Genomic DNA, 144,179 nt, shown 5'->3' with positions numbered 1-144,179 from the left:
GGATAAGATGCACAAGGCTCTGGAGTGCAAAGGCTTAGTTTTTATCAGAAGAGATTACAGTGATACCATTTACAGCCTTGAGTTCAGGAGTACATGTTCTCATTTCTACTGTAAACCCCATCATCCCCCCCAACCTCTACAGCAATTCCTCCACTTGTTAGAAGGAATGAAACAGTTATTCTCTACTCTCTCCACATCAGGAGATTCTCTCCACTGGAAAGTAACTGAGCTTTGTTGCTCCAAGCACATAAGTATGAAGAAAAAAAATCAGTGTCATCTTTATCACAGTAGTTCTTTATAGACGGCAAAGCAACCTCTGATACTCACACAATTTCAGAAGCAGTGGTCATGCACTGCATGGGAGAATGTTTTCTAGAGTTATATTCATTCTCTCAAGTTCGCCTTGCAAACAGCTTGCGTACGCTTTTGAGGTGATCATGAGAACTTGTTGATCAGCGTTAGCAAGGTAACATTGACTTTTTCCAAGCAGGAAAAGTACAACCAACTACACTGGGCTCACTAATTAGTTAGCTAACCACCAGTAGCTCACTCTTTACATTTGTTTACACAGTGCAATTCTTGCCTGGTGTCCTGCAGATGTGAGCCACTGTGCCAGTTCTTATTCCTTGAAAGCATTATATCCCATCTTCCTCCAGCTGCAGCAAGAAGTCTTGTGTTCTGCAGGGTTTAGGAACATCTAACTTTTAGCATCCAGAGAGAAGCTACAGTCAGTGACTGATGAACAGAGCCATGTAAAAACCACAAAGCAAAATCCACAGTAACTTGCATTATGCCTAAGATACACTTTAGTTCGACTTTGCTTTCAGAGTACCTCTTATGAAAGTCAGAGCCAAACAGTTCAAGTACCTTTGATCTTGGCTGAGCAGCACTCTGCTAGGCGGTGGGAAAGACGCGCCTTAGTAACTTACTTTCAGGAAGTTTAGTTCTCTGTGGTTTCAGACTGCATGTTACAGGCTATTTCTGGGCCTTACTCATGAAACCTATTGAACTCAGGCTTTCAGTACACTTAAATAGAAAGCCATTTTTTGTAAAGAATTTTACTAGGTCTGATACTACTGTCCCTCTCTCAGGCGGTCAGTGACACCACGACACCGCTTAGTACTAAATGTTGTTTTGTCAGATAAATTGAGAAGCCAAGCTTTCATATATTTTTTAATCAGGTTTTCTCTTTGAAAACTACATTCTCAGAAAGATAGAACATGTTCAATAGCCCTGTGAAGTTTTGAAAAAATTTAAAAATAGTCAGTATAATGCATTCTGTTACTGTTTATCCTGTTAGATAATACAGGATCACATTCTTGCAAAGCTTGCATTCACCAACATTATATTAATAGGAAATTATCTATAGACACACAAGCATGGTTTACAGAGCTAGAACTAAAGCTCAACTTGAAAATTCACATAGAACTCTAAGAAAGCTAGAATATCATAATGTAGTACTTTACATAGCCGCATAGAGAAAAGGTAGCACTAAAAATTTCTAGATGCTAATGTCTTTTATCGCTACTTATTATTACACTTACATTACAAGGAGCAAAGAGCAAATATATATCTGAATTCAACTCAGCCTAAGATTAACATCTAACTGATAGCACGTTACCAGAGATTTCCTAGCGGGCTCATGAAAAACTCATTATCTTGAGCCTTCCAGCTAATCACTGCACTTGCACATAGGTTATAGTAAAGCCCACATGAGCAACAACAAGCAAGCCCCTTAGCAATAAAACAAGTAGTAGAACTTCGTTATAGAAGCAAATACAGGAATGAAAACCAGTGATCAAAACCACATACCATTGTGAAGATGGGGTGGGAAGCCAACCTCTTTTCCTTAAGTAAAGGGGAGCCTTGCCAGCACAGTAGTAAACTAGCACCAATTAGGTAACACTCATGTTAAAAACTACAGCTAGTTCCCTCTCCCCAGTTTAAATAAATCAGCAAGCAGAAAAGCATGCTGGGAAGGGAGCTTGTAAATGGGAGGAACTTGCATGGGGGAACTGAAGTGGTTTGAAAAAAAAAATAGGGAGGAAGTTGTTCAGTTTTTTTGTTTGTTGATGAAAAGAGCTTGAAGTTTATGTGTTTCTGAAGAGCTAGGTGAAAAGCAGACCAAAACTTTTTGAGACTGTATTTATCATTTATTGTTTATAATCTATTTGCTATTATTTTCTCTGTGTATAAATCTGCACTCTCAACCATAGCAATTTTCTCTCTAGAGCTTCGTGTCCATTAAGCTGAGCAGAGCTGTGTAGCCTGTAATACCGACAAAATGCTTTGAGTACAGTATTTCTTATATAATGCTGTAACATACTTGCTGGTGGGCTGGATCCCCATTTCTGCTGCTGGGTTTGGTTTATTTGGTTTTGGTGGGTTTTTTGTTCATTTGGGTTTTTTTTCCTCAAAAGCTACCTCGTTTTTTCCGCTGTGGTGTAGACGTACATATGTGCAATTATTTGCACAAGGTAACGGTGAATCATGTTTCAAACTTCAGCTTTGTTTCCTGCTATGACAAGGAATTTTGTTATGGTTTTACAGTAGCATTTCTTTGTTTAAAAGGTTATAGCTACTGCAGTTTCCCTTTTTCTCTCTGATGCTTGTCTAATATAACTGGAATTTTGCAGCAGGTTTGGAGGGGTGGGAAGACAGTAGCTTCACCTATCTTTTTTCTTTAGTGCTGACCTCAGACCTTGGAATTGTTTTCCCCCTTAACAGTTTGCCCATCTGAAAGTTTTTCTATGCTGCATGATTTCAGAATAATCTGTTTAGGTAGATTAACTATAGCTAGCTAGGATGGAATAACATAGCATGTACTTGCACCCAGAAGACAATCTGTCCTGGACCTTGGCTTGCTAAAACACATAGCCTCTGCTAATTGCAAATATGTTTTTATTGCTGCTGTAAACTTTATGCTATTCAGGTAAAGCTAACTTACAGTGTAATTGTGGCATTATTTAGCAATGCAGATATACTTTTAGGAAAGCTGTGGCTTAATTCACTGATTTTGCTGTACGCTTTATATGAAGATGTAAAAGAAATCGCTTGTTCTGCATGAAACTTCTCTGCCTCTGGCTTTGCCTACCCAGACCTGTTCCTGTGACATTTAACTGAAGCTGTGAGCTTCAGCTTTAATAGTGCCAGTCAGGGTGCACTTATGCTTAGAGAAAGGCAATGCCTCTTACAGAGAAGGGAAAGAAGGCCCGGCTTCCAGCCCAGACAGCTCCATGATCACCTTCTTTGAGTGCCTCTCTGACGGTTTTCCCCCTTCAGATATCTGGCCTCAGGCTGTTATGTTTCCAGGAGAAAGAGACAAAGCAGTGAATCTGCCCTGTCTCTGATCAGCTGTTGGTTAGCAATGCTGTGTATATTCTATGCATTGACTTTGGTTGTGGGTTGAAAGAACATGCCTGCAGTGCCGTCCTACCTGGCCTGCCAGAAGCCCAGCATATGATGCGGAGGTCCCTGCGCTGGTAAACTTACTCTGCATTGCTTGGACTGAGGGGGTCTCACAGCTCCAACATAAATTGGATTAAGGGATGCACATAGAGAAGCCATGGGGAGGATATCTGTTTCTTAATGATTTGTTCTGTTTAATGCTCATAAATTAGAATACAGCAGACACTCTTTCCCCAGTTTTCATAAGTGACATGCAAATTTGAGGCTTTTAATTTTTGGTACTGCGTCAAATGATCTGAATAAACTCCAGATTTTTATGAGGCGCAGATCCATTTGTTGCTAGTAATTCTCTGCCAAAAAATAAAGCAGAGTCATAACTCAACCTTTGCTTCTTTTTGTACATGTATATAAAAATGTACACCTGCATCTTTCGTGCCCACTAGCAAATTAAGAGGAGCAGTAGGTAGAGTATGTATATAGAGAGTTCAAGTTCTTTCCTTTCTGTTGTTGCTGTCACAAAAGGTTTGCACAGAGGATGGATAAGATGAGCTTTTATAATAAACCTTAAGGTCATGGCACAACATGAGCTTTTGCTAGCCAAAGATGCCAAAATAGTCCATCTACCTATAGAAAATAGCAAAGGATGTAAATAAGTGAAGGGGAAGCATTAGCTCAGTGGCAGTTTTCTCTGTTGTCACTTCGAGTTGGATCTAAATTTTGTGAGTCTGTGGGAAGTGTGGGCTTTATCTGAAGGATATTTGAATTCCAGTTTGTTTTCTTAATGCTATGAAAATAGTCATTCTTTATTGCTCTGCTACACTTTTCAAGGGCAGCCTTCTGGCTTTTGTAAAGCAGAGAAACTGTACAGGGACATAAATAATCTTCTTGGAGCATAAGTGGGTGCCGCAGAGAAGGTAGCATGGACAGGGCAATGGGTTTAGGACTTGGAAGAGCAGCATGCTTTTTGCCAGTTTTCTTACTTGCAGCTTGATTTCTGGTTAACCCACTATCCTCTCCTTTATTACAGCTGCAGCTCTGTACACAAGCAAGAGCTTGGAGAAGGCTCCATCTCTATAGCTATACCAAGCAGTTGTACCAAGGCGATGGCAGCAGCCTGGTGTGTCATAGTCTAAGATCTGTGCTTTTCGAACATTGAAAAAGGCATTATAGCCAGCTTCTGTGTTTCTAGTTAGGAATTAAGGTCCTGTTGACAATAAGCTTGTGTGTATAAATGATCTAGCATGTAAGAAGACTGACAAGATTTCAAAACCTGCCTGCAATGCTGTGGAACCAATGATTCATCTATTTCTGGAACTCTGTTTTAAACATGAGTCTGAATGAGAGCCTGGTACTGGTACTCTGTGCACTGTATCTTTAAATAGACGTAACTAACAAACTGATAAGAAAATGGCTTCAGCCTGGATGGTAGTCAGGTTTCCAGTTCCAGTCAAACTATAGCAACAGGGAGTGTTCAGGTGATTGCTCTTGCTCAGACTGTGATTTCTCTGTATGCCACCCCTGCGCCCATGCAGCCAGTTCGCAGCTGTCGCCTTTAACAGCACACAGTGTGATGAGAGGAGCGCATTGGATCCAGGCATTGCAGCAAATTAAGTCTATTATCCCACTTGCAGTTTCTCTGCAGGGGCAGGAAGCCTAGTACTTGGGAAACATGGGCTCTGATCAGGAGAGATTTGCTTACCTTCCTTCAGCGCTGGAGGAGGGTGGAGGGGCCGGTACAGCTTGCTTCCTCCGCTGCTTTACAACTCCAAGTGGGTGTTCAAGGGTTGGTGCTTCCCCAGCTCCGGTGGCAGGACTAAGCCCCGAATCATCAGTGTGTGGCTTTAATAAACAGGCAACACTGCACCCAGGTAACCTTTGAACCTGCATTGCAACAGGTTCAAAGGTAAAAAGAATTATTCCTGATCAAATATAAAGAGCAATTTTGGCTGGTTAGAAATGTTAAACATACAACTCTTGCGCAACAGCTTTAGAAGAGAGCAGCACATTGTGAAAGCTAGCCCCAGCCCTGCGAAAGTTGCACACCTGGGTTTTTAATAGGACTTTCATTTACTCTGAGCATGCATGGGGCACTGACTAAGTCTTGTTCCACTAAGAAAAGGTGCCTCCTCGATTGCACTTTGAGCAAGCATATTCTGATATTTTTCCCTACTGCTTTGTGTAAGGGCCTTTCCTTAGTCACGGTCTGACCTCTGAGGATGGGTGCAGCTCAAGTGATCTGTGAAGGAGTACAGTCCATTATGGTAGGGGCTCTCAGTGCAGTTGGGATGTATGGGGGGGCTGGTTATCTTAACTATGATACACCTTCTCTTTTGAAGGTGTGCAAAGGGTATTGTGCATGCTGGACTGGCAAGTAGACTAAGCCTGCTTCGTCAGAGATTTCTTGGTTGATTTAAGTGATTGAATTTTTTTTTTCCTTCCTCCATCTATGAAACAGGAGTAACAGAACTTCTGTGCTTAACACTGCTTGAGAAGGACTCAGCTGTGAGGTGAGGTATGCAGGCTGGGCTGGCACGTGAAGCTTCTTGGCCTCACTTCCGAAGGCTGTGAATGTGATCTTTGGAAGAAGTTTGCTCCTCATGATCCAAGAGATAAGGCTGAATACCAGAGTCCTTTCAGCACTCACTCAATACTGTCAGGACTGGTCAAGATCATAAAGCTTTTGTTGATTCAGGCCTGATTTGACTGGTGCTGGAATTTGACTCCTGAATGATATTTGGAGAGTAAACCAATATTAACACTTTTCACTTACGATCTTAAGTATTCTTGATTGTGGTGGGGGAACCTGCCTGTATCAGTGGACATGAATAGAAGTAGAAGTACTTGTGCCAACACTAATTATCATCCTAGACCTTCTGATTGCCATCTCCTCTATGTTTTTAGAAAATGTCAGTTTGAGAATGAAAGAAAATGAGTGGAATGGTTCCAAATTTGGTGTAAAGAGATGATACTGGTGAGCAAGGTTCTTGACTCCAGTCTGTGGTGCATCTTGCATGTGGGAAACAAAGCCGCCAATTTAATGCTGTTATGAGGTATGCAATAGATACTAATAATTAGTAGTTGGGCAGGTCCCTGTTCAGTGTAAGTGGATATTGCCTCACTGCCTCAAAAGAGCCAGAGTGACTGACACCATCTGTGGTTTTGGCAGCTAGATGCATCTTATATACAGATGTGGGGGAGAAGCATAGCAGAGTCAATTGAGAAGGGAATAATACCAATTGCACGAGCTAGCTGTATGTGTAAAGATGTAACTGCTTTTCCTTCTCTGCAGTTTCTCCCTGGTACATAAAGGGCCTGGCTTTTTACCTCTTCTGAACAGCAAATTAATCAAAGTTGTGGAGTTCTGTCACCTTTCACCTATATAGTTGCTTCTCCATGAATGAAGACCATTGATTAGTTCACCATTAAAAATCATTCTGGGAGACCTAAGCAACTCTGAGCAGTGAGCATGTCATCTATGAGTCAGGTAGGCTGGGCTCTTGATCAAAAGCCTTGCTGAATTGCTAATGGTGGATAACCTTTTCTCAGCTTGTTTTGAAAGCAGGTGTGAGAAAACATGTCCACAAGCCCTAGAAGACACATGGGCTTAGATTCTGTAGTGCAGGCTTGTCTGTGTACATTATCTGTGTTCCTTGTTGTTTCTGAATGAATGATGCCGTAGTTTGTGATCACAGTGACCAAAGCACATGACCAATGACATAAAATAGACTAGGTCAACTGTGGAAACATCACCTATGTCCCAGTTCTGAAAAAGAGGAGCTCAAGGCAGATCTACTCACATAGTTTTTTTCCTTAAGATTGGAAAAAAACCACTTTCAGTTAATGAAAATGTTGGTAATTTTTCCCCCCAAGATAAATTATGAGGAAGACAGATGACAAATGACATGAAGAATTCTCTGTAGGCTAGCAGGGGCTCTGTGAATTGTATCAAGTTAGTAATTTTTTAAGTCTCTGAGCAGGTTATGGCTCAAAATATTTGTTCAAAGTATTAATTTCTGACAGAAGTGTCTGCATGCATATGGTTTTTAAGCATGTGATAACCCAAATTTTCTTCTGCTAGTTTTTGTAGATGACAGATGTTCAATAGTTTGCCTTCTCTGTTTAGATCCATTTTCTCTGCTTATCTAAAAGTATCACTAGTCACATTAACACTTTTCAAATATCACACAAGCAATTTAATCATTTGCCCTTTGTGCAATTCACTTGACACTTGAATGATGAAGAATATGCACCAAAAGAGAGCAAAGAAAATTGAAAGGAGTGTTTCTTCCAGCATTCTTCCAGGTCCATTACTGACATCAGAATTCACAGGCATATTTTAGACACCTGCCAGTGAACATACAACTGTAGGGTATCCCTGAATGCTGATTAAAAGTGGTTCTTGCTGAGGTTGTGCAACCAGTCTGAGCTGTGAATAGTGGAGCTAAAGGTCATTACCACACAAAGCTGGAGTTTAATCACTTCTAGGTAGCATAGAAGCAGCCTTTTTTTATTGGTCTTGTGAAATCTACTCAAATGCAATAGGCCGTTCAGTGACAAACATGAAACAAACTCTAACCCTTCAGCCTGAATAATTGCCCTGACAGTAGTAAAGTTTGGTGCCAGGGTATTGTAAGTCGTTCTTACTGTGTTAAAGCATTTATATAAAAGGGATGGATGTGTCGTTAAACTGTTTAGATCAATTAATGAGACTGCACATGTTTAAATATTTGCAGTTGCTCTGTGGTGCCCAAGAGCAGCTGCACACTTCTTTTGTTGGCTGGTACAGCTGCTGCATAAAATTGAAGGATCTGACTGAATTTGCTCCTTCCATGTTACCACTGACAATCTTGCATTCTCCTCTCTTCATGCAGAGCTTGGGTGGTATGTCCCAGTAAGTGTCTATGGTTTTAAAACTAGATGAAACAGACTTTTAAGATAACTGTAGGTGTTAAATACACGCAAGTATGAACTGGCAGCAGTCACTTTGCAGAAACTAAAAGCATCTGATATTGACTTGCTGACTCTGAGCATAACAACTGACAGATAATTCTACTAATTTTGACTGAAAACTCTGTGATACTGCAGATTTACATTGGTCCGTCTGGGATCAGAATTTGTCCCCAAAACACTAGTTCTCCTGAGCGCTGACACAAAAAATATTTGGCATTGATCACTTCTGTTCCATCTGATAGAATCATGGATGAAAAATTAATGAAGCTGTCTCTACATAATCGCCAACAAAGTAAAGCCATTCCTGTCTCAAGAGCACTGAATGCCATATATTGCATGTTAACTCTGGAGGCTGTCCAGCACACATTCCGCATGGCTGTGACAGTGAGGCTCTGATGAAAGTGTGTGGACAGATTAAATTATCGGGTCTTTTTCTCCTCTAAAGGTTAATGATGGAGGCTGCTCAAACATGATGTGGACAGACACAATGGATGCAAATGAGCTTAGATCCAGCTTTCAGCAACTCATGAAGATTTCATGGCATTTAACTCCTGATGAAAATAAGAACTGCCTACCAAAGTTGAGGGTCTGCTCATATTTTGAAGCTCAACATAATTTTGTTGTGTCCATGCAGAGCTTGGCTTCTGCATCAACTCCAGACTTTCAAATCCAATCCTGAAACATGATCCAAGAACTGAAGCTTCTGATTCATTTGTTTAGTAGTTTTCATTGTTTGCTCTGCTATTTTGCCTACACATCTACCTGAACATTTTGCTGTACTTAACCTCCCCTACTGCCAAGATAAAATGTGGCAAGAGAAGCAGACATGACAGTTTATGAACAGAGACTTTGACTATTGACCATTCAAACTGGAAGTAAAAAAATAGAACAAATCTTTCTTAGTGACTTTAGACTTTGGATCTACGGACTAATAAAAGAGAAGAAAGCTAATGTTCAAAGTTAGCAATATCTGACGTGTAATATTTAGATGAGGAAAGTTTAAAGACTACTTGGATTGCTTCTACTGTGTTATCTCAGTGTTGTAATTTCTTTAGGTGGTTAAACTTTTGTTGAAACAACCAAATTCCATTTATAGTATAGGTATTAATGAAGAATTGATTTGTAAATGTCGATCCTGAGTAACTTAGCTGAGCAAGACAGCCAGCAATGGTGGGTTTTTGTTTGGTTTGTTTTGTTTTTTAAGATACCATGCTTTTGATGGTGGAGTAGTAAATACATTGGTTTGGTAAGATGCTTGTTATAGTCTTTCAGTCTTTCATGTGTTATGTCTTGGACCTCATCTGTTCACCTGTGCTTAACAGAAAATATAAGCCTTGGGGTTCAGCTCTTATTCTGATATTCTGAGGAGCTCTGATCTGCTTTGGGGTCCATCTCTAATTTAGAAACTCTATAATAGAGGGGCTCTTTTTTTCCTTTCAGATTAGAGATAATGCCACTGATGTTGATGAAGTGCCATTATAAACCAATACAGAGCTTGGCTGTAACAACCAGCCTTTAAAATACAGCAGATCTTCTGCTTGTGCACTGTTATTGGAACAATGCAAAATGCCTATAATGTTCTGAAATCTTTTCTTTCTACCTGTGCTTCAGCTCAAGCCTGGACTGAGTCAGTTTTGTCCCAATTAAAGACCAGGCTGAGTATAAGAAGTTCAAGATGTGGCTTGTGGTGAGATAAGGTGTCCAATGCTTTTGTGATTTCATTCTATGGACTTCATTAGATGCATAGATTTAAAAGACCAAAGAATTACACTGTCTGACGAGTACTGGCATGGTCTTTAATTTCCAAAGAAGTTTTACTTATTTCTTTAGAAATGTGTTGAAACAGACCACTGGAGCAAAATTTTAAAAGGCTTTTGAGATCACTGTAGTGCAAGATCACAAAAAAGAGACATTGCTTTAAAATGTGGATTTAGATTTTAATTAAGCATCTCTCGTTGAAGTTACTTATTACTGATGAAGGCACTTGTGTTTTGGTGCCTAAAAGTAGGTTCAGAAATTTAGGGACTGTGATAGAGGTTGTTTCAATAGCACATGTGGCTTTTCAGGGTTGTGTAGATAAAGAATTATCAAATTCAATTTTGTGCCAACTGAAGCTACCAAACTTGGAAAAAAGCCATTTGCTTGATTAAAAATACATAGGTATATATTGCAGTTCAGGGAAATACATCAAGAAAAAAGGTAGTGATATTCAAATTCAGGCAGTCAGTACTTCCTGGGGCTAAGTTATAACCCCTGGGTCATGTTTAGTAAGGGTTTGGAATGAGGTGAGTAAATGACTTTGTCTACCTGATTAATCTTTGTATGATGTATGGGGTGTGTAACACGCTCTAATGCACATCTGTGGCATTTATACTGCAGTCACTGCAATAGACTTGCAAAAGGGATAAATATGATTGATGCTTTTTGGTTTAGCTACAGCAAATATAATTCTCAAAAGGTACTTTAGCCTGTGGGAAGTCCTGAAAAATCACTCAACTTGTCATGGTGAGCACTTAAGCACAGGCATTTTACTTGAATTTCCATTGTGTTCAGTGGGGCTTCTCCTGTGTTTTAAGATAGCATGTTTCCCAGATTAAAGTTGCTATGGACAGAGGGGATTCTGCAATAAATATATTACAAGAACAGTGATTTTTCTTGGGTTAGGATGGCAGCAGAAGTTCATGCCAATGTAGGGCATAGTTGATTGTGGCTTGGGTAGGGGAGTGGATTAGAGGACCTGAACTTGCAGCTCACCTTGCAAGGATTCTAATGGCGAATGAATTCACAACAAAATGCATCACCTTTTATTCTGTTTTATTCTACACCTTTTATGACATTGCGGTTTGAATTGCAATCACCTAGTTACCTTTGATAACACTACTAGATCCTATGCAGCAACCCACTGAGATTGATATACTGCTGAGTTGCCTCAAGACCTGTGTCACAGCCCCACATGATTTGGAGAGGAACTGCTGCTCGTATTGCAAATTTTTCTTAGAAGATTTCAGGCCATAGCTGGGGCAGATGACCATTTTTTGTCAGCTGCCTATTCAGGGCAAGATCAGATATAGATTATTTGATTACATCTTCTGTTTCTGAGCATGTGGGATATTTCATATGAACAAGATAAAATGAGACTCGGTTACTGCACCAGTAAACTATGCTGGATTCATTCCTCATGTCCAATGAAGAATATGCAGTGCTGAAAACTTTGGTAAAAAGAAAAAAATTACAGAATAAACAGAATGCAAGAGAACAGAAAACATATCCATACTGGCTGTAAACAGCTTATTCTGTTTTGTCACCAGTGGTATTGGACTACCTATGAGGTCTTGATTTTGTAAAAGTTTGGAGGTCAAAGAAAATTATTTGGGCAGAAAAAAATGCCAGTAGATGTTTGGAGCAGCCATTGGTAGCCCCTTTCTGCAGGACACTGATGGTACCCTGAGCAATATGGCGGGCACCAAGTACCATCTACTTCTCCCAGATCTTTTGCTGGTATCTGAAGTTGTTTACCTAGGTTGCTGAAGGATTTGGAACTTCTTCAGCTGTTCTGGTTGCATTTGGTTTCAAAGCAAGTTAAACCACCCATCTTGCATAAAATGTCTGATGGTGAGCTGAGTAGAGGGGCATGCCCATTGCTTCACAAGGCTGCATGTGTTCATTCAGTTCTCACTGGAGAACCAAGGGAAGTATTTGAAAAGCAAACAAACAAAAAATGCAAGCAAATAAACCAAAACGAGTATTACCTTCATTCTCCCCCATCGCCTGCCAGACTTTTCAGTCCAGGGAGAGAATTTCTACCCTGCCTATACATGATGCAACTTCTGGCTTAGATGGAGAGAGATGAACAACAGTAAGACTGAGGCAATCTCATACTTCACTGCTAGTGGTACTTGTCTCATCTCTCAATTACTCTTATACTGCATCCCATATACCCATTTGTTTTCTTTCCAACTGAAGTGTAATAAACAATACATGACAAGCTGTAAAATCTGCCCTGCCCTGAGTTGCAATCTATATTGAGTCCAAACTCAGGATGCCATTGAAACAATTAAACCAAAATGCTCTGATTAATTAGGATTATTTAATTAAAATCTGGTGACAGGCAGAACAGCTGGAGCCAGCAGAATAAAAAGAGGAATAAGGGGAAGGTGTAGTGTCTGAGGTTCTGGTGTACTGCCATTTGGTGACAGTGTGGTCTCAGTGTGCCCTTCAGTACTGGGGAAGGACTCCTGTCTGTTACAGTGCTGCAAGAGCCTTGCTCTGGTGAACCTTGCCAAGGCCTTGGTTAATGGCCCGGACACCTTTGAGCTTGTTGTGGCATTTCAAGCACCTTGGAACGCTTCCTACCCACATGGCAGCCAGAAGTTGGGCTCAGCTCTCCAGGTTGGTGTCCACAGTCATTTCAGACCAGTCATCCTTAGGTGACTTTATTCTGGCTTTGTTTATGCTGATTGTGCTTGCAATGCCTTTTAATGCCTTCACCTGTCAGGTTCAGCAGGACAATGTTTCAGCCTTTTTGGACCAGATTGTTCAAAAGCAGCTGAGGTGGAGTATGTGTTTCTGTGGTTTGCTTTCCCCCCCCTATTTGAGAATAGTGCTTGGACCAATGTCTTCCCATTTTCAGTGGGAAGTGCTGGCATGGGAAAAGGTTTTGCTGCATATTTGGCTCAGACTTGCATCTGTCATCCTTGGTAAGACCCAGTTTGACTGCTGCTTTCCAGTAGATGCAAAAATACTGTCTTCCTTTTTAAGGCTTTTCTGGAGGAATGCATTGGGGGAAGACTATTGCTCTGAGGAGCCAGGAGGATTTTATCAGGGATCTCTATCCTCTCTGATAGGTTTCTTCTGCCTCTGAGCTCCCAGGTTATTGCAGTGCATGCATCTCAGAGCACAATACTCAAATCCTTTCTCCCTCAGTAAAAAATACTGAAATTCTAGTGACACCCCAGTGCTCCTGCCAGTAGTTGCTAAAATGACATGAGACTTTGTGACAACAAGCTGGGAAATTTTGAGTGGGAAGGAGGTTGAAGATTGCTGCTTCTGTGCAAGGTTTTTGTGTTAGTTAACACAGTGGTAACACAGTGCTCCTGTGACTTCTCATCTGCTTGTGGTGAGACCTGCCTTTGATGGGGATTGCTTTGTGCCTGTGCCAAATCTTGAAACATATTGCTTGTGCTATGAAGTTGGTATTTTCTGTTAGGAAGTGGGAGGGAAGGGGGCTTGTTTGGCTCTTAATTATAACAAATGACAGAAGGGAAAGCACTTAACAGCAAATCCAGGCAAGTAGTGCTCATCAGCTGTACTGACATCTTGAGCCTTCAGTGGTTGCTGCCAAGCGCTTTTTGCAGTCAGCTCTATCCTTTTCTCTTACAAGGAGCTGATTTCTGTTCAGGGTGTTTCCTACAAAGCACTTTCTATAAGATACCAGTGTTAGAGCTGGTTGGGAAGGGGTTTTCTTTTGTCTCTAGCAGTTCCAGAAAGCTGACTGAGCTCTATTTTGCTTTGAGGATCCTTCAAACCTTAAAAAGCAAGAGGACAGTTTTAGCTGAACAGAATTGCATTATATTTTCTGAAATGCTGAAGCACAATGTCTTGGAACTTTCCAGCCAGGCTTGGGTGTTTTGCAATATGATTTGCTGCTGTTGATACAAACCTGAGAAATACTTTAACTAGTCAGAATCAGACTGTGTCTTTAGCCCCAGTCTTGTACATCCTGGGATGGCACTTCAGGCACTATTTCATGCTGCCTCGAGTACCTTTTAAGCCTGAGGTGGCTATTTCATCCACACCACAGTGTGCACTGCCAAGATTAATCTCTGTACCATGGGACGATACTGTCTTTGAGGCTACTTGGAACTCCTCTGAGTGTTGCCTTTTCTTTGGCGCACAGCCTGCTCCTTTCTTAACCTTTCAAACGCAACACCTGCCATAGTATGGTTTGCCCCAAGACTGAGCCTTGAGTTTCTCTGACATTCCATCTGTAGCTTTAAAAGAATTTGCTATGACTGCAATCACAGCATTTTGACTCACTCTGAGCAATCCACAGAAGGTGCTTCCTGGTAGAAGTATGCAACAGGAAGGCAAATGCTAGAAAATATTCCCGCAACACCACATCTCTCTTTATAGCTGGTAACATCCAACTTAAAACCTTCCTTGAGACAGATATGGCATCCAAGCAGAGTGTCTGTATCATGTCTGTATCATATAATGCAATCTGTCCTCCTGATTGCAGGAGCATGCAATAAATGCTATAAATTCTATAAATGCCAAATCAGTATCATCAGTGAGAAATGGGTCATTAATTATATGAGTATTTGGCAGATAATTCTGAATAACAGAGGAAAATTTGAACAGTGTTAATCTGTTCAGTCACTTCATAAAAACTAAAAACTGCTTGAACATAGTAAGCAGTATATGCTCCATATGCTGTGCATACTCCACAAAAGAGACTTGTTCTGTGGTAATACCCTTTGTTGTCCTTTACTGGGTGCTGAGGTCCCAAGCTTACTCATGTTTCAACCTATGGTATGGAGTGCAGGTCATTGCAAGACTTCCTCCTGATATACAGTCACATACCATACTTCATTTTAAACACCCACATATTGTTGTAATGCCTTTGGTGTAAGCAATATCATTAATTATTTCAAATTAGAGTAATATATCCAGATCCCAGCTTGTTGAACAAATGTAAGGACAGGGTCCCATACTCAAAAGGTAGAATAAGAACTAATGTAGAAGGTGTTTGACTTCAGCCTCCCAACAAAGCTGAATGAGAACCCAGGGCTCTGGAGATTCTGTCAAGTGTGGGAAACAATGAGTCTTTACTTTCCTTCTATTTCATTCAAAAGTGATACAGACTGGTGCTTTTAATTTTTTTTTTTTCAGATTTTTTGCAAGAAGACACATTAGGAAACACTTCTGTAACACCCAGTTAGATGTCAGCTCATTTGCATTCTCTTTATCTCCAAAGTTTGCATGTATGTTTAAAAAAACCCCCAAAAACACAAACAAAAAAGGGGAAAAAAACCCACCAAAACTATGATGTTTGTCTGGGGAGGTGTATCCAGGCAGTACAGTTGACGGCTTCACTTAGTTCTATGTAGTCACTGGTGTAGTTTATATTCCTTAGTACTACTTCAGTATTTCAAAAAAATCAGCATCCATGCTGTTGCTGGGATCCTCCTTTTTTTCTTGTGGGTTGCAGTGCTATTTGCTTTCTTCTAGTCTTGCAGTAAGTCCACAGGCTCTTCAAAAATACATACCAGTATATATTGATTCATTATCTCACAGGTTTCCATGTATAAAATAGTTGTCATAAGAGTTAGGAACTTAGAATTTCTTCTTTTCCCTACTCCATCCCATTTCTTTTTCCCATCTCCAGCCCCAAAGTGCAAATGCACAAAGCAAGTGATCATATAGTAGCTGTGAGTCAAGACCGGTTTGTGGAACTAGATATTCTAGAGAAGATACTCCTCATACATAAAGCCATAAAACTCTCCCAGCATCTTTTAATGAGTTTACTACGAAAGACCATAACATGCATTGTGTCACAGGAGAGAGCAGAAGAGATCAACAATATCATTGAAGTCTTAACGCTGTGGCAACAGGGAATTGTTAACATCAGCTAAGCACCTTTGCCCAAGAAGTGGACAAAGCAAGCAACATTTTTTTTTAAACTTGATTTTTTTATCTTTGGTCACTCACCTCTTTCAGTAGAGTATCAGTTGTTGTTTCTGTAGTCTCCTTAGCACTGTTGTTAGCTTCTTGCTCTTTGCTATTCAATCTGCTTACTCAACCATCTTTTATACTGTGACAGCTACACCCTCACGTAATAATGACTTGTTTTCATGCAGTGCATTCACCTTAGTGATTTACCCAGCCTACTCACAAGCCTACAAACCTGAAAACACTGTTTTCATGGGACAGTGCCTACCAACTGGTTTTCTAGTCTGTTACCTTAATTACAGCTTCAAAGATCTATAGTGAATGGTGTAGATTTGCTATAGATCTATATGGTGAAGAAGAATTTCAGTCTGGAATGGCTTAAACTGCATTTAACTGCAATGATTTGGAAAAAGATTTTTGCAATGAAGCCATTTTTAGAGGAGAGAGCTTCCATATGCTTTCCAGACATTGAAACTTTTCTAATGGATGTTCAGTGCCCAGAGTTAAAATAGAGTTTAAAATTGAATAAGTAAATAACCTTTTTATCCAGAAAGCACTTGTGATTGTTGGTTCCAGTCACCTTAAGACAATGCATTTAAGTGACTGCCGGTTATGTGGATTTCTGCTGGAGGCTGGGGGAATTCCCTCTCCATTCTTCCCCAGTTTGCATGGCCTGAAGCTTGAGCAGTTGCCTGTTGCTGCAGGTACTGTTATTCTTTAAGAAAGTGTGGGCTGTGGCTCTATGGTCCAAGGGATCTTGTAGTAGTGTTTTAATAAGCCTTTCTCCTGAGTGCAGATAGAGAATGTCCAAGAGCAGCTAATGCAGCTATTGCTGCTCGTGTCTGTCTACCTCACTGGGCTCCTGCTCAGGTTGCAGGGAGTAATATGCAGTTCTCTGTACTGTCACAGGGTTGGTGCAAACAGCATGACATTCTTCTGTGGAACAGTGGTTAGGCTTTCATCTTGCAATATTTTTGTGTGCTTGATTACTTTTTTTTCATTTCTTACTGACCTTCTTTTCCCAAGCCAAAAGATTTTTAAATTTTTTTTAATCAGAGAGTACTTAAGGGAAAAACTTGTTCATCCCCTTTGAATTACTGGATATAAATCTTGGTACAGAGACACATCATAGGAAAAAAATTGATCTGTTGCTGATTGCATGAGTTACTTGTATAACACATGAGCCCATATTTTTACCTCTGTCCTCTGCTTTTAATCACTGTCATCTGTTTCATCCTCTAACTATCCTGCAAGCTCTTCAGTTTCAATACAGTCCCTTTCAGTGTGAAGGTCAGGCCAAAAGCATTGGCATTCAGTCTTTGATCTAAGTATTCCAATAATATAAAGAACAGCAATGTTTTGATGGAGGAAGTTAGACAAGTGTATGTGGGTTAAAGATCTGGAAGAAAACCCGTTAACTATAGCTTTTTCTAGAGCTTAGCAGGTGCTGTGTGAAGATCCTCCTGAAACCATCATGGTAAGGAAAACATCCATTTGTTCTTGATTTCAAAATGAGAAAGTAGTTGTATTTCCTACTATCTAAAGGGTAGGAAAAAATGCTGAAGAAGATGTTAATATGAAAAAGGCAGGATGTTTCACAGGACATAACACTGCTCAGTAGGTGAAAAAGTAGAGTGTGTAAACCACAGAATAAACTTGCAGGGTGTTTAGGCTTTGCCTGTGTGAACCAGAGAAGAGAAGGTATGTGCCTGTAGGTCTGAGAAGCCCCCAAACCTTGTTCTTATTATTTGCTGCTCTGGATGGAATTTCCTTTGCTGTATCCTACCCAAGGATAACAGCAGTAAACCTCAGCCCTGCCAGAGGGAGTAAGGTGATGTGAGCAATTTCACTTGCCTAACGGCCTAACAGCTGAAGACATTGGCTCAAATTCATTGCTGAAGGTACAAGAATGCCACCACATAATTGAGTCATGGGATTTAAAAGCAAGCTTTATTTGTTGATCTCTATGTATGGCTGGCTGGCAGACCTTCTTTCATGAGCAGTGGAGAGGTGGACAGTCTATGAGACAGCTTTTTACTGACAAAATTGCTCTCTGTGCAAGGAGTTATCTGGCTTTATTGTAGATGGAGTTGTGGAGAGCAGGGATTATCTTCCTAATATAAAGATGATTGGATTTCTGGGTTTTGTTATGAAATGCTCAGACTGATAGCAGTGAAATGTTTTCTTCCCCTGGTCTTCCCTGAGATTAGCGTCCATCCTGTGTACTAGTTACATGGGTACTCAGCTATACTATAGCAATGATTCGCCAGCACTATTTGTGAGCCTAATAGGAGCTCCTATGGAACAGACATTTCAGCAGGCCAATAGTAATCTGAAAATTGCTTGTACTTTTTGGAGCTGGTATATCAGGACTTTACATTGAAATTAGAAGGCAGCTTTGAGGGTGGGGAATAGAGAGAAAGGGGGTTTGGCCATCACGTGTCAGCAGTCAGAGAAATGATCAACACGCATTCCTGGGAAAAGTAAGCTTTGAACCATGCAGATAAAAATGGAGATAAATCAGGAAATCCTTCTCTCTAATTTTGTTCTTTTATGCCATAACTGTAAAAATTTAAAATATACATGCTTCTAAACTGCATTCTTTGGCTGGGTACTTCCCAATGTACTCAACAGACCTTACTCAGTTGGTTAACTTTGGTTATTGTATCATCAATGACATAAAGCTGTTAAAAATCAGCCTTACAAGGTTTTCTCAATGAGAAAGTATCAGGAGTTGAGGTTTTGAAGAATATTCCAGATCTAGTAATACCACACATATGGAAGTCTCCAAAATCTGGGCTCTAATCTTTATACTTTGGTTTGTTCCAAATTCTTGAAGAACTTAACTGAAAAGCTGGGAAAATGCCAGGACCAATGGATTTACTCAGGTTATGAATTTGTCCTGTAAAACACAAAATCACTGCTTTTGTGATTTATGCCAGGTTTGGTAATTTTTCAGCTGTATGGCAACTGTATTAGATAATAGCCTAAGATTTGTCTTAGATTATGGTACTGTAAAGTCTGAAAACAACTGAAATCTGTGGGGGACCAGTAAAGCTAAACTGATCTATGAAATGTAAAGCAGAAGCCAATGTCAACTGTGTTTAGTGAAGACTATAGTTGCACTACAGAGCTGCACTACAGAATAACTTTTGCCTTCTATTTTCTTACAAAAATTAAAGGTCACCTTGTCACCACCTCTAGGGTACTTTTTTTGGCCTTCTGACTGAAATATCCCTATGTTTGTGTATGACCACACAGCAAATCTGGACAATGGCCGCTTTTGACAACTTCTGTCAAAATTGTGTCCCCTCTACAGTAGAAGTACTTCATAAACATCCTCTGGCTGGACCTCTGCTGCATTACTTGGAAGCTCACCTGAGGTTGCTGTGTGGGATTAAGCAGATGATTTATGGACCTCTGTGGAAAAGCCCATCAGTCAATGTCACCATTGCTGCTAAGTTCAGATACAGCACAAAAGATGCAACCCTTCACCAGGAAAATGTCAAGTACATGTCATCTGCTGCTAGAAGTAAGTTTCAGTTTAAATACAGTTTTCCTTTGTCAAATATGCCAGTGGTATTCTTGCAAAGTGTCAGCAGGTATGCATTAAGGGAACAAAACCAAGTATGAATCAACTTAGCTTTATCAGAACTTCACTCTTAGCCTTTCTTACATGGGAAGGTAAGAAACTGCTGTGCATTATACTCTTTCCTTTCTTACCTTTCTTACCAGATAAGAAAGGAGTGTAATGCACAGTACTTGTCATTTACAGTATGGGATATAGAAATGGGATAGTGTTGCAAGTGGTGATTATTTCCTTAGTGGATACTTGGTTTTTAGCAGTAAAGAAACACAGCCAAGTTTGTTATGGTTAATATTCAAGTGTGTAATAAACACTTCATTAAAGGCTGTCAGTTTTTGGGGATATATGTGGTTGCCAAAGACTATAGCGTTTCCAAAACTGTGTGGGCTCTGTCCTTACTGTTAGCTGTTTAAAGGATGATTTATATTTCTTACTAGCTCTTGCAGAGAGCATGTGAAGCTTTATAAACAGGAAATGTTCTTCTCTGTGCTAGAAGGCAGATCAGGTACTGTGCTGTTAGTGAATATTGAAAAGTGCCATTTTAACTAATACAGCAACCATCCTCTTTGCAATTTGTTTTATGAACTCCATTACATTACACACTTCAGTAGTACAGCGCAAGTCAGAACACTCAGCAAGGATTACTGTGTGCCGAACACTGTAACACAAATGGCATCTCCATCCAGAATAACTAGTAGCTTAAAAATGCGATTTATCCACACAAAATTCTGAATCTAAATGGATATCTGATCCAGTTGTTGGACTATTGCTAATTAGGATGTCTGTACTCAGGACCATTTCATAGCAGTCTATATGTAAGGTCTGTAGGAATCTGCTGTGTGCATCTTGCAAGTGCATGATTTTAGGAAGCTGTGATCACTGAAGATCTGTCTCTTATTTAGTTTCCAAACTCATTATTATGTCATCTTTGAAGTACAGCTATATCTTCTTTAAAATACAGCTATATATCTTCTGTCATGCTACCTTAGAAAGACATGTAATTCTATATTGCAGCAATAGACAGCCCAAGCACAGGCCCTTGAATAATTGAGTTTAAAAAAAAAAAAGTAAATTATACACAATTAAATGATCTTTTGACAGACTTCTTGCTGGCACTGTACTTGGCCCCAAGACCATGCTGATAGCATGTGCTGCTTTCCCCTTTGCTTGGTGCTTCCTAACTGTGCAGGAGGAGGACTTTGCTCTGCTTACCGTAGATTAAGCATTTTGCTCTTACCTGGGGGAGGGGAAGAGAAACGTGTTCACATATGAAACTAGGAATATAATAAGCTCTGATCTAAATCACTCCCACACATGACATTACATGGCTGCACATTTAGTACTTCAACACGACAGTGCAAATCAGAACAGTAACTTTCTGTCCTTCCTGAAGTGTGCAAAAAGTGACACGTCAGCAAATGTATGTAAAAGCAGAAGATCAGAAAGAGGACAGAAAACTGTCCTTCTCCACCTGTCAGGCTGTTTAGAGCCAGGTCAGAATGAATCAGTGGAAGAGGAGAAGACAGAAACTGCATTTTATTAATTTTCACAATATGGGGAGGGGGTGTTTGTGGTTAGAAGGGTGGCTGATGCTAGGGTTGGGCTTGTGAAGAGTGTTGGGTGAGGTATGCCTACCTGCCAGGTTGCTGATTGCCAGAGTGGAGCAGGAACAGAGTCTGCACTGGCCTTCCTGGGCTTTTCTGTGACTCACCTATTTGTGTAGGGCTCAAACCATCCCTGCTTAGCAGCATTAGTTAATGCCCACTGTAATGAGGTGGTCCCCCCACGCACCCATGTTCTCCAGACACTGGAATAATAGAAATTAAGCCTGTACCTGTGTCTCTTCCTTGGTAAAGCTCTGGAGGCAGCAGTTACTCTTGGACTCTCAGGTGCTGGACTTTGATAGATATCCTCACTAATGCTGGGCATGAAAACTGAGATATTTTCCCTGAGCAGTTGGGGTAGGTGAACTTTGTTCTTATTGTTTCATTTCCCCAATGGAAAATTCTAACTTTTTCAGAAATTTAAAAAAAAAATGGGGAATTGACGTTTTGTTTTCTCGAAAAGTCCCACAACTTTGAAAGAGGGAGAAATACCCTCTTCCATTTTTAAAAAAATGGGAAAATGCTCTCTTGCATAACTGGAAGCTGCTGAATTCAAAAATGTTGATGGAGTCCTGGGCTTTCAACACAACATTGCCAGGAAAATAAAAGGTGTTCAATAAATATTTTACAGCTTTATAGTAAAATATTTGTTTCTGAAAAGGAGTTTTCCTCCACAAAAGGAGAGGAGAGAGAAGATGAGAGGATGAGTGAGGCTGTTTCTTGGTGTCTTTATTTGTCACTGATATCTTGTTTGCAGATGTTTCTGTGCTGGTTTAGGTTGCTACCGACCATCACTCAAGGAAATGCTTTTCACAGGAATTTTCTAGCACTTGATAGATTTCGATTGATATTCCAGAAGACATGATTTTTCTGCACAGCAAATAGAAGCCTGCAGCTGGCAATCCTCTTGCATAAAACACAGTCTGTCCTTGAATTACCTCTAGGCAGTTTACTTTCAGGACTATTAATGGGTAAATATTGGTGATAGTTTCCAGCTGCCACAAAGCACTTAATTTTCCATCACCACAAGATCTTTAACCGATCATCAGCCAACTGATATTCAGCAAGCAATACATGTTTATCTACTCATTTACAGCCCAGTGGGTTTTCCAGGGACACATCTGTGGTTAAATTCTGTATATAAGTGTTTACTATGTGGTGACAAATTCAATTTGTGTAATATTAGTACTGATGAGTAGCTCTGTTTGTTCTGTGACAAATTGGAAGGGAAGTGACTGTGCACACTTCTTCACTTCCCCCTCACCCTTGCAATCATTTTTTTAATCTGCAGGTCTTCAAATGTCAGTCAATTATGCTAGAAGTTAAACATATCTGCTAAATGGGAAACTTGTCTTTGTTGTCTAACAGTTTAAGGTCAGGAGCAATGCAGTAAGGCTAACAACTTTTGTGTTATGTACTTGTTGGTCAGCAGGAGAAAATCAACAAATAAACTAATGTATTAAAGTTCTCACAACCCAGCAGTGAGCTGACCTTAATTTCTAGCCTTTTCCATGGAATAGATTTGATTAAAAGTTGGAGTTACTAATTGTATGCCAGAGGAGGGGCACCATTTCTGGTTTTCAGGACATCTTCCTGGAAGGTGCACTGAGAACAACAGTGTTCTCCAGGCCTACAAGCATGTGTTCCTGGTCACCCTCGGCTCTCATGGGGAATCTACTAAGTATTTCGAATTTTTGGAAGAAGGCTAGGAGAAACTTGCAGGGACAGCCCTTTCACAGCTCCCTTTCTTCAGAGAAAAAGGTTTGACACTGTGCTCCCTGCTTACAGCACTTGCCTAATATGATATTCTAATTAAATCTCCTCTTTTGCTCAGTTTGTGATTTTCCCCAGATTTCCATAAGTTTGGCTCCAGCTAAAGTGCATGTGAGGTACCTGTGTATGTTCAGTCACCAGGGACTAAGGAATCCCAAATTCCATGTAAGGGTGACATAGGACATTTCTAGGCATGTTTTTGTTCCTTCCTACTCAAAGAATGATACTAGCTAGTTCTAGATATGGACTGTCAATTGATTATTATGGTCTGGAGTCACAGCTGCATTTGGGACAAAGATGGAATGTATCTATTGAAAATGAAATGTACTTTTAACTGAAAATTATTTGGCAAATACCAAACCCGGGCAGCATCTTGAGACTGCTGCATTTTTGTTGCACTTTGGTTTAGGCTTGTTGGTTAAGGTATGTTCTTACTTGGGCTACCTGCATGATGCAGTCCTACTCTATGCCATGCGTGTAAAGGAAATGTTAAATCATAGGGGTATGTCTGTAAAATAAAAAAAAAGTTAAATGATGGGAAGGATATCCGAGATCAAAGAGCACTTACTGCAAATCTGAAACTGCAGTAAAATCCATTTGTATGTTAGGCATTCAATGAGGTGATTTTCCCGGTTGCATACAACTGGAGTTAACCGACAGTCTGCTTCCCATCGTAGGCTGTACCTGGAGGGGTGGTTGCAGGACTTGTGAGCATATACCAGCTATAACTGTATTTTGAGATGGTAGCTAAATACACTGTTTTAATTATCAGTAAATGAGGTTGAGATCAGTACCTTCAAAGCAAATCCAGGCAGTTCTGACAAAATGACCTGGTTATGTTAAACACTTCTCAGAATAACCTTTTGTTTTGCCTTTTAACTCTAGGTCATTGTGAGATTGCTGGGTTAGTGAGAGGTACGGCTTAAGGGTAGGCAGGCAGTGGAAGTTGAGTAAGGTGCAGTGATTTTATAACCTGACCAGCTGCAGCAGTATTACTGATTACTGGCTTGGTGCCAGTCCTGTGTGGTTCAGACAGTTCATCAGTCAATATGAAGGCTGTTCCCTGCCTAGCATTCTAGGAAGATGATTTTTAGATGTCTGTTGTTCTTCCCTCCACTAATAAACAGAGGAAATTTGACAGAGATCTGTCTGTTCTGGGTCTTTTCCATTGAATTACAAACCTTGCTGGAAGACTTTCAGCAGGTCTACAGTACTTGGTGAAGAGTGCCCTGATTTAGTCCAAAACTGGGAATAGGAACGTGGTTGTCATGCCTTGACCAAGCTCATTAGCCCTGTTGCTCTGGAAAAGAAAACACATTTAGAAAGGCTGCTGAGCAGAGGGGAGAGATGTGGCACAAGAACAGGAGCTATACATCCTAGGCAGGCTGCTTTTAGTGCTCACCTCCCTTGGAATATGCTTTCTGCTTCTTTTGAACATGCACAAGCACAATGCACCTTTGAAAAATGATGTAGTTACTCCACCATCTGTCCCAAGTCCCACTAAAATCTCCTTTGGTTCCTAAGGACCAGCAAAAAAGCCAGTATAAGGGTCAGGAAAACAAGTCTTGTCCTGAAAGCTGCTTTAATGCCTTCTCTGGGCTTTCCTGGGAGCTGAAGAGTGTTCTGGGAGCACAGATGCCTCAGCCATATCACCCCCAGTAGATACCACAAGGTCTTTCTCACAAGAGGGTGGCAGTTGATGGAGAAAGAAGTATGGCCACTTCTTCATCAGCCTGGAAAGTACCGTGTTTGAGATACTAAGTCATGAAAGTAGCTCTGTTGTCTATGCAATAGCCTGTGGAAGGGCTTTGGTGTAAATGGACTGTCAACTCATTCAGCAGCAGTTCTTCCCTTGGCAGCCTTGGATCCTGCTGGTTTCAACGTGAGCAGGGCTGTTACCATCATATATTTTTAAAAAAAAACTTGCAGTAAAATATCAATCCTTTAGGTGTCTGTAATTAGCAGGTGACTCTTACTGCACCTGAACAATATGAGGGTAAAATGTGCAGTTCGGAATCCTCTTGCTCTGAAGATTTCGATTAATTTCTAGAAGGAAAATGGGAGAAACTAAAGGGGGAGCGTCCAGCTCAAAATGCAGCAAAGGCAGAGAGAAGCTGACACTGACCACATTCCCCTCATCCACAACTTTAATGTGTTAAAGGCCTTCTCTTTCTAGGGACTGCTGCCTTGGTGTACATTGATGAATTGGGAGAGAGGAGCATGTTTTAGAAAAACATACTTTATAGGTGGCTGGAAAATTTCCACTATCAGTATTCTTCACTCAAATAGAGATGATTTTCCATAAAGGAACTATATTTTAACAGGTTTTGATATATTTTTTTCCCCTCCAAAATATTTTCTTTTATTTGTAGCTTGTCTCCCACTTCCTGAAATTTCTGTGGGGAAGAAAACATTCCATTTTTAACATCTTGTGGTGTTGAGCTCTAGATAACAGAGCAGTTGGTATGTGTGTCCCCCCCCCAGTTTGTAAAATAAAGTAAAAATGAAAGACAAAAGATAGTAGAAATGGATTCTTAAATAGCTGTCTGCATCTGCCTGCAGTTCAACAAAATAAATTGCTTCCATCCGCTGGTTTAGATGGCTTTCCTCCTAAAGACAGGCTACTTTGTGGACTTCATAATGGATATTGCCAAACTTCAGTTACAAGTGAGTATGTTTAAGAGTCACAAGAACTGAACTGTCAGGTACTTTGGAAGTGAGGAAATCATTGCTCTTTTCAAAGATGACAATGACTTTTTAGAAATATTAATTAACAGAAGTCTGTGGTGTGCACAGTCACCTTAAAAAGAGGCAGAGGGTGGGGGGAGAAGTGAGGTGTGGTGTGTGTGAGGTAGGAACTAAGGCTTAGAAGGATTAAGCCTTAAGTTAAAGTTAGTGTCTTCCAGAGTTGGTCACCAAAATAGAGTTGAACCCTGCTTGATTAGTTAGGAGATTTGTAGATTTGTACGCAAGTTTAAAATTAGTCAAGAGATTACACCAATCTTGTCAAAGATGTCCTCTCATCCATCTCCACAATCATCACCAGGCAATCCTTCAGACTGATTTTCAGAGGTTTTAAGACCCTCTACTGAAACCCTCTCTGGGAAAGCCAGGGCAAGGACAGCAGCACCAGCCAAGCCCAGGTACCACCACACCTCGCAGACTCCCTGAGCACCGATCAAACCAGTTTCATGGTTGCTCTCTGCTGCCAGAATGGTGCAGAGGTGCTGAAGTGCTGCCAAAGATTACATGACAGTGAAGCAAGCAGACTGTGCGCTGCTGCACTAATTGTGTCATGCAATAATGCTTTGCTCCACTTCCCGGTACCTAGAAATAACTGATAAAAGAAAATCTTAATCCCAATATTTTTATAAACTGTAAGATGTTAAGAAATGCCATTAATGGGGCAGCCTCTTGGCAAATTATCCCCAACCTTCCGGTGAAAATTACAAAGGAATGAGGATCTTATTTCACTCTTGGGATGGAAACCTGGACATGGATATATGCTCAGGGTCAGAGTTACAGTGCCCTGGGGCATAGTGTTGCTTTTAATATCTGACCATAAATAGCTGCAATGGCAGAACTGTAGCAAGAGAATTGTCATCCTGTCGTTGAACAGACATAATGTCTAACCTGCTTGTTCCCCTGTGGTTAACTGAACCAGTTTGCTCTTGTTTTGTGGTCAGTTCTGGTGTAAAGTTCTCTTTTTCTAGAGCCTCTCCTCACAATTGTTCCATTTTTCCTTCTGTCTTTTTTTGGTCTATCTTAGGCTAAACAATGTGAAATTTAGTTATTCCTAAGGCAAAGTTCTATAGCAGTCTGTTTGCACTGCTAAATCCTTCCTAGCATTTGAGTTTCCTACTTTACTCTTTTTATTCTTTTTGTACAGCCAAATCAGGTCTGGGTCTGTGAGCTGGGTCTAGGTCTATTCTTAGGTACCACTTGGCTGGATTTAAGCATCCGCACTGAGATCAGCCTGTGGCCTGAGTTGCAGGCAGATGTCTGAAGGTAGATGGGGCAATGCTCTGTGACTACAGCAAAACCACAATACTGTCTGTGTAGGCTGGTGGGGAACAGCATCCCCTCCAGGAGAAGATTTGCTGGGTGGGTGGAGAAGAGAGCTAGCAAGGACTTCTGAAGCCACTGTTGCCAGATTGTTATATTGCTTGTTTTAAACTATCTTTTCATACAATCCTTTTTGGAACTGTATATTTACATCCTGAAGGAGGTATATTTACTATATTTGCATTGAAACATAGAGTGCCTGAGTATAGACAGAGTAATGTATCTGCTTGCTTACTAAAGATGTCACCTTTCATCTTTGAAGGCTCGTATGGATTTTGACCTTTTGATAAATATTCTACAAGATTATAGCATTTACCTAAGATTACTAATAATTCCTTTATTGGATTTCTAATGGTGGATGGAGATCCTATCACTGATTGTAAACTCTATTACCAAAAAAACTAACCACATGCACCCTTCCAATTCCCAGTCACTTCTACCATGCTCAAAGTTTCAAGCAGCTCAGCAAAATTCCTTGGCAGTTTTATATCTGCTTTGGCAACCATGGCCACTCTTTCTCTCCAGTGTATCTAAAACACTCACATGATACAATTTCTCCTTATTTGATATTCTTATTTGTGTAAGTTCTGGCACTAATTCCTACTGGTTCCCTGGTGGCATGCAGTCTTCAGCCTGGGGGAACTGGAACCCTTTATATGAAGGACACATCCCTTTTCTTGTTATACACATTTTCAATCAAATATGGGTAATACTAAAATGAGAATAGCCATATGGGGACCTGGGATCATGATGAATCATGCTTGCCATGTGCAGAGATTATCAACAGAATCAAGGACTCATCCCTACAGCCATCCCAGTGTGTGTGGAAAAGTGCAATGCAAGGATCATCACCATGTTAAGAGCTTGTTGGGATGAAAATACAGAGCAGAGAGTAATTTTCTTCTCTGTGAAAAAGTAGTCAAGAGAAGCAGGCCATGAAGGGTTGAGTTTTGCTCACTTGTGAAAGGCTTATTACCACAAATAGGTTGTACCTTTCACCTGACAGGTATCAAGAGTGTTTTGTAGACTATGTGAAATATGCAAGAGTTGTTTGTTCACCATTCAAATGTGGCTGTGGTAGAGAAGGGAAATAGTAGCTGCTGAACAGCCCACAACGACAGCGTTCGGTGGTTTAGAGCAGGAAATGAAGACAATTAATATCCAGTTGAAACCAGATGTCATGTTAATTAGGCAAACAGTAAGCCAGTCACCTTTTTTTAAATGCAGACTGTGGTTACTTCAGGCATCACAGGTGATGGAGTGCCTACTGTTTAGTTTCCTATATCCGTGGTCAGTATTCTCCCTACTCATTTCAAATGTTCATCTGGTCTTGTCTTGAAGCAAAATAGGTCACATTAATCTTGCTACACATAAAAAGCCTCAAAATAAGCTAAAAAGATAAAATATATAAAAGCACCTCACCCTTTGCAGTTGTGCTTGTTAGAAAGTAGATACCCCTGATCTTCCCTCTCTGCAACCCCTTGTCTCAGGTAATTGCATTTTATTGCTTTCAATATCTCAGTATATTATTATATAATAATCTATGATAGAATTTGGCCAGGATACAAGCCTACAGCTTTCTGTCTTGCAAGACAGCTGTAGGTTACAATAGTTGCTATAGGGGACCCTGAGATTCCCTGTGTACATGTTCTGATGCTTTTGTACTTTCTGTAAGCAGTAGTGGTCACTGTTAGAGGGAGGCTTTTGATTTAGATGAACCTTTATTCTGCTCCAGTGAGGCCAGTGTTAAGTTACGCCAGATGGGAAAATTATTTTATTTCAAAATTATTTCTTCCCTCAGCAAGATACCCCTTTAAACTAGTGTGAGAAATGACTGCATAATTAGCAGTGTATGTAGATTCTGCAGATACATGTGGTAGGAGGACCCAAGCACCTTGTGAAAAGGCCTGGAATATGGAACAGACAAGTCATTCCCTTCCTCACCATGAAATCCAGCCACCAGGAGGAAACTACTGAAATCTGAAACTATACACTATATGCTGTGTTACTTGGCACCAGATGATAAACAAATGTGACCTCATTGTATACGCCCCAGTAGGCACATTGGGATCTTGGACAACACGGTGAGCAAACTGGAAAAATATGTTGATCATTTGATTTGGAGGGTCTGGTGCAGTTGGTGGCAGAGAAAAGGAAGATAGATGAGCTCCTCTCATCAATGTTGCTGGGTTTTTTGACTGACAGTCTGTACAGATGTGTTGCTAACCTAAGCGTTGCTCTAACATGCTTGAAATTAAGAAGCAAAAGCCAATGGAGGATGCAAAGGAATATCAGAAGCAGGGGAAGAGATAGGAAGGCAATATTGATCAGCATGATGGCTAGTGATCTCCATACATCACTTTCCTTGATTCCTACTGAAGTTTTGGAAAATGCTTTCAGTAATTTCTGACTCTTTCCAAAACAAATCAGGGCAAATGAAAGAAAGGGAGAACAAGAAACAGTGGTCACAAAAGAAATTATCCCTTTTCCTCCTCCTTTCCAGCTTCACTGAAGAGAACAGCTCATTGCTTGGTGGAGCTGCAGCTTGTGTTCTCTCAGCATCCCCCTTCAAGTGGTCAGTCTCCTGAGTGACCTGCACAACCTCTTCTATAACATCCTTAAAACACATGGTGTTTGGCACTTTCTGGCTATTGAGCAAATAGTCATGCTACAGCAAAGCTTTCATTATGACTCTTCTGCTGGCTTTGGAGAAGGACCTCTGCTAGAATAACTCAGTAGGCAGGTTAGTCGCAAACGTGTTTTCATAATCTATTAATGGGTATGAGGAGGAGACTTGTTTCCCCATCTGCCAAAGTAAGTTGTGAAGTGGTTGAAGATCTCTCCTAGGAAAAAATAATTAAAATTTCAGTTTAGTCCAGTGAAGGACCATTGGTACAGTAACTTTCAAAACATTTTTGGGTTTTTTCTTCCCACTTTTGTTTACATTTTGAAAAATAGTCATTTCAGGATTGAAGGTTCAGATTTATTTACACCCTGCACTCCACACCAAGGATATGTAATAAAAATAGTTGTGCTCTTTTTGTTGCTAAAAGTAGAAACCACTGGTGATGCTTATATGGTGGCTAGCAGCCTACCCATTTGCAATGGGATCAACCATGCTGAAGAAACAGCTATTATGTCTGTGAAATTCCTGAGTGCTGCAATTACTTTCAAGATAGGCCATATACCCAGAGAGAAGCTGAAATTTCATTATTGCCTAAACACAGGTAAACAGCCCGAGTCTGGCTGGCTGTGAGCTGGGGGTGGAGGTCTGGGTGCATCAGAGGGTAAGGATTGCCACCCACTGAGGCACGGTGGCACACCTTTCACAAGTGTGAAGTAAAACCTGTTGGTGTAAACTTCCTTCCGGGTGATTAACCTTTGAGTTTTATCTTATGTTTGCTATGGGTGCTTGTGATTTGTTACTGTGGGTCACCAGGTACATCATAAATTTGGTACCAGAACCCTTAAATTTGTTGTCTTGATTTTCTTTATATATGGGATTTCTCTTTCCAATACAGATAAAATAAATGCAAAATTTGCAGGTTTTCTCAATTCACAGTTCATCCTCAGAAGTATCAGATCAGACTACTTATTTGCCTTGATGACTCGTTCCAGTAACATTCCCCTCTATGGAACGAGTACCAATCAGACATGCTCCACTGCTCATGTCATTCTTTCTGCCTCAGTTTTTCTCGGTTTGTAAAGGGAAGATTAAGTCTTCCAGATTAATCAGTTAGTGTTTTTAGAGTACTTTGAGGTATTCATTAAAAGGTGCTAGCACTGAAGTGTTGGGCACAAAGACAATGAGAAGTGCTCAGAATGCTCTTATCAGGGCTTATTAATCACCATGTAAATTTATAGTGCTGTGCAAACATTTCACAGTGATAAGACCTCTGCTTTAGCATTAGACTTCTGCTTTAGCATTAGACCTCTGCTTTAGCACTTACCAAGGAAAAGGATCTACATGCCCCATTTCCCATCATGCAGTATTGCATCATTTGGACTCTGCTGAGTGTGCTTATGGAAAAGCAGAATACAATTTAAACCTGCAAGACCTTCTCAAAACATATTTCAGGGCCATGTTGCTGACAAGTCTGTGCTACCTATTGTGACTTAATTGTCTTTTAAAATAAGGTCAATATGATATACATCCCGAATGTCTGTGTCTTAGGCGTGCTGATGTACATTGCTGTATTTGCTCCCAGAAGAAAAACAGTGATGTTATTTTCCAATTAGAGCAGGTGAGTATAAGCAGAAGAGCAGACTGTCTTGCAACAGTGTGGGATCCCTTCCAGTGATGCTTTGTGTCACAGTGTGTAAAAGCCCAGAGAGAACCAGTCTGTCAGAGCAGGGTGTTAATGTGGATTAAACCACATGCAGAGAAAATTTAGCAGGAGAGGAAGCACAGTCTGCTCAACGTGGGCAGCAATCTGGGAAGGTTGGAGGCTGGTCGCACCACAGGGCAGGTGTTTGCATTGCAGGTGGGCTTTGTATAGGGGAATTTAAGAATATTTCTCTTAGATTTTAGAAATGGAAAATGTCTAACATAGTTGTTTTTAAAGAGCAGGCTAAGACATTAGGTGGGTACTAGGTTTTCCTTGTAACAACAAAGTAAAGAAAAATGTGTTGGAAAGCAGGCTGATCTCTATGCTTCAAGGTGCAATGCAGCTTCTGGCAGAGCTCAGGACTCTAGTCTCCCTGTTCAGTGCCTGGCTGCAAAAATTATTATTTATTTCTCTGAAGCCACTGGACTTGACCTTTGCAGGGTCACAATGATACTCTACATGAAAGGGCCGTGGGGTCCAATCAATCAATAGCTATTTTTAACTCTGCACCTGTGAGTGACAGCTGCCCTTTAGATGGAGATAACTTGAAAAGATTTGATCTTCAGAACAGAGTGAGGAGTTTCACTCCTAATACAGGCTATGTACTTCTATGATGTGTTTTGTATGTATTGAGTCATAGCTCTTATGATACTATTCTGAGATAAGTAGGGTTTTTCCTTGTCCCTGACTGGGACATTTAAACAAAATGTCATGGATTTACAGAATAAAGGGATGAAGTTGGTGTTTAAATTAGGGTTAAGATGGGGAGTTTCTATACATGCTGTCTGGATCTGAGACATTGCCTGTGTTTATATTGTGTAATATATTGCCAATTCTGGCAGCACATGCAATGTTTACCTCAGTGTGCTACTGCGTTGAGATCCCCCTTGAGAAAGGCTTGCAGCCCTGGTGTGGCTTCACTCCTTTGAGGGCTGAGCTAGGAGGGGATGCACTAGGTGGGCATATCAGGTCAGACCTAGTCTGGCATCTGCAGCAGAATCAGTTGCATGTCCTCTGATTGATAACCAGCTACTGAGGATTCATTCTCAAGTTTGGATTTGAATTGTGGGATCCCAGCATAGTGCCTTAACTATAATTAATTCTGACTTGACAGAGCCTGCTCTTTCTTTTTCACTATCACATCTGGGGTGGCACGAATGGAAGGAATCACAGTGCCATGGCACTGCTTGTTTGGGGACACTAAATATAGAGCATCAAGGATGCAAAGTACCAGCTTGCATAGGTGGCATGCTTGCTGGTTTGTACTTCCGAGGATTTGTGTTAGATCTGACTCACTCTTTCATTGGCAATTTCTGTTGGACGTTCTTAATTGTTATTTGTATCTGCAGTGACTGTCAAAGGCCACCCAGGTTAATGGTGTTTACCATTTGCAAGTGAGAAGTGACCTATATTTAATGAACAAAATATTGTGTAAATGTGTGTCACTGTATAGTGATATTGTGATGCAGCCTGTGTTATCATCTTGACACCTGTGTGTTCATTTCTCTCCTACTTCTTGCCATGACCTCAGTGGCCTTGTGCTTCAGCGTTGCAGTGGCAAACTGTGAGAAGGAAGGCATGTAAAAACTCATGCCTCATTAGAGTTCATCCAAATGAGAGGAAGAATTGGGACAAAACCAAACTGTAATCTTTGGGAAAACAAATGTTGGGTTCTAAACAGATTATCTGCATTCCCTGTAGCTAACCTTCCTTTCCCTATGTTTCCATGACCAGCCCTGAGTTGGACTTTCAGATGCAGAGATCAAGGCAAGCATCTTCATGCCCCACCAGCTGAAAAAGATCCATCTTTATAGTGCCTCTGAAATGGTGAAGTCTTTCAAGTTTTAGCTTGTGCTAAAACCTTTTGCAGTCATTGCATTTTCTGATACTGGCAACATAAATAATATTTAGTAGCATAAATAGTGATGACCCATATGCAGGTTAGAAAGAATGAATTATAGTCTACATTTTTTATGCCAGCTGTTTAGGATGGACAGCTTGTGCTTTCTCAAGAATTAGTGCTTCTGGAGCTGAAACCTCTTCATATATTGCTGCCTTCTCTGGCAGATAGACCTTTTCACAGCCACCTCTGGGAGCTGTTTTTCAGTTGTGTTTTATTTGTTTGTTTTTATCAATAAACCATTTCTGGACTGTAAGAAGATACTGATTGGTAATAGGGCTTTGCCCACCCTACCAGCACAGCTTGCGGGCTGCATGAGCCCCACTCAGTACAGTAATGTATAGGGAGATATGTATGCCCAGAGGCTCCATCCCACGGTGGGCAGGGAGGTGGCTTGGGAATTTACAGGCACACTTCACAGTTGCTGCAATCCTGCAAGGTTAGTTCCAAAGCAACACTTACTGCATAATCAGGAAGAAAATGAATCAGCCTATGACGGAAACTCAGTTCAAGGCTTTCTGCACAAAATAGCCATGATAGGAGATCAGTGACTGTTGCAAAGGCAAGGCAAAAGAAACAGGCTTTGGAGAGGAAGCCAGTGTGTTAGTCTCATGTGGCAAGGACAAGAATTTGAAGAGGTAAAACCTCTTGGCAGGTGTTGAAACTTGGGGTGTTAGTGGGAGGAGGGAAGGGGAAAGGGAGACAAAGCAGCAAACGGGGGAGAAAAACCTGCAGGGTCATTATCTCTGATCAAAATGTCCTGTGGTGCACAAAACATTCAGTAGCAATTATCTGCTTTAGAAACTTGTACCGCTAAGAAATATTTCGAAGTGAGAAATCTAACTCTGGTCTGCCTAAATCGGACAATTCTGTCAAGAGAGTGCCCTCTGCTGTACGTAGGGGCTTAATGCATGCCATCAGCTATCACAACGGGCCGTTTCTCTGCAGGCTGTCAGGGCGGATCCCGTCTGCTATAATTTCACCTTCTAAACAGCTTTATTTTTCTCAGTTACTTATAAATACATGTGGACTGAGATTACACCTAGAGGAGAAAATATAGTCCATGGTATGGACTGTGTGCAGCTGTAATGTATGCATGGTCTAGCTATGTATTATCATCATAACAATGAGGTTTCAAAAAGAAGAGGGAGGGAGCTTTAAATCCTTAATTTAATAGAAGTATTCAGGAGATTTCCTCTCTACAAACAATAGCAAAAACTCTATAATGTGCTTATGCTGCAGTACGTACAGACACAGGTACACCCACTGTATTCATTAATAGGAAGTATAACAGCTGTAGTTATTCTTCTCTCTTTCATATTTAGGATGTTGGAATTTTCGTGGAAAAGGCCTAGGAATGTTTCTTACACTTTCAGGAGTTTTGTTCAATATTGTTTTAGTAATTACTGGAAGTAAGGAACCTACCATCACTCTTGCTGGGAAATTGTTTCATGTCCTGATATTTCCCGCTCTTTAGAAATCATGGTTTCCCTTTCTAGTGATCTCTTCTTATTGTTTAAGAGCTGTTGTTACTCAGGTACAGAGCTAACACCTCAACCCTGTTGTATCTGACATCAGCTATGTCTTCAAGGAAGTGTAAAGCTCATTAACTTGTTTTCCAACCTCAGATGTTCTTAGTTTGCATCCACACCATGCAGCTATCCAGCACTGAGCCTGTCCAGTCAGCAAGACATCCTACTCCTAGCAGTATTGTACCTACTTCAGCATGTGTAGTACTCTACTTAACCCAACCAGTCAATACTGGCAATGCTGAGAAGCAGGAAAGAAATGTCACGTGATTAATTCTGAGGACCTTCTAACTATTGCTACATAAAAAGCATCCTTTTCTCCCATCTTTGACATGTTAGTTAGTTTTCATCTTGTTCAATGGCTTCACAGATCAAGCTAGGACCTTGCAAGACCAGGTCCAGAGGGGAGTTTGATACCATGCTGAGACTGACAGGAAAGGGGCACTCTGAAGGTAAATTTGGCATTGAAAAATGCTGAGTTTGCATATCCCTGTGTTCCTTATAGAAACAAGTACTGTTGGCATCACAGCTCTTTAAAAGGAGACATTGGTAGAATACATAACCCTTGGGATTTCACCAGTTTAAAATGTCTGCAGAGACTGGGAAGAGGCAAATCTGCTTTGGGATTCTCCAGTATTCGAGGCACAAAGCTCATGGAATGTTTTATTTATCTGGCAAAATGGTGCACAAGGATTTTTTTGTGACTTTCATTTTTCCTCTGTAAAATAAACATCTTTAGTAAACAAGTCCAGGTCCAAACAGGATTGGGGAAAGTTAGAAACACAGCTGGACTGTGTTTTATAATAAAACAGCACAAAATCCAATCGCAAAGAGTAGATGGAAGATGATATCTGCAAGAGAAACACAGACTAAATGTGAGTACTTCCTTGTCAGCTGCCTTTCACGTTCTCTTCCCACCACCAGCAATACAATTCCATGCCCCTAATGTGGCTCTGTCACCATATCACATTTTAATCAAAAGGCTTTGAAAGGCCTTTTGCAAACCCTCTCCCAATGAAATGCTTTCAGACATCTCTGTTAGCCCAGTGAGACATGCTTGCTCCTTTTTGGGAAGAGGGTGTGAAAATAAGAGAAAGTGATGTTCAGTAGTGGGAGTTATTGTTATGATTTTATTGTCCAGAGTGAGGGATGTGCCGAAAGGAGGAAAACAAAATGTATAACACTGAGAAATAAAATTTGATTTTGAAATATTTCCCTTTCTGTCAAATTTTTGACATAGCTCTTTGAGCTATGGGGTTTATGTTGACAGAGTCACTCAAAATACAGATTTGGGATTGATATTTTCATTGTTATACTTTGCTATTTACCTGAGAGTGTGTAAAATCTGGATAAACCTTTGCCTGTATAAAATAAGAGAAAAAGATAACGTTGGGATGGCATGTTTAAAATAAGGCAAAGTGCACCAGTGTACTTCATAAAAGCAAAACAGATAACATTTGCCACATTTTGAAATTCTGGATATTTCTTCCTCTTGGCTTTACTATCTCAAGTTGTAAAAGGATCCTCAGTTCTTTCATGTTCTAAAATTGATGGAGTTTTACTGTTGCAACATCCTGAATTGTAATAATGCTGCTCTACATGTATTTTTAATTTTAAATTGGCTTTCAGGTTGGTGTGGATGCAGTTGATAAACTAGAATAAAGGGCTCCACTGAAAGCATGATTTAGGCATACCTTATTCCAAGGACCTGTTTCAAAAGATGTGCTGGATCTGCAGAATTAAACCAGTTCAGGGCAAAATTCCTGGTGTCTCCAGGAAGCAGCAGTTAGAGGAAACAGGTGTTGTTTCATAGTGGGGAAACCTGATGGTAGTTCAATTTGTGTATCAGGAGAGATAGGCATGAAGGATTAATCTACGAGAGTTGTGGCTATGCTGAAGTACCAACCCACAGTGTAATGAAAAGCTTTCCTGCTTCTCCTAAGCCTGACCTCTCTCCCACTCGTGTGGAATCTATCAGAGCTCGTCTGGGCTGTTGCTGAGGTCAAATGTAGGTGAGCAGAGTTTACATTGATAACTTGGTGTGTAAGTGGTTTGGCCATTTATGATTAATGCCAAATGTGTGCCTTTACTCACTTTGTAAATGAGGATAGTTTTGCTGAGCTCTTCTACCAGAGCCCAGAGGGGACCAACTTCTGTTCCCGACTCCACTGCTATGGGGGAAAGGGCTCTGGCAGAGGGCTCCAGCTCCCTCTGCTTGCTCCTATGCTGTGAGCCACGGGTAGCTCCCAGCTTCATTGCTTCCCAAAGGGAGAAACACCCCAGAAACCCAGTCACTTACTGCGTACAGCAATCTCCGCAACTAAAACACCTCCGGTTTGTTCCATGCGCTGTTTTCGTTTGTCACATATCTCAAGAGATCAGAGAGAAAGCCGTGTATACCAAAAAAATTAAAAATAATAAAAAAATCCAGACCCAATTCTCATGTTTCCAACCAAGGAAGTAAAATCTGTGTCAATATTGCTGCATATTTTCCAGGCACATTTTTTCCCTGTAATCACTGGGGTTTTTTTCGTGCAGGAGAGATTTAAGGAGAGTATTTACAGTCCATTTTCTGAGGATTTTGGTGTGCCACAGCCCTTACAGTGACTGTCAGTGTGAGTGCTCTTTTCAGTTATGAGATGACAGGAGCACAGATAGGTGTCTGCTTGCTAACCACGGGTCCTCCTGGGCTGCCCTTTCCACCCTGCCTTAAACAAAACTCCTGTCAAGAAGGAGGGTGGGAGCTGAACTCCAACTATTTAACCCGTGACCCCTGTGAAGGCTTCTGTTGTTTATTGCTAATTGTAATTGTTGCCTGTTGGGTAGAATCAGGAAGCACCAAATCCCTTCCATATATATCATGTCATGTCCAGCACTAATGATGCCTGTCAGCTGACAAGGTCTGTATCGGAGGCAGTGCTCTACAGATTAAAGTCCTTGTCCATCCCCTGACATTTGCAGATCCCCGGCTGTGGGCATTATTTTTACAAACTCAGCATGTGGTAATTCTGATCATGAGTTGCTTGTAAGCATAGACCCCCAGCTTGGTTCAGCCTTAATTGCAGCAGACCACCAGCTGCATTTTTGGGTTGGAAGTAGACTCAAGGGATGTTAGCCTGATCAAGCAATTATCTTGCAGTCGAGGGTGAGGAGGGAATTTCACCCTATTCCTGAAAGGGTGATGTAGATGTTTGGCAGTACTGTCAGAAAGGCAGATATGGAGTACTGGTTTTGTGTTTTCTCTTAAACCTGGTCTGTAGCTGGATAAAAGTTGAAGAAATCTTTAAAAACAAACAACAAAATCTAAGCCCAGAGTTTTTTCTTTTGCCTTTGAAACTTAGAATTTCTAACAATGCATTTTTGTCAAGCCTGCAAATTCTGCACAAATCAGTTCCCCCTGCTTAGTGCTGGAGCTGGGTAATAAACTGCTATCTTAATTTGGCTCCTGGACAGAGAAAGGGTTTAGAAAGAATAGTTGGTTTCACCAGGAGGAATGCTTTATCTTCTCCAGCAAGAAATATTTGTTGCTGAAACAACAATATGTCAGCCAAGGAGTATTTTAGGCTTTCATTTCATGTTAAATAAAATTTGACTTCATTTTATAGCAATAACACATTCATTGCATGACAGAAAGAATAGCAAGGCTGTGACTTAGTGAAGGAGGGAGAGAGAAGTCTTTAAAGAAAGACAGTTTAGTAACCCTCACCCTTGCATCAGTTGGTGCAGGCAGTGCACACCTCCCCATGCTAAATAACATGCCTGTATAGCTCCCTCCCCTCATTCCCACCTAAGGTTACAGTTCCTGCTCCAGTGACAATTTGTGTATCTCATGAAGAAAAGGATGGCTGCAAGAGCAGTAACTTACTGCAGCACTGCAGGGTAGCAGAAGGGACCTTCCCTGGGAAGGGGGACTGGGAGGTTTTGTTTGACTAGGAGTGAGCTTTGAGCCAGATTCTCCTGCTGCCCCCAGGATGCCCTCAGCACCAAGATATTTGGTAAAATGGAAAAAAGCTCTACTTTCTCCCTTTTTCAGGCTTGTGTTTAACTGTAGTTGTTTGTCAGACAGGACTGTAGTCTGGGATATCGACAAGAACTGAGTTTTTCAATGGCTACCTTATTTCTCAATACGTTTAAACAAGTTGCCCAATGTTGCATACAGTGCCTGTGGCATGACAGGGGTCAGGGTGCACAGCTGGCCACTGCGGTTCACGCATTGAAGTGGCTCCATCTACTGAAAGCCCTGGTGCTGACTCTGCACCTGACATGCCCTCTGGATGGTCTCGACATCCTCTGTCTAAATTTAGCACTGTGTGTTTCTCTGGGAGGGGGGCCTTACCACCGGGCAGGAGAACTTCTCGCTGTCACAGACATGTGTCTCACAGTGCAGCCAGACCTTGGACAGCTTGGGGATGTTACGGAAGCGAAAGGCGTTGAACTGGAACGTCGCCCGGTTCGTTTTCCCGTTCTCGTGCACGAGGATGGAGCTATCCGTGGCACACCTGTGTTGTATATGGAGAAGCAGTGTCAGAGCTCCATGACTACAGTGAAACATCTCCTGAGGTCGCAGTCTGATGAATGCATTTGCCCTGCTGTGGGCCAGCTTCTCTTTTGCCCCCTTATCCCCCAGCCCATGGCTTTTGGTCATCCTTGGGGCTGCGCTGGGCAGAGGCGCTGCCCCAGGTCTCACCAGCACCTACCCCTTGGTGATCAGAGGCCAGTGGATCTGGTAGAAATACTCCGAGGAGGGAGTTGCCCAGCAGTTGTTGAGAACAACTTTGAACCTGAGGATACACAAACCCCAGATTAGCAAGGAATGTCCCGATTGCAAATTTATTAATTCTTACTCCTTCCCTTGCCTACCTGTCACTTAAGCCCTTAGCTTCCACTCCAGCAAATATGTCAGAACCAATTTCCGATGTTTCAACGATGAATGGGGCTTCTTTTATACTGGAAAACTTGGCATTCTTTGAGAGACAGAGAGAAAGGCATCATACGTTACTAGTAACATGCAAAGCAAAGGCATGTGGCCACTTCAGACAGATCTGGGGAGATGGAATCCAGAAGTCTGGATTCTTATTGCCTGCAAGTTCCAACTCTACACTTAGTAGTAGGACTACTGCAAGCCCAAGGTGGTGTTTAAAAATCTTTTTGTTAATGCTTGTCTTATAATGATAATAAGTTTATATTTATTATCATTATTATTAGTAATAATAATAATTTGATGCTATTTTGGTTGTAGTATGTTATATCACGGCATGGGCGAGAAGTGAGCTTGCTGCTGCTTCTGATACGCGAGGGGTAGGGGGGGAAGCTGGTGGGTGTGAGAGATTGGAGATGACCATAGGGATTGGGAATGGGGTTGGGAGATGGCCATATGTTGGGGAAAAGGAATGAAGACAAGCAGAAATCACATGCCCATATGGAAAGGTTCAGCACTCCGTGATTTATATTTGTGGTGGCTGACACGGGAGAGCTGAGGGGGCATGACTGTGCAGAAAGAGCTCTGCCAGCTATAGTCATTCACCCACTAAAAAGCCAGCCTGCTCAAAGTAGTGCAGTGTGTGGTGCTCAGATGAAAAAGTTTGGTTACAAATATGCTGAAGTACCTACCTTAAATCCTGTTGCTTTTTATTGCACAAGATCATAACAAAGTTAGCACCAGGACTAAAGAATAACATGTTTAGTCATGGCATTGGTTTACTTAGTTAAACCTACACAGCAGGATTCAGGAATATGTAGTTCTGGAGCTGTTGGACTCTTTCCCTGCTGTGCTTGCTCAGTTCCCTGGTACTGATCTTCTTATGTACCTTTCCTTCTCTACACAGCGAGGTGGCTGTGAGGCACTACAGTATTCCCACTGCAACATCAGATAGATTGGATGCACTGAATTTAAGGCTCAAGGCTGTGTTTAGATTAGTGATCCACGGCTGTGAAGTGCCCTGAGAAATTCTCATTTAACCAAAGATTTCTCCCAAAGGAGAGAACTTGCAGAAGTACTGTCACAAAGCTCTTATCAGTCCTTGTGCTGAAATGAGTTAAACCTGGTATAGTGCTTCTTTTTCCAAGCTCTACTGCTCTACACCATTTTAGGGTACTAGCTTGCTTTTCTTCACAACAGGTTTCAGTCTTGAAGGTCTGATTTTCATTCAGGCTCCAGCCCCTCGTGCTGCATCACAGACCTTTGCTGTTAATGGTGTGTCACGGACTAAAGGGCAGGTGAGACTGAAATGTTTCCACTGGGTTACACTGCAGCTTGGATGCTGCTTCTGGAGGAGGAAACGGGCACCTGAAGCACATGGAAGTATAGCCCACTGGATCCAGAAGGCTCTGTCAGGCAGCAGCAGAGATGAACAGCAAGGCAAAATAAATCTTTTATTTCCATTTTGCCAGAAAAAAAAAAAAAAAGAACATTTCACTGGAATTAACCTTTCCTCCCCAGTGAAAATGTGAAGAAAATAACAAAGGAGTGGTCTATTAGCTTTCTGAGCTTGTTCTGCACTTGTGCTCAGTGGGAAAATGTATTAGTACAGTTCAGCCACTCCCTCTGACTCCTGGGAGCCCCATGACCATTAGAACAAAACAGTCATTTGACAAAAAATTAAAGTACCAGAGATCCATTGCTCACTGTCCATCATTTGGTTTTGCAGCCATTCTGTCAGGAGTTGACAGGAGCAGTGTGGTACCTCCTGGGACCTTGCCAGTATATACTACCAGTGTGCCATATATCAGAAAAAAAAGTCCACGTGAGCTTTCATGTGGCATGCAAAGCCTGACAAAGTATTTAGTGATCAATTAGTGCCCAAAATGCAGGGTGTGGGGGGAGAGATTTCCATCAGTCCACCTTATGGTAAATATTCCCTCTACTTGGCCTGTAAATTTAACATTATTAGTTGTGCTGCTTCTAGCTGTACTGAAATAGAGAGGTTGTTTTGGTGCGTTTGAGTGCGCTTTGGTGGGAAAAAAGTCTCCAGGATCGGGAGCTGGCTGCTCCAGCAGCACAGCAGAGCTGTGGGGAGGAGGGATGTTTCAAAAGATCAGCCTGATATCCAAGGACAATATTTTGTTGGAAACAAAATTCCAGCGTGACCTGAAGATCTCTGGGGAACACAAAATATCTGTCAGGTGAAAGGACCAGGAAGCAAACTGCAGGAGAAATGTGTGGAGCTTTGCTCTATCTATAGAGACGATGTGATAGCAGCAGTGCCTGCAGATGCAGGCTGCTCTTTGAGTGGGACTATGAACAAGTTTTGCTTTTTCTTATAAAACCTGTCAGCATGTTAGAAAAGTACCTCTCAGCAGAAAGATCTTCCTGATTTGGAGGGATTAAAAGAACATGACATGTGTCTGCTCTGTTCAGTTTAAGTATATCCCTGTTAATCAGCAGAAACAAGGACCCCTGCAAACCTCACTGTAATTATCTGTTCCAGGTTAGTAATGTGCTCCATGACACATAAAGGTCAGGAGCAGCAGCCCTTTTTTTCCAGCTCTTTAGGCTGAAGCCTGTGGAAGATGAAGGCAAAAAGCTGAGTGGTGAAGAACACTTACAGAGTAGAAGTTGAGGGACAACTGACTTTCAAATGAGCCGGAGCTCCCATTCTTCACATGAACGGTGGCCACCCTGGGGACATAACAGAGTTTCTGTGAGTGAGGCCTGGTGCTAAAGACAGGGTGAGGCGCGCTCCCAGAAGAGGACATACCTTTGGTCAAAGGCAGCCTGGTTCACCAAGTAGTTGGCATTGTATGTGCAGCTGAATGAATAATTCACAGGCTGGCTCTTCACAATTATTGAGGAGTCATTGGAGACGATGGAGTTGTAGAAGTGATAAATGGGGTTCTTGAACTGTGGATGGTGAGACAGAGAAATGTAAGCCGTTCTAAGTCTTTGAGGCATCAGGAACAACTTCATACTTTAAAACATGAAGACTATCTGGTGCCAAAACACCATCCCCAAGGAAACATGGTTTTGTAGCTCTTTACATGCTGTGCTGCCTATACATATGCCTTATTTTATATATATATATGTTCTGTGTAATACAGATGCAAATGGGCAACAAACACAGAGGCTAATATCACTAAGCCTGTGAGTATTTTGCCTGTAGATGAAAAGCACAACTATTTGATTCTTCCTTCTCCCTGAATCTGGAGTTTGCCTCCTACTTCCATCAGTACTTAAAGCGTACTCCAACCTGAAGCAAACGGGACTCAGGTGACTCCGGCTGATTTCTGAGTCCAGCTCAGAAATGTTGACCATGATAGTCTTACCTCTGACTGTGTCCCACAGTATGATTTATTTTTAGGTGACAGATCTGGGATTGTGAATTGGTAATATCCCGAATCATGGATCCCGTTGTAGCAAATGCCTCCAAGTGCCAGCTGATTAACCTCCCATCCATAAGGACACTCCGGAATTCTGGTAATGATGGTTCTAGGATAGCAGTATACCAGAATTACATCTGCAAGGAAAATAATACACCTAGAGTGATATTCAGTGGTGTTTTCCTTTCAAAGAGGTGGGTCTGCACACCTACTTTCCATTGGGATTAAACTTCTGTGGGCAGGGGTGTGTGCTGTAAGGTCCCCTAACGTGAGCAGCTTTTGCTACACAAAACTGACCTTTGGGTTGTTAAATTCTGTCCTCTTTGGAAGAGTTTGGCCTTTGCCTTCTAATCAATGCAGAACTTTGTGTAAATTTCTTATCTTTCTGGAATAGCTGACTGAGGAGCAGAGACACTGCTGAGAAGCCTGAGGTGAAAAGTGTCTGCACTGAAATCTGTCAAATTAGCTTACACTGCAGAGGTGGCTTCTGTAATGTCACTGACTCTGTAAAAATAATATTGGTGTAGTTGTTTGTTAGGCTTCGGCAGATCTGCACCTTTTTAAAGCGATGTTAGATCTAGGCCACGATAGATATTTTGCCCTTTCTCTCCTTGCACTGGCATTGCAGCACCAGCGCAAACTGAATTTTTACAATTCTCGAGTGAAAAGATAAAATCTAAAAATGAAGTGAAAAGCCTAACCCTGTTAATAGCAATAGTAAATGAACTGAAATCCTAGCCCTGTTAACAGCAATGGTTAATAGCAGTGCAATATGTTTCCAAACATGATGATTGCTAATACAACCATGAATATTAAACAACATAACTTACAGATTGATTGCTTCATGATAGCAGAATTGGACATTTTTCAATGAGAATCAGGCAGTGCAAATTTGAATGTCTGATGGGAATTTAAAGGACAAATATTGACTAACCATTAGTGACCTGAAAATTGAGAAAGACTTCCAATTACTACAGTCAGAAAAAAGTCACCCTGCCTGTAATTATTCAATTATTTCTTTTAAAGCCCTCGACACTCACATTTTTATGATAAAAGCCTCATTTTGCAGCCTTTTCATGTCTGTTAGGGAATACTTGGGGAAAGTCAACTAGGGACCTTAACAACTTGCTCCTTTCTGGTCAACAAACCTTCAGCACATGAAAGCTGATTCTGCTTGTGTTTATGGTCAGATTTGTAGCTCTGGTGACTTTGCAGCTATGAAAATTCCTGCAGTTCAGAGAAACTGCTTGTGCAAATGACCGTGCTGAAATAAATGGCTAGAGGGCCAAATACTTAAGCTATACCATGAAATTACTGACAGTAGTCTGACACCAGTCATGCACATACAAAGTAGACACTATATTGCAGGGTATTCCCACACATTTCTAAAGCACATTTCTGAGTTGTAGTGAATTCTGTATTACAGGTCTGTCTGGCACCAAATCATTTGAGTTTCTAGGCAGAAATCAGTGTGCAATTAGAGACTTACATTCAGTGATTTTTGTTTTTTCTTGTTTAATGTAGCAGTGTGGTTCAGGAGTTCAGTCCAACACATTCATTTACCACTAGTTATCTGATTGCAGTCAGCGGGACTAAAGCCCAGCTTGGGCAGCAAAGATCTGCTGCATCCAGCCTGTGCTATTGCAGATAATTTCTAATTGTCATTGTTTTCTTTGCCATTTTATCCCTGAATTCTTCTTGTGCTTAACTTTATTGCACTGTGATTATTGCACAGAGTTAAGCATATGCCTAATTCTCTGTGGGGCTAGGACTTCAGTACTATGTGCTTTACTGTGCTAGCTGGAAGCAGATCAGTAAAAGAAATGTAAAGATTAGCTCTCTAGAATCCACAGTTTAACTTTGTGGAAAAAAAACCTTTCCACTTTTAGATAGAATAAAACCGTTTGGCAGCTTAATTACAAGAGAAGATCATAGGAGACTTAAGTTATTTTACCTGCTTTATTTGGAATGCAAGGCCCTGCAAGAGCTCGAGCCAAGATGACCAGCAGATAAATAGTAAGAGTCACCATTTCTTGCAACAATCTGAGGACACAGGGAATAAAAGCTGAAATTGTCTTCAAAATTGGAAATAAAAGCAATGAATGCATTGACTGCAGAAATGAAACTGTAGCTACTGCTAAACATGTTCTTCTTGCAGAGAGAAAAAAATAACATTACTGATACTCTGTCACCCAACTTAATTGCATCTACAGGATAAATATTTCCAAGACCATTGTTATTGTTGGATGCCTATTGTGACAATTTTACTATTTCGGTTTAGTGGTGGCTTTTAATTATTCTAGATTTTCTTTGTTCTTGTAAAGAGTCTAAACCAAAAATGTTAGTATAACCAAATGAAACTGAAACAATGGGATATGAAAAAAGAGGGAATAAAAATTACTAGATGAAATATGATGCAATAACATATATATATATCATGCTTATAAATTTAATGCTGAAACTATTCTCTGTGGTGATGGCTATCCTGATGTATATAATCTTAACTTCATGTAGCGCATTTTTTGTAAATTATGCATTTTCTCCTTTACTGCTAAATGTTGAGTTTGTAGGAAAACATACACAGCAGTAATTTACATTCCCACTTCAGGCCTCAAACTTGCAAACTGTTTCCCACAGGGAGAAGCATGTGCAGCCTGTGGGATTTGGACTGCAGTTCTCATATTTTCCCTTTGTAGACACTCTTCAGTGTCTGCCCTCAGATACACATCACTGAGCACACTGTCAGAAGTAACAAATATCATTTAGGTTAAGAAAAAAAATCTTCTTGTTTAAGTATTTCCAACAAAAACAATCAGTTTCAACATTTTCATTCAGCCTCTATTTAAAAAGATATATCTAAAACAGGCTCATACAGTACATTTCAGTGACATTTCCTTCTAATTACAATCCTATGCATTCTATAAGAAATTAAGTATTATACCTACAAGACAGGAAGGGGCTAAGTGTTTCAGATTTTCATTCCAGCCTTATTCCAATAGCTGCGCTGTCAGCTCTTCCCAAGATGTCCTCTTTCAAATGAACCCAGCTGGCGTTATCTTCGCTTTATATAAGCAATCTTGTAAAAGGAGCCCATCTCTGGTTAAATCTCGACCCGCCAGTATTGTCCAGTGTGGGAGGAAAAAAAAAAGTTATAGAAAAGCAGTTCCCTTGCCCTAGATGGGACTGTATTGCTGCTATTCGATTTTTTAAAAGTCTTTCTATGGTGGCTTTTTACAGATCTTGGAAATAATTAAACAGAAACCTGCTGAAGGTATATAACTGGCACAAAATTTTTGGTTTACAAGTTAATTAGGGAAATGTAGAATTACTGCAGAGGTGAAGCCACAACTTCCTTCTAGAATTCAGTGAAAAAATATTTATAGGAATTAGCTGCCTGTCTTGAATGACTTACTGACAATGTCAATCTTTTGTGCCATGCAAGTGGACAAAAGTAATTTCAACAGATCATATACAACCTTTGGGGTTGTTTTTTTCACTTATTTTTTCTAAAAGTTCACAGGCATATAATCTGAGTTTAGGTAGGATCTTCCATAAACCTAAGTATTATACTACATAGTACCTAATGCTATGTGCATAGAAGACTGTAGTATACATTAAATATTAACACTATAGAACATGTAAAACTGACCATTACACATAATAGTGAAACAAATTGGCTCTTCATATGACCATCAGTCACATGGTTGCCATATGACAGTCTTGGTCAGCTGGTAAGATTTTCTGGTGAGCTATTACATCCTGTTTGTGTTAGCTTTTAGTGACAGTCCCAGAAAAAGGACATGGGTATGCTACTGCTATTTTACATGCCTACATAAAAAAGGATGGCTTATAGACCCTCTTGCCATGTAAACTGGCACAGCCTCAACTTTGGGCACATGTGTGTCCACCCAGATCTGTGTGCTGTGAAGCTACTTATGTTCTGATACCTGTCTTGAGTCACAAAACACAGAGGGTCTCACTGACCTTGTGTGTGGGGCCCAGTCCTGTGGAGCTCCTCAGAGATGATTTTCGGTGTCTCCTTCTGTGGAGAGCCTCATTCTGCCCCATCGTGGCAGGAGTTTGGTATGGATCTGCCTTCTCTCAAGCAACTTTTGGCATATAGGGATTACGCAGTAGTAAGGCTGTACCATTGTCATTAGTCTGGAGTTTTTGAGGGAGGAAGGAGTGGGATGGAAGAGCATAGTGGCCCTCATCTTAACCTGAAATGCGAGACAGTGAGTTTTCAGGTCTCCTGTGGGTGCTCCTATGGGTAAGATTTATGGGCACACCTTCAGGAAAGCATTCACTGCAAGGAGTGTCTCAAGCCAGGTGGCATTAGCAAAGCATGGCCATGACAACACCATGCACTGTATAGGATGCTGTCTCTCTCCCAGTGGTCGTGGTGTGCAGGTGAATCTACAATGATATGAAAATATTTATAAGTAATTAGGGTGACTTCTGCTTCTTTCAGACTGATCCAAAGCCCTAAAGAAAGGTTGAAAAGCCTATAAATTTCTGTGTTTAGTTTCAAATAATAAGCCTGAACCTAGACCTGAAGCTTCATAAGGATTGCAATACAGAGCACATAATAGGCTGCTCTCACTATTCTTGTGAGCCACATCCTGGAAGCCATCACATTCTGATTTAAATGAGATTACTTAAAGATGTACACATGGATAAAATCCTTTGGCCAGGGTTTGTTGTTATTTTAATTTAATTAAAGAATAATCCACTGAACAAGAACCAAAGCTCATAAATTATTTGGTGTGACCTAACTAGGGATTATCCTCATCAGAAATCCTAAAATAAGGAAGATTTAACTCCAGGTGTCTGTTTTACATCCTCATCCCACATCCTGCAGGCATTGAGACCCAAATTTGATTCCCTAAGCCCAACTCTGAATATACACTGTGTAAACATTCACTTATTTTTGTCTTTCTGTGTGTGAGTGTGTATTTGGTCTGGAACCAGAAACCAGGGTTTCTGGTGACACTTTATGACCCATCCTGTTATCAAACATATATAGCCCAGAAACAAGGGCAGATTTACAGGAGAAACCTTGTGTCTTGGGGCATGAGAAAGGCCTCATGACCTTGTACAAACTGATTCTTCAAGCTCAGGGGGTCAGATTCAGCTCTGGGGTTGGACTTGGTCTCTCAGGTCTGCCTACACAGGGCTGATTTGGAGCATAAAATACTTGGCTAACCTTGATTAGGCATAGTGTAAATGCTGTGCTAAAAATGATGTAAGTAATTGGTCAACCTCGCCATAACATTAACAAAACACTTGAAACAGATTAGCTTTGTTCTGATGATTTTTAGCAAATACTGTAATTAAATTATCATTGGTGTAATGCTACAGGTTTCAGTGGAATTACTCCAAAATTGATCTAATCCCATAATTTTTGAAAGAAAATAAATCTCTCACTATCTTCTCGAAGAAAAGTAATCTCCATGTACATAATACCCCTTTTAGGTGAAAGGTAGAAAACAGAATGAAATCCATGAAACAAATTTGGCAGAAGTACCAGCTGGTGTATAGTAGTTTGCATTTGCATAAGAAACAAGCACAAAATGTACCTAAGCCAACCAGCATTTGATACCTGCTCTGATCAAAGGTGAAGGCTTGGGGAAGGGTTATGTTTCTCTGAGTAATTGCACACACAGAAAAAGGAAAGTCATTAAATTGCAAAGCAGACCATTGAGGATTGTTGCATTTCCCTGCATTTCTACTTTCCAAGCCCATTGAATAATCTCAGCAGTCTAAGTATCTGTAAAGATTTCAACAAAGAGCAAATGAAGGCCTTATTGTGATTTTCACCTGCAAGGGCAGCTTGTCTCTCCAGCTTTGTTCCTTGCATTGTGATGGAAAGCTGTGTGAATATCTACTGTCTGGTTTTTACATGAAGAAAATGAGGTTCTGCTGTTTGAATCTGCAAGTGATATTGTGACATCCAATTTTCATTGTTTTGGGTAAAACAATAAACCTGAAGAGTCCCTTAGCTGTATGGAAGGACTTTATGGGGTAATAATGATCAATGGAGCTGATTCCAGAAGGAGTGAGATCTGGTGACACTCACCTAGAGACTTCAATACATTGATGATAGTGTTTCTAACCACGCACCAAAGCCTGGCAAACTCAGTTTTGTCTGAGATAAGGAGTGTATTTATCCCACAGGTGTGGAGACTTCCATGCTGGGTCTGGAAGCATGGTAACTGCATTTTTATTAGGCCTGATCTGAGTTAATGGGTCCTGTTGGAAATGCAGCAGTGTGTTGGTACAGTCAAATATGTCCTGGATCCTAAGTCTACAGTGAGCTGTGCTGTGTAGACTCATTGCTTCAAGTCATAAATTCCTTATGGATTTCAGCCTTTTATAGAATAAATGCCTTTCCAATAGTTAGTTACTCATGGCACGTGGTTGGTCGCAGACTTCAACACATGATTGAGTCACCATCCCTGGAGGTATTTAAAAGACATGTAGATGTGGCATTTAGGGACATATGGTTTAGTGGTGGACTTGGCAGTGTTAGGTTTATGGTTGGACTTGATCTTAAAGGTCCTTTCCAACCTAAATGATTGTATGATTCTATTCTATTCTATGATGTTTCATCCCTGTGAGCAGAGGACAAAGTAACCTGCTCGGGTGATGTGGGGCAAGTGGTGGACATTGTCCACCTGGATTTCTCCAAGGCTTTCAATACAGTTCCCCACAGCCTCCTCTTAGAGAAACTGATATGTTACTGTCTAGACAAGTGGTCAGTGTGGTGGGTGGGGAACTGGCTGAGAGGCCACGCCCAGAGGGTGGTGGTAGATAGCTCTTCTTCAAACTGGCAACCTGTCACAAGTGGGGTCCCCCAGGGATTGGTATTGGGCCCAATGCTGTTTAATATCTTCGTAAGTCATCTGGGTGATGGGATCAAGTGTACCCTGATGAAGTTTGCTGATGATACCAAACTGAGTGGTGAGGTGGACATTTCAGAAGAGAGCACCATCCTGCAGGAAGACCTGCATAGGCTGGGATAGAGTGGGCTAACAAGAGCCCTATCAAGTTCAGGAAGGAGAAGTGTAAGGTCTTGTCCCTGGGAAAACATAATCCAGGAGTGCAGCACAGGCTGGGATCTACCCAGCTGGGGAGCAGCTCTGTGTAGAGGGACCTGGGGGTCCTGGTGGACAACAAGCTCAATGTGAGTGAACAGTGTGCTGCAGCGGCAAAGAAAGCCAGTGGGATGCTGGGTGGCATCAACAAGGGCATCACCAGCAGAGATAAAGAAGTTGTTATCCCACTCTACTCGGCACTTGTCAGACTACACCTGGAATGCTGTGTTCAGTTCTGGTCCCCACTATACAAAAAAGATGTGGACAGGCTGGAGAGGGTGCAGATGAGGGCCACAAAGATGATCAGAGAACTGGGAGCCTGCCATGAGGAAAGGCTGAGAGAATTGGGTTTTTCAGCCTTGAGAAGGCTTAGGGGAGGCCTTATCGCTGTATTCCAGTATTTAAAGGGTGGCTACAAAGAAGATAGAGACTCCCTTTTTACAAGGAGTCACATAGAAAAGATGAGGGGTAATGGGTACAAGTTACTCCTGGGGACATTCTGATTGGACACAAGAGGAAGATTTTTCACAATGAGAACAATCACCCACTGGAATAATCTCCCCAGGGAAGTGGTAGATTCCGCAACATTGGGCACTTTTAAGATTCAGCTGGACACAGTGCTGGGCCATCTTGTCTAGACCGTGCTTTTGCCAGAAAGGTTGGACCAGATGATCCTTGAGGTCCCTTCCAACCTTTCATTCTATGACAGAACCATGCAGGTGCGTAACAGAGCACCTGGGACCCACACACACCCTCCACCCTAAGTCCTCAGATGGCTGACATTCTTCAATAGTAGCACACAACAAATCAGAAATAGAGGAAATTAGAGGAAGTTGTCTTTGTGGAATGGGGAGTCACATAAAAATCAGAGATGGAGGTTCGGGCCACCGGAAGAGAGTCTTCTGCTCTAAACTTCCTCATGCATCACCTGTCTGTGTAACTACGCAACGCTGAATCATAATGTTTCAGCAATCACCTGCAGCCATGCACTTGGCAAGACAGTGCTGCTGTTGGTACATGCACTCCCTGGGGTGTGGGTGAGCACAGACTCTCAGCTGAAGAAGCATTCTCTTGACATTTCTGCTGTCCAAGGCATTTACACAGACATTTACAACAAAAAATCTTGCTGAGCACAGAATTGTGGCTGAAGTAAATAAAAATATTTCAGGTTCATTTGAATGCTTGATCCTGTTGCTGTTTAGCTTTGCCAACTTATTTAGAGTAATATTCTTTGGAAGATTCTCTAGTAAAGTTCTCACTGGAGTTTGCTACTGTTGGAACAAAACATCGTTTTCCAGCTGAGTTTCCTTGAAGCATTTGTGTGGGTAAGTGTTTTATTTGGCTTTTTTTTTTTTTTTTTTAATGGGCTGTCTTGCAGATAGCTAGTTATGCAGGATAAGGATTTGGGGCTTGATTTAATAAAGGCATGAGACATGTAGAACAGGTCATGAGACCGGAACTGATTACTTACACTGGTCACGTGAGACCGCAGCCATCCCTGGGCTGCCACCATTTAGAGAGGCCTAAACTTGCCAGGCACTCGATTCATTTGCCTAAACAAGGCATGTATTGCATTAAAAGGTGCTGTAAGGTGGCCAAGATATCCACAGCTGTGACACAGGACCTCTAGGAGACTCACGCGCTTTTGGAGCGGAATCTGGAGGCTGGGCAGGATACTCAGGGACATCTGAAATGGCACTGGATGTCTGTGTGGGCATCTGAATTGAGACTGCTCTGGTTGGCTTGACATCGATTTTTTGTTTGCCTTGGAAGTTTAAGCACCCCTGCACGCCCTGTGGCACACGTGCCTGAGCCTGCTCCAGTCAGCAGAATGCCCTCAAATTAATTACTCATTGAGTGCCCAAGGCTAGCTTCTAGGTAGAATTAGAGCACTTCTGGGGAAAGATAGCTTTGAACTTTACAGGCGAGGATAATTGCATCTGGGTCTCCCATAGTCCTGGGCAAGGGCTCTGACCACCAGGCCTGTCTTCTCCAGCTGTCCTTTGAAGAGACCATGGCTGTGGCTGCTGGGCTCAGCTGTAATCAGTGCTGCTGTCCTGCTTGTTATGTGCCATGGCAGAATTGCAGGCATTTTCTGTTGAGATTACATGGATTAAGCATTTTGTAGCAGAGTGATGTTGCTGAGGAATAGCGTTCTGGAATCACCTGAATGTGGCCTAAATGGCTTCTGAGGTGCTTAAGTGCTTTTTTGGATCTCAACCATGCCGTCCTGTATAACACCTTGTACGCCTTTTAGTTCTTGTTATCTCAACAACAGGTCTTGATCTCTTGGCAGTGTGGGGCGGGGGGGGTGGGGAGAGGATTTTAAGAGGAAGGTGAGAAAGAAGGTAGAATGAACTCTTTGTGTCATTCATTAGTTTAATCTTCTCAGATTGGCAGCTGGCTCTGACACAGTAACCACTGCTCCAGTAATGCTCCCTTTTCTGGACGTTATCCCACTAGTGCTGGGAAGGTTGCAGCAATATGATGTTTCTCAGCTTGGGTTGGGGTGTGTCACGACAACTTTGAAGAGTCTGTAGAAGCTGTCTGATCTTCTGCCTGATTTCTGGCCATGATGTGTTCGCCATAAATAATGCTGCTTCTGCAGCATACATGCTTTGTTACAGAAAATCTGACAAAAAAAGGACTGCAGTGCAGTGAGGCATTAAAACTATATTAAAGGCAAATTTCTCCTCTGGTGTCCCTCAGTGGCAATTTCATTGACCGCTGAGGAACTGACCCTAAATATATGCTGCTTACTTTAAAAAGATGGTTAAGTAATAAAATACAAAGCAAAGAAAAATGCAGAGGCAAACTGATAAAGAAATTTCAGAAGCAGAAGTGCAGAATTACAATAAAGGACTTGATTGCCACCTAGCTTGGAATTGGCTCCATCCATTCACATTCCCAAGCCTAGAAACCTTTCCTCATATTTGCAATCTGTATTTCCCTGGGAGCCTGGAGTACTCCTGCTCTCTCCATAACACCTCTACCCTTAACTGAGCTACAGAGCCTGTCTCCAACTTCCTGAAGACCTGATGGTCTGAGCCAGCTGAATTATAAACCTGCTTTGTGTGATCCAGATAGGATTGTACACATGAAGGACTGGTAAAAATTTTATAAATGCTTACCATAATTCCTATCCATTGAAGAGTTAAGATCCATTAGTTTCCCCTGGGAAATAATCTTTCACTATCAGTAGTGCTGCCCTCTCAAATCGAACACAAACCTCTGCACTTCTATCAATTGCAGCTGCTGATTAAAATCACAGTTCTGGTTTCCTGAGCTACATAATCCTGCTAGTTCGTTCTTAGACCTACTTTTCTTAGCACACTGTATCCATTATACTAGTGTTGTCCTCATTTTTAAAAGTTTGTGATTTTTCAGCACTCTGATAGCATCATGCTTGGAGACAGTCTCTCTTGCTGTGAAAGGGATCTGTTTGTTATAAAGAATTACGTGGCTTTGAGAGCTGCATGTATCAAACTTGGCTGTATTAATTAGCTTGTGCTGTACTTGTAAAGTGATCATAATAATGCTTATCACAATCTTAGTACCATTATCTCTGTTTTGCAGATAATGGAACTGAGCCACAGAAAGGCAAAGCCCAGTGTAGGGCTCTTGAGCTGGCCATACTGCTCTTATTTCCCCTGTGTCATTCAAACAGTAAGCAGCTTGGAGGAGAAGCTATCCAAGCAAACTTTGGCTGGGTCTGTCCTGTGAATAAGAAAAGCTTTCTGGGAAGCTGCAGGATGATTGCCTGGACTGTCAGGATGATTGTCAGGCCTTGTCTTCTGGAACAGAGGACTCCCATTTATATCAGAGGCTATTTTACCACCTAAAGTACTAAACTCCCCCTGCTTGTCAGTTTACCATTCACACTGGGCCTTATGGCTTATTAACGATGATTTGATGACTCACAATCAATCACCAGTTGAGTGTCTCAGTGGATTTTCCTCTTCTGATGCCATAAACAATGTTTTTCTTCCCACTTTGTCAAGACATAGGCTTTAGTGCATTCAACTTCCAAAAAGGTCACTTTCTGAGACTTCCCATAGATAACAGACCAAATTTCAGATCAATTAAAGCATATAGTTTTTTTCAAATTACACCAAAACACTGATGATGATATACATTGAGATGGTTCTTTCCATTCACCATGTCTTACAGTAGTAGAGAGGTTACAGGCTCCATGTAGTGGGATGAAGCAGAGCAATAGCATCTGGAGGCTTCAGGCCTTGTTGCTTTATGACTCAACCAATTGCAAATAAAAACAAGATCTTCCTTTTTCATCTGGCTGCTTGAAGATAGGATTTCTTGGAGAATCACTGAAACACCACATGTAAGAGATGGGTGTGTTACTGCCCATATACGGCTCTCCAGAGATTTTCACAGGCTTCCTCTGATAGCCAAGTTTGAGAAAGTTGACATCTTTGCTTTTTCTTCTTCTGGGATGTAGCTGCTGTTGCACTGATTCACTCAAAATCAATTTGACCATCTTGTATGATGATGATAAGTACTATTTACTAGCTTTTAAAATGACAGTTTCTGTCTTCTAGTGTGGCTTACGGTAATGTAATTGGATGAAGTATGCACTCTGCAGAAAGTGATCATTTCAATCTAAACTAGCTGAACAGGGCATTGTGGTCATCTGCATAAAATATTTGCAATTATAATATTCCAACAGCATTCATATACTATTTCCTACAAGCTATTCCAGAAAGTATGACACTGCAGTTCTCTCCTATGAAAATCCCTCAGGAGTACAATAATCTGATTACCTTCCAAGGGATTCACAGAGTTGCTCTCCTCAGAAACCCACTAACTCCAAGTACTCAATTCTCTAGGACAGACTGTGCTGAAGACTCTGGATTGATCATGCTGTTAATGACGCAAGAGGCTCTGCTGCTGTTTGTTTATTCTGAGATTAGCTAAAATTAGAAGTTGACCCTATGTTCCTGAATTAATTTAAAGACAAAAATACAAGTTACTGATTCTGATTATTTTTCTGGAAATATGGTCTCTAAAGCCAAAGATCAGAAGGTATCTTCCTTGAGCTGTGAGTCAGTTCTTAAATGATTTTGAAATGAAAGGTGTCTGGGTCAATTGATATATATAAGCAATAACCCCCGAGCAATTTCCAAGGTAACTCCTTAATGTGCTATGTTGGACATCTATAGATATTTAAGATTTTGAAAGATCAAGAAGATGTCAAAGCCTTGTTTTAAATACTTGAAAACAGCTGAATAAATTCAGTAAGTGTTAACTGGACAGAACTTGGTCTATTGCCTGCTTGGCTGTACCAAAAGCACATAAAGAGTTATTCTTTGTATCTCTGGATGGTCTTATCTAAAAAATGAGTAAAAAGAACAGGGAATACTGAATCTTTGACAGCAATAGGTGGTGAAAATACATTAGTGATGTTTCAGAAAGTGTGTAAGGTTTAAAGTGCTGAACTTGAAACACTGGGAAAGGCTCTGTTTTCACAGGCTTTTCCTTAATATCAGTTTTCTTTTTTCTCAGTGGGCTCCAAAATAAGTTATAGCCAAACCAATAGTCTGTTTTGAAAATGTAAGCTTATTTTAGAGTATTCTGATACACTTGCTGGAAACCCTTTGTGAAAAAAAATGTAGTTGAAATGCCTGTACCCTACATCTAATTCGGGGGGGGGGGGGGGGGAGGTATAATTTTGGCATAGGTAAAGTCAATGAATATGAATATACATAAGATACGGCAAAGATAATATTTTCTATGTTTGCAATACCTTTCATTCCAGTCTCTCAGAGACCTTTATAAAGATTTTACTCCAGACACCAACTGGCCAGGAGATGGTGTCAGTGGTGTACTATAAACAGACAACGCGTGATACAGGAAAGCAAAGTGACTCACTCACTCATATGAAATCTGGTGAAGACATCTCACCCTCCTCCACATGCTGCCGCATCTCTTGGACCTTTCATTGGCCTGTTCTGATTATTTGCATTATCTATAATAATTATTATTTAGTGCTGCTGTTTCAATATGGCAAGCAAGCAGCAATATGAAGGCAAACATAATTTCCTTGAATCTTTAGGGATACATTCATAGGCTAATAATGTAGATAACGTATTATCAGGTAATTTAAAATAGAATAGATGAAAGCCTACATCACTCAGGAATAGCAGTTGTGAGTGAAATGTCCAGTCATCCAGACATTTTTGACTTCTCTTCCAAGCCATAATCTTGTGGTGACTGGCAAGCAGTTTGGAAAGATGCTCCTCTCCAGGACAACAGATGCCACATGTTCTCTTCCTCCTTCAACTCCTGTCAGGAGCCAACTCAACTGAGATCCTCAGTTGCAGTGCGACCTGAAACCTTTCTGTCTCCTTTTCTATCAGCATTGTTAATCCCTATGCCAGCTCATTTTTACACTTTTTAGTCTTCATTTTTCTCCTGTAGTTGCAACCCTTATGGTCTGTCCAATATGACACTAAACCCCCATTGTCTGCAGTTGCTACTACATATTGCCGTCTTCTGGTATCATGGGCTGGCTTCTCATCTTCACACCTTTAATATTTACTCTCCCACCACCCTTCTGTTCAGTTACCACTTTCATTGAGCTCAGCAAACACTGATGCTCGTACAGTCTACTTCACTTCATGACTTTGTCTATGCTACTTAAATATGCTTGTGCGTGAGATTTTGTTTATAAATCTTTCCTTCCACCGCTCCCTCACCTTGTGCAGGGTTTCAGTAGCGTTTTCCTCCTTGCTCTTCTGCCTCTGCTCCTCTCACCAGGATTATGCCATCAGCCAGGAAAGGCTCTGCAGGCAGGGAGACAGTAGTTGATGTTGGGCAGTCAATGGTGGTCAGCTAACACAGTTCCTTGGCACCAGGCTATTGCTATGATCCCAGGTTATTCATGCATGGTTTTGCACTTTATCAGCTATTTTAATCATTACCATCCAAAGAGATGGAAATAAAGGCTCTTGTGCTTCCTGTGTTACTGCACAGTCATAGCCAGCCTGGACGCCTTAGTCTCAGTCTAACTATGCTCTCTTGAAGTAAAGTGATGAGGCCAGCTACAGCCTGAGTTTTGCTGCTCAGAGGCCCCAGAAGATCAAAGGAGAAAGAGGGAAACTGTACCTTGATATTTCATTGCTCTGCCTTCTTCAGGGATGTTTCCACCGCTCGGTGTGCAAAGGGACCTGCCCCAGCCTTGCCCGATGCATGGACTGTCCTTGCCTCTCATTTTCCAAAGATCACACAAGAAGGGGCAGCTCCTCTTGTCCTCTTATCTCTTATTTGTCTGTCCATGCCAAAGTTGGGGGCATCCTGACTACTGAGTGGGCAATATAGTTCTTATGCAGGGACATGCCCTAGTATTTGTGTCTAAATGCTGTATATAGCCATGTTATCTACCATAGTTATTATCTTTTAGATTTAACATACTGGACAAAGTGTCCTAGATGGCCTGGGAAAAGAGCCATCTGGATTAAAGGCCACTGAGATCAATCATGCTGATGATTTATTTATGTGGTTGATTATTGTGATGGTAATAGCTTTTTCTGCTTGGCCAGTATGCTTTAATTTTGAAATGTTATTTTGAACTTACGTAGTTATTCTATTCAAAACTTCCTGGTTATGGTCAAATATCTTAACTCTAGGGGGATTTGGCACTTAAATACCTTTAAAAACATTGATCTAAGTCATCTAGATCTCTAATTCATCTTTTCAAATGAAGTTCTGTAGGAATCTAAATCTTGTGATTTTCAGTGCAAAACTGATGGTCCTCTTTCCACTGTTATTCAGCACTGGAAGCTTCTCCATCTGTATTTGCCAAATAAATGTATCGCACTTTGAGTTTCATGCAGAACAGCTTTTTAAAAACTAACCCCTGTCTTTCACAAAGTACCTTTTCCAATGAAACTACTTTGCCTGCAGTGAGGCTACTTTACAATGAGGCTGTTGATCCGACCATGTATTCTCCAGATTGGTCTTCATCCTCCAAGTACAAGGGAGCCTCCATCATTTCTGAGGGTAGTTTAGATTCATTTCCCTGAGAATACTGACAGAGAGGCCCAGTGTTCCCTCTGAAGATGATCTGCTGCCCTTAAGTTATTTAAAAATGAGGACTGGTAAGGAGACAATGCTCCATTCTCTCAGAAGAGAATATCTATATATCTATAGGACATATCAATATTTCCGTAGAGTTCATTATTTCAACATTTAATCCAAATTCTACAGAGAATGAACGTGGAAATATTGCAGTGTTCTTCAGAATGAAATTTGATCAGTTGTGCTTACAGAGCTGGAAGCAATTCTTGTTTGGGAAATTTTTCTGTCCCCCAGAATTCTCTGATGCAGAAGTCTTTTCTCCCAAGAATTATATAGACTGAAATTTTTACTTAGGAAGGGTGAAGGGAAATGTCTACTTATTCAGTACGTTTCTTTTTAAAGACTAGTCTTTTAGAAATTGAAAAGGCATGAATGTGAGTGAAATTGTGTTTGAATACAAAAGACAGTTAATACAGAATTGGAAATTTGTGTATGAGAAGGTGAGAAAGCAGAAAATAGGCAAGGTTAAGCATGCATATGGAAACCTAAGGAAAACAGCAGCAGAATTCAGGAAATATTTAATCAGTGATTTGACCATACCTGCAGCTCAAGCTTGGTAAATAAGTGACTACTCAAGGTAAGGCTACCAGAACAGGAACATTTTAACAGGCTACTGACTGTTATTTTAAATGGGCCTTGTAGCCTCATGCCTCTCTTAGATATAGTGTTAAGAAATTCCTTGGGTGTCATGGCATCATATTTTGTTAAAATATTTCATTATTTTCACCAGGCTGTCTCTGAGCTGATAAATCTGTTGATTACAATTTCATTTAATTGCTACAGGTAGGATACCATTCAGGAGATTACTTATCCTCACTCCTGCTGGGATTTCTGTTGTTGTAGTGATGATGTTTTTCAAACATGTTTTGGAAAAAAAATCTAGGGTTATCATTAATATATAATTATGATAATGAATTATGATGGCTTCAGTTTGCCTTCCTGTAATGCCAATGTAAGATCTGTGTACATATCCACAATAAGATAAGAGTCTTTAGGTGGCATTTACAGTAATTATATTAATCAGAGAGGTGTTAGGGTAGTATTACTACTTTATAGCCCTTGGACTGACTATTTTGATAGTCCATGTGCAAGGACAATACTTCCTTTAATCTTGGTGAATAAGGACTGTCACAGTTACCTGGGAAGAAGATGGCTTTAGCTGGACTATGAGTGCACTGCTGGCTGTGCAGCAGTGGAACCCATGTCCAGTCATCCAAAAAGACCAGTCTCAGGGCATGGCACCCTTTATTTTCTTGTGCAGGCATGTTGCATATGAGACATATTTCTGAGAAATTGGAAGAAATTCAGGAAATAAAAAGACATTTTGCATAAGCTGGCCACATGCATTAAACTGTGTAAGTGCCTGAGTAAGACTGTGCTTGTGCTTTGCAATCATAACTTTTCTCATTTTGCTTTCTACAGTTTGTTTACTTTCCAGTTCACATACTTATTCAACTTAATATTGTTGACTGCATCCACTTAGACAGAAATTAAAGTGAGGAGTCCTCTTGTTTTTCTATTATATTGATAAGTTCTTTTTGTCACCATTATGGAGCATTTGGGTACATATCTACATACAAAATACATTATAATTTTGGAAGAGGGAATGAGTCCATTTTTTGTTCATTTCCTTCTCACTGATGGTGTTAAAAAGACCGCAGGATTGGCATCAACATTACAATTGGCTGAATGGCCCTGGTGACACTTCAATCACAGTTAAAACAGATTCTGTTGTACAAAAGACAAAGGAAAGGAAACTACAGAGCCTCCTTTAGAGAAGGACTTAAGAGTGGTAGGTGTATGCATGAAGAATTAGGGTGTAAAAGCAAGCTGGAGAATTCTGGAGTAGTCTGGTAAACTCTGAGGCAGAACAGACTTCAACAGTTATATGCAGATCCTGTAAGGTCAAGAAATTCTGTTTCTAAAATTGTACAAAAGGAGTATGGTTTCCTTTAATCATTATGGAAGGCTCTGAGAGGCAGAGGTGAAGGAGAAAGGGGCAGGCTGATCAGTCTAATTAGGGCCAAGGTCTCTTGAGGAAGTTAATGAGTTTCTAAATAGCCAACTAGCAACTGGTAGGGAGCAACTGGAAGAATAGCCAGCCTCCACATCCTGCTTTTATTTCTGCCCTAAACCGAGCAATACCTTTAGGAGATCTAGACAATATTTTGTGGTCAAGTCTTCTACTAGGAAATAGCTGCCTCTGATGTGACAACTTTTCTCTTACACAATGTGAGGGAAAATTTAAACATATTTTTAGTCTCTTGAGATTGGTGATGATTTACACAAGTATCCCTTGAGTCTTACTGCAGTGCTCAGGATAGGGCATTTTGACTGATTTTAACTGTTCTGGTCTCTCTGACCCTGTCTTTGGCTATGCTTCTGAGACTGTCTGGCATGACTGCTCTTGTTTGTACTTCTCCCCCATCTTTGTATGCCAGATAGCTTTTGCCATCTTCCTGACCTTGCTGGGTAAACATTGCACTAACACAGTTTTTGCATAGCATTTGTTTTTGAAAAACATCAAAAGGCAGAAGAAATGCAAGCAGGTAAGTGAATGAGAAAAAGGAAGTAAGATGGGAGACCAAATTAGCACAGAGCAGGGGGGGATATGCTCTTAGCACACACTAGAAAATTACTATGGAGGTGTGTGGGCTCTTCTTCACTGTGTGTATGATGCTGTGTAGATTTGTTATCCTGAATGAGGACAGAGGTGCATGCCTGCCAGCATGCGTGTGTTCGGTTGTGGGTGTATGTACACCCATTAGCTAAGCACCCACCTGCGGATATGTGAATCAACAGTGCAGCAACAGTGAGGATTTGCTCACTTGGGTTCTCAGCTCTAGAAGGGTCTGTTTTTTCTGAACTGCTTGCACGGTGGACCTGACTTCATCAATTTTGTTCCCCACAAGACTCTTTGTTACTCCTGTCTAATAGGTATTTAATAACATGTGTGGGCTAAGTAAAATATTTTACCTGCTATAAGAGTTCCTTTCATTTTCACCACCTTACCACCTGGTGGATCTGCATCAGGAAAGACCAGTGCATTTCTTTCCAGTTTGAAATACTTGTCATTCCTGTGGTGGCTCACTTCTGAGTCACATCTTTTCTAATCACTATAAAAATAACATTAATATAGCAACAAGTAATTAAAAACCCCCAGAATCTATTTGGCCCACACTACCAATTGAGCATGATTCCAGGGCTGTAATTAACTATGCAGTGTTTGGAGGTGTGTTGTATCCACTGCCTGCCTCCCCTGTGCTGAATTTCTACTCCCTGTGTTCTTACAAACCCAAACAGGAGTAAAAAGCAAGGCTCAGAACAGAGACATTTCTTGATTAATGTCAAGGAGGCCAGGAATTCTCCTATGATGTGGTGGCATGTCTTCTGCTGTTCTTTTTGAAACAACCTACAGTGGTAGCTTAAGTTTTATGATCTTAACATTGAAGGCATTGATTGTTTCCAAAACAAATTGCCTGCCACATGCTTTTTGGTAAAAACTAATTCCTACCTGTAAAATAGGTAGCTGTTAATTCACTTACAGATTATGCTCTTCTTTTACATGTTAGCAGTTGTTTTTTTGTAGATGTAATGGCCTAAAGATACTGCGTTACTTATGTCACATTCATCATTCTCTTGTAACTGCTTTTGGTTAATAATCTTTGTCTCAGGACCCTGGTTAGTGGAAAATATACCTTACGGCCAACACCTTCATAAACTGGTTATCTGAACAGGATATAGCTGACTGTATGGGCATAATTTCATTAACTTCAGTATTGTTCCCTTTAAACTGGCATATGAAAGGGAATTGCCAATGAGTCATGTGTTATTTGCAATTATTACCATCCAGAACCTGGTGCTAAGGAAACTGATTTATTCTCTGTTATTACTGTGTTATTCATTGCATTGTGCAATAGATCAATTCCAAACATAAATACATTGAGTAGTCCATGGATAGGAATATATCCTCTTACATTTCAGTACATACACGCTACATTCTAGCACTGGCACAGGGAAACAGAAGTCTTGTGTAGTTTCTTTGGATTTTTTTATATTTTGTTAGTAGTACTTCGATGTAATTTTTTTTTTTTTTTTTTTTTTGCATTTGGCTGCTTCATTTTTGATGGTAACTTCGAAGAAATGACTTGTACAGAACATTTTGAACTTTGTTCTGAAACTCACCATGCTCACTGGGGGTGTCTTGTGTATTTTTGAGCTCTGGGTGTCTTTGATAGTTGCATAAAGGACATAATTTCCCTTCGACTTTCCCACCAGGATTCAGCAGTTAAGGTATGTTTATTTTTGTATTGGCTATGTTTTGTTAGGTATAGAAGACAGAATCACTCTGTGTTATTATGTAGAACATATTCCTGTTTCTTGCAGCTCCTTGTGTTGAGATTGGAGGCACTCTGGGAACTTTGGTGTAGTTTTTCCAGGTCTGTGTGTCCAGTTCAGTAGGGATTTCTGCAGTGCCTTGGACCTCTCCTAAGGCTCACTCCATGATTTGTGCAATGGTTTCTGTAAAACAACTTTCTGATTCAATTTGAAACTACTCATAATCAAATCCAACTAGTGGTTTCATCAGTCTTCAGACAGTGCTGGTAGGACCAGTCATTTAGAAGCAGATTCTGCCGTCCATTTTACAGAAAAGTAGCCAGCAATTCGTGCAATCTTGCACTGCTTGAGATCTTTGGCTTCATGTTAATTTAAGGACAGTGTGAAAGACATCGTTCTAGGCAACCTTTTTTCTACAATCTCTAGAGGCTTTTATCATTTCCACTGTCACTCTCTGGACTGTATTTAAGCAGTGCTGTGGGGAGAAAGAACAGTCCTTGGGCACAGACCAGCCGTGTGATCACAGACACGGAGTATCACCCTGTGCCTGTGGCTGCCCTTCAGCCTCTGCCTTGTATTTTTAGCTTCCAGTGTCCTTAGTGCAAGAATTGTCTCTTCTTACTGTATTTGTAGCATAGTGGGTGAATTACCAGTTCTGCCCACTCCTCCTCTGGTCTGTAGTAAAAAGTAAATATTAAAAATGATTCCTTAATTGTGATTAAGAAAGAATTGTATTTCCTAACACATACATGACAAGGCATCCTTGTTTAAGGGAATTTGTTTGAACTGGTATCCCAGCTTGGATGTCTTTGTCACACAACATGTGCTTCAAATCACTAATCTCCTGCAGTCCGAGCTGGTATTTATTCCTGTTCAATGTCAGATCCATTTCCTTGGCATAACAGAGCATACCATGCAACCCGCAAATTGTGCTGGTGAGCATATTTAAACATACATCAGCAGATTACCTATAATTAGCTCCATCACAGCTAGGTCCTTGAAGATCTTCAGTGGGAGGATAATGTCTACTCCAAGGACTGAAGCAATCCTGCAGGGAAGATGGGAGCCCAGCTGCAAAGTACTGCTGGAGTAGATTTGAGCTGGTTAAAGCCTTTGATGATCAGTCTGAAGTTGTTTATAGTTTTGTATTTCACAGTCCAGGCTTTGACTTCCTTGGGTTGTTCCAGTGGGTAACTACAAATATCTCAGGGCTTCATGTCAGTCCTGTGCATCTAGATAAACTTTTCATTTATTTGCTTTGTACCGTACTGTCAAGGTTTGTCAGCTGGGATGGGGTTTACCCTGCCTACAAGTCAGTGGATCGTCTGTATTTGGACTAGTCAGCTTAAAGTAATTTTGTATTCAGTGCAGAGAAACAGGGTCCTTCAGAGCCTGTTTTGAGCAAAGTATCTGAATGTTTGAGGTATCTACTTTGAGATCGGATGAACTGTGCTCTAGAAATGAATGTTTCTTTCCAGAGTGAGATACAGATATAGATATCTAAGCTTAGCTGGATGAAACTCACCCAGTACATTTGCCCTTCAGTCCAGTTCAGCTTTTCCTTAGCTTCTCAGTAATCTTTGGTATTAGCAGGACTAAGCAGGACTTAGGACAATTTTACTATGTTGTAGGAGGCATGGAGAAAGCAGACAGAAAAGCAGGGTGTGGCAAATCATTTATATAACTTGTTCAGACCTGTAAATCCACTCCAGTTTTGTGTTATTTAATGCTTTTTCAAAAAAACTCCAAATTATCATCCCTTCTGAGTGTACTAGAGCAACACCTGCTAGCTTGTAGACCTTGGAGGTCTAACACATGGCCAGGGAGACAGAATCACAGCTCCCCTTGGGCTAGAGCTGGGGTTACAACATTGTGGTCACAGTATATGTCATATTGTCCCAGATGGTTAACTCCTCTAGATTATGAACCCACAATGGTTTTCTGTGTTGCTCTTTCAGACTTTCCCACCTGATTAGCACCAAATCTGTTTTCACTCATCTGAATATCTACTAGTCATAATATATCTTACCATATCAGCAATCAGATTTTCCTGGGTATTGGTATCTAATAATCTAATTTCTTGTAGGGATATATTTAAGAAGACTAAAAACTGAATCTTATGATTTGGAGTGTGCTGTGTCTGTGCTCCTCTCCCAACTGACAAAGCTGCATCAAAATCACTTTCGTGACTTGAAAATCAAAATGAAATGTATATGAAAAGCAGAAGCAAGGAGACATATCTGAGGATGAGAATAAAGGTCAAGAATATAGAAATAAAATCAGGAAGGCTAAACTGGTACATATTTGGGAAGGTATAACAAAGGCAAGAAGAAAAGATTCCATAATGAAAATTTAAAGGAAAGACAAAGGCAAATTAGAAGTTTACCACTTAACATGAAACAAATAGCAGATGATAAGAAAGTGAAATTGTTCAAGGCTTTCAGTCTGAAAGTTAGTAGTGTCCAGAACTTTAGCAAAATTAATTCTAACTATGTGGTAGGAGCTTAAGTCAGAAAACAGAAAGAACAGGTCAAAGAATATTTTAAAGCATGCATATAGAACGAAACAAAATATGAAAAAACCGCTCTAGGATATTTGAGGAATTAGCAAAAACAGTCACTGTGGTGTTAGTTATCTGTGGTAGTTGTGGAAATTGAAAAGACACATCACATTTCAGCTTTCTCAGCATCATTCCTCAGTATATTTCCATCTCCATTGAATAGTGAACCTACTTTTTCCTTCCTCTTATGCATGCACAGATTTCTTTCTTATTGCCTTTTATGGTCATTACATCTTGAATCTTATTCTTTCCAATATCCAGGGGTTGAAATGGAAATTTTGAAGGCCTGTTACAAACATTTAGGTGTGCTGATGTAAACATGTGAGAAGTCCTCATAGCCTTCATTCTGCCCTATTTCCTCTCCATGGAAAGTCCTGGTTTGAAGTATGCCACAACAGCAGCTACCAGCTCATCCCAGTTGTTGTGGAGAGGTATCTACTGCAGTATATTGCTATTACACTTATGTTGAATGCTTGTAGATTTTTCTTACTCCCACTGCTGCATAGTTAACATGTATGTAACTATGTAAGCCTGCCATTAAAAGAACTGAAACCACACATGCATAATGAGTTGGAAGTGAATTTCCAGTCTTGCACCATGGCTCCCGTGAGTAATACGTATGTCACAGGCCTCTTCAGCATTACTGAGATTCCTCTCCTGAGAGGGCACTGTTCAGCTGAACAAATGTTTGAGGGTCAGAACTTGAATTTACATCTATTTTATCTATTAATGCTTTTCTGCCACAAACTGCCCTGCATGGCTGAACTTACTTGAAATATTGTCATGTGTATGTGCAATGCTGCATCTCTAAAGAGAACAGAGAAAATTTAGTCCGTGTTTACAGATCTGTCCAAAGATTTCTGAGAGAGAAAACTGAAATGCTTGTCTATTCAGAAATATCACTGCAGAGACCTGGAGAGATGCATTACGGTGCATGAACTTCTATCTCAGACAAAATCTCTCAAGATGTGTTATGCCAGGGCAGATGTTGCAGAACATATAACCTAGCCAAGGATCCCAGCAAAGAGAGGAGAATGAAGGCAGGAAGCATTCGAACTACATCTCTCCTGAAACACAGTAACATCATTGATAACACATTATTAAACTGTGAGATCATCCTTCATCTCCATAAGGCAGTGTTGCAGTATTTCTGAGCTAACATCTTCATTTTTCAGCAAGTGATTGGGTCAAATTTACTCATATTTTTGGATTAAATGGGAGCTGAACAATAAAAAAAATTCACATAAAGACTAACTTTTTGTAATACTTCCCATCCATTCTTTCATACAAAAATATCCTACCAGCTCTAGTGCAAGACATAATTAAAACCTGTTAAGAATATTTTAGAATTGGTTGGCTCTTACATCTGACTACACCGTATTAAGGTTAATATATTAAATTAATCTTAAAGCTTACATTGGTTACAGCTGAAATAGCCAAGATATTTCAGCATGAAGATATGAAAGGTGGAGCCCATAACTTCCCAAAGTCATCTGAATTGGTGCATTGTGTGAAACTGTCTAGCATTGCTGCCATCAATTCCAGTCCAACCCCTTTGACTTTTACCAAGCTCAAATTGTCACCACTAGAAGTTGAAATTTATTAAATACATGCTGAAAACATCTTTCATTACATTGCTGCAGTGGTACTGCTGCAGAAAGTGTCTTTGGCATCTGGAGTTTCATGACATTTTCTTCTCATATGCTTTTGCTTTGATACCTTTATTGGTCACAGGTTTTCTGTCATGAGGATTTTGTCTAGGTATTTACAACATATCCTTGTGATTATAAAGCTAAGAATTAAAAATAGAAGTTGGTTTAGAAAATAAAATAGTTAAAAAACCCATTTTCATAATGAAATCTGAAGCAAATTACTGCTGACTAAGGTTATTGAGCATGAACGCATATTGACATCAGTAAAATCATAGAATCATAGAATAGTTTGGGCTGGAAGGGACCTTTAAAGGTCATCTAGTCCAGCTCTCAGATGATGGGAGATACAGTAATGCACCATGTTAGAAGGATGGTATAGATGAAAAATACTTAGGTTAAACTGGAATACTAGGTGTTTTAAGGGAAAAGATGCTAACATACTGAACGCATTACTTTTCATTGCCAAGTGTTGTTCAAACCCGTTATTAATTTTGAGCAATCCAGCCTTGCTTATTTCTTTTGGCTACCAAGGCCCGTGAAGCTGTAAAAGCTGCATGGGTGATGACATGGGTGTGTATTAACCAAGTGTCAGTAGGTCATATATTTCTCTCTCTTGCAGGACTTAGCATTCAGCAGTCTTAAGAGCTTCTCCAAATAATAGTTAATTATCTTTCCCAAGTTGGTAAGTATTTTGCCATTTTACAGATAAAGATAAACACATTAATACTTTCTAACTGTATGGTATCACATGGGAATCATAAAGGATTGTATAAAGAGAATTATTCCTCCCCTTGTGGCAAAGCACATGTACAGAATTTATGGACTAAGGGCCATACAATGTGTTATTCAGCCAGCCAGCAATGGGTACATCTACAGGAGAAGCTACCAAGTGACATCCAACCATTGGCCTGAACTTGCATCACTCATAGTAGATGCTTGTGTCCCATGCAGAAATCTCACTGCTGGCTTCAGTAAATTAACAAGTAAATTAACCTCCACTCTCACAACAGTGGAGGTCATTCCCCCCCTCTACTCTGCTCTTGTGAGACCCCACCTGCAGTGCTGTGTCCAGCTCTGCAGCCCCCAACATAAGAAGGACACAGATTTCCTCGAGGAGGTCCAGAGGAGGCCACAAAGATGATCAGGGGCTGGAGCACCTCCCCTATGAGGACAGGCTGAGAGAGTTGGGGTTGTTCAGCGTGGAGAAGAGAAGGCTCTGGGGAGACCTTATAGTGGCCTTCCAGAACCTAAAGGGGGCCTGCAGGAAAGATGGGGAGGGACTCTTTATCAGGGACTGTAGGGATAGGACAAGGGGTAATGGTTTTAAACTGTAAGAGCGTAGATTCAGATTAGATGTAAGGAAGAAATTCTCTATTGTGAGGGTAGTGAGGCACTGGAACAGGTTGCCCAGTGAAGTTGTGACTGCCGCCTCCCTGACAGTGTTCAAGGCCAGGTTGGACGGGGCTTTGAGCAACCTGGTCTAGTGGAAGGTGTCCCTGCCCATGGCAAGGGGGTTGGAACTGGATGATCTTTAAGGTTCTTTCCAACCGAAACCATTCTATGATTCTATTAATATATTTATATGATGCATCTAAACAGGTATATTTTGCTTCCAAATTAATTTCAGGTATAACACTGCTTTAAAGCATATTCTGGTAGTCTAACTTCGAAAACCTAAAGGTATGAGTAGGTTAGTGACATTTCCGTCTAATAGAAGTGAACTCAATTTTATGACCACACAGGCAATGGGGGAAATACAGTCTTACTAGGTACTCTGTGATTAAAATGAATGACTAAAATAGAAATTTAGAATCTTTGTTATAAAATATATTTATCTTGACAGCCGTAGCTGATGAGCACTTGATGTGCACCAACAGAAGCTGTTATAAGTCAAACACCATTTCAGCCATTGGTTCATGTCCAATAACACCTCCAAGATGGGACTTCTTGAGTATTTTAGCAAAAATGCTTGAAAACACTTGGATACTTTGGGAATGGTGTTAGGTGTTAATTTATATAGAACTGGTCGGTAAACACCTTCTACTGATCAAGAGCTTGTGAAGCTTGTGCAATCATCTGTTCTGCATCAAACTTCTGACCTGGGATAACCCATGTAATCTGTCCACCCTATTTGAGTGTTACAAGAATAGCCGTATGTTCCTGTGTATTCTGGCATCATAGTAATGGGAGCCGTGTAAATGCCTTAGCAAGACAGATAAAATAGCAGGGGACAGAGATCATCTCTGGCATGTCTCCTGGGTACCTCCCCTCTAAACATGAATCATGCTTCATCTAGCCAGATTTTATTTATGTCCTTGTTCATAATCACACATTTGGCAGCATTGGCTGGATGCGGTAAGACATTGGTTATTTGTCATTAGTTTTTTGCATAAAAGGAAAAGAAAATACAGTTAGAGGTGCCCATACAGTGCTCAGAATATTTGCAGGCAGAGGGAAGGGTAGGAAATAAATGGTTCTCAGGTGTCTTACAATGGGCAAAGTGAAATGAATTATTTGGGGCACAGCAGCTTCATTTCTTTCAGAATCACTGCCTGCTTTACAGTTATCTGTTTATGTGTTCCTTTACTGTAATTTTTAATCGAGAAAGAGAAATCCACAACTAAAAATAAGTCTGTGAAATGATGTTTTGTATTTATCTGTTAGTTAAAGCCATACAGTTAGGATGTTGTAGATGACAGACAATTCTGGAATAAACAGTACAAAGAAGCATTAAAAAAATTAAGAGATGAAGGTAAAAGTAATTCAGAAGATAGTAAATAAAAGCTTCATCACATTTCCCAGATTCTTCTGTAATCATAGATCCTTAGTTTTTATGCAGAGGTTTCAACCATGCATCTAGAGATAAAATAGCAGTTTGCCAACAGTAGGCAAGGAAGGAAAGTCGTCTATATGACAGTACACTGGTTTCTAAACTGTAGGTGGTAGAAACCACTTTGGAAACCTTAAGAAGACATTAAGAAAAGAATTATGTTCCTGACCAACATAATTATAGTGTTTTCAAGTATGGCTGAATTGGATGCAACTTGTAGGAAAACATCACATTGAGGAAAACACCTTCTTCAAGAAAAACATGCTTTGGTGATTAATCCTGTTGACACCACTGTGCTCGAAAGGGCTGTGACAAATGGAATTTAGTTTTAATTAGGGAATTAATACAGATATATTCTGGTAAATTGAATTGTTGACATACAAGCAAAACTGATTTTTTTTAAACTGGGAATTTAAATGAGGGAAAAGGCATGTTATGAGTATTTAAGTCATTTACCTTTTTTTCACCCCTAGAAAACAAAACTAAGCCTTAACCTGGATAATCATGTGAAGAATGTACTTTTTAAAGCCGCGATTTGACCTCATTCTCCATGAAGTCTGTTTTCCTCCTGGAACTCTCCTTCCCCCATGTTTATGTTCTCATTCAATAACAGGAAACAGTGCTATCTGTCACAAGCAGTAGGATATGACTCTTTGAGCACAACTCCACATACATGTCTTCTAATGGCCATGCCACTTTGTGCAGGTCCTGCCCCTCCCTCAGTTATTCCTCCCACCCTTCTGCTCTATGGTTGGACCAGCATGATGGTTTTGATGATGACTTATTTTTCAGGTGGATTGTTTCCCCTATCTAGCTCACTGTGCACCTCCCAGCTGAGGAACATATTTTGTCACTAGTGAGTTTTAACCAAAAACCCCCCAAAAATGGTGTATTTTCTTTCTGTTGAGAGAGGAGGGAAGAACGGTGGAAAAGGTGAATCAGGAGGGGTCAGGAGATTCTTAAACCTGAGCTTTGGGCTTTGTTGGGTAGGCTTTTCTGTGACTGAATGAATGTATTTAAGTATTTCCAAGTAATTGTGTTTGTAGAGATAGCAGCCTAAAAACAGGAGAGTCAACAGGGGAAATAAAATGCGTCCTTAGACTAATGGGTTAGAAGTAAAGTTCGATGGGTGGATTCTTATCAGGCTGTGAAAAAGGTAAAAACCAAACTTTGCCTTCTTGCAGCATTCCTGTCCCCATGAATGCAGCCCAATTCTGTGTACCCTAGTGATCCAGTACTACTATTTTACTGCTGTTTGAATATATTTGATTGAAGCCCATTACCTCTTAAACCATTGTAAACACCTCAGTCAAGGAAGTAGGCAGTGCCACAGATTCAAAAAAAAAGCCCTGTAAGTGTCTTCTTCCAGGCTTCATGGTGTTTAAAATACTTGAGTGTTTTCTAAAGATGTTATGTAGTTAAACTGTGATAAACTACACATCTTTCAAAAAGTATTTCTGACCACACAGTTATGTCTTGCCATGCGAGTCTTTTATAGTGGCTGAGGAAAAAAAAATCTGTTTTGTTATACCAGCAGAAATTTGGAGTCATCCCAATTTCTATTGATGTAAAAGTGACCAGAATCTGTCCCATAAAATAGTTTGTATAGCACTTCAACTTCCGCAATATAAAGTATCTAAAAGGGGTCTTGGAATACTCTTTTTTACAAAATGAAATTTATTTATCGAGAAATTATATCAGCTTTAAAAAATATTCTGAAGGTAGTACAAAGATAATTGGATATAATTTCTTGAATTTAGAATATATGTATCTATAGCCATGGCTACCTGAATTTAGACATACCCTGTCACCTAAGAGCACCCGAGATAAAAGTATTGCCTAACAGTTATAATTAAGGGACACTAATAAACTTTGTGCACAGAAGAATGAAGTATGTTCTTCACCCATATTAAATTTGAGAAAGCTTCAAGGCCCTGGCATCATGAAGACATACTCAGACATCAAACTCTAAGCATGTGAACAGCATGTGAACAGTGAGTGAGAAGCGGGATGACAGGAGAGAGGCCCAAGTAACCACAGTGCACAAAAGTATCTGTTTGCTAATGACCTGTTTGTTTTAGACCAAATGTTTATTATTGCAGTCAGTAAAGATATGAGTTGAATTGCACATACATTTTGTGGCAGTGTTGGTCAAAGTTTGTATTAACAGGTTTTGAATGATAAAATGTTTACAATAAAGAGCCACTTTGTAGCAGACTCTGTATTAAGGCTACCAGCAACTGAAATGCAGAGAATGCCCTGAAATGCATTTAACATGAAAAAACATTTTCTGCAGGTAGAATTTGCTTTGTGGCACTGCTTTGATGATTACTCAAGATCCTGTCTGTGCCATGGATTTTCATCTGTCCGTGGTGTTTGCATTAAGTTGTGTAACTGCTTCTTAATGCCTGTTACGTAAGGATGCATAGTTTGCAGCTCCATGAGGTATCCTGCACAAATCACAACTGATAATGTAAGCATGGCTTCAAAGGTTACTCTAGGTTGAATTAATTTTGCATTAATTAAAATCCTCCCTGCATAACTCAAATGCTTGATTAATACAGAAGTGTATAGTATATGTTCAAATAGGGCTCAGTAAGTAGGTAGCTGTGGTTGTCCTGTAATATATTATATAAGTTTTCTGATATTCTTACCATATACCAGTGTGATGCAGGTGGGAGTGTTGCCATTGGCTTTTGCCATGCCATGATTTTACCCCAAGGATCTCAGGCTGTATCAGCTAAAACACAATAACATGTAGATAGAGAAGACATCAAAAGAAGACACAGTCAACATTCACAAAGTTGTTTTGGTTTTTGTTTTTTTTGGGGGGTTTTTATCATTTTATACCGCATTTACTGTGTTAGCCCTTTTTCTTGTATTTAATTTTAATTAGGCTAAGTCAGGATCTGTACTGAGGAAAGAGATTCTAAAAACGTCTTGCATGTTGCACTAAATACAGAATTTAGCCTGGAATGGAAGAAACTGAAGAGAATGGAGATGGGGAAAGGAATCTTAGTTCAGCAAAAATGAAACAAGTATTTAAATCTACATCAGAAGGATTACAAACAAGAATTGCCATTTGAAGTGTTGTTAGCTATAATAACACTTACCTCCTTTCCTTCTCTAGCAATTTAACACCTTTCTAAACGATTAATTTGAATTCCCATAGCCAACCCCACAAGTTAGATTTAAGGCATTTCTTCACTGAAGTGCTCCATCAGCATATATTTTCTGGTGTGGTCCTCTGAAAATGCACACCTTGCTTTGTATGGAGACTTTTTCAATTCTGGATATCAACTGACCACATGCATATGAGATGTGGCATAAACGGTCAGGAAACATCTTATATAGATTTGCCAGAGGAATAGATAGAACAGAGAATCAGAGAGAGTGGATCATGCTAGTGACCACAAAATTGCAAAATGGCATTTGGACTCTTTGATCATGCATTGTTCTGCTTCCAGATTTTGTAAGTACAGAGATATGGATGACTTTTTATCCAGATCTCTGTGACCTTGGTTTTATGAGATTTGACAAGGCCTAGGTTAGAAAATAAATCATGTTTCAAAATATATTGCCCCTCACTTTGAGGGCTGATCAGGAACAGATAACATATTTATGCTACTGCTTGAAATATTGGTTAAAATATAGTAACTAAGACATTTTTAGCAACAAGTGTTCCTAGTGTAAACAAACTATGAAATTTTTCTCCATGTTTCATCATACTAGGACTACTGATGATACCTCCTGACCCATATGTACTAATGATCTACCAGAGGAGCTGAAACTGAATGAGGAATGGCCAAAAATGTTGGGGTGATCCCATGATGCAGGTTGGACTTGAGGCTGATATTTGCCCCATAATCCTCTCAGAAGGCTGTTCCAGAAATTACCTCTTAACTGCAGAGGAGCCTTCTTCAGTGTCCAATCTGGTCAGTGCTTCCCATGTGGTTTTTTTTAATTAATTAACTTAAATAGCACATTCTAAACTTGTGTCATATAAGAAATACTAAATACTAACTATCCACAAAAACGTATTTGAGAAATGTCACAGGTGAAAATGCACAGAAAGTTCTTTTACAAAAAAAGCTGGTGGGGAAACACCACTCAGCGTGAGTGGTAGAGCTCAGTTTGATCCTGGAGACGCTGCAGTATCACAGATAGAAAATGAGACGAAAACTTTTTGCAAGGAAAACCCCGAGGCAGAGGCATGCCCAGTATATTCTGACCACTCAAGCAGATTTCTGAATGCACATTCAAAGTGCACTGGCCTGCTCTCATTACTTTTTATATTTCATAAAATCAGACCAGTGTAGTCAGTCCATAACATTGAAAATTAAAAAGTTCAATCACAAAATGCAGAAGTGGAATCTATAGTTTACTAGCTTTTTTCCAGCTCCTCAGAAGAAATAAGACATTGTTGCTTCAAGAAGCTTCAAGAGGCTTCATCTTGCTTTTCAACCTGAATTCTATCACCCATTACACCAATATTATTTTACCTGAACTACTGTAACACTTTCAGTAAGTCATGCTGATGGATAGGTGCTCAAATTTGCCCAATTTTTTATGCTGGATTAAATGGGGTTTTTTTGTAACTTTGTGTTTCTTAGACAGGTGTTTAAGGCAAAAGCTAATATAACCTTATCTTGTACTTTAGGTTAAGTTGATAAAGCCCCTAATGAAAGGCACCAATCATTTCTCTTCTCCAAAAGAGCTGGCTTAACACACCTCTGTCCTACAGCCCAGGGTACTTTGCTGCAGGGAATGTGTAGTCTAATTCCTCACTGCAGGTAAAAGTAAAACAAACAAGAACCCTACAGAAACTGACTGTTGCTTTACTCCTCCTATGGAAAGAATGAAAGGGGAAAGTGCAGTAAGAATAAACAAGGCATATCCTGCATTATCCTAAATCTGAAAGAGCTGTGGAGTGACTCAGTCCTAAGCCCATGAACAGCTTTATGAAACCAGCCTGTCATGCTATGCCCCATCTAATTTTTCTGAAGCAATGGTTGGTCATGTGTGAAATACCAAGCTAGTAATATGCACTGTTCTTTTATAAAGGGGAAGGGCCAGTGCTGCAAAAACATCATCCCTTAGCAAGAGGTGATATCCTTTCAAGACCTCTGCCATTGCAGGTGTATATCTTGGAATAATTAAGCAATTCAATGGTATATATAAAAAAACATTTCTGCTTTCACGACAGTATAAGGTGCTTGAGAAAGTTATTAGGTTATGCTTCAAACAGTTAAAAAACCCAACTAAGTTGGATTTTATGTTGTGAGTTGAGTATCTGTTATTTAGTAACTGAAAGGTATGCTTTTGCCAGGTCAGTTGTATTGTTTAGCTCAAATGATCACTGACAGTTTGTGAAATCTAGCACTGCAATACAATTGCTGGCTGAGTCTTAGGACTTAAACAAGGATGTTTTTCTGCAGTTCCCAGATCCAGGAGACACATAAGTGGGAGTGGGAAAAAATGCTTTTGTTTGGGAAACACACTGTGGGAAAGTTGCTCAACATGATTTGAGTGTCAGAATTGGAATGTAACAACTGGTGTAGCCAGATTAGTACAAAGAGAAGGACAAAGGCAAAGAATTGCTTTTTTCAGGGTTCTCAGTTAATTTTGTCATGATGAAACAAAATTTATAGTTTACTTTTTGTTGATTGTGTTCATGGATAAAATTTCAGTTACATAAAATTAATTATATGTATTTATGATAAACTAAAGCCTGGAGACCTTGTATTTTTTTGGTGAGACTGCCTCACAAAAAAAAAAAAAAAGAATGAACTGTATCTATACATCTATGGGAAGTATTAGTTCCTGTTTGCTTTTTGTAAAACCTAAATCAGTGAGTCCATTTTGTTTGCCTGGATAAATTGGGGTGGGGTGTGTTGCCCTTTGGAGATGGCACTGTCTTCATCTGCAGAAGAGATCATCAAACACGAGATTGGAAAATACTGGGGTTGTAAAGCCTTCATTGGAATATATGGCAGTCTGCATCAGGATCATTGCATCATGTCAGAACAGATGCCCCAACACTCTCCTGACCCTCCCAAGGTGTATGCAACAGACGTCCCCAGAATTCTGAGAAAATTTCCAAACGAACAGATCTTATGTCTTCAACGTCAAAGGCATTAAGACTCTTCTAGTGGTAACTCCTTGATTAAGGTCCCTAATACCCATAATAGAGGGTAGGGGTGGGACATCATGTGACTCAACACCTGGGTCACATAATCTGTTGCAAAGACTCTTGTGCACTGGTGGTTGAAAGAGCTGTCTGTGATCCCAACTTCTAATACCTACACTGCTCTAAATTATAAGATATGACAAGTCCTTCTAAAGCCAACTACTGCACAGTAGAGCAAACCTGAGCAGTGAAAACTGCCTCTGAGATACTGATGAAAGACTTACCTAGCATCTCATAATAATTAAGGTTTGTGTTATTCTAGAACAATTTGTAATCCCTCAAGGATGAGTCACAGCAAATTTGATAAGATCACGGGTTTGTGATTTTTTTGGTGATATGCTATTTTTTCAAAATGGTCCACACTGCACTCAGCTCTCAGGTTTCTTTATTTCTATTCCTTGTTTTTTCTTTGGAGGGATAGAAAGCAGCTCTGCATTCCTGGAGAGGGAACCAGATGAGAAGAAACTCATCTTCTGTCTGTCTTCTGCAGTTGGCAGTTGGCAATGAGTAGAAGTCCATTGGGCCTGATGTAAAATAAAGCCATCAGTGAAACTTGAAATATCTGCAGACATAAACCTAGATTTATCCTTTATGTAACTGGAGTCCTCCACACATGCTGATTTTTAATGATTTACAGATGGATAATATTTTTGAGGTGTCTGACAGTATTTAGGGCCTATATACAGTAAATTAGTTGTTTCATCTGTGCTATTTTTCAGATAAAATCAACTCTTAGATAAAATGTCAGCTTTGCAAATACCCTCAACAAACAAAAGCAGAGAACTGAAATAACCACCCTTACAAAATGTACCCCTTATTCACAGCAGGCATGGGGAAGCTTGCATTGTTCTGGCAGATAATTGCTTAAGGTCTGAGTATGGGAAAATCTTGTTCCAAATTCTGTCAGTCAGCATTCCTATATTAAAAACTCTTGCAAATTCCTTTGGATAGTTAAGATTTTCTGATTTGCACGTAATACAAGTATGTGTGTAATTGCTTGATAGATAAATGGTGCTAAGTTTGCAGGTGTAAAAGTTAGTTATACTGGTTTTAGCCCAGTAGTGCTTTCTGTTAGAACAAAAGCCTTTTTTGTACTAATGTGAGTAACAAGTTCAAGGGAAAAGCTAGGAGCCACTTGGGCTGAAATGCCCTTATCTTTTAAAAATTACAGTAATAAATATGATATTTGAATGAGAAGAAATTACACAATGTGCTATATTACATAGGAGAGAGTCACAGTACTCTTAATGAATTTTGCATTTGTTCTCAAGATAAGGGAGATGAAATAGAAGAGCTGAACTCATTTGTCTTGAAAGGAGATATAAAGTATACCCAAACCATTTCTGTGTGCAATCTTATCAACCCGTTTCATGGCCACTTGCCACTCTTAGATGCTCTTAATACATTGTATACCAAAGGCAATACTGCTGACATGGAGTTCTGCAACTGCTAAATTCATTATTGTTCATAGTCATGTGAGGTCAAGTTGGGTCACTGCAAACAAAGAACCTTTGTCTGGATCTTTACTCCCTCCTCATGCAGTTTTTGGTTTCCTAACTTTTGTAGCACTCCCTGGGTTGAAAGTTTCTTTTTAAAGAGGATGCTGTGTACCCTTTTGTAAACATGTCTCCATTACTAAAAGTGACATCATGGGAATCACTGGAAGCGAGCTGGGAGCGCAGACCCCGGGTAGGGGCGATGTAAAAAGAAGTCTCCCTCGTCCTTTCTCCCTCCTCCTCCCCACAGCATTGTCTAGCAAACAGGTACTTTGTTGCACTCTGTTGGAGGCATCATGAGGAATTTAAACGTAGGAAAGACTAATCATTATTTAAAAAAAAAAAAAAAAACCACCAAAACTAGTCCTGCCAGCTCTTTCTCATTTGCAGGCTGCTGTGCACGATGTGGTCAGCAGCTTATTCACACAAAGCCAGGGTTCTGCTGATTTGCCATCATATGCAAATTACCTCCCTGGACTCATTGGCACAGTAAACACCTCAGTTTAAGAAGTTTAAAAAGATGGATTGCAAAACTTAGGCATGCTCCCACTCCTACTGAGATCAGTGGCAAGCCTCCCATCGACTTCAATGGAAGCAGGATAGAGTCCCTCTTTTCTGGAAGCAAGACCCAGCAGTATTTGAGCTTTTTGGAGCACATGCAGCTCTGAAAGTCTGTTCCTTTAGGGCATTCCAAAAGTTTTCCCATTTGCTTGATTCCATGGCAACACAACATCACCACCAAGCTCTCAGTACTGAAATGAGATTTTACTACTAAGCCTGAGGATTTATACAAGTGTATCCTGTAAAAAGATCTTGCTGAGCTGCAATTGCCATTGGGCTAATTCTGCATCCCTTTCAGATGAGTGACAAAATTATCTCTGGATTATTTTATAATAAGCCAAGAATTTTCTAAGGTTAGAAAAACAAGAAAACCGCTCTACAATCATACCAGAAACAACTTACTTTTTTTTTTTTTTTTTTTTTTTCCACAGAATCACTATGTTTGAGTAAAAAACTGTATCTATTTACTATTTTTTTCAAAACGGTCTAGAGAATAACCCAAGCAGTTTTCTCACAAATTATATTTAAATCAGACTCTAGAGACTGTATAAAATGATGATAAAGCCACTGAGTCTTTTATTCTGATTTCTGTATTACTTCTATCACAGAAATAACTATTTTGCAACCTGAAAAATACAACAGTGTAAAAGCGTGCAAGGAAAAAACATGCCAAAAGATCCATATTAGATTCTGAATGTACTATAGTTCATCTTTTATAGAGGAAAGCAAAGCAGGCAAGCTTGCTTTACACTCAGTGGCTGAGAGTTTGGTCTGAGTTACACTATAGCATGCTGAAACTGCGTGCTCTGTTTGGTCCCCTATTTTTATGCATGGGAGGGGGAAAAAAATCAAAGTGATTCCATACCTAGAGAAGGTAAAGTTGTGTGTAAGTGAAATCAATGGTCCTTCATAATATAAAGTACCTACTAAGAAGTTCCCAAATAACAATACAAATGCAGCAGAGCAATGACATTATTAGACAACACTAATAAGTTTTACCTGCCTTATGTTTCACACATTTTCTTAGACTCGAGATGTAACCATTCATTGCCATCTCTGTTATATTTGGTTTTCAGGTAATTCAGTTGTTGAATCATCTCCTCCAATGTGATTTCTAAGATAATTCTGCCACTTTAGTCACAGCTCTGGCTTCCCCCATTGCACGCAGTCTTACATAGACAGACCCATCCTGGAGGTAATGATCAGGATGTGGGCTGCAGCCTTATATTGGGACTTGGACTACTTCTGTGATCTGCTCTTCGTGCAAAGAGAGTTACAAAAATACATGATGTAACACTGGATTTCACTTTTCTGAATTCAGAGTTTCCTGTTCTGATGCTTCCAATGCACTTAGGACAAACTCTGCGCAGTCCTGAGCGTGGAATGTGGGCCTGCTGACTGGCTGGGCCACAGGATCGGAGACAGACATTTCCTTCTCTGGCCTCCACAACTCCACCAAGCCGATAAGATGCTCATTATGCAAGCAAAGCTGTGATGAGGATGTAATAACTGAGATCACACAAATCTGACAGTAGCACTGTGCCTCTCTGTCGATGAAACCCATGTGTATTTTCTTTCCACATAGATGGCCTCCTGGGCTAGGCTCTGATTAGCGAAGCTGTTACAAATCCACTTAGCTGCAGTAGACCCAGATGAAAGAACGAATCTGGCCCCTCTTTCCCGGCTGACCTTCACCAAATCAATTCAATAAAAAGTTGATATAAAGTCAAAAGTTTTGTTATAAAGCTGGACACTTCTGGGCTTGTATTTCAGAAGCGGCCAGAGATTCTGACTATGTTGCTTTTCAAGACCAAAACTTGAAAGTGGGTGTTTGGCACTATTTCAACCAACTCTCCTTCACCAGAACTGACACAGAACTGCTAATCGAATTTGAAATTACTGGCCCAGATTATGACAAAACTTGCAGAAAACATGAGTATCTGGATGTGCTGAAAAAAATACAATTAGAGATTGTCTTTTCTCTATACAAAATGTGATGCCCTAGAAAATAGTGCTTTGCTATACACAAATGCTGCACTGTATATTGTGCAGAAATACAAACTTTTAATGTGTTGTGCATTTGACTGGATCACATCTTATTGTACTTTTTTAAAAATTTGAAAAGTAGATGTCTTATATTCCAAAGTCCACCTTGCAAGAAAATTTCTTGCTAAAGGAGGAAAATTCGGATTCAAAAATCTCTTCTGACCCATAAACTGCAGAATGCTCTTCATAAAGTATCAGCGCCAATACCCCAGTGGGATTGCCTGGAGGCACTCTGTTTTGGGAAGGAGGGCAACTCACATATACATGTAGCAGTTTGTCTATTATCTTTTCTTTTATGTGTGAAAAGCATTTGTAATTCTTAAGAATTCTCATTTGTAATAAATTCAAAATTACACCTAGAAGTGAGACCTCTAGAAGGAGAATACCTCCTTGGGTTACTTAAATTTGTAAGCAGAATATTTGCATTAGCATAAAACAATGTATTGTATTTTGTTACTTGTGTTGCACTGTTCTGAATAACCATGAAGACTCATACATTTAAAGAAGGAATGGAGGTGCTAGCCTTTCCATAGGTCTGTAACTCAATTTAAGCCACAGAAAAACTATCTTTAAATAGCCCAAGGCTGCCAAAGCCAAAAAATACTCACAGCCCATGTTTGGTTATATGCAGCAATCTCAATCAACATTTACTCTTGCCCTCAGTAAAAGGCAAACTGGCACTGCTGCAAGGCCAGGTAGGCAGATCGATACCTGTCCCGAATTTTCTGCAATTGTTCTCTTTTCAGCAGCAACTCAGTTGCAGCTCAGTCGCTGTAAACCCCTATAAACACGATTTTACATAACTTTTCCGGGTTTTTTTCCTTTTTAGCAGCTCTGACCCGAAAGCAAAAGGACCGTTAGTCACTTCTCTCGCCAGAAGGAGAGGGCGGGGGAGGCGTTTTGGGGGTGGAAACGGCAGTTTGACGATGCTCCTGCATCTGCGGTGGCTGCGGACAGTGACACCCGGCACCGAGGGGGAGAGGCCGCGCGGGGCTGCGGTTCAAAGCTGGGGCGGCCGCGGCGGCTCAGGGCAGCGCCAGTGCCGGCCTGGGGACCGCCACCGCGGCGGGGTAAAGGCGTCGCCGAGGAGCGGGAGGGCAGCGGCGGGGCCCCGAGCCTGCGGGAGGCGGCGAGGGGCAGGCGGGAGGCGCCGGGCCGGGCCGGGCCGGGCCGGGCGGGAGGCGGCGGGCCCACACCATGGCGACGGGCGCTCAGGAAGTCGCGTCAGGCCCGGCGCCGCCGCGCGGGCAGGGGAGCAGCGGCCGCGGCGGAGCCCCGGTGCGGGGACGGGCCGGCGCGGCAGCCGCAGCCGGAGCCGGAGCGGGAGCGGGAGCCGGGCCCGGGCGCGGCGGTGCTGCCCCCGGCGGCGGGGCGGGGCGGGGCAGGGCGAGGGGCCGCCGCACGGCGGGAGGGGGCGGGGCGCGCCGGCGGCGGAGCGCGGAGCCGGGGCGCGTGGGCTGCGCGGCGCCGCGGAGGAGCGGCCGGCGCGGGTGCGGAGAGGGCGCGGGACGGTGCCCTCTGACGGGGCGGCGGGGGGGAGCCTCGGCCCCGCGGGGGGCTCCGGGGGGGTGCGGGGGGCGCTGGGCCCTGCCGGGGACCTGGGCTGGCGGCTGCCTGCGGCGTGTGGGGGCGGCCCCGCGGCCCGCGGCCGTTCCGCGCCCGGTACCGCGCTCAGCCGCCGCGGTTTTATCGCCAGCAGGTCTGGTGAGCGCGCGGGCTCGCCCAGGCGCGGCGCAGCCCGGGCGGATGGCGGGTCGCGGCGGGGAAACCGCGTAAGCGCCGCGGCGGAGAGCGGTGGGTCGGCAGGGCTGGGTGCGTTCGAGGTACGTACGAAGTTGCTGTCGCTCAGACAGACTCTTCATCACGAATTTTTTGAAGTTCATCTGGTATGTGTGCCGGCGTAGCCAAGGTCACCTTGAGCGCGAGGAGGATGCGTTTTGCTTTCACCGTTTAGATGTTCGTGAGCCTTTTTGTGGTATTTATCGGGTGGTTACATGCTGATTTGCCTCAGCGCTAATTAAAAAAAAAGGCAAATTGAGCGTAAGACCAGCAAAGAAGAACGGATAACTTAGGTACTTAGGCTGTGTAGAGATAAGTCTGTGCGTGGATTTACTGGCTCAAACTGCAGTTTGTATGGGGCACTCCGTACGTGGAGGTATTGCAGAGAGGTTTGTGTCTGCTTGGGGAGGACGGTAAGAAAGACAAAATGTTGGACTGAAGTTTTAGGCCTCACTCTTGTAAATGTTAGCATACAGGGTGGGAACAGTCTCATTCCCGAGGGCTCGTAGCTTGGCTGGCATGCAAGTTTCTTTGCAGTGGCAGATGGAAGAAGCGGTGTTGCCACTTTACAGTTTCTCTAGATGAAAATGCTGGGATTCCTATTTCAGTGGCTCTCCAGAACAAAGCAGTTTAATTTGTAGTCTTTTGCAGGTATACCATGCAGTGCTAAGCTATTTTGCTATGTTTGGCCTACTTTCTTTTTTCTTTGTCTGAGGAAGACTTATTTACCATGCTTACTCTATGAACTATAAAACTTCCATTTTAAATTAATAGTGCAAGTTTAGACTTCTTGACTGCTTTTTAATCCCACAAGCCCGTAATGTCACCGATGTCAGTGGCGTGTTCAGATTTAGGTGTGCTTTTCTGTAGAGCACTCCTTCCTCTGAGGAATTTGCAAACTGGTTTGACTGCAGCTAGATCAGATACATAAAATATACTGTGAGATAGGATTGGGAGAGGACATCAATGAAATTTTTTGTAGATAATAGGTGTCCTTGAGAAGCGCATGATGAAAGAGTGAGGTCATGGAGTGCAAGAGAATAGTAAACTTTTGAAAGTGGCCGAAGTGTGTATCCTTGTGACTGAATGGTTTAAAACAGAGTGAAGAACAGTGGAAAAGCTTTAAGGGACTATATTGACCTGTAACGGGAAGAAGAGCAGGGAGAGGAAAACATGCAGGTAGCTGATGGGCGGGCTGTGTTATGGAAATTGAACGTGCTGGGTTTTTTATCATATTGAAATCATGCTGATTTCTGACCACAATGAAACTTCTTCAGAACCTAGCTTTTACTGAAGGGTGCAGAAATACCAGTTTGCGAATTTTTTGCGATACCCATCACTGAAATTAAACAGGTGTATGTGTGTTTCTGTGTACATGTATATATTTATATATATGTACGTATGTTATTATTTTTCAGCTTCTGATCTTCAGTTCAACTCCTGTGTCATGGATGAAACTGCTTTGTCCCTTGGAACAATAGATGTTTCCTATTTGTCCACCTCAGCAGAGTGCAGTATCAGTAGATGTAAGCATTCCAGTGAAGAATGGGTAAGTAAAGATTGAGGATGTACTGGCCATATTTATCTTATTTTTTTCTTCAAGTCGAAGGTGGACTTTTTTTTTAATTATGAACCACCTCTCTCATGCGTGACATGGTTTGGTTTTAATTTAACTTGAAATATAAAGAGGAACCAGCAGTTCAGTGCTGTGTCGGAGACTAATGTTGCTAGGAAAGAAAAACCCTATCAAACCCTATTGATAGTCTTACACTCTTCTGGTGTGATGTTACTAATCATTTTATATATCAGTAAATGTGCAGAATCCCATTCTGGAGTAGCCTGAGGTCAAACAGAAAGTCAAATAGAAAGCTCATTGCTGTTCTGAAGGATGTAGTTTGAAATGCACAAGTGGAAAGGAGCATGAAGCTAAAGATGCATGGTCATGTAACCTTTGTAGCTGCCGCTTTTCCTGCAATACAAGAGGCAGAGAAAATTTGGTGGATATAAATAAGGATATAAATATTAAATGTCTGGCCTCTGTTGGGTGAGTCTTGGGATTTGGAGGAGATAAAGGGGATAAAGTGAGCAGAGAGGGCTGGGTGGAGCAAAAATTGCCACATGGGGACTGAGCTGGTACTGGTTGGTTTAGAAGCATAAGTCAGGAAGAATTGGAGACGGCTTTGGGGAGGAGGGGTTTGAACTTGACACAGAAGAAGAGTTGGAGACATGGTCAGAGGTGAGGGAAAGAACAGATGTCGTGGCAGCTGGTTTTCTGTCTAGCTAGATGTAAGTTACATTGGACAGCAAGCTGTGGTAACCAAGAGATCTGTGAGAGTAGGATAAAGGCAGGTGAAACAAGAGATCAGAAGGAGGTTTTGTAAGAAAGTGGTGCTGAGTTCAGTCAGGGCTTGGAGGCAAGCAGAAGGAAGACAGTATTGTTGAGAAGTTGGTTAATTTTGGAGTTAGCATTACTGAAGGTGATGGAGAAGGGATTGGGCCAGGCTTAGCATCTTGATGCTTGTTTATTCCAGATGGAAGACTTAGCCTTGGAACAATTGCCAATTCATACCGCTTGCCAAATGTGAAATATGCACGTTTTAGTTTTTAAGCATCTTCAGCATTGCTTTTGACCTTCTGGTTGTTTCTCACTGGGGTCACTTTCTAGCTGAGTATGTGATGATCTGTATTTATGTTTTCCAACCCTTATGCTGGTTTAAGGTATTGGTTCTACCCTGCATCTCCTCCACTTAAATGTGCTATTTTAAACAACATTTTGTTTTGTAACGTCCCTTTTATTAAAAACTTAGAATATATGGTTCAGAAAATGGCAATCCAGTGCTTATTCTCAGGAAAGCAATAATTCGGTAGACTTTAATGGGAACAATCAATGTAGTTGTAAAAATTGTGGTTAAGTATATTTTCATTATGTCCTAACATAGAGAATGTGTTCTGCGAATGCAGTTACTTTGGACTTTTTGGTTCTGTAATCTTCAGAAAGATAGCGTAACATTGCAGAAGGCACAGTGGTTCCTTTTTCATATCGCTTTGCATGAAACTGCTGAAAAAGAGCCTACAGAGTCAACGGAGTTAGTATTTGTGTGAATTAAGTCGTCTTGCAATTTTACAGGGTGATGTCCGGTTAAGGCTTGGAATACATTTCTCATATTACAAGAACCTTTATATTATTGAGAGTGTAGTTTACTATTAATTTCTTTCACTTTTCTCAGCTGTCAGTTTCCTTGCTGTTTCTTATTATTTATTTTAAAATTTTGTGTGTTAGCAAGTGCTGCAGTGCTTAAGATACATAAGTACAGCACTGTGATTTTGCTTTTATTTTTTAAAATCATATCATCTGGAGATAATACAATTTTTTTTTAGAAAAATCTTGGAAAAATTTGTGTTACCTTTATGTAATTTTGGAGGGTAATTTTTCTTTTTGTGTCTGGTAACTCCTTTTACTCAAAGTTTTCACGTACCCAGTAAAACATATATTTCTGGATACTTACACACTGGTTTTTTGTTCTGCAGGGAGAGTGTAACTCTAGGCCCACTCTCTTCCGATCTGCCACTTTAAAATGGAAGGAGACTCTATTGAGCAGAAAAAGGCCATTTGTGGGACGATGTTGCTACGTATGCACTCCCCAGAGCCGGGTAAGGAGATTATGGGCTGGATTATGTTTGACAATAACACATAGTTGCAGAGTAATGAAGTTGCAGTAGTTTTCTTACTTTCAGAATTAAGGTCACAATGTTCTTGCTTCATAAAGAAATATAGTTTTTCACCTTTGTTTATGATTATATTTTCTTTGTCGTGGAATTAATGGATGACACAGACCTATTGTGATGCTTTGTCTTTCACTTTTCAGTGTGGACTTATGCCATGCACAAAACTGTCCAGCTCTTCAGAATTAGCACTAGGAAATTGTATAGAAAAAAATTATCTGCTCTGCTACATTAATAATGGGAATTTGGTGCATATGAAAGTGTTAAGGCTTACTTTTAGGACATTTAATTCTCTATCCACAGAATAAGTACAGTTTTGAAAGTAAGCAATGTGCTTCCCTTCAAACTTGATGAGATCAATCCTGTGCTTGAGAAAACAGGTTGGTTTTCTACACCTGGCTGATTCCTGGCTTCTCTGCCCAGCCTAGGAACAAGGAGTGGCAGTTAGGATAGTGGGGATATTTGTCTGCTGGGAACAGTGTCAAGATGGTGGCTCTAGAGAGGTTGCGCAAGCTGATTTAAAATGTGAACTTTATTGAACTGCATTGGACAGTCTTTCCATAAGCTGAAGGTGCAAAATGCTGCTAAATGGCATGGTATAGTTTGCAACCAGTTCATCATGTAGTTTGACCCCAGGCTTTAATTTGTACTGTTACACCTGCCCTGAACTCTGTGATTGGCTGGACTAGAGTGAAAATCTGCCTGTTTCTTTGACCAACGGAAAGTTGTTTCTCTCTATTCCTATGCCAGGATAGAAAATTGCAGCAATGACATACAAATGTGGGATAGAAGTCTAAATGTGCTGTGAAGGCTACATATGATACAGGCAACAAGACAAGCAATTAGATAAACTGAGACTACTTCTAATAGTCACTTATGTATTTTGACATGTAAAAAGGTGTGTAGGAATCCTCAGCTTAGGGCTTGATACATTTAGTAATTAGTCTGTTAGTAATTAGGCTGTTCGTCTCAAGTTGGGAATTCGCTCTAAAAATAAAAATTTGTTCTGTATTTTGTCCATTTAATAAGAAACTAATTACCTACCCTCAGATCCCACTTAGGGAAGGGGTATGACCTGATTAAACCCTTTATTGCCTTCTGCCACAAGGAGAAAATACCATCCTTGCAGCAGACGGTAACAAACTAGATCCTCTCATTAGACTCCAGATATTTCACTTTTTTTTGAGCTGCCTGTTAACCCTCCTAAGGAAAAGGGATGGATGAGTGAGACAGATTTCCTTAAGTGTGTTGGCCAAACTGACAGCTTGCCGATGCTGGGAGTGGGAAGTCTTGCTTCTCCCTCTTGTTTCCCTTCCTGCTCGCTTGGGGGCTGATCAAGTTCACTAACCAAGCAGAAAACTACCTGCTTTATTTATTCATTTAGTCTGGCTGTCTTAGTTTTCTGCCTTGCCCGAATGAACTTGGCTCATTAAGGAGTGTGATGAATGCTAGAGATGGTATAAGTTAAGAGGTGAGGGATAGTGTTCAGTGGGAAAGGGGGTGGTGGGAGCTGGGCTTCTTCCTTGCAGCATCAGGGAAGTGCTCTATCAGCTCACTTGCTCTCACTGAATCGCATCCTCTGCCTGACACAGGATCAGGGAGGAGGTAAATAAGGAAAAGCTGAAGTGTGACATTACATCTGGAGGGTGAATTTCACAGAGTGAGGTTATAACCTAGTGGTTAGAGCACTGGAGTGGACTTGGGCATTCAGTGGTACTTAAGTTTGTTGCTGATTTTTTGGGAGACCAAGAACAAGTCATTTGACTTCTCTTTGCCAGAATATTTCATAAGCTTTAAGATCCACAGAAAATTACCAGTGAATATTCAGAAAAATGAATATTACCTTGAAGTTTCCTCTTAAGAGCCTAGAGCAACAATTTGTTGATTGTAGGTACTATGCAGTTATGCTTTAACATGGGGCAAAAGACTGTGTGCTCCCACTGTAGCACCTGATTCGCAAATGACATGGGACACTCATATATTTTAATTTGTGATAAATGGTGTATCCTAAAACAAAACAAAAAAACAAACAAACAAAAAAAAGAAACAAATGAGACTCCTATCTGACTCTCACGGCAAAATTGGCAGTGAGGCTGTTCTGCAGCTACACTGTTGCTGGTAACCATCTTTCTCCTTCACTGTCCTGCCTTTGACTTCCTTGGTATGTGCAGACCCAGTGGTTTTAGCTGTAATTCACTGCTGGCATGGTACCAGTTTTATAATTAAATATTATTTGGGCAGAAAGAAACTAGCCTCTCGGTCAAGATACATACTTGGAGTATGGAAGATTAAGGTTTATGTCTTCCTGTGAAGGAATATTTGTATCTGAAGTGGTACTGCTCCCCAACTCATGCCAGAACAGGCAATAGCCTTTCATGTAGAGTCTGTACCAGGGATGTAGAAGGCTGGACTGAATTTGTTGTTCAGGCAGAGCAGGGATGTAGAGATTTGCCACCTAACCATGGATGTATCCTGACCCTTGGGCTGCCGTTACGTGATGCCTGATCTGCTGGCAAACTGTGTGTCACAGGCTGAACATCAGAAGGCTCATGATTATAATAATGCTGAATGTGGCATCATAAAGTTCTGTCTCAAAGATGAGTTCTGTATTATGACAAATCCTGGTTTATATTACATCAGAATATGATAAAATATTCTGGCTTGAAGAATGCAACCAATACAACCATTTCTGTATGCAGTAAAGCCTAGAGAATACTTTGAAAGTATTGGAGTTGGAAATAATGACTTTCTGAATTTCATTTTAATTTTGGAGCAGTTTGTGTGTACTTTATAAGCAAGTTCAACACTTCTCTGCTTTGGCTTTTGATTATAATAGAGGTGAAAAACCTTGCATTATCTTAAATGTTATGATGAATGTAAAGGCCCAACTATTCTTACGTAACAAAATAGTCCACCAATCTCTTTTTTTCTTGATTTTACAGGATAACTTCTTCAATGCTAGTATTCCTTCTTTGGGTCTGCGTAATGTCATATATATCAATGAAACACATACAAGGTAATGTAGCAAATCTTTCTTTTGCTTTTAAAATTCAGTGTGTTCTGGTCTTACAACAGGGAAATCTCTAGGATAGTCTGGACTGAATGAATATATATTGCTGTCCTAAAATGCAGGAATTGGTGCTAACTTCAGGAAAGTAATGTACTTGCTAAACCTGACTGTGTGTATTTGAGAGCTGGGCAAAGTCCTTTGGGGTTATAGACAAGGATTGTAAGGGTGAAAACCTGTTTCACAAAACGGAGAGAATGTTTAAATCCTTTCTCCTTTCGTGCAAATGGCATAATGCTGAGAGGAGCTGTTTTATTCTCATGCTTAAGAATGACTTCAGGCTGTATTTTAATTTACTGAGCAGATCTGGCTCACAATTTAGGCATTGACAATTATCACTAATGACAATTAAATCTGAACATGTCTTGCAAGACTTTCCTCTGCCTCAGTGACAGAGTGCAGCTCCTGAAGGATGGTGTATATGACCTAACAATGATGATGTATCTCTGTGCTATTGGAAATATGTCTTGGGTTCTGGGGTGAAGATACTGGAAGCACACAAAAATCTTTATTTTGTTCTTTGGAAGGTTAATAATGCTTGCTGAGGTTTTTGGCAGTGATCATTAGCATAAGCAGGTCCTGCAGTATTTGTCATAGAGTCAGAGCAAACAAAGAGAAGCCAGCAGCCTGAAAGAAATGAGCCAAAGTGTCTGAGTGGAAGAAAGACAGCATTGTACTGTGCTTGAGAGGGAGGAAGCTAATGTTAGAGACTGTTCTTTCTTCAATTTGAATTAATTATGGTTTTTTAAGAGTTGAGCTTGTAGTTCAGAATACAGAAAAATAACAGAAATAGTGTTTAATTTTAACTTTTTTTAAAAATTAGTTTCAAAAGTCTAGTGCTTGAATGGTTTTGAATGGTCAGAGTTACTTAAATTAGAAATATAAGGGCAACAGAATATGGGTTAATGAATTATTCTGAAATAAAATGCCTTTAGCTCAGAATGTCATTATAGTCTGAAAATTGACAGTCTTAATGAAGTTCTAAAGTCCCATGAGGTTCCATAGTCACAGTTTCTTGGCCTTAGAAAGCGGGAGGGATTCTCTTTCACTGCCGGTGTACTGTACCTGTACTGAGACATTGCCACAGCCTTTTTCTGAGCTGTGAATATGTCAGTTTTGTAATATATCTTAACTGGGTCTATTCTCCTGTGTTTTTTGTCTTCTATCATTGCTACACGAATAGAAAACAGATTTTTGTAATTATACTGTTGTATCTAATTAAAATTAATGTAGAAGCCTTTATATACCTTGACAGGTCCCTGCAATAGCTGTATGCTGTTGTGATGATAATGTTCACGGTTACCAAAATTGTTGTCGGAAAGAAGCATATCCTTAACTTTGCTTTTTAGAAAAATTAATATGGCTCTCAAACTCTGATGAGAAGGAGGAAAATTGAAAAGCAATTAAAACAGAGACACCAGTCTACTTTCCTGACAGCATGAATAGCAAAATTCTTTGTCCTTCGAGACGGTCTGAATATTTGTATAACCATTACATGTCAGACTGTGCCGATGGCTTGTGCATGTGTACTCATCTTAATTATAGTGCGAGTGGCCTGCCCACTCCAGTGGTTTGGCCTTTTGCAGTGTAGAAGTTCCTTCTCATCTTTCCTAGCTGCTTTTAACACGTGTAAATTTACTGAAATGTGGTAGGGACGTTTAACAGCCGAGATCAGTAACTCAGGTGATGACAAGGAGTGAGACCTTGGCAGCACTCCAGCATGGAAACCAACATGAGCATTGCCACCTGTGGTTCGATTTGGGACACTCGCTGAAGTGTCAGTGATGCATTGTACCAGCAGCCCTCAGGGCAGGGTTTTTGCATACTACTGAGAGCTATGGGCTTAGAAATGGCCAGAATTTAATTTCTTCTTCCAACTGTTAATTCTGCCCCATCACATTGGCTCTGCTGTTCAGAGATCTCAGCTCTCTTTGGTTTGTGGAGTGACCCACATGAGTGGTGACTTGTTCAGTCCTGGCCTGGTGAGTGAGAGTGGTGAGGAGAGAAAATAGTAATGGATATTCACTGCTGGGGACTGGATTTTAGCTCTTCTCATGTCACATGCATCTTCTGTGATGCTAGGAAAACTGTTCAGAATAATATTTTCTCAGGTAATGGCTGCTTATAGGATCCAGAGAGCAGAGGACAGGATTAATTCAAAAGGACAAGAGTGGCTGCTTAAGCTAAGTTGCCTTACTTAAATGCTTGAATGCTTAGAGAGATTTACTGATTATTTAGTGGTTCTACTCCTGTTAAAACTTTGCAAGGAGAAGTTACCTAGGAGGCACATAGGACTGAGTGTTTAAAAACGCTGGGAAGGAAGAAAGATTACCAAAAAGTGTTTTTTAGTGTCGGTGGCTAATGCAAACATATTTTCAGAAGTGTCTGGGAGAGTTTACCCTGTGTGTACAATGTGAACAACTTTCCCAAGAGGACTCAGTGTTTCATGAAGAAGTTGACAAACCTCTTAGCTGGGCGTTTACATTCCTCCGTGGAAAGTCACTGAATTGGAAATCAGTACTGCCTCTTTTGTGCTCGCTGAGCTGAGGAGTCAGTTCCAGCAGACAGACAAAATGTATATATGCTTGTTTGTAGCTGCTTTTCTGTCATACTACGAGTGTTTTAAGGCCAGTACCACCCTGAATTGAAGTAATGCAGACCTCACTTGTCTCAGATATTTTGTGTTACACATCAGTTATTTCATCCGTAACATTAACATATTGGCAATTTACTAGAAGATAAGAAGCTTTTAGGCAGCCCATCATAAAACTTTTGCTTCTTGATTGTGTTTTGAGGTATTTTTAATATTCTTTTTTTTTTGGCAGTGAAATATTTTGAGGGTCACGTTCAAATACCCTTCATATTTTTGTAGGTACAGAGGATGGCTTGCAAGACGCTTTTGTTACGTCCTTTTTGTGCAAGAGAGGGATGTTCATAAGGGTATGTTTGCCAAGAATCTGACAGAAAATGTGCTGAATAACAGCAGGTAAGATGATGCAAAATAAACTATTTTTTTATTGACTGATACATTATAATATGATTTATGAATTTAGAAACAGCAGGTGTGAAAATCAGACTATTTAAAATATTAGAAGATACAGTATCTTCAGCACAGCCTTTCAGGACTCTAGCTTGCAATTTCTGTTTGAATAGTAAAACAGGAGATTAAGAATTGTAAATCTCCAAATGAGTGATGCACAGTGGGTGGACAGCAGACAGTACACAGAAAAATATATTGCTGCATGGGAACTCTTCAAACATTTGTTTACCTAATTCATGTAAATCATTACCACTAAAGTCATACTACAGTCATCAGAAATTGTCAGTGTTTCAGAAATAATAGGAAAGCAGCATTTCAGAGTACCCAGAGTGTACACCAAGAGTGTGAGGCAAAACTGGAAAAGGCTACAGATATAAATACCCACCCTTTATGTTGTGGAGCTTGTTTTCTGTTTCATATACTGCATTTTAAATGGCACGTTGAGCCCCTGATTAGCTATTAGGGTATCAGTTTTCCCTAGACACAAAGAAATTCAACCGCATGCCCACTCCTTGAGTCTACTTTTGTCAGAGGGCACACACTGCCTACATTAACATTCCTAACTCTCCTGAATTTTTAATGTTCAAGTCCCATCTGAAGATGATAGTGTTGCTTTTGAAAAGTAAAGCAGACCATGTTGTGCCACAGTTATGGTGTGTTAAACGACTTAATCTCTCTTAGATATGTTTTAAATGGGGAAAATATCCCTTATAAAATTTACTTACACTTTGTAAAACAGAATTCAGATACTGTAGAAGTGCAAAATAGCAACTGCATAAATCTGTCTAATGAGGTATGTGAAATAGCTATGGCAGGAAAAAGAAATTAACAAAGAGGAGACTTCAGCTGTTCTGTCTGCATTTTTAACCTTATTAACCACTTCTGAAAATTTACAATCACTTAATATCAGTACCTGCAAACTGTGTACATAATGTTTTATATGGTCAACTTTGAGCGCATTCATCCATCACCCACCTATTTAATCAGAGCTTAGAAAACTACTGAATTAAATTTAATGCATTTGGAGTACACAGTACTTCAGTGTGCATGTTCTTTTATGCCTGCAAATTTCTCCTATAGTAATATATAGCTCATTCCAAGCAGCTGTCTGTGTCTTGAACTCTTCTGTTGTGGAATTGTCTCATAAGTGTTACTTCTTAATGTTAAGAGTCCAGAAGGCCATTGTAGATGAAGCTTCTGAACCAAGTGCTCCAGGTAGTTTTGCTCAAACGGATCCTAAAGCTATCAACAAAGTGAAGAAAAAAGCTAGGAAGATTCTCCAGGAAATGGTAGCAAATGTGTCGCCTGCTTTAATCAGGTAAGAAAAATGGCTCATCAGTATTGTCAATAGGTAGAAGGACAGCCAAGCTCTATCTGTATTACACTAGCAGAGCTTGTAACACATCATTAATAAATTGTTTTTAAAAATACCCAATTCATAAAAATTCCTTTCTAATGTTAACTAATTAAATGGTAGTTACTCTTAAGCTGCAGCATCTTAAAACTGTGAAAGATCTTCTTTCCAGTAGCCTATTGATTATCATAACTGTAGTTGTAAATATCTCAGAGAGAGTCTTATCTTAGATAAAATCTTTTACTGTGGTGTCTACCTTTACTACTAAAGATGAATTTGTGTCTGTCATGATCCTAGTCCCCTTCACCAACTTTCGTGATGCAACCCCTATATTTTTTTGTAACTATATTAAGTTTTTCCACAAGAGCAGATACACGCTGTCACCTAACATGTCACCTAACTCGCTTAGTTGTTGTGATTGATCTTAGGACCTCCATTAACTTGCCCCATATGTAAAGTGGTCTTTGCCCTTTGAACAGCCTTCACTGAGGTTGACACTAACAAGTTTTGTGTTATAACTGCAGGAGGCTGAAATGTGGCTTAGCTGATAGGCAAAAGCTTGTTAAGCAATTGGATTTTATAGTAATTTTATTTGAATATAAAGTAATTGGATTTTATGGCTTTGCCTTTAGTCATACAGAAGCAATATAAAATGGAGGCAGAAGTTGATGAAGCACTTTGTGTTTGTTCTTCTTTCAGGTTGACTGGCTGGGTGTTACTGAAGTTGTTTAACAGCTTTTTTTGGAATATTCAGATCCACAGAGGTCAAATAGAAATGGTCAAAGCAGCAACAGAGGTAAGGGCAGATGGGAAAGAATCTAGTAAGGTAGATTTCTGATACAGTTTCTATTAATGTTTACAGCACTTTCTCTTTTTAGGAGAGTTCTGCTGTCTGTATGATATCAGATTGTAGATAGAACTGTCTCACAGCTGTGAAACAGTGTTTTTAATTAACTGTGATGCTCTTTGAGTTATGTAACCTTAAATACTATGTGAACTCTGGTTTTACCTTTGGTTCAGGATCAACTTTTAACTATGAGGCTGAATGGTTATCTCAGATAACCTGTATCCAGCATTACTTCCTTTTTTGTACTGAGGCAGCCAGTAATAAATTAGTAGGTCTATTCAGGATTTTTCACTCTTACCTTAATTTGGAATAAAAATCTTGAAGAAATAAGCTTTTCCTATTTCTTACTAGCAATCTGTTCCCAGTCCTTTGTTATTTATTGAAATTGATCAAAATAACTCTTATGGTCTACCACTTCCTTTATACTCAAAGGATTTGCTTCTTTTTGCAGGGTTTACCTTAGAAAAATGGATTAGATAAACAAAAAAAAGGTTCCTAATATTTTCGGTTATCTTTTGATTACAGTGTTTGGGAACCCCACTATTCATAGATCCTTGCTGATATCTAATAGAAAGAAATAGCAGTACTTTGGTGACACTGATGATTGGCCACATCCCTTTAATTGTTTGATTGTTGTCTCAATACTGTGACTCTGAAGAAACTGGGAATATTAATCGCTGTTAATGCAATGCATACAACTAAAAACAACACTCCATGAAAATTAAGTAATACGGTTGACTGAAATGTTCTCATCACAGCTGAATGAAAACCAGAAGTAAACAAACTGAATGATAGTAACTGGAAAATACCATCCGTTCTGATAATATCAATGATGGATTTTATAAAAGGAGTAATATTCCATATTTCTTACCAAATGTCTTCTCTCTTTTCCTTTTTTTCCTTCTCTCCCCACCATAGATGAATTTGCCTCTTATCTTCTTGCCTGTTCACAAATCCCATATTGACTACTTGCTCCTTACATTCATTCTTTTCTGCCATAACATCAAAGCACCCTACATTGCTGCAGGGAACAATCTCAACATCCCCATCTTCAGGTAATAACCTCCTCTTATTTGAAAAAGACTGAGGTGGGGGGATCTTCAGATGACGTATTGCACAATATATCTTGTGTCCAAGTGTAAAATAATCTGAGTATTATTGGGCCATCATGTAGCACTTCTTTGGTTCCTATTACACGCTCAGAGAGGATAACAAAATCCTTCTGAGAAACTGTCATAACCTAAATAGGGTAAGGAAGGATATTCCTTTCTTCTAGGAGTCTTAAAGTGGGTGGGTGACTAAGAGATGAATATGTGAAGAAGTGTTGTGAATGGACAGCTCTTCTTCATGAAGTTTAATGAGCTGGCTAATGGGCAGCAACAGTATTGAGTGGGAAAGTGCTCCAATTTGGTCTCTGTGGTGGCTGAAGAAACTAAAGCCTTTTAGGTAGTGTTTTGCCAGTGAGACAGAATCTGGGTCTAACTGATTTCTGAAAAGCCACTGGGTATTGCAGCAAATGATGAGGAAGGAAGGGGGATACTTTGACTTAGAGGGTGTTTTGCACCAGTAGGTGCTGGTCTGTGATGATCCTGGTAAGAAAGGCATTCAGACTCTATAAAGTATCAGTTATGCTATTTATTAGGGCTAGCAGTATGAAGAAAGAGAGACTAGGATAGGTAATCTAACGTCCCTGTAGACACTGGGAACCCCAAGTTGTGTAGTGCCCAGCGGGCCTCTGATCCACGTGCAGCACACCATGCGGACCCTATCTGCAGAAAGGGTTACCCCATTTTGGTCATTTGAGCTAGTGCAGGATTTTCTTATAAGAAAACAATGCTATTCATAATTTCTCTGTCAAACAGAAAGGATGTTCTCATGAGAACTTGCCGCACTGTTAGATAAAGGCAGGGTGTAATTGCTGGTGCCAAGTGGGAGTCGCCTGCAGGCTCCTCAGTTAAAATTAGCTGGCTGAGCTGATCCTGCAGCCAAGGGGTATGAGCACTACAACATGGACATGATGGCCATGCTGCATGTGCAGCACAGCACAGACTTGGGCCAGCTCAGGTTAGCTGATACTTAACAACAACCCACTGTTAACACCAACATCTCAATGTACCATAGTCTCCTGGACAGGGTCACTGCAGATGGCAACTGGTCTGTTGAGGGAGTGAAATGGAGCAAGACAGTGTAGAGAAGCCTGTTTTTTAAGTTAAATAGAGTAATATTTGTGTGGTCCCATATAGCATAATACATTTTAGTCTTCAAGAATTTCAGTTCCTGTTGCATACTAGGAATTTTGTACTGGACCTGTAGTAGTTTCCTGCAAACTAAAATCAATGAGTATGATTTTTTTATTATGTAGCACACTGATCCGCAAGCTAGGAGGATTTTTCATTCGTCGAAAGTTAGATCAGAGTCCTGATGGTCGTAAGGACTTCCTCTACAGAGCTTTGCTCTACGTGGTATGTATTTCTTGTCTTTGTTTCTGTAGCTGACATTTCAGTTGGGTGGCAAGTGGGAAAGTGAGTTCAATCAGTCTGGGGATGTTTTTTACTGCTTTGAATTTGTCTTAGGTTTTGTGCTGAAAAAAAATAACATTTTTGTATGAAGTCTTGAACGGATAGAATAAAAGAGAATTGGATGCCCAGCACCTTTGAGGATGAGCAGATTTTCACCTTGCATAATCCTTATTGAAGTGGGATGAATACTCTCTGAATTAATGTTAAACTTAAGCCTTGTTTCTCTGATTTCTTTTGTACTGGGACATATCTACACCAATTCTGTTAACTTAATGGAAGTCTCTGTTTATGACGGGTTGATGTAATCCTTTGTGCTGTTCAGTAAAATAGCTGTATTTTCACCTTGGAAGATGGGATGTACTGAGGAACCAGAAGGCAAGATGTATGCGAATCGGCTAAATCAACTGTTGCTAGAGATGCTGTTCTTGAACAAATGGCATTGTACTGCTTGTATATTTATGCAAATTCAATTGCAGTTTGCTCTGGGTTTGTGTCAAGCATTAATTTTGCTTTTGTTTTTTTCACGAGTATTCATGCCAATTCATGATCTTCTGATGTTTTTAAAAGGAAGTGGTTGCTGACAATATATTTCAAATGTGAATTGGCCAGTATAATTACATATTTATTTTTTCCTCTTTTTCAATCTTTTTGTATTCAGCACATAGAAGAATTGTTGAGGCAGCAGCAGTTTTTAGAAATATTCTTGGAAGGCACACGGTCTCGAAGTGGAAAGACATCTGGAGCTAGAGCAGGTCTTTTATCTGTGGTGGTGGATGCTCTTTTCTCAAATGCTACTCCTGACGTCCTAATTATACCTGTGGGAATCTCTTATGATCGCATAATTGAAGGTCACTATAACAGTGAACAGCTGGTAAGAGCAATTGAATAACTTGTTTTGGCTTGGGGATTTTCTGTTTATGTGCAGGAAAATGTGTTACGTAGTTATATAATGTGCTAGTAGTCCTCTGTCACATGTAGTTGGTGTTAGTGTTGAAGAGTGTAGAGCCATGAATCACAAAACCTCTCTGATAGTGAGTGCTGAGTTACGGGTGACATACTCTAAACGCAAATTCATGACATAACAAATATGTTCAGATAGATATCTATGGAAAACAATAGTTCTTTAGATTTACTTGAAGTTACAAGGTGTGTCAAAAGATTCAGCCTTGCTTTGTCTGCTGTTGCGTGCGTTTTAATTTCAAACGTACCCTTTTAATTACAAATTGGAAAAAACCCAAAACAACCACTGATGTTTTCCAGGGCAAGCCTAAGAAGAATGAAAGTCTTTGGAGTATAGCTAGAGGAGTCTTCAGAATGCTGCGGAAGAATTACGGGTGTGTCAGAGTAGATTTTGCACAACCGTTTTCCTTAAAAGTAAGTTCGAAAATTTGAAAATCCTTTTGAAGGTTTGACATTTTGGATGTTTCAATAGTGGGACACATTTATCTTGATTTTTCTCTTTGTGGGTTATCACTAGCGTTATCCACTGAAGTCTGTTCCAGTAGGACAAAAATATCACTGTTTTGCTGAATGTGTGAGTCTTCAGACCCATTTGTGTTAAGCTGAAATAGTCTCAGAGTTGATATGAAGAGTTATGTTAGTTTTGAAACAGTGTAAGTATTCTCACTGGGGTCCTTTGTTTTGTTTTAACAAACACTCTTTAACGTGATCCTTGTACCACGTGGTAATTCTTTACGTTGTAGAGACATTTGGAGTTGAAGGAAACTGAATACTGTTCTCCAGTTTAAGTAACTTAGTGGCTTACACTATTGCTGAGGTAGGGCATTTATCTCACTGGATTTTTAAAATTGCTAAGCAAATCAGTAGCTATGAAAGTATCATGGATAATATATCATAAAAATCTGCATATTCTTTGAAAGTCATAGTTCATTATTAGTTTACAACTATTACACTAGTTCACCAAGTACTGTTGTGTAGTTTCTCAGGGAATGGGGTGGAGCAGTAGTTTCTGCCTTCACTTTTTAAATTTTCTCCATCTCTTTGCAGAATCTGCTTGTACTATACTTATCAGCGTTTCATCAGTCTGTGTTCTGCTACAGCATACCTTATTTTTAGTGTGACTTTAACAAGATTAACTATGGTAACAACAACCTACTAGAACATTATTCAAATTAATTAGGTGTTCTTTCTGCCCTACTTCTCTCAGAAAAGCAGTAGGTTGGAGAGCTTTGGAGGGTTCAATTACCACAGCATTAAATTATTGTGACGGTCTGCACTGCGTTATAATTAGTGTAGTAGGGAAAGGTATTAATTCACTTCCAAAGGAAAAGGCTTGGGCTATTCTTGGTAGGGAGTTAACAATTGTTCTTGGATCAGTATAAGGAAAAGAAGGTTATCTGCCCTCTTAATCCAGTGAAATGCTAATCCCTCTATACCTTCCTAGTAACCTCTGTCAGGTCTCATTTGTATGTGTATTCCTTTTCGTACTCCAGAAGGGTAATAAATGACACAAATTCTTTAAGTATGCCTTAACCAAGATTTGCAGAAGTGTAGTTAGGTCACTCCAGGCCTTTCTAAAGGCGATGAGCTTTTGGGGTTAATTTTGGTCATCTGCAGTTCTGTGAGCACAGGCTTAGAAGTTGAAGAGAGTGAGCTGGCTCTGAGAGTCTTTTAAGCAGCTTTCCTGTTTTCTTGACCAGCAGGTTAAGTGGCTCTTTAGTTTCCCACATCAGTCTTTATAGAAACTGAAAGAACACAGTGTCCTGAAAACTGAATAATGTAAATGTTAACCTGGGGAGGAGAGATGTTTGGCTTTTGAGAAATGTGGGATTCAAGAATTCCAAGCATGCTGTACCGGTACCCTTCCTGCTTCTTTCCTGCTTTAGTTTGTAGTACTGTGAGGGGTCTTGCAACTGGAATTTCTCCATAGGTAAACACTAGTGTAGAAGTTCCTTATCCTGATGTTTGAGGAAAGCAGCCGCAAGCAATAATTACAGTCTCCATGTTGGTTCTGAATGGGTATTAGACTTTGCTCTCACTCATGTTAATGAAGGCAGTTCTCATTCATTTAATCATAGAGAAACTAGTCTCAAAGGAGTTGTTCCCAGCAGGGTGCTCACAAGGGTTATGTATTGGTTCTGTTGCAATTTTTTTCATGAAATATAGATTTCTTGCTGTAGAAAGTCTGCCTTAAAATCAAAAGCAAATAAAGTGTTGAAAACTTTTTCTTTCTGTGACCTTATTACTGCTCTTTTAGTGTGAGCTATTTTTAATCACAGTTGCATTTTTGAATAATTGCCTTTTTCATATAATAATATTATCAGTTGAAGGCAAGAATAAGGTGGAAAAAGTACAAAAAATAACTGAAGTCTTCTCTTAACAGGAATATGTAAACAGCCAAAGTCAAAAACCTGTGCCTGCTCCTCTTTCTTTGGAACAAGCTTTGTTACCAGCTATACTTCCATCAAGGTAGAGATTTTTTGGGTGTTGGGGAGAGGGAGGACAGGTTGGGGGTTTTTGTTCATTTGTTCTTGTAGTGTTCCGCACTACATTCCAAGCAGTGCTTGAACTCCCCAAGGGTAATCTAATTGTCTATAGGAAAACTAAAACCTTAGACAATTGTAACCGTGCAATTTTATTATGAGAGTTGGCATTCTTTCTGGGGAGCTCTGTTTAAATAAGCTCAAGGAGGCTTTTTTTTTTTTTTTAAGTGACATCTGTTGCTTTAATTTTAAATTTTATGGAATAACTTAGGGAAAAAATAACACACTTAATGAGAAATGAAGGATTTGGGTTTAAACCTCACAAACACTTCAGGTGGGTTTTGGTACAATTCCAAAGCAAATAGGACTTGGAGTGAGTACCCCTTGCTCAAGAAGGTGACTGTCACTCAGAACTGCAAAACTGCACTCAAGGGCTAGATCTGCATTTGTTACACAGGTACACATTTTAGTTGAAGTCTTTGCTGGACTTGTATGAACCTGTGTGGTCCTAGTACAGACAAAGTCGTTTATCTTTAGAAAGTTGTAGGTCCATACAAAAGACCATTTCTAGTTCATAGAGAGGCTGGGCTGGAAACTACCTTTTAGGCAGATTTGTTTAATCTACTGTTGTCCACATTGACTGAAGGGAAAAGAGCTGTGAGGTGCAAATGATGTAATGGCAAAGTCATGAATAGCCATAGGACAAGGTTGCAGTTTTTCTTTTGGTGGTCTTTGATTGTTGTTTAATGTGAAGAAATAATCTGAAAGGTGGTAGGTATTAAAATTTCTGTGATGCTTGTTACACATAACATTTTTGGGCCTTATCAGACTGTGTAGTGGTTTTTTGCACTGTAGTTCAGTTAGTGTAATAAAAAAATTTAAAAAAAATCAGTCTAGATTATTTACCTTTTGATCAAAATCTAAATGTCTCCATGTGATTTTTGTATTCTGTGTTCAGACCTAATGATACTGTGGATGAAGGTACAGAGGCCTCACAGCCCAACTCCAGGGATATCACTAGTGAACCCTTCAGAAGAGAGCTGATATCCAACTTGGCTGAGCATATTTTGTTCAGTAAGTGTTATAATATCACTATCAGCTACCTGTTTTGTTTTGCTGATTGCATGAACTAACTTGCTGTTTGGTAATGTCATACTTCCCAGTTCTGTCTGTGCAGGTGATCATTTCATGACTTCAGATGCTCTCTTGACAGATCTCTATGCTTTGCCTCCCTCCCTCCTCTTCAGAGTTGAATAAACTCTCTTTCTGATTAAGCACAAGCTTTTTATTCTCTTTTGTTAATTTTTGTATTTGTTGGACTAGTATACTGAACTTGCTGTACTCTGAAGTGTTTGATTGTCATATCGATACATGATTTCTTATCACTTCATGGAAGAAGACACTGTGGTGTCTTAATGGTATTAAGATCATACTCACATGAACTCATCTAGCTGCACGGACCCAGTGTTGCCAGATTTTGTAGATTATGTGGTGTATGCTTCAGTCAGTAGATCTGTGATTTGTGGTACAAGAGATGCATACAAAATGGTCCTTAGCCTAGTAAACATTTAAGTTTTACTCAGCCTTCTCAGTTCAAGTTACTTTCATTTGATTAATATTGTTACTATACAGGCATAATGCACTTTGTATTTCATTCAGAAGGTACAGTTCTGTGCCAATAACACTGTTTCATTTTTTTTTAAAATAATGGATGCTCTTTCACTTGTAACGATGCTCTGAACTTCTCAGGTGCGTAATGAGTTTATCTTGTTTACCTCTAGCTGCTAACAAGTCATGTGCTGTGATGTCTACCCACATTGTTGCCTGTTTGCTGCTGTACAGACACAGGCAGGTAAGGCTTCTATGCTGCTTAAATAGCAAAACATTACTTTGGCCTTGTTAATTAAAAAAATAGTATGCATTTTGCTATTGCATGATACTAATAGAAGAAAAAAGATGCATTTAAATTAAAATGGACTTCAAGTAGTCTGAAAGCTAATATTTTAGTTAGTAGTGGATGCTTCAAGATAAGCCATTGTTGATGGGATGGTAATAAATACTCATGTGGAAATAGGTTTTTGTAATTCAGAATGTAGTTATGCTACTTCAAAATACACGGCTTTGATTCATGTATCAAGATTGTTTTTTAGATCTCAAATACATTCACCATTGAATATGCTAGAAATTCTTCTGTTAATTTTCAAATTAATTTTGCTGTTCCTCAGTACTAGAATATTATGTCACGATAGCAGAATGATACTAATGTTTAACTGAAGTCTTGTGCATGGGGCTTGGAAAGATTTTTTTTTTTTTTTTTTTTTTCCTCCTGCAAATGTGTTTTGCATTTTTCTTAAATTCCTTCTCCCTCTTATCTGAAGCTTTTATTGCACATAAATTGGGAACAGATTGAAAAATATTGGTCAGATATGTAATGTTGCTTGTCAAGGACAGTATCACCATTCCTGTCAGTCCAGTCTTTTCAATTTCCTAAAATAGTGGGATCAAAGAAGCATTTTACAATGTGATCTGAAACTATCTTGACAAAAAACAAGGAAAGGAAGTACTTGAGGAAAAGCCTTTCCTCATGTCCCCAAGCAATTGAACAGTTCTATTAATTACAATATTCCCAGATAATTGAACATTCATTATACAGCATATGTAATGGAAATAAAATACCTCTAACATGTGCCTAAGAACAACTCGGGTCTCTGCAGGTTGTGAATAAACCAAGAAGCAAACAAAAAACTTGCACTTCCAAATAGCTGCATGGTTTTAAAATATAATTGCATGTAATTCAAAACCTGTGGACTATTTCAGCAAAATCTCAGTGAAAATAAGTTTTGCTAATATGACTGTTGGGCTTTTGATTATTGACAAATAATGTGTTGTTTATGTGTTTGTTATATATGTGGTTATGTGGTTTACAGATAAACTCCTGTGCAGAAAAATTGTTTCACTGTGTGATACTGTTTTTATTTCTAGGGAACTGATCTTTCCAGGTTGGTAGAAGATTTCTTCTCCATGAAGGAGGAGGTCTTAGCCCGTGACTTTGACTTGGGATTTTCAGGGAACTCAGATGATGTTGTCATGCATGCCATCCACTTATTGGGGAACTGTGTAAATATCACAAACACTAGTCGAAACAACGAGTTCTTCATCACTCCCAGCACAACGATACCTGCTGTCTTTGAACTGAACTTCTACAGCAATGGAGTACTTCATGTATTCATTAAAGAGGCCATCATTGGTATGTTTTGGGGTTTATCAAGGAAAGACTTTCTTGTAACCAATGAAATAAAAATATCTGCACAAAAAACCTTATCATGTAATTTACTTTTATCTATTTCTTCCCTCCCTGCTTCAGCCCATGTTTACACTAAGAAAAACAATTTTAAAGTAAACCTGTGTTTTGTTTGTGGAATGTTTCCACTCATTTTCCCCATCATCTGTTATCTTTCTTGGATGTATTTGTGTATTGGTCACTGCCATAGGCAAGGCACTATCAGAGTTCTGAGCCAACATGGCAAAACCTGTTCTTTGATCAGCAAAATTTTAATGAGCTTTTCTTTCAATGTGACATTAATTGGACACAAACGAAATAGTGATGAATCCATCTTTATTCTTCAATTGCATGTGTAATGTTTGACTGCTTTTAGGCCTAGTAGTAGACAAAACAGAAGTTTTACATTTTCTTTGCCCTAAAGCTCTTTGGAACTTTGCTTATGTTTGTTTCTGCTCTAGCCTGCAGTCTTCGTGCGGTTCAGAGTAGGAGGTACAGAAATGGTACCAATGGTGGTTCTCCCAGTTTGATTAGTCAAGAACACCTCGTCCGAAAAGCTGCCAGCTTGTGTTACTTGCTTTCTAATGAATTTACAGTATCTTTGGTAAGTAACTGCATTAATTGTCCACGTTTAAAATTTTTGTTCTGCTTGTAACTGTGTGTTACTTTAAAATTAATTGATGCTTTCTTCAAACATCACAGATCTGCTATGTTCACTGTAAGTAGAGTCTGATGGTAATGGGTATCAAGAGGTTGATTATAATTTGAGAAAGGAAGATAACATTGTTCCCGTTTACTTCAAGGAAACGTCTGAACATTTGAGCAAATGTAGTTCCATCAGAACAGTTCATCCAAAAGATGTGTGGCCTAAGATAACACATAGATTAGCTTGCCAAACTCCTGTCACTACCTTGCTTCCTTGGCAAGGTGTGACAAAATTGATCCGGTTTGAGGGATATATACTGAGTGCACACCTGCTGGTCATGTAGGTGTTAAAGTGGGTGATGCTGGGGTGAGCCTGCAGCATTTCTGCTGTGCTGGCTTTAGGCCTTTCCTGAGAAAGAAAAGCTGCTCACTCCATCTCTGTCAGCTTCCCACAACTCGACGTTCAGCTTCTAACAGATTTTGTGTCGCTTATGTCGTTAGACAGACCATCACAACTATATCTGCATTCTGCCCAAGCTATTTAAATATTTTTTACTTAAACAAATACAAGTCTTTGAAAGTACCCAACTCGTATGAGTTTGCATATGTGATTGAAGTTACACTGGGAACTAAGGCTCCAGATATCTAAAGATACTCATAATTTGCACAGGAGTGCAGTAGTCACAGTGTGCCACACCTAGTACTTAGTGGCAATTATAAACATGGCCTGACTTTGATTTTTGTTTTGTTACATAACACTGAAGAGAGCTGATGTTATCTCAGTTTTCAGTCACTGTATACTTATACTCTGAATACTTGCAATTTCAAGTGCTAGATTTTTTTTTCTTATGTGTAGAAGTTACTTAGAATTCTAGAGGCTCTTGAATTAGTTCTTAAATTTGTACACATATTTCTGAGTCATTCCTTCTTAAATGAAGCGTAAGCAAAATCTAGTATTTTTGTCTGGGCAATAATGTAGCTCATATGGCAGGGTTCTTTAGTAATCTTATCCTTCTGCTTTCAGAGTTAATAATTGATTTTTTTTTAACTTAGAAAATATTTCCTACATGATTATGAACAATGTAAAAGAGGTTGGTTTTTTATTCAGAGTTTCAAAACACATAAGGGAATTTCCTAAAAGTGTACTTTCCTTTAAATTCCAAATAAATCACTGGTATGAGTCTCAATGATTTTAGTTTTACGATTATTTTATTCCAGAATTGTTAACAAACTAAAATTTGGTTAGAGGCAATTAAAAGGGGGAAATATTTAATGTGGTTTTCTACCAGTGTAGTAATGTATTTCTTCAGAAAACTTGGACAAATTTTAAATATCCTATTTCACTGTAATTTTTAAATGTCTGCCTGTCTGCCAGGATAAACATAAGAATAGTGCATTTGAATTATGCTGGTAAAAGTTTAATAACTTGTTTAAAAGGAATAGTACCGCTGTATCCAAAACATTCATATTGGTGTTGCTATAATAGGTATAATAGATGTGATTTTTTCAGTGCATTTCTTTTATGTTATGCAGCCTTGCCAGGTGATATATCAAGTTTGCCATGAATCTGTGGAAAGGCTGATACAATATGGCATTCTTCTGGTGGCCGAGGTAAGGTGATAGAGATACTGTATGAGCTTTGTTTCTTGTACTTGACTGTAGCCATAGGTAGTTTATGCTTCTTAGTTGTGTCTTGTTCTAAATATATGCTGTTACTGAGAGCTTGTAACAGCTTAAGTCCGGGACGGATGCTGCTTCATTCTTAGATTTGTAAGTGTCAGACGTTTGGGTGTAGTCATCCGGTGATGCTACAAATGACTCTGTGTGTAATTTCACTGTGCCATTAAACCTACTAAGGAAGACACATTTTTGTACTGTCCTGTAAAATGCAGATTTATTTTATTATTGGAGCCCTTTCAAATTGTAGCATAGCTTCATGGATGTTTACTTTCTACTCTACAGGAGTCAAGAGTCCAGATTCTTTGTCATTCTTTGATTCCTTTGCATCAATATCGATCTTGAAATTATTGTAAACATCCTCTGCTAGCACAGTTTGCGGTTTCAGGGATGTACTGGTGTTGCTGTGTGTTGCAACCTGCCAGAGGCATACAGTGTAAAGGAAACCCGGGGACTGAGGGGGCAGCTGACTCAGCACACCTTTGCTTCCCAAACTTCTTTTCTGCACGGTAAACAAACCATGGCACTCAGGAGGAAGCAACAAAATCTAAAGAGCCCATGGAAAAGGAGTTGCATATTTGGCTGCTTTCTTCTTGCAGCTCTCCAGTTTCAAAGGAGGCTAGAACTGCTTCTGGTGGATTTGTTAATGGCCACTGCTTCACTCTAATCATACTGCATACCTTTTGATACATGCTTCCATTTTTAATATATGTAACCATAGGTGCGATTTACTTGATATACCTGGATATTAAACATTCTCCTTATTTGGAGTTACTACTGCTTGCTTTTTATCTGAACTACTGACATGTTGTTATAAATTAGATTGAGTTTGTTATTAGATAAATCCCCAAATGACTGCTGATCAGAGGATTAGGAAGAAACCTTTATGTTCTCTGCCTGGGGACAGAGGAGAAAAATATGTGTGGACAGCAGTAGATATGCACCTCTGTCTACTCAAGCATGAAACCTGTCTTGAGGGTTCTTCTATAAATTTTGGTTGCTGACTCTGGTGCTTTGCAATTTATAGCTGGAATATAGATAGCTATTAGGCTGTATATAAATATTTGTCTGTGTTGTCTGATATAACACCACCAGCACAACATTTGAATGCTTAAAAAAAGAGATATATTCCATCAGTAAATTTCTTAAACTTAGAAAACCTCTGTACCTGCTTATTACTTTTAAAATGATAAGAATTTGCATAATCAGTGCAAACACTGTAAGCAATGACTGTTTCATGACTTCAGATAGGTTGGAAATGTTTGTGAGGTTTTTAGAACATGTTCTTTAAGAAAGGTAGCTAGCTTCTGCCCCTTCTGATTATTTCAATTTACTGTAGACATTAACACATTGATAAATTTCCCATGAAATTGAGCTTGATTGACCTATGCTGCTTTTTGAAATTATTTTCCTGTGATACTAGTATCTACTTCAAAAACTAAGAAATATTCCTAACACACAGTGATCTCTTTGGTATTTTTTTAAACTTATTTTGTGACCTTTGCTTCATTCAAAATAAAACATTTGATCAGAGTGTAAGATTGGAAGGATGTCATTCTTCATTTGCTTCAGAGGCCTTTTTCTTTGTCATGAATATTATGACAGTAATCACGTCTACAAGGTGTCTGTTTATCCATTTGGTTTTAATCTTGCCTGATTCCCATTTCTAAGTGGAATAACTGTGTGTGGGTGTTTCCTCAGTGACTTAGCACTGGTGACCTTTGAAAAAATCTTTCTGTTCTACTACTTTGAGCAAAACAAATAGTGGTGAATGATTGACACTAAGGCTTCCCTTATTCTTTCAAGTGTGTGTTTACTATCTCTAAAACTCATTTCTGAAGATGCATTGTTGAAATTGAATGTTGCATCAAACATTGATCAGGTGAGAGTTTTTCTGTTGCACCTCAGTTACTGTACTACTGAACTTCTGGCACACCTGCATCAACATAATCAAGGTTTAAACAATTTGGAGCCTTCATGATTAAAACTGGCTCATTCTATTCCAACCAATATCTCATGTGGGCACGAATGCAAGAACATGATTAGAAGCAGTAAGTTACCACTTTCAAATAGCAACTTATGGCATTTTGCAGGAATTGAGATTTTAGCTGTTGTAAGATAATAACACAGAGTTTACTACTCTGTCTTTAAGGTAACAGTAGTACAGAGGTTAGCAATATCCACATGTAGATAGCATCTCAACTTTACATCCTAACACAACTGAAAACACTTTCTTGGCAACTGCTACTGCGTTGCCTCTGGTAGGAAGATTCAGCAACTCTTGTGAAGATTTTCACTTTTATGTGACAGGCAAACTAAAGAAAAAGTCTCTTTCACCAAATGTCTCTTCTCTCTGCTTGTCTCATCCCTGTCTATAATTGGGTCTCACTTGCTTTCATTAAATATTGGTTAATGGATGAACTGATTAAGTCGAATGAGTTTATAAAATAAACCTATTGTTTGCCTGGACTTGGGTTTTCTACCTATTTACAACCTTGTCTTTCAAATTTAAGCAGGATGATCAGGAGGATGTTAGCCCCAGTCTTACAGAACAGCAATGGGATAAAAAACTCCCTGAGCCATTGTCTTGGAGAAGTGATGAGGAAGATGAAGACAGTGATTTTGGAGAAGAGCAGAGAGATTGTTACCTGAAGGTAATATTATCCTAAGGCTAATAACGTTGAAGCCTGTTGCGAGAGATACAAACTACTTCACTGGTTCAGGAGGGGTAATGATAATTTTTTTTTTTTTTTTTTTTTTTTTTTTTTGCTGGTTCACAGTGTTAGTCTGTTGTATTTTGCTACAGTCAGTAAAACACCTTTTTCTCCTTCCCATGAGGAAAACGACTAAGGAAACATCAAATAAACTTACAGGGAGGTGGAAGGACAATGGTTAGTGTCATGAACACTGATAAAGGCTCAAGTATCTTAATGTTTAAATGTTTTATTCTTTACTGACAGCATGCACTCTAAAAGGGGCACATCCAGTTGGTATTTATTTTCAGCCTAAATTTCACTTCATAGATTGATCACGTTGATTTTAGACATTACCAGTTTTCTCACAAAGCTGACACAAATACTCTTTAGGATATCTTGTTAACACTTGGAAACTTATGTCCATCTCTGTGAATGTATGGCAACCCTTCTGTTGGCTGCAGAACAGTATATGATGTCTTCAATTTTATCTTAGGAAAATAGTTATTAATATCCTGGAGGAGAAAAAAGTAGCATCGGTCTGTGATGTGCAGTGCCTGTTTTGTCCCTCATGGTAAACTGCTTTTTTGCTATGTTTTTATAATGTGCTGTGTTGTGCCCCATACTCCTAGTTGTACTAAGAATTATTTCAGCTGCTATTTTGCTCTGTACTATGTTGCAGGTCATTTCCACAGGTCTCTGTCACTTTAGCTCTTGTTGCCCTTTCTTAGGTGAGCCAGTCTCAGGAGCACCAGCAGTACATCACTTTCCTGCAGAGGTTATTGGGACCATTACTGGAGGCATATAGCTCTGCTGTCATCTTCGTGCACAATTTTAGTGGTCCTGTTTCAGAGTCTGAATACCTTCAAAAGTTACACAGGCACTTAATAAGCAGGACAGAGAAGAATGTTGCTGTATATGGTATGTTAAACTGGTTTTATAACTGGATTTGATTAATTCTGCTCCTCCTAGCACAAGGTAGACCAAATTCAGTTGCAGTTTGTTTATCTCTGGGTTTTCTTTCTTGCAGCTGAGAGTGCTACCTACAGTCATGTGAAAAACGCAGTGAAAGTCTTCAAGGAAATTGGGGTGAGTGTTTGGTGATCAAAGCTGCAGACTGTTAAGTTTCATTTTAATAATGAGCATAATTTTGACAATTCATGGAAGCTGTTCAGTGTCAGTTTAAAAATCTGTGAAGGTATCTGTGCAAATGTATTGTGGATTTTGAGCATTTTGCTTTCCTTAAAGCTCAGGGCAGTAGGGGAAGAGCACACATTGCAGAACAAGGCACTTCTTGCCCCCGAGAAAACCTGTGTAGATGAGGGCTAGGTGACTGGACATTTTTATTCACAGCAAATGAAGTTCTTCTGCTCTACTCCATGTCCTTATTGGACATCAGTGTCAATGTTGGAAGGCTGAGAGCATATTCTGTGCTTAGTAACAGCTAAATTTTGGCTTAGCAGTGGTTGATGCTCTAAGAGAACTATCCTAGTACACCTCCAGTGTCCACCATGAGGATACAGGTGTTCTTTAAAATAAAGTATCAGTTTTGCACTTTATGGCTAGCATTTTGGATTTTAAATCACCTATCTAGATTTTGCAAATGAAGAGTTTCTCTTTCATGAGAATAACGTGGCTTCCCGAATGCCAGATGGGATTTAGCATTATAATTTTGAAAGCATGAGCATTTAGGCAAAGCATTGCTAGATAAGGGGTTTGAAGTCTTTGTCTTTAAATTCTGATGTAGTAAATAATCTTAACAATAATTAGCTTATAGTAAAGCCTATAGTAAAGATAGCTTCCTGTAGGCTGTAAGAGCTGTGAAGAAAGCAAGTATCAAATCCATCAAAGTGGAACTAGATAGCATCTGCTGAGCATCTATTCAGAGCGTAGCATCTGAATTCTTGTTTTCAAAGTGCTTACACTTTCAATTCAGATGCCTTTTGAGTGCATGTTTTATCCCTCACTGTTAGGAGTTGTCTGTTTATCATACACTGTGCTTATTTCTCAGTTTCTCTTCTTCCATACCACTTGAAGGGCTTCAACATTGAGTGAATTCTAATAATATCTAAAGGCATTGCCACCTAAGCCTTCAAGAAAGAAAAAAAAAAAAAAGTCCTGTAAATGAAGTCAAATTCAGTGTAGACTGTAAAATTTTAATCACAAAAGAAAGGAGATTCCTTTAACATGGTGATACTTACATATTTTCATGCTGTGCTTTAGGTTTTCAATCAGACAAAACAAAGAAGAGACACCATTTTGGAACTAAGCACTACGTTCCTACCTCAGCGCAACAGGCAAAAACTACTGGAATTCATCATGAGCTTCATGGTATTATAAGACCACACACAGCACCTTTGACCAGGGACATGAAGACAGGTTTTGAGACTGTGTCAAAGCCTGGGGACATTTGCTAATCCTTCAAAGTGTAAGGTGCCACTGTCTGGGTAAGGCCTTCTCTGACTTGAACTACTGGAAGACAAGTGCCTTCTTACGTATGCATTTATGGGTTTCTTACAGTCCCAATCCTGTTGTAATACAGCGATACTCAGATGACACTTTGGATACAAGTAATCAAACGTTGCAAAAAATAAGATAAATTATTAGAATTAGATTTAAAATGAAGAATGAAGTTTTATCAGTGTTATGTTTTAAATATACTTTTAAAGTCTGTAACAGATGCGCAAATACACCTATTGGCAATCTGTAACTAACCCTGAGTTCTTGAGTTTAGTGGCAACACAGCTTATGGCATAAACAAGTAACTCATTCCAACTCAGTTTTATTATTTTAAATAAATGGTTTAAAAATTTTGCTTAGGCAGGAGATATATATTTCATGGATAAAGCCATAGTTTTTCATAAACGGTAACATAAATGCCAAAATTCTAATGAGGATAACAGTTACAGACATCTGAGAATAATGATCATGTAGCAGATGATTGTGAGAGACATTGTCAGCAGGCACACCTTGCACTATCAGAGCTGTGTAGTGCAGTGGTAAATTGCACTAATCACTGCTGTCATGAAGAATGTGAGAGTAGTGTTCTTGGTTTTTATTATGGCATCTGTCATTCAGCCAGATGAAAGTCAGGAGACAGTTGCCTGAATGTGAATATCTTGTAAAATCTTAGATTATTATTTAATTGAAAAAAGCTATTGTTTGGGTTGGGGTTTTTTTAATTAATAGGATGTCAAGTTTTGTTGTTTTCTTTTTTTTTTTTAAAGTGGAGTAAAGACTTGATTTGGTGAAATAATTTTTAATTTCGGCCCTAAAAATTTAAGCAATAACTTTAGCAATTCTTTGGAAACAAGTGTTCATATTGTATTCTGTTGCTGAGCAAATCTAAATTGGCATGAAGTAGTAACCTCTAGAAACACAGAAATATCATAAACAATGTACTTTTGACTCTGATCTAACTGACTTTAAAAATAATTCATAGACAAAACTGAATGATAAATAAATTCTGTCCTATGAAACAGGACTCTGGTCTTGCAATTTGATCCTTTTGCATGGAGGACTTGCACTGTAGATTTCATCTTCTCTTCATGTGAGTGGAGATTAGATTGTACCAGTAGTCCTGTATTTTAGTACAGCTGATCTAGCTGAAGCAATAACTTGGTGGTATGTGAAGCTGGTTTGCTTGTGAGATGTGTTTTTCCTCATTTAGATTGCCTTCTATATGAGGGAAATCAAACACTTAAATTACTGCAATATTTTGCTTGATTTTCCTGTCCTGGCCTTGTGAGCAGAAAATTCCCCAAACTTCATCATGTAATCTCTGTTGCTTAACATAAATACGGAAAAGCATACTTGAATCCCAGCACTTGCACTGTTATGCCAGCACAAAACTGATGCACACAATTTGAGTTTGTGGCCAAGGAGCTTGCGTTTGTACTGCACATTTGTCAACAAGAATATTTCTGTAAATTTTTTTATTAAATGCTATTAATATTTTAAACCTGCAGTTTATAGTTTATTAGCATTATACTGTTAGCACTGTGAGACGCATGTGTTTTGTCACTAAACCAGGTGCTCTACAACACTTAAAAGAATTTCTGAACCAAAGCTACATTAATACAGATAGAAACTGACCCTAGTGTCGCTCTTGTTCTTATGTCCTTTTGCTGTCTCAGCAGGATAGTGACTACATTACATAATTTGTTTTGTGAAGTCTATTAGTTATTTAGAAAACAGTTTCATCTCATACTAGCTAATGTGCACTGTTCGTTAACCTGATGAATGCTCCATAACGGTTGTTGCTGATGGCTTCCATTTAATGTCAAAGACCAGGTGCTTCTGAATAATGAGCTCTCATAGTTTACTGCACTTCAGTAAATATGAAGTGTACTAACAGCGAAGATTGTACATAAAAACGGTTTTTAAAAATGAAGCAATATGAAGCAAACAAAACTTGAGTCATTTTATTAAGAATGTTCTGCCAACTGACGTATTAGTTACCATAAAACCCAGGAATACTGTGGTCACTGGAGTGTTCTGCTAGGTGTTGCTACTAAGATAATTTATGGCTTACATTAAAAAAAAAAAAAATCTGGTTAATATAAAACAATGAGTGGGTAGGGTAATAATGCATGTGAATACACATTAATGAATACATTTAGTATGCAGAGGGAGGGCCACCTCTAAAACTGATTTGTTTTTGTATGAAAAAAACCTGCATGTGAGAAGTCATATGAATCATATGCCACTGGAAGCCTTTGCATTCTGCAGCAAGTGTGTATGTATACATATATATTCAAGTGTGTATATTATCGCACATGACAACTATGCTTTTCCCTGAAAATAAAGCACAGAATATAAAATCACCAGGCTGTAACAGTCAAAACCTAAAACCAACACTAAAAACCAACACTTTTGCACTGTATTTACACCTTCAGTGTCTTCTGATTTTATTAACCTCTCATGTTTCCTTTGCTGATAGAATGCCAGGTTGAGTTAATTTCAGTAAAGTTAACCAGTATACAAGAAAGGACTGGCCCTGAACTACCACAAATGTATTTTAAGACTCTCCTCTTATAAAGACTTACATGAGTCTCATCATTGTTATGAACATACTACTCAGGTGTGCAAGTCTTTTTGGGCCAGGATCTTTCATGATATGAGAAATTTAATCTTTCCTTATGCATTCTGTAGATCTCACCTTTTTAGAGTGATGAAAATGTAGAGTTCTGCTTCCTGTGCTGCCACAGCTACCCAGGGATCATAAACTTGTTAATACATTTACTTTCTACTCACACTGACGTCGGAGGCATACCTGCCTTCTCTTTGACGGTATAGGGCTTTATTCACCTATCTTTGATTAGGAAGCATATACCTACACTTGTGTTCAACTGACTGCCTGCTCCACAGAGAAGTATCAGAATCACCATGTAGAAGAAAGCTGAGTTGGGAGGTGATGTAAGATACTGTTGCTCTTTTGTTTCTGTGCTAATGAGCCTGATACTGCTTCCTGGAGAATGTTACCACGTTTTACCTGTTATGTGTAACGCTGTGTCCGTTGTAGAAGCACAGAGATGTACTGGAGTCATTTTAATAAATTAAACTGTTTGCTAATATGACATTTAACAAGCTCTTCTAGTGGTTTTTTGGGATTTTTTTTTTTGTTTGGGGTTTGTTTTTTGTTTTTTAATAACCTGCTAAGATAATTCATTCAATAACTTTGTCCCATTCCAGGTAGTTTCTGAAATTAAACCATGAAAAGTTTTCATTGTAGATGTATCTCTACCAGTGTATGTACTGGAGCAGAACCATTTAAAGTGGAGGTGCCATTTTGCTTCCCTGTCTCCCCATCCCTGCAAGGCTCTTGTATGTGGCTTCCATTTTTTAAAGTTCTTCTCACCTTACAGTGGCCGGGGGGCAGGGGGGTATCATTCTGGAGTCTGGGACAGCTCTGATGTTGCAGACTGTCCCTTCTTGTGGTGATTTCAAGCTGACCTAGACTGCAATAAGCACTTGTGACCAATTCCGACAGCATCTGGCAAATGTGAATCAATTGGAGTGGGGCTTTAATATAATAAAGCCTGCATAGATGATCATTACTTAAATTGAGAAGGAGGTATGCTGTTTCACTCTTCAGGAAAAAAAAAAAAAAAAAGTTATAATCAACTGATTCTTTAAGAGGCCTCTAGCAATGTTCACATGCAAGCAAGGCTCGATTAATTGACAACTCTAGGCTGAGGCAGGAAACTAAAATTCAGTTATTGTCAATAGCTTGAATAAAACCCAATTCTTACTAATGATGACCTTACATGTTATTCTTTCTGTAAATGTCTTCCTATTTCTCAGTCTTAAAATCCCAAATGTCAGATAAAGCACTTATCTCTGGTTTTTGCTTAATTCAGTTTTCTTGTAATAAAAGCTTGCCAGGCTTATTTAGAAGGATCACTTGATTTGAGCTCTCTGCTTTGTTCTCTTATGGTACACCAAGTTTTCAGTAGCCCTGTATTTTCAAGGAAGGATCCACATTGATCTGAATTGCTGCTTGAAACATTTTCAGTCTTTTATAGATGTTCATTGCACTTTGCATTTACTGGGTGAGAAGTAGCATCCTTATTGATTCTTCTGTAAGTTGGCCCACTGTTAATGTAATTGTTCAAAAAATATCATAGTTGATGCTGTCATTAGAATAAGGAACTTTCTGGCTTCTGGGAAGAAACATGTATGAAATATTCACTGCTGCATGTTATAGCAGAGTTCAGACCTGAGAGACTATAAACCCTAATGAGACTTTTATATTTCATCTGTCATAAAGCATTGACAGTTACAGAGACAAATTCCATTTCATTAATTATTGTATAACTAATAGTTATACAAACACATGTGTATGTAATTATGCAATGCAAAATTTCAATGAAAGATGCATGTCATAGTTGCTATGAGTAATTTGCATAAAAAGGCTGTTCTCCACCATAGTAATATTAACTGATAGTATTTGCAGTCTCTTGGTCTCTGGTGTTTTACAGAGTGACAATCTCTGACAGATGAGGAAACCTAGACATGGAGATCAGATAATGTGTCTAAGGCCATGCATGGGTTCAGTGACACTTACGAGCCTGTTCTTTTGCTCCAAAGTTAGATGTCATTTCTGATGCTGTCTCATATTTTCATCAGCAACTGCTGGTAGTTTGAGGAAAGCTGCATGTGTACAGGTACTAAGTGGATTTTTTTTTTCTCTCCTTAAAGCACAATTCACAGTCAGAAGGGAAGAATTGTGGAGTGGAAGAATTACTATTAGCAGTGGGCATGATTTCACTATCATCTGTTCTGAATCTCATCTATTCAGTATCTTCGTTAGTGACCTGGGGAGTGGAAGAGAGAGTTTTCTCCTTACATTAGTAGATAACAAGATCTGGGATAGCCATGTAGGACACTGGAGGTTGTCATGATCCCAGTGGTAATGATACATTTTGGAAAGCTCTGAAGGCAAGAAGAATGCAGTTCAACAAGGGAAGTACAAGGTATTACAACTGAGAGAAGATAAACTCTGCAGGCACAGGAGAGGAAACAAACTGTCTGTGTAGCAATTCTTTGGAGAAAACTCCAATTTACTGGCAGATCACAAGCAGAACATGAGTCAGAAGTGGTGTGTTATGAAAAGGGCAGACGTCATGCAAAGGTACCTTACGCCTGCACATGAATGACAAACACAGGGCAAAACTTTCCAGTGCATTCAGACTGATAAGGTCTCAGCTGGCATACCATGTTCAGCTTGAGGAGCTCTGTCTGAAGGATGATATGGGCAAGACAGAAGGAAGAAAAAGAGCTTTTTTTTTCCCCTTGTGGAGGAGAAGAATACCCAGGTTGGGCAAAAGTAGTGAATTTAGTCTTCAGTTGCAGTGAAGAGAATCAGGTTAGATACTGTAAAATCTTTACAGTAAGTGAAGAGAAACACTGAGATAGATGGCTTGAGGGAGTTGATATTTCCCTTGTTTTGGGTATTGGGTCCCTGTGTCTGTCAGTTGTGCCATGCTGCATGGTGGTGAGCAGAAGGGGTGGGAGGTGAAACTGCCTTCCAGGTCTGGGCATCTTTCTCAAGCGAAACAGGAATGGGTTTGTGCAGAAGCAGCTTGGTCAGGCTGCTTTGACTGGTGGTCTGGCTGGCTCTTTATCCCTGAGTCCCGAGATCAGGAGCAGCTCTAATACAGATTACACTTCTTGTACCTATAATCGTTCAGGAATAAAATGTGTGAGGGCTTTATTAAGGTTTTTCTGTAAAAAAGTGTTTGCTTAGTGTCTCTGCTTGTCAGAAAACACATGGAGTGCCAGCGGTGATCAGGAAAGGAATACAGAAAAAAACAGGTAACGTCACTGTCCTCTGCCCTGCGTCTTGAGTGTTGTGTGAGCATTTCCAGAAAGATGTGCAGGACCCTCCTACCTCTGCCAGTTGTAGACTCCCTGGTGACTAGAACATGGGTGAGGAATCCCGCCCCTGTCATTTTCACCTTCCAGACTGTTCCTGGCAGATTACAATAACAAATTACAAATTAACCCTGTAATCTGTTGACCGATTACAGTTTAACTCTGGCCCTGCTTTGGAAATGCTGAAAGCTAAGTGATTATTTCCTGAGTTTTGGGTTTACCACTGCCTTGGCTACTGCATTATCTCAGGAGTTCAGGCTCCAGTGATTGTATCTACCCAAGGAAAACGACATTTATAAATGCCACAGAATTGACAGTGGCACTATTTTAGCATAATTCATTTTCTTTGGAAGACTTTCCAGGATTGCCAAAAACAACTTCATCAACCTCTTTAAGTGAGCTCTGTACTGTGTGATGGCTGCTGTGTAATTGGTACCCAGGATGGCTTGTTAACAGCTAGCTGGAGCATGTCTGTAAAACCAATGTCTCACCTTTGATTTGTTGTTCTCCTTCAGATGAGGCTAAGGAAGTTTTGGTAGATTGGTTTTGTTCCCCAGTTAAGCATTTTGCGTATCTGTGGAAAGTTTTACCTTATGGCTACGTTAATACATGTGTTCTCTAAATTTAGCTGCAGCCTAATTTTAGCAGTGGTGCTAGGCTTTTTGAATCAGCCTTCCTCTCGTCTCTGCAGGATAGAGAAGGCCAATTAAACTACTACCTGTCGGAAAACCGTAAAAGCCCTTTTTCAGTGTTGCTATTTCCCCTTCATTAAACTTAATTATCATAATTCAGCACCTTTGCCTACAAATCTCTCCCTTTGTCTTGCTGGCTGGCTGGCCATTTATAGCCTCCAGTTTCTTCTTCCTGTGTGCTACAGGTTTAGACACTCGTCATCCTCGTGACTCTTCCTGTTCCCAGGTGCTTCTCATCGACCTTCTTAACAGCAACTCTTTTTTTTGCATGACTCAGCTTTCTCATTCAAACAGAGCCCCCAGGATATAAAAATAAGTTCATTTAAAATTGAGACATGGTAATTAAAATTAATGAATATTTTTTATCTTTTCTTTTTCCTGTAAGAAAATGCTGCTTCCTTAGAAATCAATGTGCTAAAAGGCAGGTATATATCTCTCTGTGCTTCCTTATTTTGGCAAGATGTTTGTGGAAGAATTAAATCTGAAGAAAGACTTTGCATTGAAGTAGTGGCTTTGTTCAGTTTGGGGTTTTGAAAGTGAAGGTAGATTTTTCTCAAAAGTTTTCCATCAAAACTTTAAACAAAACGTTTGGTTTTGAAATGATGTGATGTTTCATTCAGCTGTCATTGAAATGTAATTCATCTTCTCTTCTTTTTGGAGACTAGTCTGATTAATCCAGTAATATTTGTTTTCCTGAATAAATGTTACTTATTATTTTTGAAAATGATCAGCCTGACTCAATTAGATGAACTTTTAACGCTGTGCTGCAGAATAATATGTTCTATGCAAAGAAATTATGTTTTGAGGAAGCCATACCACAGGGCATATTCCTTGAAAAATATTTTTTAAATCCCCAGAAGAAGTTTACATTATTACATTACATGTAATAAAGTGAATGCTCCCTGTCTGTAGGAGATGAAGAAGTTTAGACGTGTCTTGTGTTTACATTTTTGTAATACTTCGCTATAATGTGAACTAATTCTGGTGCTAGGTTTTAGAACTCCTCCACTCTGGGAAAACTGTTTTAGATATTAGGAGAAACTCTATCCCTTTACCAGCTGTCATCATTAACCCAAGTTGTAGTTTAAGGAAATCCGAAGCAAAGAAGCATAGAAATATTAGGAGCTGGTATTTCTGGATATACTCTAGAGAGTTAGGAGAGCAAACCAGGGCAGGAGGTTCTGTGTGCATTTTTGTCTTTTAATTGGTTTATATGAAGTTATCCCTTTGCTGATGTTGAAGGCAGTAAAAATGAAAAATGTTGGAACCAGTGACACATGTAGTTAATTTTCTGAACAAAGTAAATTAAGTACAAATTGGTTATTACTAATTCAAAGCAAAATGTTAGATAAGAAAATGGAGCAGCTTGTCTATCATTTTCAACCATTAAAAGATTAGTTTGAGCAAGGCAGTCCGCAGCTCCCTTATCTCTTATTAAAGCCTCACTTCTTCATTTATTAAAGAATTAGATCTAAATGATGCATCAGGCTTGAGATGTTGCTGTTACAATGCCATGCTGCAGACTTGACATAAACTGGAAGGTGGGTTTGGAGCAGGAAATTTTGGGTGTGTGGGATCTCCTGGAGATAGCCTGGTCACCTTCTTGGGGAGGTGACCTCATGTGAAGAGGTGAAGAGCTGAGAGGGTAGGGGGAGTCAGGAGGGCTCTGCACTGGAGGAGGATTAGAGCGATGTTGCTCTGATACATGGAGGTATGGAACTCAGCTCTTGGCTCTGAAATAGTCTCCAAATGTGACCCTAGGAAGACCACTTAATGCTCTATGTTTGTCAGAAAGTCCTTCAGTGCCCAGGAGGTAATGACGTGGTGCCCTGCAGTACCCGGGTCCTGGGAGCAGGGCTGGAGGATGGACGGATGCCTCCGTAGTTCCACAGGTGTTAACGTGCATGGTGCTGTGCCGTACTGCGCTGGCAACCCCGAGGTGCATCTCTGCGCTGGGCATCTCTGCCCCATCCCTGCCTCGGAGCGGGACAAGCGGCACCTGCTCAGCCGCTGCATGGCAGGGATGGAGCCTTTGGCGTGCACAGAGGGCTGCCAGCCTGGGCAGGTCCTGGCCACCCAGCAGCAGCACAGCAAGTAGGAATAAATGAGGGGAGGGGAGGCACAGTGAGACTCTCGGTCCAACTATCTCAGGGTGATTTTCTCCTTTAATACAAAAAATTCAGTTCTCCCTGTCTATGTCACTATAGCAATTTCCACTGTCCACATGGGCTCTGGTACAGTGATTTCTTTCTCCCAACTCATACAGGGGGTTGACCTTGAGTCTGACTGCTCCCTACTGTGTAAACCACATAAGGTTTTTTTGTTTAAATTGCCTAAGAAAACACTCTTTCCCCACCATTTGCCTGCTTTTGCATTCAAACTGTACTTCATGAGGTAAGAATTGACTCTCAGATCTATCAGGGCTACAAAAAAATGAAATAAAAATTGACTTTCCAAAGGAGATGTTTAGTTGCTACTGTGTCCAGGGGTAGACAAATTCCCAGATGGCTGGAAAACAGGGGATTAAGGACATTAGTCTCAGCATTTTAAACTTTTTCTTTAGAGGGATTTTGTCATTTTGCTAATAGACAAACATAGATGAGCCCAGCTCCATCTCCCGTGTGTCCAGCAGATGGTGGTGGAGTTTCATCTACAGCTGCAGTTCCTGCTGAGGTCCTGGACACCACCATTCCCATACCTCGGCCCCCAGGCTGTCCATTAGAAACAAAACATAATTTCCTTGGCAGCCAGATGCAATATTTGCTTAACATGGAAAGCACTTCGTTTGGAGCTGATTTTATCTGTTGCTGTGATTGATTTTTATAGTTGCAGGAGTCGGGCTGTGTTTGGCACCTGACATAAGCACTACCACCTTGAGAGACCATCTTTAATGCCTGTGGGCATGGAGGGGTGTTTATGCTGCTTCAAGAGAAAATTTGCATTAGGAAAGAAGCTCTTCCTCTCCCCTCCTGCCTGCAACCTCTGGTCCAGACAGGCATTTTAAAGAAACAAAGCCATCACACCAAGTCCAGACCTAAGCATGCCTCAAGTTTGGAAGTGTCCCAGATGCAAGACCAGACTTACGGGTTGCAGACCCATATCGGATCCCCCCAGCCTCCCACCTCGTGCAAAAGTGATGCTCCTCTGCAGCTGTGGAAGGCAGAGAACTGCACCTTCTGCAAGGCAGGTGGAAAGGAGAGGCTGTGTCCTTGGGGTGTTTCAGAGAGCCTGGCAGGGCTGCCAGCTAGAGGGCAACTCCAAGACTTTGGCTGAATGTGGGTACAAGGTGCCCTCACAGCGTCACTACACCTCCTAAATATTCTGCAAAGCATTACAAGCATTAATTTTAAAATATTCTGCAGGCTTTTCCTTGCGAAGATAACCTTTCTGAACTCAAGTGTCCTAGGAAGAGGAGTCATTAAAACACCAGTGAGCAGCCTAATTCATCATCACAGTGTTTTTTACTCAAAATGCTCCCATCAGTGCAAAGCAAGTTTGAACCTGCCCTAAATAAAAACTGAGTTAGTCCACTGAGTTCACGAAATCCTTCAGGGTAGGGGAGACAGCGCAGTCCACTACTGCACAGCACATAGGTATGGGGTCCGGACAGGGAGATGGCTGGTGCCCTGCTGAGCACCTCTGTCCTGGTGTCCGGATGGCTTTGTGGAGCCCAGGAGATGTGGTTCATGTGCCTTTCTTGACAACAGTGTTGATGTTAACAAATCCTGCCCTTTCCCCTCACTGTCCTTGCTCAGTTCCTCCGCAATGCCTGTGTCCCCTGTTCCTAGGCAGCTGGTTTGAGGCTTTGCTGGGAGCACAGCTGAATGAAATTCTGCAGCTTCCTCCCTCTCTATCCCCTTCTGGATTATTTTTCAGGTGGATCGAAGTCGCTGTCTGGCTCCTTGGAAGCCCCACTGGCCACCATCAGCGTGGTGGAGGGAGCCAAGCTGGTGACAGGAACAAATGATGCAGAAAGGTTGAAAGGAGGGCAGGAATACCTTACTCCAGTATTTTTAAGGGCCTTGTACCCTTAAGGCTTTTAGTTTCTGTGTCAATTCAAGCAATTTCCAGCTAGCCCAAAAAGCAAGGTGTAGGGATGATGATAGGATCCTTAGGTCCCTTTGGTCCTCCCAGATGATGTGCAGGGCAGAGCTCACACCTGGGCCTGTATCTGAGAAAAGAGCAATTGCCTTAGAGATGGTTTAAAATTGAGAAGGACCATGGTTCTGACTGCCGACCCAGAAACCATAAATCCAAAGACATGCTCTGAGCTGGAAGAGGCTGCATTTAACTCCCTGTGCCTGTCCTCTGCAGCCTGGCCTGCTGATGGTTTTAGTAGCAATACTATTTTTATTATTCTGCCACTAAACTGTTTGGGATCAGAATTTGGTTCCTTTAGTCAAAACGACAAGGAATCAATTCCTCTGTCTTAAACTGCTTGTGAGAGAAGTGGTCACTCTGGCACAAGTGAAACTAAAAGGATTTCTTCCACATCTGAAATATTAGCTAATCAAGCCTGGAGGAGATTTATGGATACTAACACAGCCACTGGAGGGCAGCTGTAAAACTCACAACTGCCCTTGTATCAACTAATCTGTCCACAAATGATTTACTTCAGGCTTATCTTGTTGTCAGCAAATGTTTCCTTTTTGCTTTCCTACATTCCCTTTCCTCTCACTCCATTATTCTCAGATCTAGGAGCTTTTCAAGCATCCAGGACAGCAGCTCCCTCTTCTCACCTGCCAGTCAGCAGCAGTGCAGCCCATGCTACAGATCACATAACACTGGTTTTGACAAATGACTGTTCTTCCCCCATCTCCAAGCATCTGCCCACTCGGTCTGTGCACCAAGTCTCCCTGCTGCTCCTGCTAGGGGTACTTGCTCTGTAACCCGACGGGGCATTGAGCACGATGGGCAATATGGAAAAGCCTTTTACAGCTCCAGAGCTGCTTTTCAGGGGGCTGAATGTGTCTCCACAGTGAAAAGGGGGACACAAACATCATGCATGACGTGGTGAAGACTGGCTGCGGCACGTTGCAGCCTGGCAGGAGATGCCGAACAGCGGCAGAGCCACCAGCAGCAGAGAGGACTGGCTGGTGAAACCAGTTACCAACAGCAGGCCGATACTGGTGGTGGGACAGGGAGGGGGTCTCAGATGATGGGCAGTCTGCTTTTGTAGGTACAGCAGGAAAGGAGTGTTCTGGGGAGGCACACAGACGGGGACAAGAAGATGGACTTGACAGTGTGTGAAAACAAACCCAGCAAAACAAAACAGCGGAGACTTCTCTGCCAGCTCCCAGTGCTGAAGTAGCCCAGCTCTGGACCAGAAACACGCTGGAGCTGGTACCAGGGGAGGAAAGGGAAGGCAAAATGTGCCCACAGGTGCCAACGCTTTGATCAGAGCATGGTGCTGAGGCACTGCGGTTCAGGAGCTCGGTCCCAGCTATTCCTTGACTTGATACAGAGCAGGGACACAATCCTTTTAACGTTTCTGGGAAGCAGCTGTAGGTATTGACCTTAAGAAATAAAACAACTTCCAACTTACCATTTTAGGAGCAGCTGCTTCGCCACCCCTCAGCTCCCCATGAGGGGTGAGAGCAACGTTTGGATCAAGCAACAGGAGGTGTCTGCTGGGGAAAAGCAGCCGTATCCCTGAGGAGCCCGGCCAGTACAGGGGGAAGATGACAGCACCTCATCGCTGGGCTGCTGTGGGAAGAGATCGCCTCAGGTTACTCGCTGAATTACGCCGTATGCCAATAAGTCATTCCACACTAAACAAATCTGTGCTCTGGATGATTTCCCTTTTCCGGCACGGTTGAGTGGAGATACAAACACGCACAAACACTCTCTTTCTCTATAATTTTCCTCTGTGTGGTAGATGAGACCTGAAAAAACAAACACGCATGTTTCCCTATGGGCTACGCTGTTCCTCTAACTGGTGCTTTTGTTTGTCAGCTGTAACACATCCCTTCCAGTCCAATGCCTTTGCTGTTGTCACTGTGATTCCTATTGCATCTCTTTGGTACTGCCCTGGAGCAGGGTGGGACAGTTTCCACTCTTCTACAGCCTCAGTTAGCATTTTTTTTATTTTTTTTTGCTGGCACCATTAGCTGTTTGCAAGAGTGAGGCATAGGTAGAAACTAGATATCACTGAGAGGCCTTGAGAGCCTCAGTCTGGTCTGCTCTGCTCTGCTTGAGACTGTGCTTGGCAATTTTAAGAAATGAGGTTCTTCAGACAGCTGAGATGTTTGTCGTCTTTTCCAGACAATTTCAACCAACTTGCACAAGTCGAGGTAATTGCAGGTGTACTAACAAGCTATATCATCGTCACTACCCAGTTCAACTTCTTCGCTCTTCAAGACGCAGCAGTGGCGTATCTGAACAGCATGGACCAGCTGCCCGGCCCCTCCGCCTTTTCAGATCAGCTACTGTTTGTACCATCGTGCGCCCCGTGGGAGATGTAAGGACTGCAGGAAGATGTACGACGAGGTGGTGGTTAGAGGAGACAGGACACAAATTCACAGGAAATAACGTTTCATTGGTTTTGCTGTTCATGGGATGCCATTCTTTACAAGTATAAGTAGGTTAGCCTCTCTTTTTAAATGCTCTGTGTTACTGGCTTCTGGGCATTGTTTCTACACAACCCATAGGGGACAGAATTGCTGTAGGAAAATGAAGGGGAAAAATGAGTCTTTAAATTGACCTGCAACATCAGACAATTTGAAAAATTGTGTTTTTGTAGAGCTTTTATATCATCACCCTTTTCTACAGAGCATCCTGAATGCTTTATAAATATTAATTAAGTCTCATGTGGCTTCTCTGAATTACGCAAAGACAGAATTGCCTCATCCATCAGAAGAGAGGATCCAGAAGCTGCTTAACAATTTGAGACAGCGTTAAATGACACCAACTTAATGAATAAGAACATAACACCCCTTTAAAACTCCTGGGCAGGAGCAATAGCTTTCTACCCTTACAAAAATGTAGCATTGGATCATGAAGGGCTACATAAGAACCTCTCTTCCCATACCATCCTTTTGTCTCTCCTTTTGCTTTGTGGAAAAATCTTGTCTCCCTGGGTAAACTTTACCTAAGATTAGGGTTTTGGAAAGGAAGCAACCTAAAGGGAAAATGCTCATAAAATCCTCACTCTCTCTCCCAATCCCAAGACATTATTTATGGCTGACAGATGCTGACACCGGGAACTGCTGGAAGAGAGGACTGGACCAGAAGGTTGGAGGTGCTGTTGGAGTGCAGTGGTTAAGGGAACCCCATGGAGCAGCGTGGAGCTGGAAGCAGGACTGTAGAAGATGTGGAAACCTCATCAGACAGCAGAACAGAGTGATTTAATGGTTTGTCCATGTAGTATCAGTATGCAGGGGATGATGCTTGTTTGGGAAGGAATTTCAAGATTATTCCCAGTCATTAAGATGACAGAGGCTCACCCAAAGAGATGAGCTAAGAGCAAACTGCCTGCCAATTATATATCAGGTGTTAGATAAATTACTTACCACACCCAGCAGAAGAATTTAGGTTTGGACTCCAGTTCATTAAAAAGTTTAAGTCAAAGTAGAGACTGGTACTTAATGAATGCAGAGAGACAGTAAGTTACTCAAATTTCTCATCTCTTACTGAAATTATTCTCATTTTCTCTTTCAAATGCCTGAGAAAGGTGCTGGATTAATCGTTTCTCCAGCTGGACTTCTCCAGATGTGTCTTCTAAAGCCACTCTGGATCAATGGTTTCTAATAAGTTGACTGCAGACCAGGATAAAATTAAAGTACAGTGCAAAAAATTGTTCGTGTTGGAAAATTCAGGGATTTTTTTTTTGTGGCATACCTGATACCCCAAGGCAATCTTGGAATGTTCTAAAATTTCAGTGACTACAGAAGACATGTTAGAGATGTTATTTATTTCTCAGTGCCACTAACTGACCTTTCACATAGAAATTAGTTATGGAAAAGGACCTGCATGGCCTGGTGGGCATCAAGCTGCGCATGCACCAACAATGCTTGTCCAGGCCATAAAGGCCAACTGGACCATAAACTGTATTAGCTAGAGCCTAGGTGCCTCTTCCCCTCTCCTGAACACTTAAGAAGCCACATCTGGAGTAATGTGTCAAATTTCCACCCCACCCCCCCATCCCCCCAAAAAAGGGCAATTCCTATTAGATACCAGGAAAAAAGTCCACAGTGAGGGCAGTGAAACCCTGCAAGGGCTCAGAAAAGCCGTTGGGTCTCTGTCCTCAGAGGTGTCAAACACCAGACTGGAAAATGTGCTGAGCAACCTGTCCTAAGCTGGTCCTGCTTCGAGTCAGGGTGGGGTGGTGTTGGGCCACATGACTTCCAGAGGTTCCTCCCAACCTAAATCATTCCATTATTTTGTTCCTATTGGGAACTGGAGCAGACCTGTGGAATCTATATTTTTTAGCTCTCTAGGCCATACTTAGACAAATTAACAGACATAAGCACCACACACCAAGACACACCAAGGTTTGTGTTGCTATAAGAATTATGATTGTTGTAAGGTCCTGATTGTTCTGCTTTTTTGAAAATGTAAAAGTGGAACTGCTTTTCTTATTTTAATTCCTTTCTTCATCACATATGAATTCACCCCTGCTGAGTTTTAATCTGTGAATTTTCTGGTTTTGTTTTCTGCTGAACTTCTTTTGAAGAGCCCTTGTAAAGAATTGCATGAACTTTGAATGGAAATGAAAGGTAATTCAAAGTGTAGATCTGTTAATCCTGAGAGTTTTGGTAGTACCTCTTAATATACATCGGAAAAATATGCAAAGTTATAGTAATCAGTTACAGCAGGGCTGCAATGAATCTGTTATTAGCTCATGCAAGGCACACTACAAGAAGATTAATGAAGGAGGAAGGACGTGGAAGTGAATTTATTTCTATTTAAATGGTCCCAGTTCAATGAATTCTCTACATTTTTGGCACAATAACCCAATCAGTGATTGGCTCTGTGAAATAAGAGGGTTGACACTGTCCTAATGCATTTCATTTTACAGACGTTGTTTTCCTACACACAGCAGTTGTATAGGAAAACTAACAATACTTGACTAAATAAGTGAAAACAAAGTTAATTATTAGGTAGATTTCTCTGTGTTCATCCTCTGTAGGATCTGTATATCCTGGGAAGGTTTTTTTGTTGCTTTTTTTTGTGTATAGCAATACTACATTATTAGCACCAAATAAACACTAATCTCTTGCATTTCCAGTCAGGAAAAAAAGCAGTACAGCAGTACATTGCAAAGAAACAAATGGGACTCATGGTAAAACACAGTGCTGGGAGCTTCTCAGGTAGGTTATAACTTTGTCCTCATCCACAGGAGTTTCTGAAGAGCACAATTAGTTTCCAGTGTCATGAGGGAGGATTTCAACAGTGATTTCACCATTTGTCTTTGTTTCAATTAATGGTTTTGCTTCCAGGTGAAATAACAGAAAACATACACGTACCCACAGTACCTATTAATTTTTTTCTCTTCACTTCTTTCCCCTTTTTGTTTTTAACATTACCGGCTCCCCTTATAGTTAACAATGTGCCAGCATTGTCATTAAATCCTCTGGTTCTGCTTTTATATATGAACTCTAAAAAATTTGCTTCAGGCTTCAAATTTGGTTTCTAGGGTTTTGCCCATGAGATCCCATAAAACATTTCACAAATTCATAAAAATGTTAGGCTCTCCTCCAGCTCTTGGGTTCAGTCCATTGAATCTCCACCACAAAACTTTATTAAATATGTTTTTAATACACTTTATTAGTGAATTTCTTATAGAGCTTATTATAAATTTGTTATCAGAGTTTCTTTATAGGTTTATTTCTGCTTGTCACAAATTAGAAAGAAATATTGTTGTTTCTGCTGCTCTAGAAATTGATTCTTGACTCAAATAATCAACACATTCTTCGGACTCTCAGAAAGGTTATTGCATACTTGTATACTTGCACAACTCTCACATTTCCCTTACTTCAACCTCTCCAGTCTGTGTGTTTTAAATAGTTCCGGATGGATTTTGAATGACATGAGCTGGCTGGCAGGGATCTTTAAACAGTGTTACTGTACCTACAAAAGCTCCCCAGGGAGGATTTTAATTCTGCAGTGTATCTCTCCAAAGTGGTTGAGGGAATCAGGTTTCCAGAAGAAGGGCAAGAACCCAGGATTTTCGTTTGCTCAGAAGAGCTGAAACAAAGCAAATTATCTGTGGTATTGTAGAGTTAATAAACATAACTCTTAACATGTCTGTTTAGTTTCTGTGGAGTATAGAAATGCTGGATTTGTCCTGCTGAAAGAAAACTGGGTCTGTGTCATCCTGCCTCTGATAGCTACCAGGGGCATGTGCTAAGACACAAGTCCAAGAAACCCCACAGTTAAATAACTCACTCAAAGGGGAAGTTTACTGCCAGATCTCCAAGTTCATCTCTGAGAACGCAGTCTGAAATGGAGGATAGCTTTTATTGTGTGATCTTCTGTATCCCTCAGTGCTGTGGCATCAAATGATGCAATGAGTTTCAAAGGTTCATTAGTGATTGCGTGAATTGCTCCTGCCCGGACAAACTGACGTGCATTTCCTCTGGCCAGCTTGCAATGGGTTCCCAATTCACATTAACTAGATTATCTCCTTCCTTTCATAAGGATATATGTAGGAGAGCTCTATTTCCCTTTCCATATGCCACTTGATATTTCACCTCTTTTTACTACTGTATCTCTCCCTCTTTTAACTGCTATTCCTGCTCTGCAGCTGATCCTTTGGATTAGATGCTGGGATGCCCCTGTCAGTGTATGTGAAAGATATATTTGGCATGGAATACGATTTTTGGTGGTCTATATAGTTATGAAGTTTATTGTTTATTGTTTCCAATAATGAAATTTATTGTGAAGTTTATTGTTTCTGATAGTCAAATCTCACAGGCTTCCTCTGATTTGGGGGGCACAGGATCACACACTATCCTAGATTGCTGCAGGAATATTTTTAAGCAAATGCCAGTACATTCCTTTCCTTCTGCAATAGAGAAGGATTTAAGTAATGATAGGAAGTGAGACTCAGTCAGTCAAAGGGAGTGTAATAGGAATCAACTCATGCTCAATGATGAGATTTGGGGAGCATGGATGTGCCCTACATAAGATGGCTTTGTGTGTGCAGGAATGAACAGTCCCTCCTAATCCCCTTCAGCAGGCTATAGTGTGAGCCCATAAACCTGGGTAATGTTACACTTTTGCTTTCATAAAGCAGCATTATTACCTGCTGCCAGATTAAGGAAGGAATTAGGACTTTCAAAAATTAAAGTTTGAATTCAGAAATATGTTGTTGTCTCATCATTTCATTACCCTCTAGCCTCACCTCAAAAACACCTGACGAGTGTTTCATCGATCTAACAGGCTGCAGAAGTCCCTGTACTCCTTCCTAACAGCAGACCACCAGCAAGAGTTGCTGGGTCAGATCTCTGCCTGGTGTAAGGCCACAGTACTGTCAGACACACACTGTGAGTGCATCCCTCCTACTGATTGTAATAATATTCTAAATGCCTGAAAGGTTTTTTTCTCTCCACTTGTTTAGGCGTTAGGCACTTGGGTTACCTTCCTGGCTTGGTAACTGAACTGACATGTTCAAAACTGTAACTGTCCATACAGAGAACTCTGCAAACCACCCAGGACATTGGAGCTACCTTGAACCCTTTTTCCTGTGAAAGAACTTATGTGACAGAAAGACAGAGTTTTGTCGTTACTATTTGTTCCATAATAAATCCCTGTTTAGATGTTTTATGAAGAAAGGGGGATTATATTTTTTTTTTTCAATATTGCTCACATAGGGAACCGTCTGAAAGTACCAAGTGAAATGACCCTGAGAGGAAAGACATGGGAGCATTTTTCTTGTCACCTGGGTGAGGAAGAGGGCAGGAGGTAAGGTTACTGCCACCAGGACTTTACAATACCTGTCTGCTAAGGTTAACGAATGCTTCAAACCACATCTCAAGTTTGGTCTTCTGTAGAATATTAAAACCCACTTAATTGAATCACATAAAAGTTGTGTCCTCTAATGAGGCTCTTGTGATTGCTGGCACCAATAAGGTGCTCTATCCCTTAGAGCAGAGGTAAAATTACCCCAGAGCAGGACCACAGGGTTGGAGGGGAGGCATGGCACTGCTGAGCAGAATGATGGGCTTCAGACTTACTTGTGCAGAGCTGTAATGCAGGAGCCCCCGTGAGTCTCTTTAGTGTGCCAGACTTTACAGTACTTCAGAAAGACCTGTGTTATGTAGGAGTCATTCCTCTGTATCTGCAATGGAACTGACAAAAGTACCACAGTCCTAGTAAATTCCTGTAAAATTCTCTTATGACTGTCCTGGCAACTCAACAGCAAATGATGCTGATGTGGCTAATCCCCATCTTTAGAATAAGATGAAATAAAATCTTAGGTTTGAACACTTATGCTCCTTGAAACATCAGGATAAATATCTGAAGGTTGTGGTAGTGCCTTAGGTCCACCAATAATAAAATATGCATGTGAGCTTGTGCTGTCATGTTTCATCTCTAGTAACACTTTACCTGGTGGAAGCAAGCAGAGAAAGACAATGGCCAAAAGTAATAAATTGCTGTGTTAGAGTCAGTAAATCTTAGCCACAGAGTCCTTCTGCTTGTCATAAGCAAGTGATTTAAAACTTTTATCCCTTAGCTCCTGCTAGCACATTTTGCACAGATCATCCTTTTTCACCTCACCTTACCACTGTCATCTGCAACGGAGAGCCCAAAAGTGATACAAAAATCACCTCTACAAACAGGACACAGGACTAACAAGAAACCACAAAGAAAACTCATGTATTCATTGCTTGTAATAATCAGTTCTCTCCAGCAATAGCTGCAAATCAGTGCTTTCCCCCATGGCTTTTCTTACCAAAACCTTTCCCTGAAAGGAAATCTTAGGCATGGAAATGAGGGTAAAATGCTTGATGGTCCCTAAGGTTTTGGAGCATTCAATTCCTTCTAAAATGAATAGAATTTGGGTCTGTAAATCCCTTATGTGGCTTTGAACATCCCGCTTGACTAATATTTAAACTGCTGAAGTTCAACACAAACCCCCAAGCGTGAGCAGTGGCGGCACCTCCCGGGATTTGGGAATACCATCAGCCAGCAAGAAGGAGGATGTGCTCCTTCATATGTATATGAAATGTTTCATTTTCATAGCTGGAAAACCACAACAATTACAAATTTTCAATGGCACTTGCAAGTCTCCAATTTCATATGTTCATATGAAGCCTTCGATTAATTAATTAGGTAATTACCTTTCAATGACCCTTTTCCCACCTGTCAGCTGCTCTGGGTCACACATGTCCCTTTGGTTGTCTGCTATGTGACTTTGTTCGAGGACCAAACCTTCTATTTTTAACTTTGGCAGTGCTTCTTCACCCCAAGACCACCTTGTCCACACTGCAGAGAGTGTCTACATGTAGCAAAAAATGGTGTTCATGGTAGTAACTGTGGTCTGCAAGATCTAGTCCCAGCTGGGGGAATTAGTGGGCATTACTGCTGTAAGAAGCAGTGGGACAACTATTAAGACCACATTTCATGTAAACTTTGGAATGAGAACTCAGACTGGGAATATATTTGGGTACCAATTGTCAATTTTCTTGTAGCTTTTGTGAAATCTACTTAAATGACCACAATATTGGTTAATATTAAATACTCCAGCTTGTTCCATGTGAAGTGGCAGTGCTGCATGTTCATTGTGATGCCTGCTTTGAAGATGTGACTGAACAGATTGTGTCTTGTCCAGTTTCCACCGCTGGAGGCTGCTGCAATAAGAAACATAATGTTCAGAACAACTCATTGTAGCACAATGGAAATAGCAGAATAAATGTTGGGAAAACTTGGCAAAAATTGTGGACATTCATCTCCAAGCTGAAATGTGTTTGTTTTAATAGCTGGTCTGAGAGGTGTATTTTGAACATATTCTTCAAAAGGCTTGTGTTATGACTGTGAAAGATTGTATTTCTGCAAATTTCATATTGATCTTCTGTCATTTGAGATTTTAAAAATAGAACTGTTTCTTTTTGCTATTTCTAGAAAATCCAGATTTTCTACTTCCAGAAAATACAGGAGCAGAAAAATGCAACAGCCATAGGATGGATCATGCTGCCAGTGTCAGGGTCTAAATAGGACTTTTTAAAATAGTGAATTGTTTCATCCATGCAAATCTGCCTTCTCATACCAGAGAGAATATTCCTTGGTGCAGCTATCTTCTGGGAAGTCTTACAGTGTTATTCCCACAGTGTTAGACACGATTTTTCTCCATCAAAACACTGATGAACAATCTGAAAGAAGCAAGCACGCTGCGATGTACTGCATAAAATCAACCCAATAGCTGATAACTTTGCATTCTACAGAATAGGAGAATTAGAATTGAATAATAATATTTGCTATTTCTTTTGTATCGTTTATACTAGGTTTGCAAAATGTTCTATATGATTGTCATCTTTCTGAAATGGCCATTGCTGCCATATCCTAGATGTAGAAGTCCACTAAACTGTACCTCCAATGCTTTCCGGGATGGTTGCTGCCTTCTGTTTTGCTATTTTTTGGCTAAAATGCTATGGAGCAGATGCTCTTAAGTGCTGTGGAAGGAAAGGCGCAGCCAACACTTAGAACTCACTATGGGTTCATTATGGAGAGACAGTAAGATCACTTGGGATGGGAAACAATGGTGCAGATCAGGTTTAAGCAGGGATTGGAAAGAGATATTGCCAAAGTTTCCAAGTGCTGAGAAAATAAATCAGTTGCTGAACAGTTCTAGTCAGTTTGCAGCAGAGACTCAGGTGTTGAAAAAGACCCATGAAGCCCGGCTGTGTGAAGCACAGCTGTACCTGCTCAGGGGTTGAGTGGAGGGGAGCTTCTGGCCACCTCTTGCACCCCTTGGAGAGGTGGTGGGATCCTGACACCCTGCAGCAAGAAACTGCCCAGGCCAGGTTGTTCATGTTCTCCCCTTGAGATAAATGGTGTGTGCTTTGATAAAGCCACTTCTGGATGGGGTTTTTCCAAATGTTTGGTAGTATTTGAGTTTTCAGCTGGGCTCTGGGGAGCTAATTTGTGTCAATGGAGTTCTCCTCAGTTACAGTGACTGGAAGACCAAGCGTATGCTTCCTTATTGAAGACACCTGTAGTATCTGAAAAGAATATGAAGTTTTAAAAGTATCTTAAGTTTAAAGGAAAGAGAAGGAAATAGTCAAATAAACATTTTACTTGGGAACTTCAGAAGAGCAGCAAGTTAATTAATAAGTGACTTCCACAAAAAATGGCAATGTTTCCAGAAGCTGTGACAAAATGAAATAACTTTAAGAAGAACAAGAGGAAGGGAAATGTATTTAGTTCTTGGTTTTTTCACACTAAAACATCATTTAATTGTTAGTGAAACACTGCATATCAAAAGTAACTTTTTCTTCCATGGTATAATTAATGTTGAAACACATCTGACAACATGTCTTCTTAGTACCAGGCAGTCACTTGCATGGCTTTCCTCAGATGTTTGAGAACTTCTCTTGGATCCAAACCCAGCTGATGGCCCCTGTATTAGCAGGGTGGAGAAACACAAGTTTGCTTGTTGTCTGCCTGCAGCTGTTGGAAATGTCTCTGAGCTTTCTCTTATTTTCCATTAAGGGGAAAATTATAGGTACAGGAGAATTAGACTGTGTTTCTTTGTCACCTCAGGCTAATTATTATCATTTCATAGAAAATAAAAATAATCTTTACTTTTAATTTAATTACAGTAGACTCCCACATATGACTTAATATTTTAAAATGAGCTTACACTAAATATCTATGGTAATTTTCTCTGCCTCTTTGGGTTCCAGACCTTACAAAGATTTAGGCAATTTGTTTCAAAATCCATTCTCTTGTGGACTACTAGGGTTTTTGTGATGTCAATTGCTATATTAATTCCTACTTGCTGCACAATGTGCTAATTACTTTTGAAAACAGTTTCACACTTTACTGGGAAAATAAAAAGGCAATTGTTTTCAATACCATCTAGAAAATAGTGGGGATAGGAATGGTGACTGAAGATTTGTCTATGATATTTAAAGCATCAAATCAATCCTAGTGTTGTTTTAATAAGCAGCAGTGGCAAGTGCCACTGAAAGATTAAACAAACAGAAAAGACCTTAACTTTCTTGATTTTGGCCTGAAACTCCAGGTGCAATGAATTTAACATATGCCTACTGAGTACTTTCAGAATAAATTAGCTCTGTATCTGGGCATGCAATCTGAGTTTGCACAGCTATATATCTTTTGGTATCTGAGCCTCTGGCTCACACTGATCTTGGCTTAGGAGTTGCTTTTATTTTCTTTCTGGGGACCAAACTTGGAGTTTGAAACATGCATGGACCCTACAGTCAAAACCAGGCTCTTGTGACTGGTTTTGGTTTATAAATTCTTCAGTTTTTCTTATCCAGAGGTGAGTTTCAAGGCATAGAAGACTGGCAGTGATCAGAAGAAATAGCTCTGGAGGAAGACTGATTCCAGAAAGCTGGTCTGTGAAGCCATGGGGCAGGGATGGCTCCATGCAGACCTTGAGTGATCAAAACTAGGCAGAGGATGAGTAATACAGTTGTTGAAATTAGTCCCTTCCCAAGGCAAGAAAGCATGGGAAAGGAAGCACAAGCTGCTGTTAGAGCACAGAGGTTTGTTTTCATGCCTAAGATGCCTGCTGCAAGCTGTGGCATATATGGTTGAGGGCATTGCAGTAGTCAAGTTTAAAGGTGATGAGTGTGGGGCCTATCTACATCCAAAAGCAAAAAGACATTTGTTTGCCCACATGGGGAAAAGTGATCATAATCACCAGTGTGTGATGTATGATAGCCTATGCTCTATGATAAGTCTTTCCTAGAAGCAGACTCAGTCTGAAAGGTTTGAGTCTTCAGCTGTATTTCAAATGCTGCAAGGCTCAGGTATGCTGTGGTCTGTTATTTATGGTTTGACCTGCTGCACGTAGAATAACAATGCACACAGGATTTAAATTTATCCATTGAATGTTAAATTATCTACATCAACTCAGGCAACATGTAGGCACCCTGATGCATTTCTATTATGTCATCAAAACAATGCACCAATTTTAATTCTGCAGAAGTAATAACAGACAAAAAAAGTCAAATTCCTCGAGTAATGCATAGTGTGCTATGATTTTCCTTATAACTGATGGCACTGGTGTTAGTTTTGCTACAATATTAACAAGTTTATATTAATTTTTGATTTTGCACAAACTGCACATTTGTCTGATAATATCCAGAATACAAAACGCTATTTAGTAGAAAACAGCAATAAAATTACTGTATAGCTTCCTCTGTGTGTGTTTTAATTAATCAAAAGAAATACTCTATGTGGAACATAAAACAATTAATTCTGGCTAAGAGACAAAGATGAAACATTTAACTACTGTTAGAAAATGACAAGGAAAGGACACATGAAGCTGAGAGAAAGAGACAGAGGAAAACTCTGTAAGCACAGGGAAAACTTAGAGGGGAAGTTAAATGAAAAAGAGAGTTGGGTGGGTTGAACCTAGAGGAGAAAAGATTGGTAATGATATTTTAGGGCGCTTTAGGATTCTATTGCTATGGTGAGATCTTCTGTGTGTAACACATGGAGATCAGTCATAACCAAAACCAAGTTCAGTCTGATATGAAAATGCTTGAGCTATTCTTCACTCATAAGTAAGAAAAAAACATATTGGTGGATACTAAGAGAAAGAACTGTTGTCACTCTCACAGGTGGAGAACTTTAGCCTTAATCTGAGATCCCACTGGCAGCAGATGGGACATGAGTTCACAGAGGTTGCAGGGTCCCAGAGAAACTGAATAATTTTCAAAGGGGTTTGAGTTCCCAGAAGAGGTAAAGTAAAATACAGCTCAGAAATCCTTATGGTTTATTTGGGACTAAGGCTAAGGAAAGTCTGTGAAAATGCTTGTGCTGTCTGTAGTGGACTCTGAAGGACACCCAAAATATTTCTTCTACAAACATTCATGGCACCTAAAAAGAAAGCATGCAGCTAACTATGAATAGCTAACTGTTGGAAATAAACCCAGGGAATAAGGATTTACACAGGTGAATCACAGTCCACCCACTGCTTGTTTCCTCTCGTGCCTGAGTTTTAAGAATGAAAATATCATCAGATCACCTAACCTGATCTCTGTCATCCAGCTATCCTTATTGAGACCATAAATTCCATCTGATCAGCCAGTATTGTGACATTGCTCTGATTTAGCTGTTAACTTCTTGTAAATAACATCTTTCCTGCAGAGAAAGAAAATACAAAGCTTTCTTGTGTCAGTTTTTGAGAGATCAGCTGGTCTGGGAACTTCTTTCCCTTTAGCCCAATCCTATCCTTCAGTTAATCCTGTATTTCTTGGGAAGAGCATATCTATATTTAATTCATACATCTTAAGCGTGACAACTATTAACACTGATTGACCCAGTCCTTTTCTCTTAAGGTCACCTTCCAATGTACTTCGTCCTCAGTACTACATTATGTACTTCCCATTGTTTGTGTGTCTTGGTCTCCCAGATTACCTCATTGCTCTCACCTGCAAAATGAAGCCTCCTCCCACCTGCTCCAGGTGAAGCTGAGTTCCTGGCTTAGTAAACCAGTACCCCAAAGAAGATAAAATCTGAAGAAAGAAGCTAAACTCTGGGCTGTGAAAGAGTGACTGTATTTTTCTATGAGCTTCTGAGAGAAGAAGAGCATGTTTGGATATGGTCTGGTTGAAGGTAAGTCCTTTATGAGATCCTGCTGGCCAGAAGAAAAAAAAAAGTTGTCTAAAATTGTTACATGGCTGAAGTTTTGGTGCTTAAATGCATTGCAAGTCTTAATAGCTACTGATTTCTGGAGATGTTGAATTTGTTTGTGAAGTGTTGCTGAATAGCACAGATGTAAATATTGTGCCTTAGTTAGGTAATGGTGGTGAATTACAGCAAATTCATAATTAGTCCTGAGGAAAAAAAGATACTAGATCTTGCTATGGAGTCCCTTTAAAGGGTTGGTTTGGGAGCTCTTTATCCAGTGTCAAAAAAGTAATTGGGAAAGCTCTACATATGTATGTATGCTTCCTACCTTCCTGAATACAGGAGATCTAGTTCTTTTTTCCCCCTTATTAAAAGAGCCATTTCTACAGAAGCTTTTCTAACCAGTAGGCTGTAGTACCTGTTTTGGAGTTCTACTTGCTTTGGATAGCATGTACTGGAGGCTAATCCTCTCTCATAGTTGTAGATGCCTGTAACAGCTCTAGGCAAGCCTGAAAGGTAGATGTGCAAAGCTCTCATACATTGTGTTTTGTTTGTTTCTTTATATAGAAGAGATTCTGTAACTAAAAGCTATTTGTCTCCAGGTGATCTTCATAGTCTACTTAATGAAAGCATTTTCTTGTTAGATTATTGCCTGTCTCTTGGCATAGTTCCAAAATAGCGACTAAAACTTGCAGTGACTCAAGGGATTTCTAGGCTTTCCCCTGGAAAAAAAACCCCAACTTATTCCAGCAAGAGTATTTATATCAAGGTTTCTTGGGGTAGTACTGAGCCTCAGCAAAGTGCAGCTTCATTGGAGATAGTTTCAGGTAAATCTCACAATGTGGGTTACCATCCAGTATTAGGTCTTTCATATTCTCCTGTTAGGATGGTGCATCAGTGCTCCTGGAAGGAAACATTCTCCTAGATAGGACTTTTAACAAAGGTAATGAATCAAATTGCTTATCTGAAAAACACATGCTGGGAATATCATAGGAAGTTCTTGTTGTCCCACATGCTTTTGTTCTCTCAGAAGGGAAAATAAACTGTTAAAAAAATTATGCTAAAGATCTGTTTTATCTGGGGTTTGTGATGGGAGCTGCAGAAGTTGTGCTATCCAGGGATGTAAGCCTTAATTTCATCATAAGTATATCTTGTTTTAATTGTTATGTTTGCACTTCAGTTGTGATTTGAAACCTTTGCTTGGAAGGGATAAGATGTTGGAAGATAAAGGATGAACTCTGAGCTGGAGGCTGACAAATGAATTGAGTTGTTATACGCTATCCACCAAGCTTGGCAGACTGAGACTTATTCTAGTTTCAAAGTGGTGGCTGTAAAACTTAGATCAGGTCAAGCTTCATAGGACATGAAGGACAAAGAATGCATCAAACTACTTTTCAAAAAGTGAGGGCAGAAGTCAATTAGTGCAAATTGCTTAATTAGCGATAGAATGTCTATTGTATGAAAGAGGAATTTTGTATTTTGTGCTGTTAATAGTTTTTCCATCTTGTATGATAAATGACTTTCTTGTCAATGTATTTGTGAATCATTAATTTATAAGCAAATAAGCCCTTCGTTTTATCAGCATGTTAGTTATACTAGTAGCCAGAGGATTTTGTTTAATATGAGGACTGAAAACTTGTATCAAAGTTTTAGTTTAGTGAAATGTAATAGATGTATTCCAAGTCGGTTCAGTTTGACTATTCAGGTGATTAATAGATGAAAGTTGATATATTAAACATTGGGTATAATTATTTATATACTCTCACTCCTCTGTAACCTGCAGAGCAGACAGTGGGGTGCTGCAACATACAGCCAAGTCCTGTAAGAGGGTTCTCTGCATGTTGTGATAAATGGAGCATGTTACCCAGTGGGGAGTGGGTCCTCCTCAGGGAGAAAGGATGACACAATGAGAGCGAGGGGAAATAAGGCTATTTTTTGTGTGTATGTGGTAGGGCTGCTTTTAATCTAGTACATATCAAGTAGCCTCAAAAAGAATTGGTAAAGCCTAAAAGAATATCAGCCTTATGCCCAATTTCAGGAAAATGCAGTGCTAGGCTAAATAAGAAAAATGAGGTGTTGGAGGGGTGAAGCTGACTGAATGGAAGAACTCAGGATGAATAATATGTTTTGGTTTCTAATAAACACTGTTGTGTGAGTAATGGTCTTTGACTGGGTGAAGACTTTATTCAGCAAGCAAACTTTGAAAGGTTGAGCAAATAGGTAAATAGCAGGCAATACTTATTAACAAGTGTGTTGCATGAAGGAGTGGATATGTGTGGATATGGCTGTTGGACTTAACAGGAAGCTTGGCAGTTATTTAAGTATGAACAAGGGGCTTGTGGATCTTCTGGGAAAGTAGTCCTCCCAGATCTCTGTGGACAAGTACACCTGGATCTCTCCCCTCCCCCATCACACAATAAATCTGTACCTCTTTTTTTTCTGGTTTATCTAAGAGCTGTTATATATGTGAGTAGATGGAAGGAGAGCAAATTTGGGCAGAGCCAGCTCTGTTTGAGAGATATGCAGTAATGATAGCCTGCTGAGTGCATATCAGTGGACTGAGTGTTGAAGAAAAGGTCTTTATGGGTAGTTTAACTTAGGCCCAAATAATACAAGTGAAGATGGTGAATGCATCTTGCAATACCTATTTGTTCAGTTGTGTGTATTTGGGAGGGAATGAAACATCTATGGTACTTGCAGACACAAGCTGGAGGTCTCCTGCAGGGAATAGTTAACTTTTGTGTGGATTTGGCAGGAATCCATTTGGAAAATGCAGCTGGTTAGTTAGAAGAATGTAGCAGGTGACAGTGGGTTGTGTCATCTCCAAAGGAAATATGTGGCAATCATGGATATCTTCTTTGTTTATTATCTTGGTGGGTTCTTCCAATCTCACTGTTACTTAAATGTAGGTGTGTGTTCCCTTTCTCTGGAAGGGCTGACTTTAACTTGCTAAACATAATAATTTGTCACCCTGTTTATAAATAAACAATCCTGTTGTATGGGGGGGGGGGGGGGGGGGAAATCTGTCTTTGACTTCCATGCATCTCAGAAGTGACTTCTGAACATGTGCTTAACTGATGATTCCTTTAAGAAATGTTTTAGTTTTTTTCTCTCCCTCTGGCAAATATTTGCTTAATCTGGTCTCACTCTTCTCTGTTTCTATCCTGAATTGTTCAGTAAACCTGAAAAGTGACTGCAGCAATGAGTGCTCTGTTCAGTTCTCATTCATTAACTAAACCATATCAGGCTAAAAGCCCTTGCTTTAGAAGTACAGTGTGTGTGTATGTTAATCACAGTTACACAAATTCTTCCAGAGCTGCAGGAGGCTTGTACTGAATTCCTTGCCTTGTGTAGATCTCCTAATAAACTAAGGATCAGCCTGTTAAGTTAATTGCATCTCCTTTATTCTCTAATAATACATGCCATCTGTGTAGCTGCTTCCATCTGATGTTCTTCAAGCTCTTTCACAAAGAAGGAGGAGAAAAGATTTTTATTGCTTTTTATTCCTTCCAGTGGAATATTCTATCTTTTACTCTTAAAGCACAGGCAAAAGCACTCTGAAGGATTTTAATGCTCCTCCTTAACTGAGTGTAAAGCATCAACTTGCATATAAAATAAACTTATCAGTGGTGACTCATGAGGTCCAGCTGAACAATGGAAAGACAAGCTGCAAGAGTATCTCAACTCCAAATGTAGTGCTGGCTCTCAGTTTAACTGTGGGTCTGTGTTCTAATACATTAGTCATCTCATGCCCTGACAAAATGATGCTGCAATGATAGCCACCCTGTATGAGTTTCTTGTGACTGGGAGGTTCAACTTAATAGTCCCCAAAGTGTCCGTGGCAGTCCGGGCCCAAGTTCTGCTCAAGCATGTCCAAACCTCTACTGTTAAGTTCCAGCATTTCAAAACTTGCTGATCAAAATTATCTTAGTGCACACTCATGCAAAATGTCATTAGGGTGGTGCATATTTCTGTAGGCATTCAGACCATTTCAAAGAGCCTGCAAGTCTGGCTGGAACAGTAGAAACACCTGTGTTGTCCTCACTGCTTTGGTGTTAGGAAACAGCAGGGCTCTGTTCTTTGAGAATTCCCAGGTGCAGCAGTGCTGTATAGGATTATTTCCATCTTGAATGGTCATCTTCATTATGGGAGACTTCTTGCCCAGGGTGCTGAAAGCAAAGGTGACTGTTGCCTTCAAGCTGTTAGAGCCCTTGCGCAGATGAACTATAATGCAGTTCTTCACCCTTATAAAAAGGTGCTGTTCTATGGATGCACACCCTGTCAGGCAAAGACCATGGGCTGACTTGTGAGAGAACTCTGCTCTTAGTTGTTCAGCTGATGTGAAGTTTGGGGTGTAAAAAGATGAGAATAGGCTTTAGAACAGGTTAATGTGTTCTGTAATATTTTTATTGTCTTTTAAAATAGCATGCCCCCATTATTCTTCTTTTCCTAGTTTTGGTCTCTCCAGAACCCTATTTTTCTCATCTGGCATTACTTTTGTATAACCTCAAGCCCCAAATTTGGGTTTCATATTTGTCTGTCTCTGGGACCCTTAAGCTTTGCATTGTGTTTTGACAAGATGCAGAATCTATTTGTACTTGAGTATGCTTCAGGCGATTTGATTACAGCTGGGAGGCAGCATGTGGTGGTGTTGGCAGTGAATGTTCATGCTCTGCCTGTGCTGATGGGGTGTTTGATGTACAATTCTCTTGTATTCCTCTGCTGCAGGCTCCATTTTTCCCTCCTTGTTTTCTGCCCTCTAAATGTGTTTGTCTTGACTTCAAGAGCTGTTTTTGCTTGTTCATCTCTTAGTGTCTTTCATCTGAGTCACAAATGATCTATAATTACTCTGATATTCTGATGGCAGGGCTCTGGGATGTGTGCTTTCTAATGTACAACAAAACCTTGTTGTATATTTAATGGAATTACGTACTCTAAAGAAATTAAAGAATTTCAGGCTGGAGCAATAGCTAATGGTGGTGGCTGTGTAGATAGGGATAAGATGAAGAATCATTGAAGTACTTGCTGGAAGGTGATTTGGGATTCCCTCTCCTAATACCTCGGCACCATTAAGTACATGAAGCTTTTGCTGTGATGGCCAGGAATGTCACTTAAAATAGAATCATGAAGGTTGGAAAAGACCTTGTAGATCATCCAGTCCAACCATTAACCTAACACTGACAGTTCCCAACTACACCATATCCCTCAGTGTTATGTCAACCCGACTCAAACACCTCCAGGGGTGGGGACTCTACCACTGCCCTGGGCAGCCCATTCCAACACCTAACAACCCGTTCTGTAAAGAAATGCTTCCTAATAGCCAGTCTAAGCCTTCCCTGGTGCAACTTGAGGCCATTACCTCTTGTCCTATCACTTATTACTTAAAGAGGCTCATCCCCAGCTCTCTGCAGCCTCCTTTCAGGTAGCTGTAGAGGGCGATGAGGTCTCCCCTCAGCCTCCTCTTCTCCAGACTAAACCCCCCCAGTTCCCTCAGCCGCTCCTCGTACGGCACATGCTCCAGACCCTTCACCAGCTTCTTTGTCCTTCTCTGGACACGCTCGAGTAATTCAATGTCCTTTTTGTAGTGAGGGGCCCAAAACTGAACACAGTAATTGAGGTGCGGCCTCACCAGTGCCGAGTACAGGGGTAAGATCCCTTCCCTGTCCCTGCTGGCCGCACTATTTCTGATGCAAGCCAGGATGCCATTGGCCTTCTTGGCCACCTGGGCACACTGCTGGCTCCTGTTCAGCCGGCTGTCAATCAACACCCCCAGGTCCCTCTCTGGCTGGCAGCTCTGCAGCCACTCCTCCCCAAGCCTGTAGCGCTGCTGGGGGTTGTTGTGGCCCAAGTGCAGCACCTGGCATTTGGCCTTATTGAAGCTCCTACAGTTGGCCTCAGCCCATCGCTCCAGCCTGTCCAGATCTCTCTGCAGAGCCTCCCTACCCTCGAGCCGATCAACACTCCCACCCAACTTGGTGTCATCTGCAAACTTACTGAGGGTGCACTTGATCCCCTTGTCTAGGTCATCAATAAAGATGTTAAACAGGAGTGACCCCAAAACCGAGCCCTGGGGGACACCACTCGTGACCAGCCGCCAACTGGATTTAACTCCATTCACCACCACTCTTTGGGCCCGGCCATCCAGCCAGTTTTTTACCCAGCAAAGCGTGTGCCCATCCAAGCCGCGAGCAGCCAGTTTCGCCAGGAGAATGCTGTGGGAAACAGTGTCAAAGGCCTTACTGAAGTCAAGGTAGACAACATCCACAGTCCTTCGCTCATCCAATAAGCAGGTAAATACTTTCATTATTCCTGACAATGCAGCTTTATGTCTGAGGAGAGATGATCAGCCATCAACTATGATAACCCAGCCGTTTCTGGGTGCAGTACTGAGTTTTGCTGACTCAGTAGAATGTGCAGGCAGTGTGAACTGATGCCTTTCCAATACTTTCTGTGCTGGCTTGTTTCAAAGCTGAAGGGATTCAGTGGGGCGTGGGTGCTAAGGGATTATGGGGGTGTGCTCCCCCCATTTAATAGAACTTGAGAATTGTGGTCTGGGTGTTCAGTACAAGGTTACAATAGGAAATTCTGAGTTGTGGGCTGAGCTGATGAAGTTCTGCTGCTTAGCATCTTCTCTTATTGACTAGCTGGGTTTTGATGTGTTTTGTGTTTTAACTTCAGTAGGGTTAAGTGGTGTTGGTACACTTTGATCCCAGTTATATGGGTTTGTTACAGATGTACAACACTTCAGTACTTGCAGTCTTGTTTCTGCTGTTCTCTAATTGGTTTCAATCGTATCACAAAATGGAGGATTTTTTCCTTTTTTCCCTCGTGTGACTGGAAACAGCTGCTCAAGGCTATTAAGCACTACAGGTAGAATCTTTTTTTAAAAACAAACAAAACAACAAACCCTTTGGATTATTTTTTAGCCATTCAGTATGAGAAATTGGCCAATGGACTATGTTCTGAAAAGCCTATTTGTCTTTCCTTATTCTATCCTACCTCACGGGGAATTTAGGTACTTGTCTGTTGTGAAGTAAACAATGTGACTCAACATTAAGCAACTTGGTAAACTTTGTGTTTCAGCCTAATCTACAGTGAGTAGACAACTGATATGGATTCTTAATTTTTAAGAAAGTAATTATCATGAGAGGTAGCCCTTGCTACCTGGCCAGGGGATTGGTCTTCACTGGTTTTCATCAAAACACTCAGACTTTCCAAATAATGTCCTGAAGGAAATAGCTCTTGGTGAAAGAGTTCTTAATTATGTTTCATTTCACATTTATTCTACATCCTGATCTTTACAACAAGCGAATGTAATGGCTTACTTCTGAGAAACTGGCATTGTGGCCAGCCCCTTGGGGACTTCTGGGGTGACACAGAGAATTACAGCTACTATTAAACTTCTTGCAGCAATCACAAATTGAAAACACAAGAAGCCAGGAAAAGTGTCTTGCAATTATCTTTGAGTCACAAACTTACAGCAATGCCTAATTCACTTTTAAATTAGAAAGGAGATGTTCTGGTGCTGAGAAACATGCCTGCATATTTTACCAATATGATGAATTGCTTTGATGTTTTCAATCTAGAGTTGCTTACAGTGTTGACTCTATCTGTATACAGTATTTTAATTAGTACAAACAACAATTAGGTGACAATGATGAAGTCTTTAGCAAGTATGAATCAGTATCGATGTTTATACACCTTATTAGACTCTTGCATGGGAAATGGTGCAGGGAATACTTAATAGCCTCTGAAGGAGAAAACAAAGCTTTCAGTTTGTATATATGTACAAGGAAGGCTGGTGGCAATGTAAAATGTGAATAAGATACAAGAACTTGTCTTGAACAACTCTTTTCTTGCTCTGCTGATGGGAATAGTGTTTTTTCTGGCAGCTAGATAACTAGCGTTACTATTATATCTTCCTCCTTTAAACACTGCAGCTGTGCCATTGAAAACATTTTGCACTCTAAATGCAACTATGGCTCTAGAAATCAGCATCATCTTTTTGTAAAAACGGTTAGCTGGGGGCACAGTGGGAGCTTGAATTTCCTAGCAGGGGTCACCTGGGCTGTTCCCCAATAAAGCTCATTGCTTGGTAGGGGGTGGTGTATTCAGAGGCTCCTCTTTGAGAACTGCCTTGTGGTAACAGTGACATTGGCAAAGGGCAGGGAACTGAGGGGTGAGGGATATCATATAGTTTATGGGCACCAACTCATGCCATGTGTGGTCTTTGGAGCATCAGAACTCCTGTTTGGTGGTGGATTTGGTCCTGT

At 40.3% G+C, this 144,179-nt stretch overlaps 3 protein-coding genes and 1 long non-coding RNA gene across 9 annotated transcripts in view; 2 read left to right on the top strand and 2 right to left on the bottom strand.

The window, feature by feature from the left end:
• Positions 1 to 5,211, bottom strand: part of ACSL5 (acyl-CoA synthetase long chain family member 5) — a 21,176-nt gene extending 15,965 nt beyond the window's left edge. Inside the window, exon 1 of the mRNA XM_074875288.1 lies at positions 5,108 to 5,211. The gene's annotated coding sequence lies outside the window, so the exon portion shown is untranslated. The remainder of the gene's footprint in view (positions 1 to 5,107) is intronic.
• Positions 5,212 to 35,464: 30,253 nt separating this feature from the next.
• Positions 35,465 to 46,359, bottom strand: TECTB (tectorin beta). The gene is made up of 11 exons (XM_074874045.1): positions 46,072 to 46,359; positions 45,085 to 45,173; positions 43,077 to 43,267; positions 42,512 to 42,654; positions 42,360 to 42,432; positions 39,675 to 39,778; positions 39,512 to 39,595; positions 39,151 to 39,313; positions 37,114 to 37,183; positions 36,143 to 36,175; positions 35,465 to 35,665 (listed from the first exon to the last, which is right to left on the bottom strand). The coding sequence occupies exons 2-11, from the start codon at positions 45,158 to 45,160 to the stop codon at positions 35,613 to 35,615; spliced, it is 990 nt and encodes a 329-aa protein (XP_074730146.1). The 5' UTR covers positions 45,161 to 45,173; positions 46,072 to 46,359; the 3' UTR covers positions 35,465 to 35,612.
• A 21,137-nt stretch (positions 46,360 to 67,496) lies between these two features.
• On the top strand, positions 67,497 to 80,681 carry LOC141946090 (uncharacterized). Its single transcript, XR_012629719.1, has 3 exons — positions 67,497 to 67,556; positions 73,437 to 73,639; positions 79,028 to 80,681. It is a non-coding gene; the product is annotated as an uncharacterized LOC141946090 (long non-coding RNA).
• Positions 80,682 to 81,046: 365 nt separating this feature from the next.
• Positions 81,047 to 113,643, top strand: GPAM (glycerol-3-phosphate acyltransferase, mitochondrial). Of its 6 annotated transcripts, none has more exons than XM_074875284.1 (21): positions 81,047 to 81,067; positions 83,195 to 83,325; positions 85,305 to 85,427; positions 88,442 to 88,515; positions 91,439 to 91,552; positions 92,775 to 92,924; positions 93,660 to 93,756; positions 94,726 to 94,862; positions 96,170 to 96,269; positions 96,985 to 97,197; positions 97,587 to 97,700; positions 99,670 to 99,755; positions 100,728 to 100,843; positions 101,551 to 101,621; positions 102,752 to 103,016; positions 103,511 to 103,653; positions 105,228 to 105,305; positions 107,885 to 108,025; positions 108,796 to 108,985; positions 109,095 to 109,153; positions 110,288 to 113,643. In XM_074875284.1, exons 2-21 carry the CDS (start codon positions 83,224 to 83,226, stop codon positions 110,402 to 110,404), a joined length of 2,490 nt encoding a protein of 829 aa, XP_074731385.1. In that variant the 5' UTR covers positions 81,047 to 81,067; positions 83,195 to 83,223; the 3' UTR covers positions 110,405 to 113,643. The 6 variants fall into 6 exon arrangements, with proteins under 6 accessions (XP_074731385.1, XP_074731387.1, XP_074731383.1 ...); XM_074875286.1 differs by lacking the exon at positions 81,047 to 81,067 and adding an exon at positions 81,271 to 81,275; XM_074875282.1 differs by lacking the exon at positions 81,047 to 81,067 and adding an exon at positions 81,416 to 81,487.
• Positions 113,644 to 144,179: the final 30,536 nt, after the last annotated feature.

Source organism: Strix uralensis, chromosome 7 (genome assembly GCF_047716275.1).
Source record: "Strix uralensis isolate ZFMK-TIS-50842 chromosome 7, bStrUra1, whole genome shotgun sequence".
NCBI lineage: Eukaryota > Metazoa > Chordata > Aves > Strigiformes > Strigidae > Strix > Strix uralensis.
Note: the sequence above shows the minus strand (reverse complement) of the source record. Positions and strands in the feature narration are given on the sequence as shown.

What these genes read in the sequence shown, in the direction of transcription:
- TECTB (XM_074874045.1), bottom strand. Translation starts at nt 45,160, where the DNA reads ATGGTGACTCTTACTATTTATCTGCTGGTCATCTTGGCTCGAGCTCTT. An exon ending in GCTAAGGGCTTAAGTGACAG is followed by an intron (nt 39,596 to 39,674) that starts GTAGGCAAGGGA and finishes GTGTATCCTCAG; the next exon opens with GTTCAAAGTTGTTCTCAACA. An exon ending in CAGATTTTACACACTCTCAG is followed by an intron (nt 35,666 to 36,142) that starts GTAAATAGCAAA and finishes TTTCTCTTGCAG; the next exon opens with ATATCATCTTCCATCTACTC.
- GPAM (XM_074875284.1), top strand. Translation starts at nt 83,224, where the DNA reads ATGGATGAAACTGCTTTGTCCCTTGGAACAATAGATGTTTCCTATTTG. An exon ending in TATGCACTCCCCAGAGCCGG is followed by an intron (nt 85,428 to 88,441) that starts GTAAGGAGATTA and finishes TTGATTTTACAG; the next exon opens with GATAACTTCTTCAATGCTAG. An exon ending in GAAGAATGTTGCTGTATATG is followed by an intron (nt 108,986 to 109,094) that starts GTATGTTAAACT and finishes TCTTTCTTGCAG; the next exon opens with CTGAGAGTGCTACCTACAGT.